At 40.0% G+C, this 109,913-nt stretch overlaps 3 protein-coding genes across 3 annotated transcripts; 2 read left to right on the top strand and 1 right to left on the bottom strand.

Annotated features, from left to right (window-relative positions):
- Window positions 1–2,640: 2,640 nt before the first annotated feature.
- On the bottom strand, window positions 2,641–23,291 carry DPH5 (diphthamide biosynthesis 5). The gene is made up of 7 exons (XM_065657188.1): window positions 22,974–23,291; window positions 20,912–21,036; window positions 17,464–17,572; window positions 7,233–7,353; window positions 4,987–5,026; window positions 3,801–3,904; window positions 2,641–2,890 (listed from the first exon to the last, which is right to left on the bottom strand). Exons 1-7 carry the CDS (start codon window positions 23,106–23,108, stop codon window positions 2,667–2,669), a joined length of 858 nt encoding a protein of 285 aa, XP_065513260.1. The 5' UTR covers window positions 23,109–23,291; the 3' UTR covers window positions 2,641–2,666.
- An 8-nt stretch (window positions 23,292–23,299) lies between these two features.
- Window positions 23,300–75,428, top strand: LOC136002284 (uncharacterized oxidoreductase ZK1290.5-like). Its single transcript, XM_065657187.1, has 8 exons — window positions 23,300–23,393; window positions 40,452–40,700; window positions 47,830–47,931; window positions 60,327–60,418; window positions 66,206–66,388; window positions 66,924–66,983; window positions 69,416–69,517; window positions 75,342–75,428. Exons 1-7 carry the CDS (start codon window positions 23,300–23,302, stop codon window positions 69,509–69,511), a joined length of 876 nt encoding a protein of 291 aa, XP_065513259.1. The 3' UTR covers window positions 69,512–69,517; window positions 75,342–75,428.
- A 3,663-nt stretch (window positions 75,429–79,091) lies between these two features.
- On the top strand, window positions 79,092–83,043 carry S1PR1 (sphingosine-1-phosphate receptor 1). Its single transcript, XM_065656230.1, has 2 exons — window positions 79,092–79,154; window positions 80,328–83,043. The coding sequence occupies exon 2, from the start codon at window positions 80,442–80,444 to the stop codon at window positions 81,579–81,581; it is 1,140 nt and encodes a 379-aa protein (XP_065512302.1). The 5' UTR covers window positions 79,092–79,154; window positions 80,328–80,441; the 3' UTR covers window positions 81,582–83,043.
- Window positions 83,044–109,913: the final 26,870 nt, after the last annotated feature.

Genomic DNA, 109,913 nt, shown 5'->3' with positions numbered 1-109,913 from the left:
CATTATTTTGTGTTTTGCTAATTACCTGACACTTGGCTCCTTTTCTTATATAACACGTTGCTTTTAAGACTTCATTGGAGATGCATCGCATCATTTAAACAAAGATTTGTGTGAATGACCGACAGACATCCAGAGATGGATGAATGTTTGCACATCATCTGCCAAGACTCAGTTTCGTGGTATCCAGTACTGAATTTTGAAACAAGTTTTTGAAGTATCATTTTTCTCATGTTTTCATGTACCTGAAGCTTACTGTGGGGTTACTGGTCTGTCTTTGTGTTGCGGTTTTTGGTTTGGGTTTTTTTTTTCTGTGACTGAAAACAGTAACTTACAACCGTATTGTCCCAAAGGCCAAGCTTACAAATGACATGATTTTTACAGGACCTATAGCAAAACAAGAAGATAAAACAAGTGCTACAGAGTGTCTGTATTAAAATGCCCCAAATGTTTGTCATGGTAAATAACAGTGGAAGAAAACTACTCTTATTCTTGAGAGTATGCACAGTGAAGCCTGGTCCTTTGTAGGCAAATCCTGTGAGTCTGCACATACGGATAGATTGTTCCTTGCATCAGTAGGGTCCCTCCAGAGAGATTATCAACCAAGTCAAAAAGTGCTGGTCCAAACAAATGACTCTGCTTTTTATGTAATACTGCTTACAAAAACAAAAGTTTAATTGCATCATTAGTAAGACCTTCTGACACTATTTTTACATAAAAATTGAAACTGCTGCTACTAACAAAATGGACCTTAGTCACTCTTAACATTATTTTTTTTTTTCTGAGGAAGTTGGATTTAAAGGAGAAGGAAATAAAGGGTATGTCATCTTAACTATTGCACATTAACGTGTTTTGGGAATGTAAACAAGATCCAGGAGGGGAGAGAAGCTGCTGCTGATCTGCAGTTTTCCACCCTTTGCACCCACTGTGCAATAGAATTGTAAGTTCATGGCTCTTCTCTGGCACATTTCAGTTGCAGAAACCTTCATGCTTCTATGAAATGCAAATCCTAATCAATACTCACATAATGAGATTTTTAAATACCAGTTCAGAGCAACAGCTTTAGTTACTAATTAAGTCCTCTCCTGTTTTCTCCACTTGCTGTGATTGCTGATTATCCCACCCCTTCTAAGCGTGTTTGGGAATGAGTATAGAGGGATTTTTTTTTTTTTAATAATCCATTTCTCTGATCCCTAATACTGCCTCAGTGGTTAATTCCTCCTTTACACTTCCATGGAAATGCCCATCTGCAACTTGCCAGGACTCCCTTTTGGGTTTCTCCCCCGTTGAGGCTTTGTTGCAGGGACCATCCCTGTTGGGGTTTCACTGGCCAGAGGCTGCTAGAATGTGAAAAGGAGCCGGTGATGCTTCTGCTGTGGCCGGCGTGTGAGGACTCGTGTCTCCTGTGTGCACATACCAGCTCATCTACTTGTCCGTTTCAGTGAGCCACAAAAGGTTCCCGCCTATGTGGTAATTTGGCGGAAATAACGTGTAAAGGAGTTGTGTATTTCACTTCCCATGTGCATTGAAGTCTTTCGTGTGTATGCTGGGATCTTGTACAAGAGTTAAATGAATCGCTAGAGTATTTTGGCTGAAATGTGAAATATTGCCAGAATCATCCCTGGTAGCATACAGAATATTGCTTGCATTCAGCATATTGCTTGCCTTTACCTTGAAATTACAGGAATTCCTCTTAGCAGTGAGCTTCACTTAAATACAGTGTATCAAAATACCTGTAAAGGAATCTTAATAACACAAGGCAGCTCACTACAATTCTGAAGACTATATGTATGATTTTGTTCTGGAATGCTAATGTTAGTAGCTTAGCCATGATTTGTCCCAAGTGCAATATTAGAAATTTTTAATGTAATCTTTTCTACTTGAATACAGTCTATATAAAATGTTAAATATCTTATATTGCTGAAAAGATATGGGATCAAATTTCTTTCTAATAAATCTTCAGTTTAAAAAAATACGCATACACATCTGCTTTGTCATTCATACTGTGAAGACCAGTGGAAATAGCAACCGCTGTCATCCATTAGCTGATTTTAAAGAGAATTCTTGCAGCATTTTCTGAGACTTGGCTTGAGGTTAATTGTGGTTGCTGCAGTTTGAGTCTAGCACTTCATAAATGCTAGTGTTAACGCACAAAAAAATGGGAGTTCTATTTTAAATTGCAACCTTCTGAAAAGGGAAATTCTGTGCAGCTTCTCCCACTGTTTCACCAGCTGTCTGAAGGGCGAGTTCTTGCTTCTCTTGGTTTAGACATAAAGAGCACTCTCACCTGTCTGTATCCACGCTCCCAAGTGTAAAGATGGATATAGACCTAACAGGTGATGCCAGACACACCTGGTACGCTTCTTCAGTTCTCTACTTGCACTTCTTACCTTAGTCAGCAACCTAAGACTAATGTAGATGTCAATTAACTGAATCAGACAAAGGTTTTACAGGATTAAAGGTTTCGGGAGGTGTCTGTGTGTTAGAAGATGATACCAGCAGGTGCAGTTTGTAGCCTCAGGAAAAAGCAGGTCCATGTTCCCACAGTGGTGTCTTGTGAGGCAATACACAATCTAACTGCACTTAGGCAAGCTTTAAATATTCACAGGAATAACTTCATGCTACCATGAAATTAAGATGGAATAAAAATTTAAATGCTTCCTTTTTATTTAAGTGGTCCTTTGAAATGCATTATTTTCAAAACTGGAACTATCCACAGAAAAAAGCTTAAGCATTTCCAATTCCAGAGGATGCATAGTGCCTGTAATGATCAAGGAATGGAGTGGGCTGCCCAGTTCCACAGCTGACATCTGAAGGAGCGTACCTGAGGCAATCTTCTGATCCGGAGCACCCACACGTGCCAGGCCAACACAAACTGTGTTTTCAGTAATTCCTGTAAGAAAGAAGATTAAATGCTTAATTTATTGACTAATGGTCCTATCATAAAGGAAAAATTACTCAAAATGCTTGAACCTTAACACTGCTGTCTTACACCTCCCAACTAATACATCATGGGAGTAGCCTAGAAAGCAGCTTGTTTTTCAAAGAGAATAAAGCTGTATCTTAGGGATGTTTATAATCAAGAATGGGAAGGCAGCAGAATTAGAATATGAAGTTCATTCAGGAATTGTGTTCACTTTGAAGAAAGTGCTGCTTCTGATTCATGCTACAAAAAAGGAAAAAAGGAAAGTATTTTCATTTTAATAGTATTTAAGTGATAAATTTTAAAAGGAGGAATACAGCTAGATGAATTGCTATTAGAAATAATTTTTCTGTGACACAAGGGAGTCATTTACAGCTGCTGTAACTTCAGTCTTGGTCTCAATAAACACCTTTCACAGTGTGCTCTTGACTAGTGTTAAGAATTCAAGGTCAAAATCGCGGTTCGGGTTACCCTAGATTCATGCTGGTACTCACGTAGAGCTGAGTGTCATCAGTCTAAATAAAATGTAGCAGAGATTTTTGAAGCTTGACTGATCTAAACCGCTCAGAATCTTTTCACCTCCTGCAACTTTAATGGATCAGAGAGCTCAGAGTTAAAGAGAGACAGAAACAGCACAGGGTTCCCAAACGGAGGCTTTGACTAAACCTCCCAGAGCCAGCGGTGCTCATTCATCTGCGCTCACTGAACTACACTGTGTGCACCTTCTGCCAAATCCATCTCACGACAAGGATTTGGGGCCACCCAATTCCACTGCAGAGCAAGAGAATGCCAAGATTAAGAGGGAGGGAGCGGAGTTCAGAGGCTCATCAGTAAGTGTGACCTGAGAGAGGTGGCAGCAGAAACATTGCAGCAATAGTACCTGGTTCTTGTCCTTGGAGCCGTCTGTTTTGAATAATGGCAAGAAGCTGTTCTGCAGCTTGATTCACACTCATGTAGCGTGGTGGCTCATAAATCTTTCTTCCTCTGCAGAGAAAGAAAAATAGAGAAATTTCACATATAACCCATTTCATTATCCCTAGCGTTCTTGCAGTTTATTTCAAGAAACCTCTAGACCAGCAAACTGAACTTAAACAGACCCAGGCTCCCAGGCCCCCAGGCTGGGCCTTTTACACAAAGTGCAACTTTTAGGGAAGACAGAAGCCCCTTGTGCTCTCCCCACACCTGTGAAACAGCAGGGCCTCCAGCTGGCAGATCATTTGTCCTAAAAGCAAATTCAGCTGCTGGAAGCAACACGCAGGTTTTGCAGCTACTCCTGAAAAGATGCATTAGACTCAAATTCAAGGGCAAACTGCTGTTTTTCTGTCAAATGCCCTGTAGACAGATGATTACAGACTAGAAATATATTCTTAAATGAAATGCTTTCCTTGCCAACTGTGGATTCAGTCAAATGGATTTTATTTTGAAACTCCAGAATAAACAAACCTCAATGATACTGTGAGACGTCACAAATGTTAATTTAGACCAGAGCTACACCATGTGTATAAAGCAACCATTTATATTCCCCACTGTCAAAACATCTAGATTGCAGAGAGATGATTAAGATGTGGCAAGAGCTTTTTTTGAACACAGTTAAATGAACTTAAGAGCATTTTCTATGCATTGCTTATTTAAATGTTTAAAAAGAGTAGTATGTATTTGGTACTTCAGACCGTTTCTAGTCAGAGTAAGGAACAATGAATTCAGAACAGTGTTTCAGCTATTGATCTATTTGAGGATGGGACAGAACAGCAGTAAAATAACACTTCATTTTCCCAGCGGAAAGCTGACCCCATCCTGACTTAGTGCTTCTCACAGAAACAGTTAAAAAAACAAAAGTTCTGCTGCAACTTCATTCAGTTACTGCAAAGAAAGTCAGGTCCTATTGTAATGAACAAGAGAGTTCCACTCCTTCTAAGAAACAAAAGATGGTTGGCCACAAAGAAGTACAGGAGAAGACAGGTAAGTTCAGCATTAGACTATGGGCAAAAAGAACCTTTGTTCCTTGTCCAAAAACCCCTTTGTAAATACATGTTGTGTTTCTATGTATTTTCAAAATGGTGACTCACTTCATTAGATTCTCCAGAGACTGCTCCTTCACTTTAATATCTGTAAAATAAAACCGACATTTAAATGCAGGTTCCCTACAAACTTCTCACTTGGTTTTCTATGTAGGTAAAGCTTAATTTAATGAGCAGATTCTATAAACTCTATAACAACATTTTAGCTATTACAGGGAAAAGGAATATGGATTACATTCTACTGTTTCATATGTTAATTAATCGCAAGGTATTGTGATTTTATGCACGTGATTTTACACAAAGATAGGGAAAGTTTCACGGATTTCAGAGCAACACAAACAAATAAAAATACTGCTAAGTATTCAAAAAGCAGGCATATTTACCATAGGATAACTAAATGCCAGCACGTGCAAGCACACCAGGGTACTGAGACTATTAAATTATAAGTACATTGTGGTCCCAAAGGTAGAACAGTATGACTGATGGGCAGGGGTTACATCACTGCCATGCAGGAACCTGACTTTCGTTAGCACTTCCTTCCTGTCCAATCAAAATCTAGAACAATCTTCTCTTTTGGGAAATAAAACGATTTGGGCAAAAATAAAACAGAGAAGGGGTCAGGTAAGACTCTGCACGTCTGCAATTTTATGAAATTCTAATTGACCACAATCTCTCCAAGAGGCAATCAAATGTTACCTGTATTCAAATGCTCCCAAAATATTATCATAGTGAAGGCTGGATACATTTTTAATCCTGATTTTTATAAAAAATATTGCTTAAGTCATACAGGGTGTTTCAAAAAGATGCACCCAATTTCAAAGCATAGTGATTTCAAACTGGGTCCACCTTTTTGAAACGCCCTGTACAATGAACTCCCAAAGCAAAGTGACTCTGAAGACAGGGGTTTTAAATGCAAATCTGCAAGATTATTAGTGCACAGTTTACTAAATTGCTTATATGTTTGTGAAGTCACTTTGAATTCAGAAGTTTATCAGCACTAACCTTTTTAAGTCACATTTGCTTATCTGGTAATCTAGTCTAGTTGGATAAACAATACACAGACCAGAATGACCAGGTACTATTAAGGGAACAATTAATTTGGAAACTGGTAGTTTTCAGCTGGGAGCTACAATTAGATGCAGGTACCACAACTGTCCCTGAAACATGAGATTTATAATGCAGTTTCATGGTTTCAAAATTTTTACTCTCTTGCTATGTACAAAAAAATTAAATAGGGAGCTTGTATAAATGATTACACAATATATCTAAAGACTACTTGGTTTTAACATATTATAGTTGTAATAATCCTTGTTTAAAACACTTGTGAAGTCATCCTTCTTTAAAACAAACTACTAGAATACTGATTTTTAGCCAATTTTGAAAACAAACAACTTTCAAGGCATTGGAAAGTCTGATGTGCAGTGATGCTTAAACATTTAAATTGTTTCCTGCTCAAGATCCTCCAGTACCACAGACTTGGTTTTTACTTAAAATATTAATGTATTTAGCACTGCAAGATCCCAGCCACGTCTAAAAGAAGATACAGAAAGGTATATAACTACATATACCAATAATATGCAAGTGCCTTACAGTTTATATGCAGGCAGCTCCATAATCCTTAAGGAGTTACCTGGGCTGGTGGAGTTACTCGAAAAGAGGCTTTAGCTGAGGACTGTTGGGTCGGATAAAGATCAGGCAGCATCACGGGAGAGCCTGAGGACAGTGCTCAGCTAGGAACACTATTCTGGTTCTGCTTGTGATCAGCAAGGGTTTGTTACAGCACTGAGGCTTCTCAAGTGACAATTACCTTTTGCCAAACATCCTTAGGTAAGATAATTTAGGAAAAAGACTACCACTTTACAGAATAGCAATGCAGTTAAATGTATGATTTAGCTCCCCAGAAAGTCCAATGTGTTGAGCTCTAACCTAATTAAGTCAATAAAAGTTAGCTGCTATTCACTGCAGTCTGGTTTGGATCTCGAGCTAGACCTAGCTTAAAATCACAGTGATCTTTAGAGCAAATATGGGCCTCCTGCTCTTGACTTCTAAAAAGGCATCGTTTCTTACAGATTTCCTGAAGAGGAATTAAGAAATTCCTGGCCACTCTAACATGAACGATGGCTGAACTGATTCTATGTACACATACGCTAACGTTCCAATTTTTGTTATATTTTCAAAGATTCATGTTAGCTAAGAACATCGGTTTAACCTTAGGCTTCATCTCATGCCCACCACGATTGTCTCTGGACACTGCGGAAGGTGGTAGCTAAGGAACCGGGGGAGCTGCTGCTTACCAAGTAAGCACAGTGTGTGTGTTCCATTCTGCCTGTTCTTCTCAATCTTGTCAAAAAAGCTCTCTGGCTTCCATGTATCTGTCCAGAAAACTATAGAAACTGCCTCTCCAAAATTGTACAACTGTAAAACAAAGCAAATGCAGTAGCACACATACACACTAAGAAAAAAAATAGCACATGCAATAAAATGCTATGAAAAGCGTGAACAATTGGCAACACTGAAAAGTCCTGAGCCTAGTTAAGAAGGATGTTTCATACCACAGGGAGAGTACTCTCCTATAAATGCTTAAGTTTGCTCTTTCATGGATAAAAGACAAAACATTGCATTAAAAATAGTGCTTCGTTTTAAGAGAGCTGCCCTGTGCTTCTCTATCCCTTGACTAGTTTTAGTGCATTCCTTTGCATTCCCTCCTTTCTTTGTAACAAAATCTGTAATTAGTGAACTCCTCCTTCTTCTTCATAATAGAGACATGCTGTTGTTCTTTTACTCTGCAAACACTGAAGCATGTCAAAGAACAACTAATGAACTACCTGTAAAGTTCTTACCTATCTCTGCATTCACCTTTTCAATGTATTTTAATAAACTTTCAGTCTACCTTCTATTCTTTGTTACTTAATTCTGAGGACCTTTTAAAGGCAAAACCTTGTAAGATTAGCACCAAAATTACTACTTATTTCTTATTTTGGTTAAGGCTAGGCAACTTCTAATAATGCCATAATACTTACACTGTCTTGATTCTACTGATACAGTAGTATTTGTATTAAAACAGCCCTTTCCTGCAGATGAAAACTGTCATGCACAAGAAGTTAAGAGTCTGAAGAGATGGTGGATGTGAAGATTTGAAGACAGGGACTGTGCATGAAGCAGAGGGATGCAACAGTTTTTATGCATCCATGGTAAGAAGCATATTGCAAGCAGATGCTATGTCAAACATACTCACTGACTTTATTCTCAATAGTAACACTATTTCTTACTGTAAGTCTCTAATCTTGCTGAAGACATTTGAAGCAAGTCTTGCCAATCGCTTCTAGTGATGCAAAAGCAAAAGTCGTATGTAACCTAAGGCAGCATCTGGCTTGGAAGTTTTTGTAACCAACTTGAGAAAGGGCAGAACCATGAATCAATTTTGGTCAGTTCAACTTTGGAATGGGGCCAAATGGATTTTGCAGCTTGCCAATATCCTGTCTGCTCAAGCCCACCAGAGAAAAAACAGCTATACAGACTAACCTCCCCGCTTTCTCTGGAAACCTGGAAGGAAAAACTGCTTTTCCAGCCCCCTCCGGGAGGCACACAGTGTGCTGGTGGCAGAGCAGACGAGCCCGTGCAAAGGCAGCTCTGGCAGCTCTGTGCCGTCCGGGGATTCCCCTATACATACTTATTTTACTGTGGCATTAGGTTGCGGTTTTAACTCCTTTACGCTGGCAGAGCGGAATTTGAATCAAAGCAGAAACACATTTGTTTTCAAGGGACGAAAAGCTCAGATTTTAACCATTCATGCTGATAGGAACAGTGTTTATTCAAAGATTCCTGGAACATTAGTGAAAACATTTCCTCTTTCAAATATTTCATTCTAGCACAAGGACAAGAACACACAGCACACATTTCACAACCTAAAGGTTCTTCCAGTAAACTAAATATAGGTTGAACCAAATTAATTGCTCCTGATGTAACCTGTTAACTATTTCAAGGCTGTGTTCTAGAAAAATAAAAAAACAAGGTACGTTTTGCCTATTTTTCTTGTGGCTAGCTAGAACTTGAAGAAAAACTTCTAGAACAAGGAGTTTCTCTTTTTCCCCTGCACCATCACAGCACCTGCGAGCAAGTTAACCTTCAATCTCCTTGGTAGTGCCCCTTCAGTCACCAGCAACTGCTGAATGTCCCGCAGCAGCCTGACCGCCCAGCTCACCCTCTGCCACCTGAGCGCCCCTGCGCTCACTTCCCAAAGCAGCAGCCCCCCTCCAGCACAGAACGTGGCCTCAGTCAACCTCAAATCTTATCCCAGTCCCTTGGGCATTTTGATAACCTGAAGGAGAGAAACTTCCACCTCTGCCTTTTAGCAAAGAAAAGGATGTGCAGAAACAGGCAAAATGTTACTGTCTGATAAGTATTTTGTTGGGAATCAGATCTTTTAGACCATTCTGCCGCATACTAAAAAACAAGTTGGGCATTCAACTTTATACTCTACAGTACTTGTTCTGATTGTTATTTCTGTCTTTTCCATTGCTCATTACAAAGATTCTCCATGATCTTTGCCAACAAGAAGTTAAGCAAGTTATCCTTTTTGTGCAAGCACTGCCCATCAGATTCAATGAATCTGCCCATTGTGTACCAGGTTTTGCATTAAAACTGAAGTCTGAATGTCAAAAGAGAATAAAAAACATTGTTAGAAATGCCCTGTCTATTCACTAGAAATAACTTCAAAATATTTTCACGAGGTATTGATATAATAGAAAACTGCACTTGCAGTCTCACAAAAATACACTTGTTTTCTCAGCACCTGGGCAGCACACAAGTAGCTTCTACACCAACAAGATGGAATGGGGCGTTTTTTATTAACCTCCTAGAAATGCCTTTGCAACTTATACCCCTCTACTAACTAAATTCTAAAGAATAGATTTACTACTATTAATGCATACATATTTTTATTTTAAATTAAAGATGGGAAAATACTACTTAGGAAACTTTAAGGTACACCAACGATCTCTGAATGCTGTGGAACTGAAGCAATAAATGGATACCCTTATTGTGCTTGACTACGTGTAACCAATTACCTTACAAGCACTTTTACAGACACAAACAAATACTTCTTTCTCATCCAGCATTTGATCTCTGCAGAGGTGTGACATTTATGCAAACATAGGTACTGCTCTTCCACGAGAGCAAGCCTGCATTAAAGAAACAATACATAACTGTATCAGAAATTACATTTTTAACTGTCTCCCTGTACCTCATGCAGATTCAATTTGTTCCTAATACAGTTTCCTGTGCTGTGCTCTACTTTCTACCTCCTGAAATCTAGCATGAACTATCAGACTTTAAAGAAAAGCCTTGATGCAGAGAGAGCAGTAAACACCAAGAACTCTACTACTGCCCTAAGGATTCAGCAGTTACAGTGGACAGCAGGTCCACCAGAGCCAGAACCCACTGAAATTTAAAAATATTCTTTCCACCAACCATAAAAGACTGAATAGGGCCCCAAAATTCCAGAAAACATGCCTGTTGTTGGAATAAAACTGTGACACACATTTGTTAACCAAGGTGTATTACAACATACCTATGGATTAATGTCATGCTTTGAGATTGCTAAAAAGAAGTTTTATAAGCCAATGAAGAGCTCTGTATATTTCCAGTGAAAGGATCATGCTGCACAGTTGCTGGCACAGCTTTAAATAGAGGCAACAGCAGATGAAGTTTCACAGCGGTCTTCTGTGTGCCGCACTCTACATTAAGCAGCTGGGGTTAGGAGTGGGCAAGATCTGTTCAGTTCAAGCTAAAACATTGCAAGCATCACACTTGACTAATCATCAGATTTGTTAGAGTGCCCACATTCTGCTCAGGCACAAAAGTGACAGAATTTCAAAGGGGCTCAGTGAAATGGTTAGACAGACATTTAGTGCTCTCAGCTTGGAAACCAACCTGCTTACCTTCTCCCTAATGCTCAAAAACTTCACAGAAAAATTTCAAAAGGTCATTTTGAAAGACCTTGGTCTTTAGAAATAGCCCTCACCCCCCGCCCAAGTAGTAATTGGCTTAAGCAAAGCTTTGTGCACTTAAATTTTGCAATGCAATAGCTGAAGTCAGGAAAGGAAGCCAGAACTCTCTGCTCCAAGGCAATGCTCTGTCTCCTGGAGTTTTCCTGCCTCTCGCAAAATACAGCAGAAAGCTGTTCTTCAACTCACACTTTCACCATCTCAGAAGCAGCTATAACTTCCTATTTTATTTACACACATAATGAGAGAGAATGTCTGGCAACTTTTGGTACTGAGGTGCCTGGTTTTGGCTTGTACTTTTAACCCTTCTGTTAATGATATTTCTTATTTTACTTGTTGTTTATATAAGCAGAATTGATTGCAGATTGAGACGCCAGAACAAACTAGAAGGGAAAAAGTGCTGTACCATGGTCTCAGCTTGGAAAGCCTGCGTGCAAGTGAAACTTCAATGAAACTACTGAGCGACTTCATTAATGGCCAGTCTGAACATCATCAGATACCTGAAGCTCTCCAGATCAACAGTTCTCACTTAAAATACTGGTGTGGCTAATCTCCACAAAAATATAGGGGATAAAAAGAAGGAACAAGCTGAGACTAAATAGGGAAATTAAAAAAGGAAGATCTCTCATCCCCTCTAAAAAGTACTAAAGCAAGCAGGAGAGAAGATGCGAGATACTATTAAAGGTCAGTAGGGCAACAGCTGCAAAGAAACCAAGAAGTAAACATTTCAAAACGCAGACATTTATTTTTACAGCATCTTTCCCAGAATTATTGCTGTATCAGCTGCAACAGTGACAAAGCAATTCGTCGCTTCTAAGCCTACCTCCTTTTCTGAAATTTCAAACAACTTCAGGACTGGATACACATCAGGGGAAGAAGGTGAAAAGGAGTCTTAGCATGACATTTGTCAGACCTGGCACCTGGATACATGTGCAAACACCTGTAAACCTGAACTGCCACTCATTTATGTTCTGTGCTGAGACAGCCACAGGTTACACTGCAGAGAGTTCTCACAGGACAGGTGTGTTCTTCTGGAAATGAAGATATTGCACAGCCTGATTACATCCCACTGACAAAAACCTGAGGCTTTTTCTCCTAAGGCTGTTCCTCAATGGAATTTGGAGACTGTAGAGCACCTTGCATTATCCCAGGTTGCTTATTGATAAATCCCAACGAGCATACATGGAAAAGCTAAGACGTGTTTTGATTATCCTTGTCATAAGTGTTTTGATGTGATGCTATGCAATGTACATCCTCAAAAAAGGAACTTAAGAAGTCAGATTTTTCCCCTTATTCTTTGTAACCAGTTGACAACCCTCCAGACCATATGCATCAGATTAAAGGGCTCCTACTGTTTTTTATATTATATATTGTTGCCAGAGAACAGCTCAGAAGGACAAAGGACAGTAAAACAATCATCAACAAAAAGGTAGCAAGAATCAGACAAGCTTCATTTTTGCTTGTAATTGGTCATAGGAAACAACCACAAGCCTAACTCTAGCCCTTTACACCATCTCATTTAGTACCACAGATCTTTAGCAATTTTGAATGTCTCTCATGAGAACCTTCACATGAAACTGAAAGTTTTTACCACTCACACACACAGGGCTATGACTACTTTTTGTACTGCAAGCCAACAGATTGGCTCAGCTGTCCCCAAAACCTCCAGTGCCCTTAGTATATGCCAGAGAGAAAGAAACTGTGAAGAAAAGGATGTTTGGCTGAGGGAAGCCCACTCCACATGATTGCAGTCTTCAGGAGGCAGCTGAGACAAATCACATAAAAGCAGCTGAAAGGAAAAACACATTTTTCTCTTGGCTGCCTCCTGTATCAGCACTTCGGAAACAGCCACTCCACAAGCAGAACAAAATTCAGCTATCAAAAAACTCAGAAACTCCAAGCAAACTCGACCAGGACAGAATTTTCTCTTCAAGGTAATGTTACCCTATCTTTAATAACCCCCTAAGACTCTTCCCAGCAACATCAAACGATTCCTTCCCACTCTGGCCACTTGGGTTAATAATCTGAAACAAAGATACCTAAATGAAGAAAAAAATCTATTCTGATTACATGCATGTTTCTGGGTCATGTTTGCTGGTGACGAATGGCACCAAGCTGAACAGCAATTGTCATTAATGAAGTAGCGTGACTAGCACTCATTTAACCTTTAATCAGTTTGACAAACAAATGCCAACTTCTAAAAGGCTCAGAAGCTGGTAGGTGAGAAAACCAGCCAGTTATGGAAAACAGTTTAACTGTCAGTGAATAAAAAACATTTTGTGTAGAGCCCTTCCTATTAGAGCAAAAAGTATTTTTGACGATTAGGGCACAGAGACAGGGTGGAGCTCAGAGGTTCCGCTCCTGCAGCTACTACAGGTTTTCTATTTGACTATGAGTGCAGCGAGTAATGATAGCATCCTTCAGCTTCCTTATCTATAAGTAATATTTTTCTACTTGCCACTGAAAATGTACTCACCTGTTCAGTAGAGACTCAAAAATAACATACTAAGCACTGCTTTTGCATTTAAGTGATCAGCTAGTAGTGAAAAGACAAAACTTATTTTTAACTGTGATCGTCTCACAAGAACTAACTGGACTGCAAACAAAAAGCCTGAGATGAGTCACTGGAAGAAACAAGGGGACATGCAGATATTTGTTCTGAAGCTATTCAGGTGGAAAGTGGGTATGTCTGAAAAGAAAGGCAGGTCTTTGTCATGGCACTTTTTTTTCCTAGCTACCCTACTAAAACACAAATGCTTCCAAAACCAGCAACACCACTTTCCCACAAGTGAGTGGCTCATTTTAGTCTTTTGTTTCATCCCATGGTTTGCTTCCAGCTTTGCACTTTAGTTTTCAATCCTCTTTTTTTACAGTAATGCCATTATCTCAAGCCATTTCAAGTTGCATCATTCCTTCGCGTGCATCACAGGTCATTATGATGCAGAGTCTTCCTCATGTGTGTGACCATCCACACTGCTACCTCAAAGACACATTACCAGATCTGGATCTGATCAAATCCTGTCCTGAGAGCTCTGGCCAGTCACCTTCCTAAACTAACCCAGATGTCATGCAGATTAGGAAGGAAGGACAAAGGTATAAATTAGAGATCTTGAGTTTTCTTCTTCTTTATTCTAGGACTAAAAGCCTTAGCAATCAGCCCTATTCTGAAAAACTGAGTGTGGGTGTAGATAAAGCCATGGAAGCCAGGCTAGGCTCTCCCTTTGGTCTCAGCTTGCAATGCCGAATCCTAGTCAGATAAAGCCAAGGCAACGTCTTGCTCACAGGGTGCCAGAGCAGTGGTAGAACAGAGGTAAGGCTGTTACCTAAAATACTGAATTTTCCAAAGCTACAGAACCACAGTGCAGCTGCTGATGAGGAAAGCTGAACTGTCTCACTAGTTCCCACCCAGCAGAAGTGCTCTCTGAGAATTTTGGCCTGCCCCTGGGGACTTCTGTCCCCTTTCCCTGACCTCCCTGGCAGCATGTGTAGATACAAACTACATGACTTTATTCACTGGTGGTGGTTCTTCACTACAGCTGGAGTCAGAGTGATCAACATACCTATGTGTCAGACTCCGAACAAGAGAGGTGAACCTGTAGAGAGCGCGCCAAGAGGCACTCACACACTGGCACTTTTCCTGGCTTCTCCCCCTGCCAGCTGTATTCATTTGTTTTTGAGGAAAATTATTTTCTTCAGCCTTGGAAAAAAAAAAAATCTGACACAGTGAAGCACAGCAAGAACAGTGTAAAAGAGGGAGCCACAGCAGGCCATAGAGCCTTATGCCCAGTCAGACTAATATTGTGATAAATTATACTATCTCCTGCTTTCAACAGCTATAGCTCATTGTATCAAACTGAGAGCTTCCTAGAAGTTCCAAAAGTTTCATTTTCAAAACTAAAAAACCTCTGTTCTTTGTACAAATACAGTCTTCACCTGTGCAGCCTTCAAAACAGCTGCACTGATTCTATTAAATAGGCAAGAGGGTAAAAAAAAAAAAAAGGTATTTGAAAATAGATATTCACCCTTCTTTACAATTTGGCAAGAAATATATCTTTGAATTGAAGGTGACAAACCATCACTAATGCTCTACTGACTTCAGTAACTCACAACTGTGCAGGAAAACTGCGCAACTACCAGAATGTTGTTGGCTGCACAGAAACGTTGCTCTGACGAGAAACATGTTCTTTTGTGAACAGTCTGGGGTGTAGCTGCATTTTACTGAGGGTCTAATCATCAGATACAGCTCACTACGCACACAGCTTTCAGAACAGCATATAAAGGTGTTTCCTGTTTTTCTCTAGTAAGAAAGAAAGAGGTTTTGTATCACAATCAGATTAAAACAAGAAAAAAAGCCAAGCCTTTTCTGTGGTGAAGCAAAAGAGGAATCCCTGCTATACTTGACAGCAACTTTGCAATTCAGAATGCAGTTAACTCCAAAGCTAAATTGATGGCAGGAGACAGCCACGAATGTAAAGACTGTTGAAAGAAATTATAAACTTCCACCACAACTCTAATTAAATCCAGGCCACTTTTTTGTAAGATACCCCTCACTTGCTGTTTATGCCTATAAGGAGCAATAAAGAGTTAAACATATAGCTGGTTATAGTCTGTCTGGTAATACAATATCATCACTATTTCCTAAACTGCTTTATACAACAACAGGAACGTTGACTTATGAGAAGGCAGCCCCTCCCAAGCCAGAATGGAAAAGGAGACTAATGCCAGAGTGAATAACATCACATTTCCTTCATGGTCTGTCCCCTTCAGTACGGCATAAGGAAATAGTAAACTGATCTTCAAAACTCTGCATATGTCAAAAGCCTTATGGAATGTTTGCAATATATTCCCAGTTAGTTTTCTGCTCCTTTAAAAATTAAACTAGAGGCTCTACACTTGTCATTCTCCTGCCTGGCTGGAGTTGTGGGGCAAGCAAACTTTCGGAAAACTTAAGCCACCTCTTCTTTCTGGGAATACGAGTCTTGCATCGTCCTTCCTAAAGAACATCAAAGAACAGTAAAAAGCGGGTAGTAGAAACTACTTGTCAGCAGCTTGACAGCAGAAGAAAACTTTGTACCAGTATGAAGCCAAAAGGGGAAAGGGTGAGCCCCAGCCCCAACTCTTGTGTTACCCGCCCCAGTAAGTGCAGTCATGCGGCAGCTGCCATCTGGCTGCTGTACATGTAGATTTTAGACACAAAGGAGCCTATTTCCTTCCTAAAAGATAATTTTGGCCGTCTTACAGCAATAGGCAGGTATCACTAAGAAAAGTGCTCATGGGAAGAACTATAAAGAACGTGAATCCTGTGCAGCATTCCCTTTAGCATTAGCATTCACCTCTCAGAACAGCTGTTCAATGCAGCATCGCTGAACTGCCAGATCAGACAGGGCTCGCACATTTCCGAACCATTCAGATGGGATCAAAGCCAGAGATAATACCCAACTTATTGCAACAGATTTTCTGCTGCTGGGCAGCATTGAAATAAGGCTACTGGAGTTTGTCAGTGTAAATCTGAAGGTGTCAGTTGTTTGTTGAAATTTTTTTTTAAAAAAAAAGGTGTTCTTTTATGTTAAGCTAGGCAGGAACGCCTCCTCCTTCACTGATGAAAACTCAGTGTTCAAACCCTCAACTCTGGCCTGTCATACAAGTATGTTCCTGTGCTTGCTTTTGATTTTTGGTAAAGTGGAAGCTTGGTTTAGGGGTTGCCATACACAGGGAATGATTCTGAACCTTGAGAGGGCAGCTTCTATTTTAAAGTAATGAATGAAGACAAGAGGGGGAAGCTTCAACTAATTTGTATGTGATTAGTCATGTCATATACACTGCCATAACATTTTTTATGTGGGAAAAGTAATAATGGACACATGTAAAAGGAAGTAGTGAAGTATTTTCCTGACCTAGACTAGACTAGACCTTTTCTACTTCAGCCATTCAAAAAGCACAAACACTGTCATTTGTTCTTCTAGTCCTTGCCTAGGCAAATCCCTCCTCTCAACAGATGGACAGAAAGTGAAGACAGGCTGACCTTGGAGAGAAAGAATGCATCATATTAAGATTTTTTAATTAGTTATGATCTGAGTTTGGCATATAGACAGGCTTGTGCATGTATTCCTTTTATGACAAGACCAACACATTTCTCAACAGGATAACAACCTAATTTAAGAATAAACTTATTAGGTGACCACCAATAGTAGAAGGAAGCCAATGTGAGCAAAGCTCTATCTGTAAAATAACTTAAATATCAGTGTCTCCTGGGGCAGAGGGAAGTTAGAGAGCAGACAATAATAGAAGTGTTACTATCCATTTACACATGGGCTCATCAAAAGGGACTTTCGCTGACATGCAGCACGCTGAAAAGGAAGTGTTAACAAATTCTGACAACAGAGTGTACAGTTGCTACAGATCTTCAAACATCAGATTGCAACATGCACTGCCACAGCAGTAGAACAGCTAACCAATTCTAAGTTTAGCGGTTGTGGAATAGCATATATACATATACAATATACAATAATGTTTTCATTACCTGTAAGCCACAGCAGCCCACTGCATTCATTATTGAAGCATTATGAATGACCTTGTATGGAATCCCCAATTTTACTGCACGTAATACTAAATCACTGTGTGTCGTGGCCCTGTGTCGAGAACAGAAAGGAATTAAGGATTGAAATTATAAAGTGACCAAGTGTTACTAGCATTATAGTTTGTTTTGAAAGTAAAATTAAACCCTTCACAACTACAGCAATGCAGAGGTCCCAAAAGGGCAACAATGACTTGACTAATTGTTACGGGAAAGTAAAAACTCCAGTAAGGTTTCCATGTCATCCTCCCTAGCTGAAAATACAGGCATCCTCGGTCTGTTACAGTTCTTTGTAACTTTCTGGCATCATTAAAACTGTACCACCAACATAATCATTACTTTTTAAAGTAGCTTTGGCAAGCACTTGAAAAGGAAAGTTCCATTTATCCTTTGTCTTCTGCAGGTGTCAGCTGGACATCTGTTGAACTGTAAAGGTCAGCTCTGTTTGGCATAGGCTTCAACAAAACTCCAACATTTCCTTACTTGCTGCACAGTCAGGCCTCCTCCCATCAGCAGCAGTGCGTGCTAGGAAAGCAACACGCTCAAACAAGAACTTTGAACAGACTGAGGTAAACTGCATGCAGTACTTAAAAAAAAAAATCATCCTTAAACTAAACCAGCTTTTATACTGACTTTGAACGATCAGCTTTATTCTGAAATAATTAAGAAAAATTCTTGTTAAGCTTAGAATTGAGCTAAGTTTGGCTCCAGGTCTAATGCTCAATAAACACCTTGCAGAGACTGGTGCAAGAATTACTGGGCTTGTAGTTAATGCAATTGGGATTAGAAATGGAAAGTACATATAGATCCAGCAAATCTTTGAACTGCAACGATGTTTGCATATGTTATCTTGCTTGCATGTGTGCTTGCATCCAAGCTATGCATTCCATTCACATTTGCATGTGAAATATGAAAATGCATCTACCCCTTACCTAAATTTATCAAACCTCAACAACTTAGCCATCTCATTTCCAAGATGTGTCACACATTTCGGTGTGGCCGTTCCAAAGGAGGAAGCAAAGAAAGAAATAGCATATGCTGATCAGAATAATTAAATAGGAAGACTGCTTTTACCCTGGCCTGTTTCAGCTGCCCTAACAGAATTCTCCTCATTTTTAGTCTGATAATTTTGACACTGCCATGTCTGATAGGCACGAATCAGCAGATCAGGTGCTTCAGACTGGAACACAAATGTGTCAGCAGCTGGCAAGGCTGTAGGGATCAATCATTTTAAAATGAAATCAATTTCACTAGACAAAAGAAACAGAGGAATCTGAATCTGGGAAACCAGAGACCCTGATACAAACAGGCTCCCAGACCTAGGAGAATGCAGTAAAGTGAACTAAACCAACCCTCTGGTTAGTAAACAAACTATGCTCCTGACTTCCATAAGCAAAGGTGATTTAAGAACGCCTGCTCTAAGAGGGAACCAGTTTTATGGCCTTGTTATTATTCCCTTCACATACATAGGACAAGGAGCACTGGAGGATTTTGTGGTTATGCTAATACTGACCAAGGGATCAGCTGGCTTTATTCACTGAAATTTGCTCCAGCCAGTACTTTGTCCCAACAGATCTGTCCATAATGGCTGCAGCTAAAAGCAGAAGTGCCCTCATGAGCACTCGGCTAATACCAGCAAAGGCTTCATGGAGTCAGTTCTGCACCCAGAGCTATACTAGTATTTTCTGTCACTGATACAGATTTTAAATTTTATGGGTAGTCATAACATGAATGTTAGCACCAGGCTAGATGAAGGTGGGCTTTCCAGTATACTACTAAAATTGTCAGGTTCCTGCTAGCGCATCCATAGCTGGTACTACATATGCAGATAAAAACTTGCAGTGACCAGCAGTGAAAAGTGACAGGGGTGCAGCTTGTTTGATCACTTTAACCATTAACCACCCACACCTGAGATTTTCTAAGGCTGCCAAGTAGTCTTCCTCCCAGCAAATATACTTGAAACTCTACGACCAGCTGCAACCACGTGGCTTCTATCCTCCTCCCGTATGGCTTCCCTTAGGACAGAAACATGCAGTACTCTTTCCTAGTAACCTCATGAACCCCTAAATCCCTAGGGCTCTGTGTGCTGCAATAGTAAAAGCTAAAAACACAAACATTTAGAAAGAAGCAACTCATTAAGAAAAGGGTATTTTTCTACAATGATGCAGTATATTAATCAGAACTGAAGTATTTTGACACTGAAACGAATGATAACTGAGGCAGATAAAGATACTGCTTACAAGTAGCAATTACATTTCAATACATGTAGGTTGTTTTTTTTCATGTTGTGTACTTATATCAGTCACTGGATCAGAGCACAAGGGTACAGGTAACGTGGCTCTACACTCTACATGAATCCTAATTTTAATATTTACATGCATTAAACATACAATTAATATTTCCAAAACACAGCATCATCTGCCCATAAGTACTGGTTTAATATAATATTCTCTTGCCAGGTCCCTTCAACCTGTATTTACATGAATTATCCACTTTTGACAGATGTGCACACTGCTCCTCTTTTTCATAAACTCTATTTTTTCATGCACAAATAGGGCACTCAGTGATTTGATTTTTCTTGTGCCCTTAACACTGTGGCATACATCTTGAATCACCAGCTGGAGACTAAAAGCTCTTCTGTATGGCTTGACATTACAGATTGATGATGCCTGACTAAAAAGACAGAAGGAGATCCTTCTGGTGATAGAAAAAGAGTATACTTTTCAGCAGGAGTAAAAAGTGAAAACAAAGGCCTTAATAAACCACACTGAGAAAACATTTATAATGACCTAAGTTATTTCAAAAACTAGCATATATTGAAGCACAAGCACTGTATAACCAACAATCAGTAGTCATTCTGAAACAACTGAGCATAAAAGCTGTGGTTTGTAAGTCCAAATAGCAACTAAAAAATACTCTCTCAAAATATAGCAAATGTCTTAATTACGTGATATCCTAGAATTTCTTCTGTTAGCAGATAGAACCTGGAACAAAATATTCTCTATAAAAGCTAGCATGGAGAATGAAATGATAAGTGACTGCTGAAGGAAAGATTTATACATCCTGGAGGGTCCACATTCCTTCCTATAAGGGATATCTGGGCAAGGAAACTCCAAAGCAAGATAAAGTGCAGACAATTGCATGCATATTTCTAATGTAATTTTAAAAAAATATACGAAGACATAGAAAGTGCTCTCCAAAGCAAGACAAAGTGTATACAGTTGCATGTTTATTTCTAATGCAATAACAAAAAATATGCAAAGACATAGAAAGTGCTTATGGTCTGAAAATCAGCATCTTCATAAACAATTACAATTACAGAATATGGTTACTTCCTATTGAAAAAAGAGAGTGATCAAGCTAGAACAATAACTAAAATGTTGTTTTGTCTTACCCAAAGGGATCGCCAATGACAAGAAACGCAACATCACAAACATCAGCTTCTTTTAAAATGCTATCTGCTTCTTGCTCCACCATTTCTCGGTCAGCCAAAATCAATTCTTTTCCATAAAACTCTTCCTAGAAATCGAAATTAATGACGAACACCAAAATAAGACACTTTGGAGTGGTTTTGTATCTCTCTGGGTGCTCACCCAGGAACACAGAAAATGGGCACTGGAAAGGCCACCTTTATTATCGTCCCCAGCAGTCTGAGCCATGGCCTAGTGAACCCAGCCTCCCCTTGCAAGAACACCTGAGCTTCCCATAAAGCAGCTCCTGAGCTGACAGAAATTAGTCAAGCACGTTATTCTGATACTGACTTGGTTTTTTTATGCTTTCTGTGTCAGTTTAGGACCTGCTCCAAAAGTAGCTCAATTGTACCTGCATATACTGAAGGTACCTGGGTAGACTCTCGGTATAGTTAATTTAACCGCTCATCCTACTGTTAGGTGTCCCTTCTCACAAGTCTGAGCCTAACTGCTTAAATTAGTTATAATACTGACATCAAACCAGATACAAATATGACACCAGCTACACCACAACCTTGGTTTTTTAATTTTTCCTTAGCACATTGTAACTAACTACATCTAATGATTGATTTCATATTAATCCTTCATCTTAAGCTCTCTCTAAGAAATACTTTATCATGTATACAGATAAACATGTATTTGATTGTCCCCTTTGCTTTTGTCCAGCAGCTCAGTAATCGTTGTGTCTCTGTATGTTTTAAATGCCTTTATTTCCATGTGTAAATAAAACTCACATGTGTAATAAAACTTCAATTAGTTCTAGAAACATGCTATTTGACCATGCCAAACATATCTGTCTCTGTAAGTCATGTTTCATCATACATTTCACATGGTCTTTACATTATTAGATGACCTTTTTTCTCCAGGGCATAGACCAAAAGAGGTGGTTTTGTTCTAAATAGTATTCAGAAAATTTGGGTGGTATTACAAATATTAACAAATTGATAAAACTATTAAGTCAGTAACGGTCCAGAAAGATTTTCCTCTGACCTTTCCTGTGACTTTAGCGATAGCTCCATCTTTGCCCACAAACAATTGACTAGAACCATCATAACTCTAGAGAAGCGGAGCAGTGCTTCCATAAGAAAAACGAGAGTACTAGATACAGGACCTCAGTTACTGGGTTCAGTGCCCTTTCCTAGAGGTGACTTCACCATTTTTGGATAAGTTTCTCTACCTCTGTAAATGAGGACATTATTTTCCTTGTGAAACAGAGTGTAACGTGTATAGGTTCAATAGAAAGGGGACCGAATAATTGTACAAGCAAAACTTGTATCTCTGATTCAGAATGCTTGATGGCCACCCTGGAGTACTGCTGAGGTCTACACTAAACAAACTACAACACATTTTTGACACCCTGTTTTGTTTTGTTTTTACACTAGATGCACATTAGCAAGTAGCACAGCAGCAACAGGAGCTGATCTATAAAGCAAAGCAGTTGGTGCTGAGAACTCAATACCAATGTTACATCCATTTGGGTGGGTTTACCACGGGAGCAGCCTGGCTTTAGTTCAGTACTGCACACAAATGCACACTACAGAGCGTATCAAGTGCATTCCCAGAAGCAGACCTTTCCGTTTGTTTTCATCTCATGGAATCTATTTACATGCTTTGAGACTGCTCCACAATGGAAATCAAAGCACATTAACTAGAGAATATACAAAAAGCACCCTCCTGACAAAAGCTAAAACGTAGACTCAGTGTGTCCAAACCGTTCTTTCACCAAACTGAGGGCCAATTTAGATGGTCAACATCAAATAGCTTTTAATATATGTTTTAGGCCAACAACATAAACTAAGTGAATCACGTCATCTGAATTTTGAGATCTGATTTTAAAAGCATCAGCACACGAGGCCTTCTAGAAAACGCCTGCAGTGAAGAATGCTTTATCTCTTGAGAGCTTTCCCGTAACTTCACGTTAGAGGAGGCTGACATTCAGATTACCATTCGACATTGTCACTTGTACGTAACTCGGCCTGTACCTACCAGCGCCTCCTTGCCCACGGCCAGCACGGACGTGTAGGCCTCCAGGTACACGCGGCCGCACCGCCGCACCGCCTCCAGCCCCTTCACCGTGATGTCCTTGGCATCTCCCAGGCCCAGCCCCACCAGGTACAGCATGCTGGGGGAGGCCGCGACCGCCGCCTGTCACGGGAGGGAAACGCGGATCCGCCGCCCCCGCGCCACGTCTCCCCGCTCCTGTCACCCGTTCCCGCTCCTCCTCCTCCTCCTCCTCACGCGCCCCGGCCCGCAGGGGCTGCCGGGAGTTGTGGCCCTCCGTGGCGGGCGCGCGCGGGCCGCGGCCGTTGGGCATGGCGGCGGCGGCGGCGGAGGAGGGGGGCGGGGCGCGCGGCTGCCGCGCGCTGCCGCTCGCGAGCGGCCGGAGCATCCCGGTGCTGGGGCTCGGTGAGTGCCGCGCCGGGCCTGGCCGCAACCAGCGCCGGAGACGCCTCCCTCTGAGAGACGCCGTGAGGTGACGGGGTCACCGCAGGGCCGGGCCGGCTCGGCGAGTTTGGCTCTGCTGTTGGCCCGGGCCTGAGCCCCGCTGAGGGGCCCGCGCGGCCGCCGAGGGCGGGTTTGTTACCGGTGGATCTGCCCGGGCCCGTTACAGGGGGCCCTGAGGGGCTCCTGCTGCCGCCTGCAGCAACAGGTGCTTTGCTGCTTGGGAGAACCAATCCCTTATTCTGCTTCCGCACAGGTATCAGTCGGTGCTTTGGTGTTTTCTTTTTTCACCTCTTCTGAGGCTTGGGAGCAGACTTCTCTTTAAAACGGGCTTTCAAACCCGAATTAATCTTACTGGATTTTTTTTTTTTTTTTTTTTTTTTGTCAGCTGCACCTGTTGCAGTCGAAAGCCCGGGTGGGAGTCTCGGCATCATGTTCAGGTCACAGGCCTGTGCAACTTTGTGCCTTGTGGCTGCAGGAACACATGGCCTGTGCGTAAGGGGAAAGAATTCAAAGGCTGTTAAACCCTGGCACTGGATCAGAAGCTGATGTGTGAATATTTTTTAAAATATTTTTTAAATTATTATTTTTTCTTCTTGAAATCCAAGGTTTGGTGACATATTGAACTTTATCACACTAGTGGTTTTGGCTGTTGCTCATACAAATGTGTATGAAGTTTTAAATATGTTTTTAGGAGAAAAAAAATTGCCTGAAAATATTAAAATGCAAAGAGTAGCTTTATCATTCACATTTAGTTTTATTGTCAATTGTGCAGTGAGAAGTTCTGCAATAGAATTGGTTAAACTCTTAACAAATGTGTTTTTTAAAATGTGAACATGAGTAAAAAATTAGAAGTCCTTATAAGACTGTTAGTTGTCTGAGTTAATGCGAGTGATAGTTCAGGAAAGCTATTGCATTCAATCCTAGCAAAACAAGGCTACAGGGCAACCAGAATACACTCCTGCTATGAGAACTTGGGCATGAAAGTGTCTGTGAAATTTGAAAGGTGTTTTTTTGTTGGTTTTTTTTTTTCTCCACAAGACAAGAAAAGCATTGATCTTTCCTGTGTGCTTTTGAGAAAAGTGTTTTCTTTTTTCTGAACTGTAGATGGTATAAAGCCAAGACTGGCATGCAGCAGAATCCTTCTTTTAGTTGTACATAGGAATATCAGGTTTATACTCTTCTGAATTCCAAATCCATTAAATTGGTGGATTTGCTAACGATTCCAAAGAGCCAAACTATTAAATTATTAAAGGCCATTTTTCCAAGTCAGCATAGGACGATGTGAGCAGAGGAGGGTTAATACCGATAATTCTCTGGTGTCAGAGCACTGTCCGTGCTGTACACGTAACAGGTAAAGTCACTGTTAACTCTCCCAACAGGTAGCAGTGCCTGGAACGTGGCCCGCAAACGGACAACCACACACATACCAATGACCATTGCATACTTGACCACGTTTCTGGGCTTTTTTGAATAGTTGTCTCTTTGTATGGTTGACATTATCTAGTTTTTATTTCTTGTAAAAGTAAGTTAATTTATCTCTTGAGTAAAGCCTCAGATTCTTTTGGCACAGCATCTCTTTCCGTCTCTTCTTAAGAGTCTTTCCAGAAGCTGCTTTCATTCATAACATATTCTAAAACATGAATACCCTTCCCAATCTGTCTTTCATGATGCGATTTTATTGTGGGTCAATTTGATATCCCATATTTTCCGTTATTTTACATAAATATACAAATCAAAGGCACTTAACGTTTTTTGTCTGTGGCACTGTATTTAATCAGTCAGACAAGTATCAAGCTAAGCTATAAAATGACCCTTTTGTCCTTTTCATCATTATCCTATGAGTGTGTGTTGACTTTAGAACAATTATTTAGGATTTTCATTAGTATAAAGGAGAGCAAAATTGGAGCTGTTGTATTTAGAGTGTATTAAGCCACTTAACTCAATAATAGTTGGCCTTTGATTTTAATAAGGCTGTTTTTTCATCCAGAAACACTAAGTGAATAGGTAGGACTTGTAATGTGTGTTTCAAAGTACCCAAAGTAATTTGAGTTGCATATATTGGTTTAAAACTCTTAGCAACTCAGCATCATCAGCCAAAAGATTTTTTAAAAAGAATTTTAAAGTATACAAAATGTTGATAACTGCATTTACCATGTATTCATGTGCATACACATGTTCATAAACACGTGGAATGTGTATGCCCAATGTATGAACTAGTTATTTCAGTATCTATTAACCTTAAGAATGCTCGATACAGCTGTCCCTTACATAGTACCTGTATAACGAGCAAAAAGGCATATGTTGTTCAAAAGTACTATTTTTTTTTTCCTTTCGCTCTTTGATTTGGGGGTTTGTTCATTGTTTTAACCTGTAATGCTTTTTGCCAATTTAGTTCACTTGGAGATTTTTTTATAATATTTTTTTTTACTGCAAATAGGTTATTTTAGAGAATGGACTCAGTTATCTGATATCCATTGTTCCAGTATATGCTCAACTGTATTTCAGACTATCTACAGAACCCCCTTTTTTTTTTTTTTTTAATTGGAGACTGCAATACATTTCTTAGGTTACTGGAAGAATAAGCTGACTAGAAAGTAGACAGGCAGCAAGACTCCTTTGTACTTGCTACCAAGTAGCATGCTGCTTGCTGTCCTTTCGTTGTACTAGTAAGTACTGAGTAGTTGATTGTCAATACTGAACTCAAACCACAGTAAATGGATAGTAACGTAAGATTAAGAGAATGAAATTTCTGGCCCAATAGTTCCTGTCAGTTATAGCTTTCAAGGAGCCTCTCGTGACTTACAGTGATGTCATGAGCAGCAGGATTTAGGTTTTTTACTTCACTTATTCTTGTCTTGCTAGAATAACACTTGTCATATTGTTTAAACATTCTGCAGCTCTTTGAGGATCTTGTAATAGATAGGAATCAGCCATGTCATTTTAAGAGGTCCTTGATATGTGCTGCAAAACATTGCAGGTTTAGGAAAGGGGGGGTGAAGCTCAGGTTGGTGAAGCTCATTTGTGGTCCAGCTGTGAATACCATGATATGCAGCCTAACACAATGGGATCTTTATCAATGGTAGGTGTTCCCACTTAACTACCCTTTTACAAATTAATAGCTTATTTTTGTTACAGCCTTACTGCATTAACTAATGTTTGAAGTGCAAAAAATTTCCCCAGGATTTGTGATTTGGTTGTTTCTTTGTCATTTCTTATCCCTCTAAAATGCAGATATAGTTGTTATCTATGAAAAGTCATCTTCAAGAGGACAGATATGTATGATGTCTCCGTTGCTAGATAATCTTTCTAAAAGCTTCAGAGAGAGATAAATATGCTGTGTTAAGAGAGTTGCAACTATCCAGTCATGTCAACTGGAAGGCAGCTCAGATAGGCATGCAAGTTATTTCCAGGTGATGAAACCCCTTTCATAGTATCTGAGGGCTGGAGCAGGGAACATGTAACACGTTTCTCAGCCAGAATATGTTACTCGAGAGAGCGCAAGCGTAGCCTAGGATAGCATTCTCTCAAAAAGATATGTTCCTCCTGTTCAAGCTTCAGTTGTCGAAAGGTGGGCAGTGGTGTTTTATTAACTGTTGTTTGTTTGTTTTGAATGATTTTCCCCGTCACAGCTGCTTTGGCTTCCAAATTCGTATAGGAAAAGTTCAATAAGTTGGTTCAGGTTTGATGCAGAAAGGGAGACGGGAAGGAACGAGGTTAAGTGATCTTTCATTAGGTTACCATTCTCTTTCTGATGCTCTGCGCTCACACAAAGTGTTCTTGGTGAGGAGGATCAATTTCCATTAAAATCTCTAGTGAAAAAAATGGATTTGTACACCAGATAAGGTTATGTAGTGTGCAAAATTTATGATCAGTCTGAAAGGTTACTTGGAATAACATGCCAAATTCTGTACACCCAAAATTCTGTATTTACTTAGATACATATTCATACTGTGTTGTATCTGTCTTGTGTCCAGCAGAAAGACAAGTCTACTAGCAGTGGTAAGACAAGCAGACTTTCCTGAGACACCTACCAATTATTATAAAGCAGCCCACCTTTGTGTTAGAAATATGCTGTATAGCTGAAGTTTTCACTAACAAATAAAAGTCATCTGTATCTTGCTTGCTGTATGATTCTAAAAACTATGGATAACTTTCAATTCTAATAATTGTGTTAGCTAATATTATTCATATGCAGAGGTTCAGGCATGTTTGTGGTCAATGGTAATTTTCATTACGAAGGCTGCTTTCAACTAGGATAGGCTTAAGTCTAAAACTAATTGCTATTTTGGCCCTAATACTTGATGCAAGTGTAAAGGTATGCCCCAGAGAGTACATCACCTCATAGTGGCTTTAGATTGCTTTAGAAAATGGATACATTCACTGTCTTGCTAATAAGATAGCTATAATTACTTCCATATTTGTAAGACTTACTTTATTAGTAGTTTAGAAATACACAGCAAATAAGTGATATAAAATGACACTGTTTTGAATTTGGTGTATTACACTTTTTCGTAGGAGCTACATGTATCTGAGAATCACATACATTGTGAGTCTTTGTACTGTAGTAGAGAATTACCTAGTCTTACATCGTCTTAGTTTAACTACAGGATATCAGGATATTTAGTGTTTATCTAAAGCAGCATCCTCAAAAAATGCATCACTTGTCAATATAGTACACATGAAATCATCCTCTTCAGGCTTTGGAAGAAAAATGCATACAGTTTGTACTGTTCATGCTTGCATCTGTTAAGCAGGAAGCCCCCACTTAGAAAGCTGTCACTTCCTCTTTTTTTTCTTTCCTTGAAGTCTGAGGGGTAAAAATGCTACCCTCTAAAGCGTTTGGATATAATTTTGTAGCACAAGAGCTTTTCTTCCTGTAACAGAAATATTAGGAAATGTTTTCAAGGTCGTGTGCTGAATGGTTACATTCAGCATGACATCACTCTTTGTTGGAAGGCTTTGTGATGTGAGGGAAACTTGATTAAGTCTCTTAGTGGTAAAAGTATCTGTTTTTGTGAAATTTACCAACATACTTCTCTGCATGTTTTATTCTATTAAAAAAAAAAAAAATTGCTGTGTGTTGTGGTTTAACCCCAGCCTGTAACTGGGACCAAAGTAGCCGTTCACTCACCCCCCCCCACCCTCCAACTGGGAGAAAACCAAAGAGGAAGGGAGAAGCTCGTGAGTTGAGATAAGAACAATTTAATAAGACAACAAAAATAATAATACTTCTACAACTAGTAATAATAACATATAAAATAAGTGATACTCAGTGCAATTTTTCAAAAACTCCATCTGCACTGAACAGCCACTCCTGGAAAGCAGAGCACTCTGGTCCCAAACAGCTGATCCCAGCAAGAGAGCAAAAAGGCAGAGAGGCCAAAAGCTAACTGCACAGCAGCAGAATAGCAAAAGGCCGAATTCTGGTGGAACTCCAAACGCAGCAGAATGGAACCAAACTCCCAAACGGAACTCAACCAGAACAGAACTACCTAGCCGGAAAAGCTGACTCCAGTTATATACTGAGCGTGACGGTAATGGTAGGGAATATTTATTTGACCAACCTGGATGTCAGTCTACGTGCTGTCCCATTATTCTGCCTCCCAGCTGCTATTTTGTACCTGTAGCTGGACAATTCAGCAGGCTTTGGTCTCATTGACAACAGCCAAGATATCAGTGAGTTCTTACATTGTTTTCATCCCAACTCCAAAACATAGCCCAGCTACTGAAAGAAATAAGTTAGCTCTTCTCAGGCAGAGCATGGGAAACCTAGTATGTTATCTCATTATTCTCACAGTAAATCCAAACCAAAAGACTGTGCTAGCCACTAATAAGAAAAGTTTCTAACTGCATGAAGAAAAATTAACTCAATTTCGGTCAAACCAGCACAACTGTATTAAGGAAGTTCCACAAAACAGCAATTACAGACATCTCTTCAGGCTTGTTCTGGCTCTGTCTAGTGAAACTATCTTCCTGCCCTTGACATGGTAGTTACATTCCCATTAGAAGAGGGGTTTTTTGGTTGGTTTTGTTTTGTGGGGGGAGGGACAGCAATAATGAAATTCATAGAATGTTTTGTGTAAAGTTGCTTTCCGTGTAATCTTTGGAGTAGCTAGAATTAATAACAGCTTAATGAGATAAAAAGTTCTCTAATGATCCCTTCCTATTAAAGTATAACATTAATTGCATGCTTGTTTGGGAAGGGGCTTCAAGACAGGCAATTACTAAATGAAATAATCAAGTCTTTATACTCATTGTGCCTTACCCATGTCACACACAGTATTTTACTAGTAGTAATGATGTTCTTTTCAGAAGACCATTCAAGAATTGACAGTGCCATTATGGTAGGCACTGTAACTGGGAAAGGAGACAGGTACTACTCTGAGCAGTTTCTAGTCAAATAGCCAAAGCCTGGGAGGAATAAAAATCAATTCCAATAAAAGATATTATGTCAGTTAACTTATGACTATCTTGCTTGAATTGCATTTTTACTGCATTCGTCAGTATGTTGCAGTACTAACATGGTAAAATAATGCACACATATACATAAAGGCCCTCCATACTCAAGAGAAACCATTAAAATCCCTCTGTCCTCATTTCAGGGTGTTCCATAGATAAGATTCCTGATAATTCAGCTGTAGCTTTATCTAAGTAAATAAATTGTAAAAGTGTTTACTGACTTCACTGATTGCATTGTTTAAGACATTGCATCATTTGCATTGCAACTACACGAAGACTTCTTTTGTTGTTCCCAGTTCTTTTCACAACAAGTAGGATTTTTCTGGAGATTACTCCACTTTCATTACATCAGGTTGTGTTGGTTTTGGTGTTTTGTGGGGGGGGGGGGGGGGGGCGCCTTTTTTGGCGGGCGGGGGAATGTCTTGTTTGGGTTTTTCATGGGTTTTTTGGTGGTTGGTTGGTTTTGTTTGGGTTTTATTTTCATTGAAATGCTACATATAACTTGAATCTTAATGCTGAATGGAAGTATTTTAACATTTCCTTCCATGATGTATTACTAATCCAGTTACCTACTTCTTAATAGTTAATCTCAGAGTTGCTCGTATTCATTCTTAAACTTAGCTGTGGTCAAAAAAGACCCAGTCTGTTGGGATTATAATCAAATAAGATCTTGCTTTTCAATTCAATTCAATGGCAGCAGAATCAAGCCGTCACTTTTTGTCATTCTCCACTGTTACTGCCTTTTTTAATTCATGGCTCTTGTTTCTTCATAGCTTCAGTTCTTAAAGAAATTTATGGACTGGTGGTCCTGATACCAAGACCTATGGCACACCCCCCTATTAATCTTATCCTTTAATAAGAATCGGCTGTTTATTTCTTCCCTTTGTTTTATGTTTCAACTATTTTTTTTATTCTGTCAGGACTTGGCTTCTCACCCATGGTTACCAAGTTGCCTTAATAGCCTCTTGTGATGAACAAAATGCCATGTCTATAAATCTTTCTGTCTCAATTCATCCACCGTTTCTGTAGATCTGTCCTTGAGAAGTTGTACTTGAGCTTTGAGGGCCTGCAGATATTTAACTTCTCTCATGTACAAAATGTGGCCATATTCCAGGGAGCTGTGTATTTGTGGACAGTGGAGCAAAGTGTTGTCCTCTCCTAACCTGACTAAACCTGCTGAGCTTCCACCTTCCGTACTTGCTTCTAACTTCACCTACTTCCAGTCTGGTGGTGTTTCATTCCTTAAAAAAGACCAACTGCTATAGAGATGTTGTTTTTTTAAAGAGTACCAGTAAATACACGTGGGGCAAAATACTGCGTCAATTTTTGCTTACATCAGAATGTATGCAGTACAGATTTCCCCCCCACCCCCCCCCCCGGCCCGGGGGAAATTGCTACTTTGTCTCTGCTCTCTTTGTACATCTACAAATCTATGAAGTCAGCTTTTTGTATTTTTGCTTGGAATTTTACCGTATTTATATTTTCATACGTGAACTGTGATTTAATAGCAGAAAGATATCTTCCTTTCTCATGCTGGATTCTTTTTGGTAAACACCCTGTTGCTGATGTGATACAGATGAATTTTAAATGTCCATCACTTAAGTCTAAGTGAAAGAAAAAAAAAGTTTTATATCACTATTAAATAATTAGAGCCTTTTATCAGTATAAGCAGAGGCACTTTATGTGTATGCTTTTAAATTTCCTGTTGCCATTAATACTTTTAAATCTTACAAGCTTAATTGCCCACTAGATGAACAAGTTATTTGTAACCAATTTGAAATGAGTAGAGAAGCAAACTCCAGTGTATTTAACTTTTGTCTTGCATCATGTTTCTGTAATGTAAATAAATGATACCAAACTTTGTTAGGGAAAAAAGAAAGCTGACTTTTATCTCTCCACCTTCATGTAGCAGATTTTAGTCATCATACCTTTTTTTCTTTGCCAGAGCTCCCTAGCATAGTTTTGGCAGCACTGAATGGTGATGTTATGTGCTGCTGTAACCTACACTGCACTAGTTCCTCATGCCTCCAAATGGGGAGGAGGGAGGTACCGATTCCTAAACTTTCTTCAGTTCTTTTAATGTTTATGCCAAGTACCTCCAGCACAGAGAGTGATACAAAATCCTCATTACTGGAGGAGAGGCGAGGGAACAGAGAAAGCCGTCTTTGAGGCTTGACATCAGTTTCATAACTGGAAGGTCTGTTCTCCAGGCTTAACGCCTGAATGGAAGTGCTTTGCATTCTAATAAATATTATTCTAAGGTTGAATGTGCAGTGTGAGAGGAAGAGCTACAAGAAATGTTTTTTGTCTTGGAAACCTTGAGAAAATACATTTTAAACTTAGGTGATGTGTGGAAAAAAAAAGGCATCTGACCAGAAACATTATTTTTCAGTTTTAGTTTGCACTACAGATAGCTGGGTTGCTACCGTCCTTTGAATTCATGAATGCAATTAGTTGGCAGTGGGATATTGCAGGATCTTGTAATGATTCACAGTTGCACTTAACTCTGCAAGTAGTCTAGTGTCTTTGTTTAACCCCAGCCAGCAACTCAGCTCCACAGAGCCGCTCGCTCACTCCCTCCCAGTGGAATGAGGGAGAGGATCGGAAGGGTAAAAGTGAGAAAACTCATGGGTTGAGATAAAGGCAGTTTAATAGGTACAGCAAAAGTGGCGCATGTGAGCAAAGCAAACCAATGGATTCATTCACTACTTGCCATGGGCAGGCAGGTGCTCAGCCATCTCCAGGAAAGCAGGGCTACCTAGCAGTTACTTGGGAAGACAAATGCTGTCACTCCAAACATCTCCCTCTTTCTTCTCCTTCCCCCAAAATAAATACTGAGTGTGACATCATATGGTTTGGGGTATCCCTCTGGTCAGCTGGGATCAGCTGTCCCAGCTGTGCCCCCTCCCAGCTCCTTGTGCACCCCCAGCCTGCTCGCCGCTGGAGCAGAAAAGGCCTGGGCTCTGTGTAAGCACCGCTCAGCGGTAACGGAAACATCCCTGTGTTATCAACACTGCCTCTAGCACACATCCAAAACACAGCCCCATACCAGCTACTGTGAAGAAAATTAACTCCCAGCCAAAACCAGCACATGTGGTAGGTGTAAAGGGCACTGCTATGATGTCAAAAATTAGCCATCAGCTTGAGCGTCATCTTGAATTAGGATCTTACAATGATGAGCTGTTGTACATACATTTTCAACTCGTAAACTACGTCACTATATATTGCAGTTGTATTTATAATTTTTTCTATAATATCTTTACAATATTAAAGTGGTTTTGAATTATCGGTCTTATGGTCGACGACATTTTTTTAAAAATTGCTGTCCCTCAACTGTATGTTGATTATACTTAATTGTAAATTATTTATATAGCTATTATTTTCAAGTCAAACTTTGAAAGCAGGAATTATTCTGATAATGCCCTACTTAAGTACAAAGTGTGGACCTAATACTTTCTTTCTTTTGATTTTTCTTTTTTGTGGATGTTGTTTGGACAAGGAAAAAATTGTCACAGGTCTGTCTTATTTATTGTGAAGTATTTCCAAATGTCTAATGTTGTTAATTACTTAATGTAATCTCCATCAGATAGAGTAGTTTAAATAGATGTATTAAAGGGGAGGAAAATAAAATTAATATTTTAATCAGCCTATTTGCTGTACACATTACATATCCTTATTAGTTATGAAGTTAAAAGTTCTATCAAGGTATGATAAGCACTGGAAGTAACTTCAATTGAGTTAACAAAGGGCATAGAATGAAAATCATTTAAAACTGGTTCACACCAGCAATTCTTTGTGCACTATTAACTGCTAAGATCTAGTCACAAAACATTATTCTGAGGAGAAAAGGTTTAGTGAACCCTAGAAATTGGATTTGATTTATGCCAGAAAATCTGCCTTTTCACTGCTTGAGATTTCTATGGAAGGAAGCCACAGTCTTTTACCAAATGGTTTCTAAGGTAACATCTTATAGCAGAGCATCTGAAACCAATTTGGTTGTTAATGAGAAATAGTTCTCACGGCGGTGGGAAAGTGTGGAGTGAAAGAAAAGGCTTCAAGATTTGGCAGTCTGTCTGTAAAAGCATTTGAATAAATGTGTACTGCTGCTTTGCTTATGAAATTTCTATGTGGATTACACATTCATAATTACTTTTCAAATGTATAGGACACTTTCCAGAGTTTTCCTTCCCTATAAATTTAATTTAGAAGTTCTGCATGATAAAAATATTTGTGTACAAAAGCTGAATAATTTAAATAGCTGGCACTTTCCAGTGGAAATCGCTTTACTCCTACAGGGAAAATATTTGCATTTTTTGGGTGATAGTGTGTTTTTGCTGGCAGAAACACATTAGCGAATTGGTGCCATAATGGAGCCATCGCATCCCACTGATGATAGGTGCTGCTTACAGACTTTGTGGGCTTGTTGTGGGACACATTCTGAGAAGTTGCTTTTATACATCCTTTTCTAGAGTTCTGACCAGATAAATGGTAGGTCAGTGATCAGAGATGTATGATCATTTTATAGCAGCTGACGTGAATATCATTTACAGTCAGAGCCTCTGTGGGATAGAGGGAATAGAGTGCTTCTGTCAACAATGGCTCATTGCCATTTCTTCCTTCCTCTCAGGAAGAGAGAAAACTGGCAATTCTGGCCTCCCTTTCCCTGGATACATAATAAACATGTAATGGCTCTCTCCTACCCCGTTGCATTGTCGCAAGGCTGTATTTCTGCATTCTGTTCCTTGCTGCCTGTGCAGAGTTGCCCGAGTAGAATTGCGGAGTTTAAAATCATGCTTGCCTACTTCTCTTCCTCGTGTTATTGAATTCTAAGAGTTTATTCTAACTGAGTCACATAGGAGAAAAACAGTCCCAGAGTGACCCCTTTGCACTAAGCAATGGATCATATTTAGAAAAAAAAATCATATTTAGAGGGAAAAAAAATTGCCGAAGTAAAATGTGCATATGAAGTAATATCCATAATCCAGATAGCTTTTACAGAGGTAAGAGAAAAACTTCATGGTAACGTCTAGACTTTATATAGGCCAGGTCTATTAACAGTGTTTTGTTAGCATAGTGATATTATTGTTTAAGAACATGAAAATACTACATCCATACAATACAACTGTAGTGCCATAAAATGTGTTTAAATGCAATGAAGAACTATCAGCAATTCTTTAGTGAAGCATAGAATCATAGAATAATATGGGTTGGAAGGGACCTTCAAAGGTCATCTAGTCCATCGTGCAAGACCAGTATGTTGTTAAAGTATGGAAGTACGGTCATCCTGACTGTCCTTTGTGGTTGGCAGAAGCAAATTCATGGCCATACTTCAACTATTCTAGCTTGTGTTTCACCATGTTTGTACACAACCACCTCTGTCAGCACCTGTTTATTGGAGTTACAGCACTGCATTTGGCATTTCTGTTTTGTAGCCTCACAAAATGCAATTATTTCTGCAACTTTTATACAGCTTTGATGGCCTTAAATGGCTGAGTTTTAGATAAACCTGTGTGCTTCTTTAGTTCTGACCAAAGCATTGTCTGTATAATACAAGTCTGCTCAGTTGCCGTTGTCCTACCAGTTCTTCTAGAAGCCCATAATCTCTATAGGTTCCGCCACTGCAAGGACAGCTGCTCCATTCTCTATATGTTAGAGGCCACTCATGGACTCTGAGTAAAATGGCCAAGTTATTTTGTAAGAGTGATTGTGATTAAATTTGAATCCCATAACTCGAAATACTCTGTAATCACCTTACGAAAATTGTAGAGTGTAATAGCTTCATAAGGAGCTTGGCTTTGATTTCACCTGCTGCAGAGGAAAACCTTACACTCTACAAAAGAAGAGAGGATGCTATGAATACTTTGTCATGTGACACTAAATAGGATTTTCAGAGTAACTGACCCTGTTAGGTAGAAACTATGCCAAAATATAGCAGTAAGAACATTTGGGTTCTAGTGCTGTGGTTGTAGAAAGTTCATGTGACATTATCTGGTCGTCTGAGAGCAGCTTTAGGGATGGTGTTGGGGAACATAATGCAAAGAAAGGCTCCAGGAGACAAGTTCATGGAGAAGATATTTCTGATCATTTTGTGGTTGGCTTGAACACAACTGTGATTTGTTTTTTGTTTTTATTATTTTAATAAAAATACTGAATATATTGAAGTATATAACTGCTGCTGCTAAAGTGAGAACTTTTCTTGCCTCATCCCTTGCCCAAAATTCAGTGTTTTTTCCCCTCTGGGGAGTTACTCATGTTCATGAACAATTCTAAAACTATTCACTTTTTTGGGCATTTAACAATCTGAATCAGCTTGTCAGAGGATCATATGAATACAAAAGCAGGTGAAGGAGGAGGAGGTAAGACAGACAGTAAGTGGGCAAGGATAGCAAGTAAGGATTGTCTGTCCTTGAGCCATTCCGTAGAAGAGGCATGTGGTTTTGTGAATGGATTAGCAATAAACCTTGAAATGTGTAAGCAACATTTTATGTTTTATCATCAAATTTGCTTGTAAGGTAATTAGTGAAATGAAACTATTGACACCAAAAACTTTAATGTGTTCGTTAGATGCATTATGTGGCTGTAATGTTGAAATAATACAAGTAAAGCTAATAGAACAACCTATTTTGAGCCTCTTATGTTATACAATACCATATATACACAATGAGTATGTAAACATTAATAAAAGGATGTTTGAGCTTTTGCTTTTGAGAGTTCTTTACTTGAGCAATTACTTGGAGATAAAATCAGCAAAGGAATGGGCATTTCTGTAGGTGTTTTTTTTGTCAGCTGTTTTAATTTAGTACTTGAGTACTCATGTCAGAAGAGCATTCATTTCTGATATGATCTCTAAATATCGTGGCTGCAGTTTCTTAAACAGGAACTCTTCTAATCTAAGTGATTCCATTGATTTCAAGTAGCCAAAGTTCTTTACGTCAAAGAATATTTTTATACAGATAAATAATACTTTCACATTTCACAAAGATCAGAAAGGCACACTCTACAAAGGGAGAGAGAAAGCAGGGAGAGAAAGTAGGTCCTGATTCTCTTTTGAAAAACTGCTGGTGCTTTGGAACTCCGTAGTTCTGCAGTTTCCGTGAAGGAGAACAGAAAGTTTAATGAGGCTGAGGGTCAGCTGAGATAGTGCATAAGGGGGGGTAGCGTTTTGGTTTGTTAGTTGTTTTGCATTTTTCTGTTTTTCAAGGGGGAGGAGATTGAGGGGGGGATGTTGTTGATTTTGTCATTTCGGGGAGGGAGGGGGTGGCACGTAGCTGATGGTGTGGGGATTTTGGGTTTTTGGGGGTGTTTGGTTAGTTGTGTTTTGTTTGGTGTGTGGATGTTGGATTTTTTTTTTCTTTCCTGTAGCAACCACATTGTGAACAGGTTCTGCCTTCCTAATCATCTTTGGAATGTTTTATGGATTGCCAGAGCACGTTTCTCATCCTGGTTTTGATAGCAGTGTTCTTTAGGATATCACGAAAGTGATGAGTAATCATGACAAAAACAACGTAACTAATTAATTCTAGTTTTCAATAGATTTGTGTCCTTTGACCTGTCCATGTTTCCAGTGCAGTATCCTTGTCTCTCCCAGCCACTGCTTTTCACAAAATCTGTAGGAATGTAATTATCTCAGACATCTTCAGATCGGTCCAATTTGGGTTAGTTCAGTCAGAGAGAACAGTGCTATTTCCCTAGGAAAACAAGTTAAAATACTAGCTAAAAAATATAGAGCCTTTCCCAGCTTATTTGTATTTTATGTCATTTATTAAAAGGAATTCCTATTTTTTTTTATCAGAGAATTCATATTAAGGCAATATTTTTAGAAACAGTAAGCGGATGGAATGGGTGCTAGTTCATTTTAGTTTTAAATGTGAGATTGGATTTTGTTTTTAAATATACAGGTACAGTGTGAATTGCATCTCTCTGAACAAAGAGCAATCCCAGACATATGAGAATGTTAATGTGTTAAAATAATGTTAAGTCTGGATTTAAAACATAACAAAATAGAAATATAAGTCATTCCACCTTCTTTTGTCAACCTTCTGCATCTGTGAATTGTAAACATATTTAATCATGAGTAAACACAAGAAAACTGTGATTTCTAAAGTCTATAAGCTGTTATGGTAGTAGCATAATTAACTTAGAAACCTGTTGTTCATTATTAAGTTGGCTTGCAAAGTGGCAATATTAAATAATTTTCTTTTTAATTACTATATAGTGCATCAGGACTGTTGTAGTTCATTTTTAGGCACAGAAAGTGAGATCATTCCCTCCTGACTGATCTTGATCTCTTTATTTCCCATGAAACAAGTGTGCATGCCATAACTGAATGGGGAACAATAACAAAATTATTCTGAATTTTCCTTCTTTCCCACTCTTTCTCTTTTACTTAAAAGGGTTAAGTTAAAAAAAACTTGATTGTCCTAAATGTTCTTACTGAAATCCATTATGCATGAAAAGAGTCTGAGTCCATTTGCAAGACCTCTAAATGAACTCCATTCATTCTGTGCTTAGAAATGTCCATTCAGCCAGAAACAGACACAATAGTTACAACATCATTTATTTGGCACCAATACCAGCTTATTAAAAGTGAAAGGATTGTTATAAAAAAGTGTAGTAATTTTTCTGTGCTGGTTATATAATTCTTTAATAAAATTCCTTTAGGATCTGAATAATGTACTAATTGCATGTATATTCTTTACCCATAGTTGCAATGTAGTAGGATTGCATTCATCTAAAATTCTATAACATTCATTAAGATTTTGAAATAGCTATTTTGAAAGTGTAAAGTGATCTAGCTCTACTTACTTTGATGTAAAACAAGTTATAGGGACATCTGTTTCTAGATAACTCAGAAATTAAGTCAATTATTATTCATAATTAGTGGCTATGGAGGAAAAAAAGTTGTAAAGTTTTGTATTTTAAACCATTAAAACTTTGTTTACATTTGGAAGGTAAAATACTTCTGATATGCATGTCAAAATTGTAGGAATATAGTATTATAATTCCGTCACTTTAAAATCCATGAAGATAAGTCAAGAATTCAAGACTCCACATTTTGTAGGTCACAAACATGAAGTGGGGATTGTCCCATTGTGATCACCAGGGTGTACTGATCCGCAGGAGTATTTGTGTCACATCAAACCATAAGAGATTTTATTTTAGATGACTTGGAGTGTTGAACAAGATTACAGAGGTATCATTGGCTTTCCTTCCAAGATGAGGAATGAACAAAAATGATCAGCATTCAGGAGAGCCTGGCTTGCCTTACACGCAAGTAGCACTTTTGTAAGTTCTCCTTGTTCTTGCACGCATTGTTAGGACGTGTGTGAGCAAGTCACAGACTGCCGTGGGTGTTCTCTCTCCAGTTCAGGGTGGGAGGTTCTAAGGATGAGCCTGAGGTAACTGTGTGTGTGTTTTCATTTGCTTCCTTTCTCTGGCAACCTGGGTGGCCATAGACGTGTTAAATTCATAACACACAGCTAGCGTTTGATGTAGAAGTAAACCTTATGTTTGGAGGGAAAGAGGAGCGGCAGATACAAATTTCACTTTATATTCTTTTTCTTTGACCTGGAGTCCTTTATTTAGACTCAGCAGTGGCTGAAGACCCTGTTGCCCTCGACTGTCACAACTCTATGGGGCCCTCCTGAAGTCAGTGACGCAGCCGTCTGCGTGCTGGCTGTTGTCGATAGCGCTAAGGCCTTGAAGTACTAAGCACCATTTCAGAAGGTGGCTTTGGGAGCTGACTGGGACTGACTGAGCATTTCCTCCAACAAACTGTAGAAAATACTGTTTGTGGGAAGTGTGTGAGTGAGGGTGAATGGGTGAGGGGCTCATGGCAGGAAAAACAACTAACAGGAAAGGGTAAGTAGAAACATCATCCTTCTTGTTCTCAACCAGTTCTTTATCTGACGGTCCTCCTGCTGGTTGCTTTTCCTGCTGAGTCTCCTCCTCCTTCCGTCCCCTTGACATGCAAAATACACATCCAGTGAATACCTACACAATGCGAGTTACAGTACTTTGTTACTGAAACCCCCGTATGCCCATTCTGTAGCTCTTGTGTAGGATTCCATTGTTTTGGTTACTGCTGAGCTTGACATTATGTGAATTGCACCTGCGGTATGGCCTGGTCTGGAGTTGTACAATATAGTAATAACTTGAAGCTACCAGGAGTTCAGCAGAGTAAAGGTTTCAGGATATGCTTTCTGCATAGTAAATAGCTTTTGAAATTATATTTTATTTCTCATTGTTAATATTTTTGTCTGTAAATGCTGTACTCCTATATAAAAATGAAGTGCCATATATTAATTTTCCATAAAGTGTGCGTTTTCTCTTTGATGGTCTTCAGCCTGACTTCTGAAATCACTTCTTTACAGTTACATGCTGATGATATTTGATTTTGGTGGAGTTATTTCTGATCAGTGTCAGCATTCTAGCACTTCATGGTTTTCCCAGTCTAGAAATAAGAAGCTTCTGTGTAAACATACAAAAATTAAAAAGAACGATAAAATATGTCCCTCATAATTCATGGCTGACAATTCACTTCTGATTTTGTTTGTTTAGGTACTTCCCATCAAGGTGGCTACTCCCACGATGCTGTGGTCCATGCATTACAAAAATGTGGCATTCGTCATATTGACACAGCAAAAAGATACGGCTGTGAATCTCTCCTCCAAAAGGCCATCAAAGAGAGTGATGTGAAGCGAGAAGACCTCTGGATAACTACCAAACTGTGGCATAGTGATTATGGCTATGAAAACACCAAAAAAGCCTGCTTGGAGTCGTGTGAACGACTTGGTGTCGAATATCTTGGTATGAGTCTTTATATATAGTTCATTTATTGCGCGTTCCGTGTATTTGCAGATTAATGAACTCCTGAAAAAAAGATGTAGAACAGATAGATCACAGGAACCAAATTCTGCCTTTATTTACACATTTGCAGATTTCTTGTTCTATTTGTTGTCTAGGAAGTTCACATGCATATAACCGAGAGCACAGAATTTTTCTTTATTGTGAATGTTTTAAAACAGATCAAGGTAGAGTTCCTTGTTAAGTTGATTTGAGGAACTACCACATGAGTTGTATGTATTTTACTAAAAACACATGAAACAAGAGTTCATAAACCTTGCAATAATTCATTGGTAACAGGGTGACAAAAATGCCTAATTTCTTCTGTGGTCTGTTAAATCTCAAGGAATGGGAGTCTTTTCTAAAACTCGTTTTGTAGGTCTATTAACTCTTAAAAATTCTGAATAACTGCCTTTGGTTTGGTCTGTCTGATGCAATATACCTTGGGGAAAATGTTAGAAGGAGCTACGAACTTTAGAAGACAAAATTTAACTAACACTGAATTAGACTTACACACTTTCAAACTTCCTCTGGTCATAAACTTCTGGTAGTAAAAGATGTGATATTCTTACACCTTTATTAGACAGGCAAAGAGCTACAATAACAATGCAAATTAATTATTTGCAACAGGTCATAGGAGAGGAGGTACCTGATAAAAATAAACATGGTATTTTTTTGAATGCTTTTGCTGCTTCTGCCCTAGCTGGAGCAATGAAAAGAAAGTAAATGTAGAGGAAGATGGATTTAAAATAATTATCTGAAATAATGACACTAGTGGAGATAATGTTTATGTTGATCATCAAGCAATAGTGGACTTAACCGTCAGACATTATCTGTCAGTGTCCTGACAAACCTCAATTTGCTTCTTTTTCCTCACTCTGTCCCCCTGTTACCAATAAATAAACTTTAATGAGGCAGTGAACAGATTTTGTGAAGTACAGATTTCACAGAACTAACGGTGTATAATATTAATGGCAGCTGTGTGATGTATTCACTGGCTTTTTTGCTTGGGTAGTTTGTAAGATGAAGGCAAAAAAACCCCAAACCAGTATCTGTTAAAGACTGAGATATTTGTAGGCACATCTTTGGCTCCATTCTTTCTGGAAATGTGTCCCTTAACTTCCTGCACAGGTACAGAATAATGCAAAATTAATTAAAATCTCTTTGTCTGTCCCATGCAAATACAGGTCACTGCAAGTAGACTTTCATAAGCAAAGTTTCAAACCCTGACTTTCTCCAATAAATTAAGAAATAACATGTTTTCTCCTCTCTGCTTTTTGTGCTTCCTATAACACTGGTGCTGAATGTTGATGAGAGGAAAACTTGACTCACTTCCAGGAAATTATTTTCAGTGATTCCTTTTAGTATTGTATTTTGGTTTTATTTTCTCAGATAGTATACTGATAAAGTAGGTGCTCACACAATTTACATATTCACTCAGTTTACATATTGCTGCTACGCAGAAATACATGAAACAAGGGAAAAAATACCTGCAAGCCAGAAATGCACAAATACTGTCACTATGCAGGTGAATCCTTTGATTGGCATAAATGGAAAGAACTTCAGTTTGTCAGATATGTTCAGCTCTGAGGCTACTTTTGCTCATGTTAGTAAGACAAATGAAGGAGTATTACAACTGTCTGTGCAATTTGCTTCCATACTAGATTTTTACTTTTTTTTTTTTTTTTTAAATACACTTACCCATCTTCCCTCCTTCCTCACCTTTTTTCCACTAATGTGGAGATGTCAAAAAAATTTATAAAGCTCTTCCTGAACCATCACTTGGTCTGACATAGTGACCTAAATCAGTGCTGGCTTCAGCTTGCTTTAGCTTGATGATTTGTAAGCTGTGATGGCTTAGGAGATATTTCACATGCAATTCACTGACCTGTCAGTGAGGATGATGAGCTCTGCAAGAAGGATGGGATGGCAAGTGGAGTAGTGGTTTTGGCTGCTTGAGCTTAATCTCTGTTGGATTAGCTCCACAGACCATTTTTGTTAAACACTGTAGGATCTGCACTCGTGTAAAAGAGTTAAAGCTGAGTTCTGTGTTTAGTGCTATATATGCTGGTGAAGTAAGCCTATAGAAGAGGTACAATATGTGGTCTGTTTCATGAGGTTCAGAGAAAGCATCATGCTTTAGAGAGTCCTGGACCTCCTGTCTGAAAGTACTCAGCTGGAAGGTGATTTGGAAGGATTTTCAAGTAAAAAGTGGCAATATCTTGAAATACAAACTTTTCAAATGTTTCAAAACTGCAGAGAGTAAGAACTTTTTGTTGGAAATTGAGGCTTATCACAAGCCTAGCAAAAGTAACTGCAATGCAGAAGATTAGTTTGGAAATATGGTTATAAGCTTGTAGAACTGAGCTTAGATACCCTAGCTCTGTTTTCCTTCATATCTGTATTTTGTGTCCCTTTTCTGCTGGCCAGCCTATACCATAGAGAGGACATGAAACCCATGACGAGAAAAGATCTGGTAATAACAGGCCCATTTGTGTCCAAGCTTATTTAGGAAAGTAAATTCTTTAGTTACAAGCATGTGTTAAAGCTGGCAGTTTTTCTGTGAAATAGGAATGTGAAATAAAGTTATGTGAAATGTACCTAAATCAGAATTTCCTGGTTTCATTGTATGATATTAAACAAATATGTGTGGGTTCACAGCATTTCCGTAAATATACGCGGTTCATATAGAAAATTGAAAAATCCTAAATAATCTCTCTGTGAAGTTAGACCTTTATGTTGGAAGGAACTTAGTCATTCGGAAGACTGCAAAAAGAAAAAGCTGTAGGAGCCGTGGCAGCTAAATGTGCAGCTGAGCTCTTTGTTCCGAGGAGGGTCCTGTTAATTTTCTTGAGGATCCTTATGGGCTACACAGTCTGTCCACGCAGACTGAATAGGAGACTTGGGAAGTAATCTAACAGGAATTGATAAATCTGTGCATTAGCAGTATATAGAATGCCAGCTGTTGCAACAGACAAACTGTTGAAAGCAGTTACAGCTTTTTGAGAGAAAAAATGTTCCATGTAAAATACTATTATGAAACCTTTTTGATTAAACACTTTTTGGGCAACTGGTATTAAGATAGCAGTGTTCCAGTGTTTTTATTCAGTAGATTATATATCCGTGAGAAGCTGGAAATTTGTATTATTTGTGGGCAGTGGTTGTAACAGATATTCTGCTGCTTGCATTTTCTAAATGTGGTCCTGAACCAGCAGTCACAGAAAACCAATATGAAATGGCAGCAAATCTTGCAGGTTTGGCAGTAGCAGAATACATTCCTTGGGATTTGGATCAAACCTCCAAAGTAACTTCTCCTCGAATGTGATTTGTGGGTTACTGAATTCATGAACAATTTTATTTTCCTTTTGACTGTTTCGAGTCTGTCGCATTCAGGGAAATCCAACCTATCACAAATCCTCACCTGGAGCTGGACAAGTGTTCTATCAGCATATTCAGTGTCACAAAAGAATCACATGAATTATCATAATACACCCAGTTCAGACTGCGTGTTAAGTCAGAACACTTTGGAGGTTGCTTCACATTGATCCTCATTCCAACAGAATAAAAACCATTTTAAAAAAAAGAGATTGAGTGGGAGAGAAAAATACATCATGTACATAGTTAGTATAGTGACAGTTGAGAAAAGCAAGGAAAATACAATCATTCATTAAGATAACTATGCAAATCATTGAAAAATATCCTTTTGCTTTTAGATTTTATATGGACCAGGGCTTGTTCTTCAAAGCTGTGTTTGTTTTAGTGAATTTTGACCTTTTTAATATTGTGTTAGGAATTGGAATAGAATTGCAAACTTTTATTTGCATGACAACATGCTGTTGGCTTTTAAATGTGTAAAATGTCCCTGTACTTTTAAGCTAAGACAACTGTTGATTGTAGGTGCTGCAACCACTGAGAAGTAATAAGCCATTCTATTTTAAATGTCTGTGGGAACACAGTTCATGTGTTAATTTTAGCCTTCCTGTAGCACTGCATTTTGACATTTGAACTTCAGGCCTCACTTACAGCTGTACCACTACAGCCTGATGGTCTGTAAAGGATGCCCCAAAAAGCCAGTAAATACGAAGTTTGATTGTGAATGTTGGTTTGGTTTTTTTTTTTTCCTTCTTTGTCAAGTGCATCCTGATACTGTGAATCCTTGGGGTTTTTTTGTTTTAAGGGTATTTAAAAGAAAAATATGGTTGGAAGACATATCAAAGTATTGATTAATCTATCCCATGCTACAAGACACAACCCCATCGTTCTCAACAGATAAAAATGTGCTGTTTGTAAATCCTCCAGTGATAAAGTTACACATCACTTGATTACTAGAACCTTAAGCTGTTTTGATAAATGATTTAAAACTAATTTCTTGCCTCCAAAATGAAAATGAGCATGTGTGTTCTTATAACCCACAGGAGGGGAAATATTTCAAGCAAGAGAGACTGCATGGGCGTAAGTGTGAATGTGTGTACAAAGATGAAACCGTAGACCTTGGTTTGTGAGGTGCTCGCTGTTTTTATTGGCCTACAGATATTGTGGCAACAAGTTTTCTAACAGACATAGAAGAAGTGAGCAGGCTCTAACTTAAAATGAACTGTGCTTAGTTTATCTAAATAGGGTGTCATCTCCATTGCTCATTGCAAGGTACATTGGATTCCCTCTGCTTCTCACTGTGCCGGGGTGGTTTGTGCATGACTGGCAGAAAAACCATTCTACTGCTTACCTCTGAGTTAAGGTACCTTTGCCCTACAGCTTTCATGAGCACTTCTTGCAGTCAGGAGGACTGCACTTTGTGATCCACTAGATGCTTTCCAGCCTTAAATGCATATATTTCTGACTGTGATGTAATTTTTATTTCAACAAAAATCCTCAATTAAAATAAACATAATAAGATGATATGGATGTCACATACCTGATAGTATCACCTTTCTAAAATAAAGGACCAACAGACAATCATGTTTGCATTGAAGAAGTCTCAGACACTAATACAGGGAAGGGTGATGTACTGCTTTTTTTACATATCCAAGGCCAGAGATCTTTCAGTCATCAAATCTGTTAGAAGTCATTCTTCTGAGAGCACTTCGATTTCTTGGGCTGAGTACAAAGCGTCTTTGTATGTGGAAATCCATGGTGTGATTCCTGTGAACATTTGCAAACTCTGATATCTGACTGAATATTTAGGCTTTTGGTAAAGTAGCTTTTGGTAAAATTCTGCTGAAGTTACTGATTATTTTTTGTTGACGCCATATGACCTGTTTCTGCATAGTTAAGCAGCTCTTTTCACTTAAGTGTCACAGGAATTGGTATTTATTCCAATACTATGATACACGGTATTTATTCTTAATAAATACAGCTCTTTTTTTCAGAGCAATTAGGTAAGTATTATTCAGAGATCAATGATAAGACTGCTTTTTAAAAATATTTTTTCAAAATTGAGAGTGGATTTTATGTATATAAGGGCAAAGAATGAGCAACTTTCTCTTTAAATTTGACATAAATCCAGATGCTGCAAATCATATATGAGTGATGTTTGCTTGTCTGAGCAATTATGTTTAAAAGTCTAATGGGTTATTGATATCAGGAAGTGCAAATTTAGCTCATGATATTTGTGATACACCCAAAATAATTTTTTCCTCAGTACATCTGTTATATATCTTACTATACAAAATTCTGTACTGTTCTAATTAGATTCTTAGTCTAAGCAAAATACTCTCTGTAACAGTGTTGCAGTGATGCACACAAATGGGAACTGGTGTGTTCTAGTGAATTTCACATTACCTTTTCCTCTTAAATTGAGGTTGAATTTGTATTTATGGAGTTGGAAAGCTAATATACCAGCCCAGTGCTATAGTAATCATTAGTGCAGTTCTTAAATGTCAATAAATATAAATAAAAAAATTCTGGCAAAGATCTGTGTTTTCACAAAGAGGAGCTGTAAATGAATGGTGTGATGCATTCAAAGAACAAAAAACTCTGCTCATTGCAAATTTTTTGTTTCTTAACTCTATATTCGAACGGCCAAAAAAGGAGCATTATAAAGCACAATGATGCACATCTCAGTCATGCATTTATTTCCTTTTCCTGTTCTGTGTCACACTAATGTATGTGGCAAAGACCCACACCTCTTTGATTGGGGTGCCTGCAATTACCTGCTCAATCTGCAGTTAGAATTTAAGTAGAAATGTAGTTGTTTTCAAAGTAATCTCCTAAGTTTCTCCTTCAGAATGTCTAGCAGTGTCTACAAACTTATAAAGGCGTTATAGATCCTGTCATTTTTGAAAGTTAGGTAGTCTGATTTGGAACTCTGAGTCCAATACATGTAAATTTCTCATTTTTAACTTCTGTTGGAAATGCTTCCTTTTTCAGTAGAAGGATAGTCTTTTCTTGCATGGAGACAGCAAAAAATGCTGTCCTGAGATAGCCAATTTCAATAGCTGCCTGGGTAATTTCATCAGCAGTAAATCTTAATTGTGTTTGAAATTGTGCAAACATTCCATAAAATCTAGTAAAGCATAATTTTGTTCCCTTAAAATAATATTTTTTTTAAAAATCACAAATGCTGCCACGAAATTTTAGAAAAAAAAACCTGCATGAAATAATGTGCTGTAATTTCCAACAGAAATTCATAAAAGGAAGTATTCTTTAGGAAGGTAAAAAAACCCAGACCCACTGCAGAAGTTGTATAAAATATCTGTAGAACCACCAGACATACTTATCTTCCATAAGCTTCAAGACTTGTACTTGAGCAGTAGTCCAGCCTTAATTCCAGTGACCTTGATTTTGCTGGAGCTTGGTGTATGTTGAGAGTTTATTAGGTGCATATGTGCCCATGAACTTCTGGTTACAGTGACCTAAACCTGTGGCACATGTGCAGCTTCTGCTACCTTTAGTTGTCAATGAAATGTTGTAGACTTCATTTATTAAAACTAAATGGATGCGTACAGTAATGATCACAGGGTAGTGTTTGTAGCTGTTTCAATGATAATATGTCAGGGGCCATTATGGAGGGAAAATGCTGTTTCATGTGGTTTGATACAGATATATATATTTTGGGGACACTTTAATGAGTAGTCTGGTTCTGCTTCTTTTGTAGATCTTTATTTAATACACTGGCCTGATGCATATGTTCCTGGTAAAAGCAATCGAGAGGTCCGTGCTGAAACCTGGGGAGCAATGGAGGAGCTCTATGAGAAAGGTGATATAATCATGAAAACCTATATTGGCAGGAGGATTTATAGTGCAGTTTGGGATTTGGGGAATTCATGGGGAGAGATGTTCAAAAACTTAATTTGAACTGGATGCTCATATTTCAGTGGGATTTGTGTGTGTGAGTTATGTGAATCTCTTCGGAAACTGCAGCATTAGCATTTTGGTAAGTTAAATAAGAGAGCTTTGTGTTGCTTGCAAAGAATATATTGCCAAATTCTTCCTGGGAGATTAATGATGGTGTGCATACTTTCTTGAGGAAATCTACAGATTACATTGAAATGTATAGGCCATTATAGAACATCTCTGTAGTAGCCTCCTCTTTTCTAAGTGTATATCATGCTAAGTTTTACTTCCTTTAGATTATTTTTAATTGTATGATGCCATTTTCTAATTTATCATATATTGTGGTACTTTATAGATCCATTTGTGTTTTAGAAAAGGTCAACAAAACAAAATGGCTAGATGAGGAACAAACACTCAACTGCAGAATCTTTGGTACTAACTTTTGGAAAAAAAAATTCAAAGAAGGGAGCTATTCTCTCAAGTTTTGGTAACCGTCAATTTGATTTTTGGTGCACTGCAAAGTATTAACAGGAATAGTGTTATAAGAAATGATCCTGTCATGTAGTTCTTGGGCAATGTGGACTACCATATTTATTTATCCTGCAATTGCATTTCTTCAACAGTTGTGTCAGTTTGCCTGTTGCTACCCTCAGTCTTTTTCTGAATATAAGCATTCTATAGACTCATGATTCATTTAGCTGAGCGTAAGTTTTCCAGCTCTCGTTGTCTAAATTACTTCAGTTAGGTCATCTGCAGGGGAAGGAAAAATTATTAGTGTGGTTAAATCAAGTGCCTTAGAACATTAACCTCCCCATTTTTGCTTTAGGAGATACAGACTCTGGCTGTCCTGACCGTAACTGTGTGTTACTGAAATGACATGCAAATGTTAACCACTCTGGACACAGAAATGCAATGATACCTGAGGAAAATGTTAAATAATTTGTTTGCATAGTTAACCACTAGACTTTCCACGGAAGATTAAGCACTTGCTGCATGTCTTTACTGCATATCTTTGTTTGACTTTCTATGTGTTATGTGAGCAACGTGTTAGCCTCGGTATGAACTGGATATAGGATTTAGGCAAAATCCTTACTCGAGGGGGGAAAAAAAAATCTTCATTTATGGAGGGGAAAAAAATAGAAGTTCTATACTAAACAGGTGAGTTCTTTGTCTTCTCTGAACTTGACATTGATTGAGGTAGACATTGACTTCTGTTTGCAATCCTTTTTTTTTTTTTTTTAGGAAATGTTTATTCTGGAAAAAACCAGTAGAAATTAAAAGCTTCACATTTAAGGATTTACCATTTAAATGGATAGTATGCTTCTGCAGTCAATTCACAAAGGAAATATTGAAATTATTCAACTTGCTAGTGGTTTTAGCAATTAGCTGTGTCCACACTGAAGAGTATCTGAAAGTACAGGGACAATAAACACTGTTCTCTGTAGGGGAAAAAAATTCCAAAACGGTTTGTGTTATGGGACTGATAATCTGTCTGTAAGAGACTTATGAGATGGTTACAAGATCTCAGTATTGACCTAAGTCTTTGGTCTGGCTGAAGTTAACAAGATTTTCTTTATTCACTTCTCTGTATTCACAGATTGTTTAAGTGCAAATATTCTCATTCTTTCAACTTCAGCTCATTCTTTCAACTTCAATGAAAATCCAGGTTAATATTTATTCTGCAAATTCCGCTTACCTGGGGCAAGCAATGTTTTAAAATAATGTGAATTATTAATAGTATTTTTTAGTTATTCGATAGTTATTATCGATTACTCTAAGAGGAGAGTAAATGAACTGTTAGGACCCAAGGCTGTAAAACTCTTTAAAGCAGATTTTTTAAAGATTGTATTAAGTTTTAGATGGGTCACAATGGTCACAAGTTGATGCAAGAAAAATCCCAACTGCATCTACATTCAGAGCTTTGAGAGATTTTTTTTTTAGGTCACATCTACAAAGATAGTTTCAACCAGCACTTAGCAGCTGAGACATGGATGATGCTGCAGTAGCACAACTTGCAGGGCTTCTGGCCTGAAGTATCTTCTCAGCTAGCTAACGGAAGAGACACCAGAGGTTCTGGGTCTGTGCCCCTGTCCAGGTCAGCATGCACTGATTTATAAGACTCTGCCTGCATATAATAAAAACTCTGTGTGACAGGTTAAAAAAACAACCTGAATTATTTATCAAAATTATTAAATATTTTAGGGAGCAGAAAACTTGCGTAAAAAGTTAAACAAAACTCCTCAGGTTGTAATGAGTCAAACCTTAGTAAACTCCTAAGTACCTCTGGCTGTAGAAGAAATAGCAGGTTTGTTGTTATTTGAATGCAGCATGTGCCAATGAAATTGGTGTGTAAACTGGTATGTGTGCATTCATGGAGATGTGTGGGTGTCCTTAAGTTTACTGTTTCTTAATCCTTGACTGCTTAGTAGTACTTCCTATAGGTACTCTTAATGAAGTTTTGGAGTTGAGCTGTAACATCAAAATATTCTCTCAAATAGAAAATAATGGATTCAGGTGACAAGAAAGATCTTTTGCTATCACTGAAAAATCCCCACTGTGGTTTACCACTGTGCTGTTTTTGTATTTCATCAAAAGGAATTTGAGTTTAACACTTTTCAAAGGAATCTCTCGTCGTGATACAATTTGAACTGGAAACACAGAACATTTAAAATTAGAATTTGAATAATATTTGTTAGAGACCTGGTTACCCTCTCCAGCTGATTACTTACCATGCTGAAGTTTTGGGCTGTACTCCTTGGATCCAGTGTGCTTTACATCTGTGGAAACTAAACAGTCTGGTTACTGCACCAAGACTATGGTCTCAGGAACACACTCGAAAGTAAGTTTCATATTTTAGCACTCTCACCCTTGTGCTTGAAGCCACCATTCAACTGCCTAATGTGACAGAGCAGCTATCTCAAGATCTCACTTCAGGTTAAAAACAATTTCCCAGAATCCTGGGCATTTTTCTTGAGATTTCTCATGAGTGAGGCCATGGCAGATATGAGAGCATGCCCAAACACACTCGTAGGGATTCTGAAGCCACTATTGCCCTTTACTGTAACAATATGAGTTAAAACATTTACTACCTATGTTAAAATAACACACCCCAAAATTTTACCTACTTCAGGTGTTTTAATCCCTCTGGGTTGTGTCTGGAACATGCTCCTATGTCTTTCTGGTTTGTCCTTGAGCTACAGAGTCGTTGGCTAAATATCCTCGTTTTTTATTTTCTCCTGGCTAAATCCTTCAGTATGTTTGTTAGAGTCCATTAAAAGTTCTACCAGCATCTCACCCTCTTTAACCTGAAATTTGTATATTTTTACCCTCTATCCTTCCTTCCCTACAAACAAGGCAAGATTATGGGTTTAGTTTGGTTTTTTAGTATTCCTGTTGTGTAGCCAGAGTCCAGTCATTAAATTTGCTGGTTTCCCTAAAGGTCTTCCCAGGAAAAAATGTCACTGACTCCTGGTCAACTAAGGTAGATACATATTCACAGTGGGATACAAACCTATGTCAATTGTATCATTCCATAACATGAACGAAAAAATCTATGTATAAATTGTATGTACTTTCCCCAAATCATACAGAAAGTGTATTAGAATGCTTATTTGTCATATTAATGAATTATAACACTGCTTGATTCATGAGATATTCACATGCTGGTTAAAAAAAAGGATTCAGTGCAGAGATTTCTGTTTTGTCTTACAGTCTTCCACAAGTCTTCAGACCCTGGGATTTGTGTACATTTAGGCCCAGCCTTGCTTCCAGAGGGAATTGTGCCATCTCTTGTGATAGCTCAGGGATCAGAATTCTGCACCTGGTCTTGGTAGTCAGCTCAAGTGATCAGAAGGTTTTTCTGATGGGAAAGCTCCCGAGGAACTGCAGGAATTTCCACTGTTGGTCACTGCAGCTTCTTTATATTGAGAATTAGGAACAAATGAATGGGGGAGGATAATTATTATTTTCTTTACTGTTTTCGGAATTGTTGTGTGTACCTGACAGTATGGGCTAAAGGCACTATCTGCACTAAAAACTCCCATTTAAACATGCTGGGTATCTTCTGATAGACCAAGCTGGTAGCTATTCATAGTGGGAAAGACCTTAGTGTTAAACTGATTCCTACTAACGGCAGGCAACCTTACAGTATCAAGAATTAGTTTCTTTAAATGCTGTTACGCGTGATAATGCAGCTTTTTGTTTCATTCTGTGATTTGTTAATCTGCTCCAGTTTGATTGGAGCTCTTTCACAGGAACCGGGTGTCTCCATTGCTGGATGTGCATCTATCTTAAGGTTGGCAATAGAGTAAAGTCTCCTTCTGTACTGCAGCACCGAGAGGCAGAGAATTCTAGACATGTGTCTTTGTTCAACAGCCTGCATATAAGTTTTCCTTTAAAGAGTTATGAGATAAACAGTGCTGAGGGAAAAGAGAGGAAAAAATTCTTAGTGGTGGTCAGTGAGACATTTGTGTATAATAACTGGTTCTTTCTGTTGTAACAGCTGAAATCAACTAGGATTCTTGTAATATCAAGGCTATGGTTTGAATTTTTGTGGTCTTATACATTGTGATTTTGTGGAATTATCCTCTCCAATACCTCAGGACAGGGGCCAGACTGCGTACAGAACCCATTCCAAGATACATACGTTGAGTCAAATATTCCCTTGACAGCTGCAACATTCTTGTAGAGGCATTTATCTGCTGGCAGATGAAAGCAATGTGGCAAACTGCTTTGACATCATGAATAGTCATTATATGTGCTCACTGGTACTTGGTCTGTTCCTAGCAAAATGACCCTTTCCGTACGCAGCATCTTTAATGACCTTGATTTTGGCGTTGTGGCTAGTCCAGCATCTCGGCGAGCTTTTCATACACACATGCACATGATTACTTGTCCCTCCATCTAAAATGTTGGGAAGAATGAAGGCCTGCACCCAGCTTTTGCTGGAAGCTGGCAAGAGTAGTAATGTAGTGGTTGTTCTGGATTGAGATCCCACTGGGACTCAGTGCCATTTTACTAAGAGTAAAATTCTTTACTTATCTTTTTAGTGTAAGCAATGCAGCTTATGCTCACATAAAATATTCATACTTGCATCAGAGATTCCTTAATGTGTTAACATATGATGAGGATAAAGATAGAGAAATGCTCTTCAAAATAAATACAATTATTCTGTTAATATACTAGTTTAATAGTCTTTGTGTATGATTTGAAGAGAATCCCATAAAGTAACAGAAATTGTTTAGCCCAGTAATTGAAATGATGTCACTGTGTTCTTAGAAAAAGTTACGTTTTACTGAATTCCAAGTGAGAGAAGAAACCTGATCAACCTTAACAATATTCTTGTCCTTTTCATCTTTGTGCATAGACCACTTCAATCATCATCTTTTCTTCCTCCATTTTCTGTCAGTTCTTAAAAGTAAGAGTGAGGGTTCAGTAAACTAAATACAGGTTTTGTGTACTTGGCACAAATTTCTTGTACATCCTTTCCTAAATGACATATTCTGCTTGTATTCTACTGAAAGTTACTTTGAATCTGTGCTTATATTGTCAAATGATGAATAATTCACAATTCACAAACATTTGTTACAGCTCCACAAAGTGTTTGTCTTGTGTGTTTCTTGGTAGAAATCCTCTGTGAATGTGTGTAAGTTGCACTAAAGTTTTAATAAGTAAAAGTAAGTAACTAATTTTTCTAGTAACACATCTTTTTCACATTTGCTATAGTATTTTCTCTGTACTGGTGAAGATGTCTCATGGGCTTGTTATTATCAGAAGCACAGTTCGGAGATGTGTTTTCATGGGCAAAGGTGGTTGCAGTTGGTGAGGATGTTGGTTGCACCACACCCTGTTGATCAGATAAGAAAGCAATTAAAGACGTATGCAAAAAAAAATGACTACACATATTTATGTTAAAGATAATAAAGAAGTGTTCATAATGTGCAGTATCTTATTTAAGAATAAGAAATTGCTATAGAATGTCATTTTGGTGCAGATGTAAAAGTGGGAACAAATCTAAACTTGCATGAATATCTATCTTCATTTGTTATATTTTACTCTTTTTCTTTAATTTTAAGTACTTCATGGGTAATTCTAAGTGGAAAAGTAAGACTTCTTTGTTTCATTATTTATTGCAGTATATTGTTTGTGCTTTTTTTACTAGCAAGTGAATCCTTTTTGTCAAAAATTTTGATAAATCTTTTTCCTTAGCTTACTTTAAGCAAACGTACACATTTGTGTACCCACACAGAAGTGCCTCGGAGTCCCAGTGTGAACACAAGAACTCTTGGGAAGAAGGCAATGCTGAAATACATTTCAAAGTAAAGTCCTCATCAAAAATAATTTTTTATCTCGATTAAAAAATGTACATGGTTTGGGGAAAAGGCACAATTTTTCAGTTTTACATATGTTGGATTTAAGCCCTGGATTCCTAGCTATTGTCAATCAGTATTGCTTTATTGACATCAGTCAGGGTGCTGCCACTCATAGCAGTTGGGAATCATTATCCCCCTGGTACAGAAGTCTAAAAGGTATCCCAGTTCAGGAGACTCTGCCATTGTAGTGACAGGGAGGATAAACTCTTTAGCATCTGACTATGTGGTCTCTGTAATACTTTCAAAGTGCTAGTTTGAAGGGTACCTTTTCTAATAGCCTTTAAGTACTTAGCCGAGTGGCTGATAATTTTGATGTTATTTTCACAACATAGCATGTGATGGCAATACTGACGTAAGGTATAGCGGGATTGAGTCTGTACCGTGTTGCTTTTGCAGTTTTGATTGCTCGACTGTGAGCAGCTGCAGAATGTTCTAGATATAAAAATGTATTTTCAGCTTTTTTTCAAACCTGTATCACAGTATGATTCCACATGTTTAAAACTGGCATAAGAGAAGGGAAAATCTGTAAGAGTACAAGGGAATTTCAGTTTTGAAAACAACCAAACAGCCTTTTTGATGGGTTATTTTAAATCTGATCTGGTTTGTAATGTCAACTCAAGAAAAAAGTATGACAATGTAACTAAGATATTTTTGCATTGAAGTAGTGAGAGCAAGCAGCCAGGGTCAGACACAGAATTGATTAAGCTAGTACCCTGTTTCCCCAAAAATAAGATAGGGTCTTATATTAATTTTTGCTGCAAAACTTATTACTTTTTTACATGTAAAGCTGCCTGGACAGTATTTAAATTGACTTTTTTATGAACTGTAACTAGGCCTTGAGTAGGGCTTATATTTTGAGCATCCTCAAATCCTCAAAAATCATGCTAGGGCTTATTTTCAGGGAAACAGGATATTGCTGCATTATGCTGTCTAATTAGCCACCTAACAGTTGTGTAAACTGAATGTTTATAATGAGTTTTCACAGGAGCTGACAATTTGACTTCTACTCATGCCTCCTCTCCTCTTGTCCTCACAGTTTGTCATGGTTCGCAGGTGATTTGTAGCAGGAGTAATAAATCATGGCATTGTAATAGCAGGAAAGTAATTTTTAAGGCACATAAGTAATTATACTGTGGTAATGAATAAGATAAAAAAGAAATCCTTTGGGGGAGGAAGCATGACTTTTGTTTTGTTTTCAATTTTGCCACAGTCTTCTGTGTGTCTCAGACAGTACACTTAGCCTTTTGGTGGCTGTGTTTTAGTCTGTGAAATGGGAACAAGCGTTATTGCATAGATTCAGAAGTTAATTCCTTATTGGTTCTGTCTAAGAGCCATCTGCTTTATTTATTAAGGCTCTGGCTTGCAATCTGCATGCGGGGCACACTCAGCCCATAGCTTTGATTTAGCGAGCTGTGCTGAAATCAAATCTTGTATGGTTTCTGCGAGTAATGCCATTTACCCGCGGAGAAGTTCTTAGCGTGCATATCACAGAAAATGTGGACCTTTTCAACCTGTGTAACCTCCTTTAATAAAGATACAGTTACTGCAGTTGACCTCTTGTGAAAAGTGGATCCATTTGTGTTTATTTTCTGTGGCCTGAATAGAAGATATAACAGAATGGGCACTGTTCACAGGACGTGGGAATTCTCCCTTGCTCTGACTCATGGAGAGCAGCAGGGAGGGGGAGGAAAGTGGGCTCCACAAATCCAGTATCCAGTTCTGTAATTTAAAAAAACCTTTTCGAGCTGAACTTTGTACATTTGATATTCCAGAGAGTATTTAAAAGTTTGATAAAAGTCCACAGTAGTGCTAGAGAAAGATAAGGCTCGCTATTGTACTAAAACAATATTGTGGTGCCAAGACGGTATATTTACGCTTTTTTGTTGCAACACTTAACGCTGCCCATGAAACTTCATATAATTTCGTATTTTACTAAGTAGAAGGAAAAAAAAGAATCATTTTCTAGGTTGCCATAAAAATGCTTTAAGCTTAACACACAACTATATTGCAAACCAGTCCATTAGCATGATGAATTGCTTCACAGCAGCCAGGAGTAGTAGAGTGTGATGGAGGCCAAGATTTTTTGTGTGTGTGTAACAGAAAGGTACCGAGTTCTTCCCATTATGATCAACCATTATTTTGCCAATATGTTTTCTAATGTGTCTTGCAGAGTTTCATGATAGTTTCTCAAAGCTGGATGCAAATTTACATTCCACCACTGTGGTCGGTCAATTTTTAGCATGCATAAAAGAAGCGTCGTTGCCAAGTTTTCCTTCAAGCCTGTGAAGTCAGGGTTGCAAGGAGTAGGACAAAGCCTCAATAAGCTTTGGGACTTAACGGGGAATTGCAGACTCTTTGTTTATTGCACCCAGCACTTTCTCAAAAACCGCTTCATAGGGGCCAAACCACCTATTTCCTCGCGCAGATAAGGAGGATGCTTTCTCTCCCCGAGTCAAAGCTCTCTAACTTTGTAAATAGGGCAGTATAAATGTATATTTTAAAAGTGCGCTTTCTAGAGGGATTGCAGCTAGCACACTGCAAACTTTTACCTTGGAGGGCCTGAACTTCAGGACTAGTTAAATTGGTTAAGGTAAAAAGAAGTATAGACTTCAAAACCACCTGCTGTCATAACAGCTAAGACATGAATTGTGCTGGAATTTTATGAAATGGGATTTTTAAGCACACTAAACAGGTATTAAATTGAAAATAAACGTTGGGGGGTTCCCCCCCTTTTTTCAAGAGCTTTCTGGTGGTTTTGAGACTCACGGCACAAACTTTGGTGAACCTACCTCTGTCAGAGCTCCAGGAGAGAGGAAATATAAAGAAATGTGCCCTCCCCACACCCTGTTGTTTCAGGGCAATGAGTCAGAACCCTTTTCTGCAAGTTTCTCAGTGTGTATTTTTTTAATTTCTGCCACTGATGTGATCATTTCATGGATCTTATTAGATATACATAGTCACAAGTGTTGGTCTGTTGGATAAGGCCCAGAAGTTAACCAGACCTTCGTTTTCTTAACCATAATTTTCTAATTCTTCATTCTTAGGAATTAATCCAGCAGATGTAAATGTGGAAGTAATTCTGTATAATCTCCTGCTTTAAGGCAGTGTCTCCCAGATTTGGAAAATGGAGAGCAACTGTGTTAATATTCCATCAAGCAGATGGTCACAATTCTCTAGACTAGAATTCATTGATTGTTCATTGACATTTAAACTCTCTATTTTTCGGGAAATTCCAGTGTTTTGAATTAATGTTTCCACCATGCATTGAAATAAGGTTTTTAATACAGTCAGACTGTACAATTGTTTTCATATTTATTGTATTTTATATTGTAATTTAATACAAAAGTCAAAACACTTAAAGTTTCTTGTGTTAGACTGTAACTAAAAAAAAACCAATGGGGTCGAAACAAAGTCTTCTAACTTTACCAAAACTAAATATGTGGATTTAATGAAAATATTTTAATTGTATTCCCTTAAAAAAAAGTTTTAAGAAAATGCTGGTTCCACAAAAACATTGAAATTGTAATTATTGTTTCTCCGTTGCCTGGGAAAATGTTTACTTTCTTGGCAATTTTGAATTTAGTTTTCTATGTGCAGCATCATGCTAAACACAGGAATGCCATAATGCTGATTTTAGGGGGAGCAACTCCGATCACCTTTAAGACAAAACATAACTGACGTGAAATTTCTTGATGAGATATCTAACTAAAAACTTCTTATCAGTGAACGCAATGAGACTATGGAACAGACTTCAAAGTCTATGACAAGTATACTAGAAGCAAAACATCTTGGAGTATACTGTAGGGGGAAAAAATGGAAACTTTCTGTGGAAATTGGCAAGTTTCAGAAGCCTTTTCATCTTTCATATCTGTGATTGAGTTTTATTTCGGCCTGAAATAAAAGCTTTCTTCTTCAAGGGCAATAACAGCATGTTTTTTGTTTTTGACGATAATATTTTGGTTCACCATTGTGTTAAAACTGCAAGCGTTTTACTAACTTCTTTGGCATAATGATTGATTAGTGTTGACACTTCAGGGTTGTTTGTCAGTAGAAGTCAAACACTCAGGTTTTGCTCCTTCTGGCAGGTTACCTACAAATTATGCAAATTGCCATAGTGCAGGTCATAACCTAATATGTTATACATCTTCGACACTGATAAATTCTGTAAGGGGAAGCTGTCTAGCATTTTAATTCCTCGTGGATTTTTTTTCTCCTTTTTGTATTCTATGAAAGCACATTAAAAAGTGGTAGCATGTGCGCAGGTTTTGCTGCTGTGCAGCTTATCTGCTTGTGCTGCTAAAGTAAGTAAAAGCAACATAGTGGTCAAGTTGCCTATATTTATATGGTTGGTGGCTTTTCTAACACAAACGTGGGGGTTTTTTAGGGCTTTAACAATCTGCTTAAAATAATTATCAAAAACTGTAACTACATTTGCAGAATTTCATAGAAAACTACCAAAATTTAATTTTTTTCCCCAGGTAAATCTGACCTGCAAATTCAAGATACTTTGTAATTTCATAGCTCATATTTTTGTATTCCAATTTATAGTCTACTTGTGAGTTATTTTTTTTAATACATAAAACATTCTGGGAATAACTACTTGGTTAGTACATTTTTCTCCAACATTTTAATTAGCTTTCACTTCAAGTGAAATTCTTCCTTTTAATGTATTCGCATTTCTCAGTTGCATTTAATAGTGCTTTTTATGTGTCTATATTCCAGCTTCAAATCAAGGCAGGTCCATATAGTTCCCTGCTGACCTCAAGAAAGTGGCGATTCTCACTGTGGAATGATGGAAATTTCAGTCCAGAAATCATTCTTTTGGCATCAAATGGCTGAAATTGCCCAATTACTTCTTTTTTCTGAAAGCATAACAGTATAACTTTCTTTTTTTGCTGTAGATATTTGTCTGCATGTATATAAAAAAGAGCATGCATATACATTACATGGAATTGGCAAGAACAAATACTGGATTAGCAACAGTGATTGAACTTCTGTGTTCACACACCTTGAAACAGACTTTCCATCTGCAGTGACAGATTGAAATGCAGATCAAGTCAGTCAGGGCAAACTGAAGAAACGAGACCGATTTGTAGTCCGCAGAACGCACAGCATGGGGAGACCACCGTTGGTTTCCCTGTTAACTGTGTTTAGCAGGGAACAAGGACCAAACTATCAGAGATGAGTCAGGGCTGAGGTGTGGTGACAGGCCAGTGTTGGGAGCTGTGCTTTATCGTATCTGAGGTTTGAAGACAGACAGCTGATTTCAGGACTGTCAGCACTTAATTTATACACATGTATGCACATGTAAGGCTTATTTTAAAAAATAACCTTCCTGTCACCCTTCTGCCATTTAATTTATTTGCATGTCAACGGGAGCTGAGAAATCTGGCTACATTTTTAAGCTTCTTGGTTCTTGTTAGATACTGCTCACTTAGTTGAAGTTTTCATACTGAGTATTTACATAACATCTCATAATTACCTAATAGAAATATAAGCAGTGCTACATAGTTCATTTGGGCTGCTTGTCCTTGTGTTGTATTGCTCACACCTTATTAGTCTTCAGCAAATGTTCCACTTCTCTTTAGTTTTGGCAAGCTGCTCAGAACACCATTTCCTTCTTTTCATTCTGGTGGAGTCCAATTGTTCTTTGCTTATACTACATTAGCCTTTCCCAGAATTTAGCCTGGAGTTTTTATACACTGGGGACTTTCCAGTGTGTTTAGATTATAAAATGATTTCCTAGTGTGACTGTGACAGAACCATGCTTTCAGATAATATTGTCAAACTAGATTTCAGTGCTGGTTTCTGTTTCCTTGCAGTATTTTGCTATACGGAAATGATGCATACAATCATTTTGTCTCTTGAACGTGATATTTTTTCAAATCATCCTCCCAAATACTTAGCATTGTCCCAAAACTTTTTTTTTTGTTCTATTGCTCATTAGGTTTGTGTAGATCAATTGGTGTAAGCAACTTTCTTATCAGTCATCTTGAGCAACTAAAGGAAGACTGTGTGATTACTCCCCATGTCAATCAGGTGAGTGTATAAATATATTTAAAGTATCTGGGTTTGGGTTTTTGCTTTGGTTTTTTTGGTTAATAATCTCCTTCCCGCCCCTATGCCTCAAAGAGTACACCCAAACTAGCCATAGTCATACAATTCCTTCTCTTTCTATATACATATTGAAAGCCATGCAGGGAGATAACCTGAAGTGAGGGTGGGGGAGAAGTCCTTCTTCCTTTCTTTTCCCAGAATCACAAATGGTTGGGGTTGGAAGTGACCTCTGGAGATCATCTAGTCTAACCCACCTGCTAAAGCAGGTTCACCCAGGGCAGATCACACAGGAATGTGTCCAGGCGGGTTTTGAATTTCTCCAGAGGAGACTCCACAGCCTCTCTGGGCAGCCTGTTCAGGGCTCTGGCACCCTCAAAGTAAAGAAGTTTCTCCCCATATTCAGACGCAATCTCCTGTGCTTCGGTCTGTGCCCGTTGCCCCTCATCTTATCGTTGGGTACCACTGAAAAGAGTCTGGTCTCATCCTCTTAACACCTACCCTTGAGATATTTATAAACCTTGATAAGATCCCCTCTCAGCCTTCTCCAGGCTGAACAGACCCAGCTCTCTGTCTTTCCTTATAAGAAAGATGCTTCAGATCCCTAATCATCTTCGTAGCCCACCACTGGACTCCCTCCAGTAATTCCTTGTCCTTAAAGTGGGGAGCCCAGAACTGGACGCAGGACTCCAGATGCAGCCTCACCAGGGCAGAGTAGAGGGGGAGAAGAACCTCCCTCGACCTGCTGGTCACACTTTTCCTAATACACCCCAGGATACTGTTGGCCTTGGCCACAAGGGCACATTGCTGCCTCATTGTCCACCAGGACTTCCAGGTCCTTCTGTGCAGTGCTGCTTTCCAGCAGGTCAACCCCTAACCTGTACTGGTGCAGTTTCCCCAGTTTCTCCCAGACTACTTGTTTGTGGCTGGTTTTAAGGCACAAACAAATGGTCCATGTGCCAGTTTTTGATAAAACAGTTTAGAAATAAAATTCAAGGCCCACTGAACATTTAGCATCTCTAGAGTGAACGAGGTTTTGGAGAGCCTGTGTTCAAATACTCTGTCATTCCTCTAAGTGACACTGAAAGCCTCAGGTGATTGTACATCCATGCAAGGGTACTGTTTACCTTGCTCTTCCTTTATTTCATATTCATATTTCACATTACAGTCAGTAAACTTCACATTTAGGAAGGTACTGTGAGAGCCCTGGCAAAATGGGTTTGCTGGCCTAGGCAGATAAAAAATGTCCCCTACACACTGGCAGGCTTCCAGGACACTGACAGCTCTTCCCCTGTTGCAGTTTTCTGCCCACAGCTGTGCTGGAAGTTCATGTTCCAGTTCCTACCTCCTCCTGCCAGTGAGTGTGCTCGCGCTCACATAGAGCTGGGAACGGGAATGGCTGGGGTGCAGGCGCGTGCTTTTCCCCTCTGTGCGGGTGGGGAGGATTTCTGGCAGCTCTTTATGGTTTAATGTCATAAACAGCCACAAAAAGGTTGCTCAGAATGTGACTGCCAGAACCGAACATGTCTGATTTTTGCTGTCCGCTAGACTAAAGGTTACTAAAGGGCAGTTATGAGTAATGTTAACATAAAACCATATAAAATATTTAAATTCAATTATTCAAAATAAGCCATTGAAATATGTCTTAAGATGGGCAGTTTGATGACTGTTTAAGAATTGTTGAGTTTGCCAAGGTTCAATTGTGTCTCCTTTTCAGAAATATACATCTTCGAAGTCTTACTGGCATTTGGCATAAGTTGGTAGTCTGTTAAATGCAAATAGCCTTTCAGTGTCCTACTAAATCACTGCAAAGAAAAAAAAATGTCATCTTGCATTTGTTTCGAAATTTTCTCCTACCCACAATGTCAAAGTGTTACCAGGCTTACTGTGTCAGTAGTGTTAATGGAGAAAAAGTGTTTCTTGATGCTATTTGATGGCATCTCCTTCCGTGGCTGAAAAAGAGGAGACGAGAAATTGAGACGGTAGCGATACTGGGGATGGGGATGGAGGGTGCCCCTGCTGTATTCCCATAGTCACTTCGTTAAAGTCATGCACAGCATTGTTCCAAATTAAGAACAAAAAACCAGCAATGAAATGTCCACGCCACTGCAGACTCCTCCACTTTGAACAGTTTTGTTATAATTTACACTCTTTACGGTTACTGGAATCTTAAAAATTATAGTTCAGGTTATCCTCAAAAGAGTATTTATTCTGTTTCATGCTTAGTGTTGGAGAATTGCTGAGCGTGACAGTGAGATTACTTCAGCATTATCAAATAACTAATGAATTCCTAAATTTAAATTAGGAATGGAAGTGATATACTGAATTCTTATTTCACAGTCTAGAGTTTATAATACAAAAGATCTTTGCTATATTTATGCATAAAATAGCGTACTCTTTCAATGAACTTATTTCTAAATAGAGAACATTTGCAAATAATAATCGTATACGAAGACTAAATATTTAAAAAACAAGTGAAGGAAAATCACTTCTTTCTTTGCTGTGTTAAATTTGCGTAAAGAAGTTAGGATGTTGTTACAATTCCAACAGTTCTTATGATGTTAAAATTGAAAGTTTTTTTCTGTGAAAAGGAGGAAGTAGGAAGGCAAGGGAAAGGAGGTTCTTTATTAGCGTTTGCAAACAAAGTTGTAAGCAATGCTGCTGTTTTAAATACCAAGTTGTAAGATCTGCCTCTCTTCTTGGTTCCTGGAAAAAACAATATCATCTTGACTTTTAAAGAAGCAGGAAAGGCCTGTCTTTTCAAGAATATAGGATTCTTAAGGTATTTGGTAGTGAGCAAGCATCTTTTAAAATAACAATCTACTATTAAAAATGCTGTTAAACACTGTGTAAAATGATGACAAATATTTTATTCTAGCACAGTGTAGAATGAAACCTACAACCTAGAAGTTAAAGGTTTGTAGTTGACTTGGCAGTAGTAAGTTTGGATTTTAAAACAATTTAATTAAAATATATGTTTCATTTAATGAAGTGATACGCTGAAACCAAATACAAACTGTTCCTCTCCAAATTCCACATGGGAATGCTCATCATTACTTTATCTGCTTTTATACAAGTGCGAATTACTGTGTAATGACTGCAGGAAGATTTAGTGATGTTGTTAATATTGCCATTAATATTGAGCTCCACTATGTAAATTTGTACAAGGTAGAAATGTATTTTAGTATTTCAAGGCATTAGCTAACGACCCCTTTGTACGTAAACTCCCCAGAACTGTTCCTCTATCGAGAAAACATTTCTAGGCTTATATTTCAGTTTTATAAAGACAACTAATTGTAAGACTGTGCATTCCCATTGAGAAAGGGACTGAAGTCCAGATGCAGAGAAACCTCACCAGGTGAAGAGAACCCACAGCAGGCTGGAAAGAGTAAAACTTTCGTATACCATCATCTGAGGTGTGGCTTTCTACCTCCGTGTGTCAGGGTTGTTATTAGGCTCAACTTCTTGCCGTTGTGCTATGACTGTCATAAAACCAGCACCTTACCTGGAGTTCTCTGTGACTGGCCAAGCAGCAGCTGTGACAAGTTCTGTAACGGCAACTGCAAACTGCTTTATTAGACAAATGCCAGTTTTTACACACAAATCACTAAGGGTAGAGTGCTAGAAAAGATCAAGATCTTCCTCTACCAGCATATGACGGACAGCCCTCGCCTGAGAAAAGTTTGGTGACTAAAATAGCAAGGGTGGGGCAAGCCAGGAAGCAGGAATTGTTATTTGGAGGGGAAGCACATGCTGGCCACTGACCCTCTGCCTCTTCTAGCTCGGGATGCTAGTGCCTTGTATTCAGGTGCTGCTAGAACCTTCCAGAAGGTTTTCACAAGAAAAATAAATTCAGAAATGCTTATTTTATTTATTTTATGCATTTGATTATTTTAGCAATATATTTAAGCAGAAAAATGCTTGCTGCTGCTAACGCAAAACTGCATGTGCCAAAATTCACTTGATAAAATTTGGGGGGTCTCTTGATTCAGTGAAAAGCACTAAGTATAATCTTCCCAGGTGGGAAGTAGTTCTTGCTGTGTATTCTGCTTGTGAAGCAGGCAGGTGACATCTCAGCATGCTGTTCTTGCTTAAAACATTTCTGGTGTAACCTGGAACTGCACTGCCTAGAAATCCTATTAGACCAGCAGGTAAGTTCTGCTTGCAGTTATATTAGTAATAAATACTGAGTAAGTCATCTGATGCCATAGGGTACCGCAGATTTCTCTGCATGTGATCCTAAATACATCATTCTTTATTTAGTATTTTCTAGGCGATGTTATTTGTCGCACTTAGCGTAAAGAATGTCTATTAGAATGGCTTATCACTATTGTAATAATTCAGTAATACACCCTGCTTGCTCTTTCTTTTTTCCCCTCACAATTTGGTGTAAAAACAATGAGAATATTTTCTAGTCAGCTCAGGCGCAAACAGGCAAATAACCGTATGACCTGAACACTGGTCTTACACATAGAAACATGGGAAAAAAAAGGCTACTCAAAGGTCAAGAAACATCAAAGGTTGAAGACATGGATGTGTCTGCTGCTTGAACCTTGTTCCCGAGTCCACTTAGTAATTTAGATCATAGCAGCTTTAGGCTGACTCAGCCCAGCCTTCGAGGGGCACAGTTTTTTCTTAGTGCATATTGAATGGCTGCCAGCCTATTGTTCCTGGCTATTGTTGTCTGCAAAGACAACATGTACTAAAGATGAGAAACAGGAAATGTTCATTTGTCCTCTTTGTGGCAGAAGAAATTTTCCAGATTCCATGTGTTGAGGTAATTGTTCAGAAGAATATTTTTCTTTAAAATGCGCAAGAGTTAGATCACTGGAACGGTGGTAATGGCCAGTCACAAAAATTTATCACGTGATTATGTATTTTATAAAAGAAAACGCTATTCATTTTCATCTGAATGCAGAGGAAGGTATGCTTCTTAAAATGTATAAACTGTGAAATACTTATTTAAATGATAACATCGTCAGGAATGTCACAGAGCTTCTCTTTTGGCTTTTGCTACATGCCAGAATACGTGGCTCTTCTGAGACCCTTACTTTCCAATAATGTCTGTTTTCGTTTTGCTTCCAAAAACTATGTCTTTGCAGCTTGTTACTGTTCCTCTTTTAACTAATTCTTGGCAATTTGTGATCTTCCTTCCTACTAGGGGTCTCCTTCACACGCCATTCCACAGCGGGAATGCTTCCCTGCATTAGCCGTCGGTGACATCACACACAGAATACAGGATTTTCCTTGCATGATCCATGCCAACAGGCTTTGCTTCCGAGGTCAGGCCCTCATCCTAAGCAAATTGTTCTGGCTGGTCTCTTGCAAACCTCCCCTTCCCTGTGCAGCTCAAAGATCATTCACAAAGAAACAGGAAAGGAAGTAGGTTTAGAGAAGAGAAGGCAGTCTCAATAAAAATGACCCGATGCTGACTTCCACTATGCGTTTGTGTGTATTTCTCAAATACAGAGCAGAACAAGAGTGCAAGTCCAACTGCAGGTAGGGCAGACAACTGCTCTATGCACCTTACTTCTGGGAGAAGCCTAAAATACGTAGTAAACTATCGTGCCAATTAATGGCAAAATGCTTGTGGATGAATATCCTTCACATGTCTTCTAAAACTGATAACTTACATCTGTCTCCCAGAAGCAGTGATTTTACTCATGGTATATTTTTAAAACAAGAAGAAAAAGAATTTTCATTTATCAATGATGTTTTCTACTAAATGTACTCTCAAGGTTTTTACTAAAAGTTTATTTCTATTTATCTAAGGTTGAATACCACCCTTTCCAAAGACCTCAGGAGCTGGTTGATTATTGCAGAAGCAGAGATATTGTTTTTGAAGGCTACTGTCCTTTAGCCAAAGGGGAAGCACTCACCCATCCTAGTATCATTCAGCTGGCAAAGAAATACGGCAGAACTCCAGCACAGATTTGCATACGCTGGAGTATACAGGTAATGAAGGGTGGTAATAAAAATGCATCTTCTCTCTCAGGACAAAAATGCAAATAGTTTGGGGTTTGTGCATCAAACCAGAATTTATACAGAAAGTATTTTTGCCTTCAATTTGTTGATATCTCGTGAACTATTTTTGCTGTACTGGAAGTTTGGAATGTAGTACAAAAAGCATGGCAGTATTTTAAATATGCAAATAATCTGATTGTAGAGAATAAAAAGAACCACCAATAAAAGGGGTGTTTTCAAGCTAAATGTTACAAGCAGTATGGGGCATCATTCTATTTCTGTTGCTCAACGTGAAGTACTAAGCAGTCAAATATTGTATAAAGTTGACATAAACCACATAATCTGTGTTGGAATTTAATGCAGTGTATATAACTGCACTTAGAACTGCATAGAGAAATCTCATTGTCCTGAAAAAATGAAATTAAAACCTCAGAAGACATGAGGAATGTCTTGAAATGTTTTGAAGAGAGATTATTTTCTTTGAAACTATGGAAATTTTAATGATGAAAAGCATTATGTTTTGCAGAATGGGATTGTCACGATTCCAAAGTCCACAAAAGCAGAAAGGATACAGGAAAACTGCAAGGTAAGATTTGGTTATGCGCTCAAGTCCGACTAACATCTGAATTACTGTTTTTAATACTTCGGTTTGCCTGTCCATTTTCCTGTACCAGTTTTATACTGGGGAAACTCAGTTAAAATTGGCCAATAATGTTACCATAAAATTACTGCAATATAGTAGAAAACTATAATTCACAAATTTCAGAAGTCCACTGGAGAGCTAATCACTGTATTTAAAAAAGATATCCATAGAAAGACCTTTCATAGTTGATTTTTATTATTAATATTTTCATTTTTTACTTGGCTGATTGTAGAACATTCTAATGTGGTTCTGGTTAGGTCCTTTTTGTGATGGACACATAGGCCAAATGGAAGGAGTTTGTATGCTATGTGTTACACCGTGTGAAAGCTGTAAAACTCTCTGGGGGACATCCCGGCTACAGACCTACGGAAATCACCGTCCTGCCAGAGCTGACTCTTTCCCACCTTCTTCCTTCTGCTCAACTTGCAGAGAAGGTTCCAGCATGAAGGGTTTGGACAAAGAAAAGCAGGGAACAAATGAGGATTGGCAGCACGGTTCTCCACACCCTTTTAAAAGTTTATTTTCATACCTAGTGTTTTTAATTCCTTACTTCATTTTTCCCTCAATTTCTCTAATCTGAAAGTGTGCTTTCTTTGGAGGAGGGGAGGAGAAACCACAACAACCTTATTGTTACTTCCAAAAATATTGTAGGGTATGAACTGTTTGGCAAATCAGGAAGAAACTTTGCAAGAAGATAGGAAACTTCTGTCTGCAAGTTAAATCACTCTGTGTGTGTCAGTGTAAATCAATGTACATGTAATGAGGATTTCTCCTGGTGGCTATGCCTGTTTAGGTGTAATAGTTCCTGCCTTGACTATTTATTCTGACATGCACACTGCCTGCTGTGGTACAAGCACAGCTGTTTGTGGTGCTGTACGGTGAACCAGATCAGAGAACAAAACCAGGTTAAAAATCTTTCCTTATTCGGTATTTTATTTTCCCCAATGATATTTTAAATCCAGATTAATTTTCTTTTTACAGAGTTTACTGCATGCCACCCCCCGCAACTGAGGGAATGCATTGCAGCAAAAATTAAGCCACTTAGGATGGAGAGGAAGAGGGGAGAACTGGCGCAGTTATCAGATGTTGGTTATCACATCTCTCTTTTTAGTCTTTCCTCCACGCCACTGTGTTGCCCTGAGTCTCTACCACCTCTAGTCAAGCTGGTGAAAGCATGGACATCATTAAGCCCTTAAAATAAAATTATAAATAATATAACATAACATAATATAATATAATGTAATATAATTTTCTGGTTCTGTGACTGGTCCCTGGTTTAGGTTTCAAAAGCTTTAGCACTACAAGGGTCATTCTAGCAGACAGTGATTGCTGGATAATGCAGGATGGGAGGAGCTCATTTGGCAGCAGTTCAGGCTCCACAGGATCTTTTTGTTGAGTATGGAGGAGCTCTGACAAAGACAACAGACAAACTTAAAGCAACTTCAGTTCTGAAGTCATAATGTCTGAATAAGGCAGCTGCTAAGAAAACACTGACACTGTCGTTCATGTTGCAGGTCTTGCCACAGGAGAAGTCATTTGCTGTAAGAACCAGTGAGTGAAAACAGGGGCTACTTTCAGTTTCAAGTTAGTAGTGAGGCACTACAGCACTGTATCTGTTTCTGTACTAGCTGATCCATGTGTGTTTTGTGTAAGTGCGCATAGAAAAGATAGATATAGCCTTTGGTTTGCTACCTTTGTGAATGTCCTCATACCTTCTAATAATTCTCTTTGGCTAAAGTTCTGAAGAAAATAACTGTAACAATCTAAACTGGACATTTGGATATAAGTGAAATATTGAGCTCAGGTTTCCAGGGCGATTGCAGTCAGGATAGTCATATCATAGAATCATGGAATGGTTTGGGTTGGAAGGGTCCTTAAAGATCATCTAGTTCCAAGCCCCTTGCCATGGGCAGGGACACCTTCCACTAGACCAAGTTGCTCAAAGTCCCATCTGACCTGGTCTTGAACACTCCGAGGGATGCGGCATCCACAGCTTCTCTGGGCAGCCTGTCCCAGTGCCTCATCACCCTCATGGAGAAGGATATCTATACCTCTGGCAGTGACCATATAGAGTGCTGTCAAAAACACCTTCGATGCTCCCATTGTCTTGGACCCTTGCTGAGGCCAGAGTGCCACAAAACCATCTTAACAGAGTCTACAAATAAAAATGAGTCATAAAAGGAGCAAAGGACCTAGTGGAGCCTGTCAGCTTAATGGAATATTTGCCTCTAACAAAATAGAAGAAGAATTTCCAGAAGGAAAAATATCAAAAAATTCTGCCTTACGTTTAAATGAGTCTTGGTCAGGTTAAATAACAGAAACACTCCTGATTTTTCTCTTTCTTCATTGTATTAATTATATATGCATTTCCATAGGTGTTTGATTTTACAATAGCAGAAGACGATGTTGAAATTCTGAATGGAATGCATGATGGGAGACATGTTTCCTGGGACCCAAGCCTTATTGTGTGAATGAAGGTTTGAGCTTTTTCCTTTGTCAGTCACACCATGTACTTTAAACTCAGGGACAGTTACAATAAGAATATAATAGTAAGATTAATGTCTGCGATTAATGATAACTTATTTGAAATCCTTAACATTGATAACAGACAAAATATATTTTAGAGGGTAGCACTTTTGTACAGAGATCTTAAATTTCAGTCTCAAATCCTGCTCCGTAGCTCACTGAGGCCCATGCAAAGCCTCCTACTTATGCCATTGACCCTACCTCAGGCTCTTTAATCAAAGAGCATGAGGAGATAACCCTTCTTTAAAAATGTAAGAAAAAATGCTACCTACTAGTGTACAACGCAGGTGTTAAATATGAAATAATTTTTCAAGTACTTTGTTAGAGGGATACAATGTATGAAGAAGAAAAAGCTGGGTGAAAAAATACATTAATACCATTATTATTACAGTATTTATGTTGTACAATATACTGCAAATCTCCATCAAAAATATAATTTCACTGTCATAAGCAATATCTGAGCACCACCCAAAAAACCCCATTTTATGCATATTATTGCATAATAATGGCATTGACCCAGAGAATTCTATGCATATTCTTTACTAGCCTGTAGTTATAACAAAGTAGAAGTCTTTCCAGAGAAGTCCATGTACAAATAAACTATCTGCCTGGCTAAGAGTTGAGCAGCAAGCTCTAAGAGCCGAAGAAGCATCTTTCTTATTACTGATCTTTTACTGGAAATTCAGGTGAATTTTGTATAGCTTTTAGTGACAACTAGTTTAGCTTTCATTTGAGATTTGTCCAGGAAAACTCATTAAGAGACTATACCATTCCTCAGATTTTCTTATAAAATATGTATGTAGAGAGATGTAGATATAGATATATGTAGTTTACAGATCTGTTTTGAGAAACATGTCTGCGGAGTCTTTTGTCACCTGAGTATTCAACTTCTAGTCACATTGGTTGAATATTTTAGGAGTTCCTGTGTCTAGAAAGGTATGGAAAATCTGACTGTGATTTATATTGTGTGGGGACTTCCCGAGGCAGTTTTCCCAGTGCTGTTCTGCTTTAGTCATATCGTGAAACAAAGCTCCTTAGTTCTTATCAAGAAGCGACTTAGAGCAGTCATATATTCTAGCCTGCATTGTTTGTCCTCAAAGTAGAGCTTCTGTACAGCTTGGCTAAAATACAGCCAAACTTACCTTTTTGATAACAGGTCCTCAGAGTTTGTCGATAATGTATTATTTATTATTATTATTGTTTATTTATTATTTATTATTATTTATTATTTTAAAATACAAGATATTGTATGAAATGCTGTGGTCACTAATACGTGTACAATGTACTGTCCCAAGAAAGATGCACAATCTTCACAGTAAGGTTATTTTCTAGAGTTTCAAGTGTGACCTGCAGTTTGGGGCGCTTCACTTTCTGGGAATGGCACTTCAGGTGTCTACGAACAGCTGTGTACCTGGCTTAACAGTTGTGAGGAGGGCTTCAATAGTTCCAAAAAGTAAGGCTTATTTATAAAATAAAGGTAATTTTTAGGGTTTGCAGAAAACAATGGCAATGACTAAGTGAAAATTTGGAACATTGCCCAGAAATAAGCCTTTCTACCTGTGGTCATCAGCTACTCCTGCTTTCCAAAAGTCACTTCATAGAACAGCCTTAGCTACCTTAGCAATACGAGAAAAGAGATCTGTTACTGTGCTGTTGAGGGACTCCTTGCTTCACACTGTACCTGAATTCATAAAAAGAGGACTAGAAGTGAATCATATGCCTAGTATCCACTTCGTGTGGCTTTTTGGCTTCAGGGAAGACTTTCTCTGAAACTACAAAAGAGAAGTTAGAGTTTTACCTCTAGTTTTCTTTAAAGAAACAGACATTGCATCAACATACTGTTTCCAACACAAATTATGCATGCAAAGTGAACCAAATCCTGATGTATGCTAGCAAATTCTACGTCAATATTACCAGAACAGTATCAGTTAGGGCTAGTAACACAGTTAGCAGTCCCATGTTGGTTAGAACAGTTCTGTTTTTTCTGCACTTATTTCTGACTGATTACCTCCTTGTTCTGAACTAAGTAGAACTAAACCAGATTTTCTTGCTAATCGCTCACATAGATGACTTTAGGATGCAGTGAGGATGGCTTCCTAATTCATTGATGTATTTCCTCATTCCCTCTGTCAAAGAGATTTTACAGTGGTTTTTGTGTCTACATTTGCTTTTGCTAGGAAGTCAAGCCAGCGTTTTCTCTGGTCTAGATCACTGTATCTAACTGGAAGAGTTTAATTTTAACTATGCATAAAGTTGAGTGTGATTTGAGCCAATATAAGCTTTTTAAGCGCCAGGACGCAAGCTGACCCACGCCACCTTTCTCCCAGGTGTGGTGGGCAGTTTTGCACATTGTGCCATCGCTAGTAGCCATTGTTTTCTGCTAGAAGCTGTAACTGCCAAAGAGACTGGAGCCCTGTTATCTCCTGTGTGCTTGGGATACGTCTCTTCCTTTGAAGATGGCATGCACAAGTTTTCTGCTATGTTAACTTGAAATCATTGAGCAAATCCTCTTTTTGCAGAAGGAAAGACAGACTCAGTAGATTCATATTTTATGCTCCGCTGTATAACTAAATTGACATTACGCTTGTGGGAGATAGTTTTCTTTTTAAGCAAAGACTGCTGAAGAATAAGTCTATCACCTCATCTAAATGAACATCTCTAAAGTCCCAACAACTTTGATCATACTATAAAGAAATTAGACAACTAATAAGAAATTGGAAAGCGAACAGTAGATTTAGGGTAGCAGTGAGGAGTGATATTCTGTAAAAGAAGCAGAACCTAGAAGGCAAAAAGGATATAAAATTGCTGAACATACAAAACTAGGAAGTTTAACTCCATTTTTTATTTCTTCTTTGGTCAGTTAGCCTGGAGTTGCTCCTTTTTTAAGTATTGTTGTTCTGTGAACTCAGAATTCATCCTTCAAGTGAATTCTTGGGATTATATGCATATTCTTCCCCAGGGCTGAAATTCCTCCTCTTGTCCATATTTCTGTAGGACAAGCTTTCTCTAGAGAGAAAACTTTTTCACCTTTCTACAATGACCATTTTTAAGATAAGGCAATGCATCCATTTTGTCAGTGTAACCCACCATCTTGCTGATAGGAATGGGGCATACACCTGAAAATTAAAAGCACTTTTCCCTATTACGTAGGTCATTTATGGTAGTGACCGATTGGGGCATTCCTTTCTACTGGAGATAAACCACTGTGTAAAATAAGATACAATTAATCAGTGTTATCTAGCTAAGTGCAGTCAGCTGCCTTTGCAGGAGCACTGTGACTCTTGAAGGAAGGGAACTCTCTTGAAACAACTAAGGAAAGGAAAAAAATCAACTGAAAGTCAGTGGAAAGCATGAGGCTATTTTCCATGCAGCTGGTAGCTTCTTGTCTGACTCTGCGTGGCTCCCTCTCTCCATTTTCTTGCCTATTTCTGAACTTCATCTCTTATATTACTGGAGATGAAGGCACCTAAGAATATCTAATTGGAAAATAATAGGAATGTTTTTGTAAAGTGCATACTTCAGGAAGAAATGTTTTTATTAGGCTGCAGAAGTGTTTCTACCACACCTAACCCCCAACATAACTTTCAATACGTCATTTTTCTGACTAGCATTTGTAATCAAGAAACTATAATACCAGTAAGTTCACAAATCCACTAAGCCAAGCAGACTGCATAATAGTCACCCTTCTTTTTGTGCCGTGGCTCACACCAGCTGATGTTCTTTTTAAAGTAGCAGTGCTGAACCGTTCTGACAGGAAAGCTGATGTTAACCCCGTGTTTTTGAAAATGGGGACAAAGGTGGAGTAGCTCTTGCTGAGGGTAATGGAATCCAAGCAGTTCACTCTTTCCACATTGCCACACCCCCTGCAAAGCTTTGAAGCTCATCTCTGACTAGAGTGCATTGGGTAAAATAACAGATAAGCCAACCTTCTGGCAAATTCTTGTGTTGTTTGCTGGGAGCCTTTTTCTGTACTTAATCTTTTGGCACTTTTTGCAGCCTCCATTAAGATTTCTGCATTTTTGAAAGAAGGTGTTGAGTATTTGCACTGCCTTGCAGTAAGCCTGTGTTATATTTGTGATACAAGCGATGCAACATTACTCTTTGTCTTTATGAATGGCTGCTTATCCATCTGCAGCATCGCATTGCACTAATTACAACTGCCAGGACGTTACACAATAGTAATGACTTCTGAGGGACCAGAGAAGCACAAAGCCTGAAATGAATTTAAATCAATGACACTGATACTACTTCCCAGTGATACAACATGTATTGCTCTGTCAACCACTTTAGGCATCACCACCATTATGGGATGTGCTTCTCTGAGCAACTTTGCACAGATCCATTGTACCAATCTCAATCACTGCACCCAAGAGGAATATTGAATTGTGGCTTTGCTCGCCAATGCCCTTTAAGAACCATTCTGTAGCTGAACTAATAGGAAATTCAGGAGTATGTTATCAGCATTATCACCCTATTAATGATTGCTCTGTTTTCTCTCCAGCAAAACAGATTTCCAGGACTTTATAGATGAGGCTTCACAATTCCAGTATAATGAAGTAGTGCTAAGTTTATAACTCGGTTGTGAAATTTGGAGCACGGGGGAGTGTACAATTACTTTCACAGTCTCCTGGTAACAAGGAGAGCAGAGATTGTTGGGTTGGTTTGTTCTATTTTGTTTTTCTTTTTTCTATGAAGTCATTCTTTCCTAGTGGTTCTTCATGACTCAAATTAATCCTATTGAATATCCATATGTATAATGTTGCCAAGATAAATGTACAGTAAATCACTTGCTTTGGGTGCAGTATAAAAGTAGTGGAAGATGAATCTGAAGCAAACCTGTCAAGGTCATACATATACTGTGGTATAAATTCACATTCCTGATGTTGAAAAAAAAAATATATATATAATGGACTCTTTATAGTAACAAAACAGCAACCAGCTATTTTATGCCACGTGGTTTGTGAGATTTTTTTGCATGATTGTCATGAATGCCTTACAAACCAGATATAAGTACCTTTGATTAATCTGACAAATTATCGCTGGTGGTTTTTGGGGGTTTTTTGTTGGTTTTGTTTGGTTTTGGGTTTTGTTGGGGTTTTTTTTTTTTGGGAAATGGTTCTTTTACTGCTTGGTCATCTCCCCCCAGTATTACAGATAAGTAATAGCTGTAATTTGCCAAATAATTGCGGATTTTCCATCTGAGACTTCTGTTTCTTCAGAATACTGTGTTAAATTCAGGTATAATCTCCATTAATGTCTTTAGTTTACCCTAGAAGAAAACATATACTAGGACTTTAGTTAACTGATCTATATCACTAGAAAAAAAAAAATAACCTTCAAAATGTTTTCTAATGCTGCATTATATAGTTTCATTAATGTAGAACTTCTGCTATATTTATATATATATAAAAAATCACAATTAGATATATTAAAGTGTGTTATGGTTTTGGATGCAATGATATCCAGTAAAACTATTGCGTGTCACTTTCTCAACTGCTTCAATTCTTTCCACTTGGACTTAAGCTTTTTCTAATGTTAACGTCAGCTTAGTGATCTAAAACTAAAGTACAAATTCTCACTAAAATGAATATAGCAAACTTTTTACAACAGCCTTTTAAAACAAAAAAGGCCATTTAATTTATATTAATTAATTGTCAATATCAAGAACTTAAAACCAGACCACCTAAATTATAGAATACTAATACTAAACAAATATGTGTGCTTTAGTCTTTGCAATGCTCTCATACCTTTTTTTTTTTTCTTTTTCCAAACCAGGTTTTCGATTTTAATCTGAAGGAAGAAGACATGGAATTTTTGAACACTATGAATATCAACCAAAAATTAATTCATCTAACCTATACACTATGGAAAGGATAATTTAAATCCAGATTGTTCTACACTGCAAAAGTGATGCAACTGAAACATTAATTCATTTTAAATGGAGCGATAAATCTAAATTGTTCTCTTGGGTACTGAGAGTACCTGATAAACATCAATCAATAATCAAAAATCAATATCAATGGCTCATTTTTACTGTTATGTTAACAAATTAATAAAATCATTTAGTTTATTCTTTTCTTTGTTGCTTTCTTACAGATACAGAAATGCTTACTTTCAGTGTTTTCTCTGCTTTCTTGGAACTTTCTGGCGTATTCTCCCAGTATGGGTTGAGCTATCTCACAATATTGTATTTAAGTTTCTGCTGCCTGCAGATACTTTGTTTAAGGTGTCATCTTAACCCATTTGAACAATTTCTTTTCTTACATTTTGAAAAGTATTAATTACCTATAGGCACAGATAAGAGCATGCTACAATGCATGTAAATCTTGAAAAATTATTAAAAATACGGAACGTTGGAATATTTGTTCTGGGATTGCAGAACCTGGTTTTTTTTATATTGTTATATTAATTTTTCCTAGTCATGAGAATTTTGAGGGATTCTGCAGGCCACTGTTTGTACTTTCTTGGTGAGCAAACGTGTTCCATTAACACCATTTCAAGGATCCTCTGTCTTGACCCACCACATCTGTGAGGAATGTCTCTGGTTTGTGGCCTAAGCTGCATCAAGATGAATAAAAGTACTTTTTGCTTATATAGATAAAAAATTTTAAAGGTGCATAACAGTAATGTGTTGGAGAAAAATCCCTTGCTAATCTGTCTTGCAGGGATTTTCTGTATGTTTTCAAGGTGGATAATGTTCAGACACCCCTCTGATTTACTCGGGTGTTGTCCAGCGGTGCTCACATTAAGATAGTGTGGTCTTCTGGTGGCATCAGTGCCACGGATCTGTCAGTGTGCAGGCTTTGGGAACACCCCAGCTTGCAGCCTCTTTTCTGACAGATCAAAGCTTTCTCCAGCTGGAAAACTGCCCTGTGACTAGCCAGGTTTCTGAAATCCCCACCACGCTAAGTTCTTACTGAAAGGTTCACAAGAACTTTGGTTATCATGGGCGGCCTTTTTTTTTTTTCTTTTTTTGGTGCCAGACCCTAAAACATGAGTTTCTGCTCATCCTAAAAACTCAAGTGTCTGAGAGCACATACATATTCAGGATCTCTGTGAAGAGAAGTGTCTGCCTCTTTATGCTTGTGGACATGTTGCACAAACTTTTTTTTTAACCGGTTTACCCAGGTCAAGCAGCTCTTATGTATAAGTTTGGTGTCATGATGCACGCAGGCCTCCCACTGACTGAGGCCTGCGTTCTGGTTATTTCTGAAATGGTGCGTGACTAAGTGTGTTGTCCTTTCTCCTTATTCTGACTGTAGGTAATTCTAGAGTCACCTTCTCAAAGGAGCTACATCTACCCTGGATTTCTGTAGGGCTTTTCATAGAAGTACAAGCTTCCTTAACACTGGACCTGGCAGTTGAGGAGGTACTAAGAAAAGAGTTCTGGTTCTGTTGGTGGGGATGGAGTATAACCCTGGTGTAAATCACCTCGCTAAACACCAACGTGCTTTTGGTAGAGTTGGCTGGACCAACCTGAACTTTCTTCTGTTTGTGTTTCAGCCCTCATAAGCAAGCTACAACTTGTGCTGCTGAGCCACGTTCACCCATGTCTCTGAGGTTTCAGACAGCCACCAGTGCAAATGCAGCTGATCTGCCTTCTTTTGCCTGAGAAAATGAAGCCGTATCGTAGTTTCCTCTCTGCTGAGATGTCAAGAGGGCTATGATGTGTGTGGTCATCTGATTTTAATGATGCTTTTTGTGATACAAATACCCAAGTGCTTGGAGTGGAACTGACATTGCCCAAGTATTTTACACAGCCTTTGAAAATAATTTGTTGGATGTCACATCTCTGAGTTGTAGCCTCTCGGTTGACCAATAACCCAAATGTGAAAGCCTGTACATCTGACTGCTGAAACCATGAGTCATTCTGTCCTTTAATTAAAGCATGTTCCTTTAATATGTTCCCCTTGCTTAAAATGATGTGAGAATTATTTCCTAGAAGAAAATGCCTAATGAATGCACTTCTATTTAGTATTTTCTATAAATTAGCAAAACAAGGGGGAAAGCTTGAAATATCTAGGGTATGTCAGGCAGTTGCAGGGGATGCATATGTCAACCTCAAGTGTGATTTATCTTACATGCCTTTTCTGACAGTTGTAATTTAACGGCTGTATTTTCCTCCAGGCTCTCAGGAGGCTAAACATCTTTTCAAGTTTCTAGCTTTGTGGTGGAAGAGTAAATGTCTGTTTGCCAGTGTAATCTATCTGAGTCATTCTGGGAGAGGCGTGGAGCAATCGAAGCATGACTATTAGCATAAATAAGAGAGGGACTCTCTTCCTGAGGGTAGAGTTACTCTTGCTGGCTTTCAGAGGAAAGCTGCTTCCCCGTAACGACTGCTACTGCTAATTGACTGGTGCGATGCTGTGAACTGAAAGACCTAAATCTGTTGAGCTCTGGGTAGTCTTTTGTGGTTCAATTTGAAGTGGAGTTAAAGAGAACAGAGCAAGGAAGGAAGAGGAAAATTTCTGCAGCAAGCACAACAGTAGATCACCAACAGTTACCATTTCACATACACTGAGGTGTTTTTTCTTTTAGAAGTTTGAAGAGAGAAGGAATTATAAAACAAACTCATTTCTTTCTTAGTCTCCATGTAATGGCACTGTTACCACCGTAAGTAGTCGTCATTGCCAATTTTGTTTTTAAAACAATTAATTTAACACTTTTATTCATATCTTCAAACGTGCTGGTGTTTTACAGAATTCTCTGAATATTCAAAGAAGCTTTTTTGCATGTGGAAACAGCAGCAGAGAGTCGTGTTTAACAGTGGTGTGAAGTGAATCCCTTGTCGGCCGTGGGCCAGTGCTGACTTCTGCCTTCCCCCGCTGCCGGCTGGCACCCAGCCTTGCCCGTGGGGCTGCTGCGAGCTCAGGGGAGTTGCTGCTGAGTTACCCGGCCCTACGGGAGCCTGCAGGCCCCCGGGCCTGCCAGGACAAAACCCCACCTCCGCACAGCCCCATCTCGGTAAAGAGAGAAAAGGGGAGAGCATCTTCCAGGTATGTCCTTAAACATTACTTAGAATGTCCCGCAAGAGCCAGGACTGAGGTGGCACACGGGATGTTTCCTTTGCCCTTATCCCTGCTGTTCCTACACAGAAAAGACGGGGGAGATGCTCCCGGCACCCCACGAGGCGCAGAGGCCGTGCTGGGAGCCGGCCGGGCGCCGCCGACACCTCCTTCCCCGGGCGAGCCGCCGCCTTCCCCCGGGGCCAGCGGCGGGGCCGGTGCAGGGGCGGCTGGAGCCCGGCCGGGACGTCCTTTTCCCGCGGCCGGCTCCCCGCCTCGGCCCCTCTTTCTTCCCCGAGCCTGTCGGGTCTGTAGAGCCCCGGCACAGCAGCCCCGGCGGGGCGGGGCGGCGAGGCTGCCCGGGGAGCCGCGGGCTCCCGGGCGGGGCGGGCAGGTCCCGTAGCCGAGCCGCCCCGTGGCCGCGAGCAGGGAGGAGTTAGAGGGGAATAATCGGAAACGGGGTGGAGAGCAGCAGCTGCAGAAACATTAAAACCAGCGAGCCCCGAGCCCGGCCGCGGGAGTTGCTCCGCGGGCACGCAAGATGCGCAGGGCCGATGCGGGCTCCGCGCCGCGCTTGAGCGAGGTAAGGCCGGGGTGCCGCGCAGCGCAGCGCACCGCGGGGCCGCCCCTGCGGAGCCTGGGGCCGCCGCCAAGTCCCAGCGCCGCGGGTCGGCTCTCCGTTCGTCTCCCCGGAACAAAAGAGGCGAGGGGTGCCCGGGAGCCGCCGTGCCCGCCTTGGTGCCGCGTCCGGCCGAGGCGCTGCGGGCTGGGATGGGGCTGGGATGGGGCTGGGGAGCGGTGCGGGCTGGAGGCCGGGAGCAGAGCGGGGAGCCGTACTCGCTGGCCTCGCACCTCCTGCTTTGCCCCGTTTAGGCTGGAACTTAACAGCTCTACCGGTTCTTCTTCCCTCGCGTGATTTCACGTCTTTAATTCTCTTTAAGCGCCCACTAGAAAATCGAAAATGTTTATATGTAAAGAGGCTTCCATCCATATTTGCATTCCTTAATCGTGCCCATTTCAAAAGCTTGCAGTGCTAATTATGCAAGGTATTTTTTTGCCATTCTTTGTTTCAGACCCGTGGAATGGGCTTGCTATCTAGCTTTTTTAACGTATTTTTCTTGATTTTCTGAACTTTTGACTGGTCCGGGTTTTGTAAAGCGTGTTCTTTTATTTAGCAAGGGCACCCCTTTCCTGTTTACAGCTTTCAGATGATCTCTTGCTTATATATACATCAGTGAATTCACCACTGTTCGAGATGGCATCAGTGAATTGCATAACTGCCCCCCTCCAAAACATATTCAGACTTCATTAATGGAGGAGAATACAGGTCTCCCTTCGAGTAGCTTCTGTGCTGGCTTTCATGCATTTGCAGTTAAACTGAATCAAGCCCTTTAAATCTCTGCAGTTGTATTACAAGGTGTGTTTCCTACTGAAGAAAAAGATACGCTAGAACTTCTTGCTGGGGAGCTTTGAGATTTTTTGCATTGGAAAGAGTCCGGTAATGCAGCCCTTGCTGACTCCAGTTCACCTGTTCAGCTCTGCGGGACACAACTTTTTTTGCCTTTTTAGCATTACCTATTGAATGCACCTCACCATCTTCTAAATGTATTTTAACAGCTGAATGAAACTGATTCCAGCGTGATTACATTTGTGACTCTGATGTACAATTAAACTAGCAGATCATCTTAAACTGTTTGTCGTTTGTTACATTGTTTGCCTGCCTTTTAACTCTGGGCTTTGTGCCTCTCGTTCTCAGGGCTGCGGTTTCTGAGCTGCGCGGCAGTGCCAGGCAGGCTGCGGGGCAGCCGCCGGCGTTGTGCCGGCGTCACCGTCCGGTGGCCGCTGGGGAAGCGGCGCCCAGGCGGGCACCATGAGCTCCGGCACCACTGCCCCGCTGAAGGTCGTCAGCAACCTCGCCAACACCGATGTCAACTATGTCATCAAAGAGCATTATAATTACACGGGAAAGCTAAATGAAAATGCGGACAGTGGAATAAAAATGACATCGGTGGTTTTTATCATCATTTGCTGCTTTATAATCTTAGAGAACATTTTTGTCTTGCTTACCATCTGGAAAACCAAGAAGTTTCACAGGCCCATGTACTATTTCATTGGGAACTTGGCTCTTTCAGACTTGCTGGCTGGTGTGGCTTACACCGCCAACCTCCTGCTATCTGGACACAAAACCTATAGCCTCACCCCCTCCCAGTGGTTTGTAAGAGAAGGCAGCATGTTTGTTGCCTTGTCAGCTTCAGTGTTCAGCTTGTTGGCCATCGCCATTGAACGATACATCACCATGTTGAAGATGAAACTCCACAATGGCAGCAACAGCTTCCGCTCCTTCTTGCTGATCAGCGCGTGCTGGGTTATCTCCGTGATACTCGGGGGACTCCCGATCATGGGCTGGAACTGCATCAGCCTCTTGTACAACTGCTCCACCGTGTTGCCTCTCTACCACAAGCACTATATTCTATTTTGCACCACTGTCTTCACTGGCCTTTTGCTATCTATCGTTGTCCTCTATTGCAGGATCTACTCCATGGTGAGGACTAGGAGCCGCAGGCTGACATTTCGGAAAAACATTACCAAAGCTACTAGGAGCTCAGAAAAGTCACTAGCCTTGCTTAAGACAGTGATCATAGTCCTGAGTGCCTTCATCGCCTGCTGGGCTCCCTTGTTCATCCTGCTTTTACTGGATGTGGGGTGTAAAGTGAAGACCTGCCCAATCCTCTATAAAGCAGAATATTTCTTAGTACTGGCCGTGCTCAATTCAGCCACGAACCCTATCATCTACACCTTGACAAACAAAGAGATGCGGAGGGCTTTCATCAAGATTCTGTGCTGCTGCAAGTGTCCCCCGGCAGATTCTGGGACCAAATTCAAGAGGCCGATCATCGGAGGGATGGAGTTCAGCCGGAGTAAGTCTGACAACTCCTCCCACCCACAGAAGGAGGAAGGTGACCGTCCTGAAACCATCATGTCTTCGGGCAATGTTACCTCATCTTCTTAAGAGTAACCATGGGGGTGTATTTCAGAGCTTTCCTCTGAAATCGGGGAGCTGCGGCGCCTCCTGCTCACGGCGGCAGCGTTGGGCTAAGTGAGCAAGTAGCATTAGTTCTAATGAGGCAAATGGTGCACTTGCGAGGCTGGAGTTCAAGAAATGGGACAGACTGTTCTGGCTTGAAAATCTTTTTCCCTGGAGCATGTTTTGTCTTTGCACTGAGGCAGCTCGGGATTGTCAGGCGCATTCATATCCTGAAATCTCCTTAGTAACTCTGAAAGACTGATGCCTTGGTGAAATGATGCCTGGTGTGTGAGAGAGAAAGAGAGAGGGGGAGGTGGGAGAGGGAGAATGAACCTTTTTTTTTTTCCCCTGTGAGAAGAATGTGAAGTTATTTCTCCTTTACTTGCAGCAAACCACTGACACAAAGATCTTCTGTACTGAGTTTTGTGGTGGTTCTGGTATAGTTGGTCAGAAGTGTTTGTTTAGCACATAACAAGGAGAGAGATCACACAAAGATATAATTTAGACCACGTACAACCATAATTTGGCATCACTTTACAGAGTTTTTAGTTAAGTCATAAGGTTTTATTTGCAGAGTCCAAAGCTGTTGGGGTTTTATTTAGCAAGATCACAGCTATGAATTTTTGCTGTTGGTCCATATTACATTTGACGGCCATGAGCCAGGCTCTGCAGTTACTTTCACCTGTACAATTCCATTGACTGCATCAGATTTTATGGAGTAGCTCAGAGCAGCATTTGGCCCCACACGTTGATTGCCTTGTTATTCTATAGCATTAAATAAACCGCGTTATCGTGACAAATGCAAGGTAGAACTAAAGGTCATTTCTCTTTAAGATCACTGAAGGTAAATCTAATAGTATAAAATACTACTGACAACAGCAGGATTTTTGACAAAAAAATGAAGGGGCATTTCAGTGTCAGGTTCATAGTCTTTCCAAAGGTAAAGATCAGTCAGAAAATCTGAAAATAATATCTTGAATTTCAGAAAAATAAAAGGAAGGTCGAAGTGAAATGACTGTAGATAAATGCACTTCCATAACAAAATGCAATACATTTTGGCACATTTTATTAATGTCTATAATTCCAGCAAAGATGTCTGTATTTTATCAGTTCATGGAAGAAGTACCTGTCATTAAATTGAATGTATTTGTTTTACAGCATCATTTTTACTCCTCTATTTTTCTAACCTGTGCTAATGGGGTTGAATGTGTACAATGTAAATAAGTTAATAAGATGCAGGAGTCTTCATGCACCTAGAGTATTACTATAACAAAAGTGGTATATCTAGGATAGCTGAGAGCAATTGACTGATTTACAGTTATTGGCAATTCCTAGAAGTGGTATTTTGTAAAAAAAAAAAAAAAAAAATTATTGCCTTTGTAGTAAAATTTCCAGTGCAATTAAACTGAGGTTTTTTCTGGTTTAAAAAAATAGTATTTAAAATGTTTCTGACTTTTATTGTTCAATTTGCACATAGCTTTATTGACTTCTAAACATTAATAAACTGATTTTTTTAAAGATCCTGTTATCAGATTACTAGTAGTTTTGTATTATTGCAAGGGTTTCATGCCAGGTGTCATTTCTTGTTGACATGTCAGTGAAAGAATTCCTTAATTTCAGTACCTGCTGGGATTGAGCCAAATCTGTGGGGATATAAAATGCATAATACCACTTACAGGATCATGTAAAATATAAAATGAATGCTAGAATATATTGTTTCATCAGCACACAGATCAATGAAATGTCATGAAAAGACTCTCTACAGTAGTGATTTTTCTCCAACAGCTAAGGAAGAAGGAAAAAACCAGATGCCTGCCAGTTTTGCCATGACTGCTTGGAGTAGAATAAGTTAAATAATTCACTTGTATCACTCAATATAATTTGTGAGTTTAATTCTTAGCTTATTGCAAGCATCAAGGAAGTTTCTGAAACGCAGAAGGCGGCCTCAACTATGCAACTGCTGCAGCTCCGTTGGGTCCACCAGCAAAGACTGTGGCAGTGTAACTAAATAGGTGCTGCGATTCTGCTTCCAAGGGCTTGACTTCCCTTTCCTCTCTTGCTGCCGTTCCCTCTCGGTATTGCTTTTAAGTTCCATGGAGCTCATACAGGATGCAGTTGGAGTGCGAAGATAAACCTCACCTTCTCGTGCTGTATGTCATTGCCATGCAAGGTTTACTGTGGGAAACGAGAGCCTGCTCACCGAGGAAGGCTCTGGGTCACAACCTCGCTTCCTGAAGGAAATTCCAAAAATGCCCTGAAGACAAAAGAGTGGAAACAGGCTGGAATTTCTCTCCATCTGTCTGCCTGTACGGAAGGAATGATTTCATGTGTGCTCACTTCCTAGGCTTTTAATTAGTGACCTGAGCGGGGCTGGAAAAAATGTCAAATCTGTATTTGCGCACAAGATAAAGTCTCTCTTGGTTCAGGCCTTCATGTGCGCAGGGGGGGCTTACACCGGGTGCTGACAGTCATGAGGGAAAGCGCCGCTTTGTCCCAGGGATAAAGTCACTTCTGTGCAGAGCACCAAAATTATATAAACCATGGAAGTCCAAGTTAAGCCCTCAATGTGCTACCAGTGAATAAATAAAGGTGATGTACGGTGACGAGGCAATGCACAGGGACGTCTGAACTTGTAGGGGTGTTCTACCCAAACAATGACCGCCCTTCCGCTCTTGGACCCTTATGGGCATTAGGGTTGTTTGTCCCTCACGGGTCTGAGATCCTGCGACAAGGGACGAGCCGTGTCACAGCACGGCTGCGTCACCGGCCCCTCGTGACCACCACCGGCCCTACTCATAGCTGATAGCCCACAGGTGAGTCACTTCCCTCCGCTTTCCTTTGTTTCTGTATCCCTCACTTATCTATCTCCTCTAATGGCGCTGCAGGCCTTTGCGGAAAATGACTGTTTCCCCTGTTGAGGTGACTGTGTGATGGGAGCCCAGTTTTGGTGGGGAGCTCAAAGCCCTACGTAATTCACGCAATAAAAAAAAATGCAAACACCAGAGTGTGGCACTGGGCCATGGGAAGCGTTTCCTACGCTCTTGATCGTGATGACTGGAATTTGTTTCCTCCATAGACAGGCCACATCTATGCATGTAGATAAGATTCAAACAGGGAACAATAAATGTAATAATAATAAAAGTAAGGGTTCCTGCTGGGGAAAAAAAAAAAAAAAAAGGCAAGACAGGCCATTTGCACTGCTCTTCACTTCCTACACAGGAACTCCACAGCTCCTTGGCCACAGACATGCATCACCATGCCCCAGCAGGTTAGGCCAGATGTGCAGTGCACAGTTTTGAAGTGAGCAATGTAGAAAGCACCTTCCCAGGCCCCACACAGCCTCCTGTCCACACCAAAGGGTGTGCAGCTTTGTCCTGTTGATGGCTGTGTGACAAACCGGCAGAGAAGATGAACTGAGGACTGAAAAGGTGCATTATACCAAATGTCTACGCAAAATAAAATAGCCTGAATTATCTGGAGTAACCTGGCTCTTTGATTTATATTATTTTTCCTAGCTGTTCTTCCGGTGTGAGGAATAGAAAAGGGATGGAAAATGGTAATAAAATCTGTCTGTTGCTCCGTGCGTGGGTACGTGTGTGTGAGACCCGGGGCAGTGGGGTGTGCGCTGGGCACCAGGGGGCTGCAGCCACAACACCCTCGAGACAGCACAGCAGGAGCAGCCCTTGGGCTTGCGGCACCATGCGGGCAGCCAGGACCAAAACTAGAACGTAAAATACTGTTAGCCATCCTTCTCTTACTTAACTAAGAAATACAGGGAATGCCCAACCGTAACATTTCCTAATTCCTAATTTGGTCTGGAAGATCTCGATGCTGATTGCGTTTTGTATGGGCTGAGGCATTATCAGATGCTGTTAAAAGGGTCAGATTGACAAAGCATCCAAAAATGTGGATGTGTAGACCAGAGCAATTTAACCTGCTCAGCTCTGAAATGCTGGAAATTCCCCAAGGACAGGCTTTGTCATTTATGGGGTTCTAAATTCCCCAGGAAAACACTTATTCAATAATTCCCCATACTTCGTTTCTTGGAAAATGAAATTAATCCAACTACAACTCAACTTCCAAGAATTTAAGAAACAAAGGAACAAAACCCATCTAAATTCAGTTCCTATAATTTGCTTTCACAAACATTTCTAATCCCATCTTTGCATTTATAGATGGAATTTGCTCATTCTCTGTCATCTAATTTATTCTGATAGAACCTTATTTCGTTTTATACAGTCTGCAAGAATCTCATTGGGTCAAGAAATCTTCCTTCAATTATTAATCTATGCACAGGATTTTCTATGATAATTAACAATAATCAAATTCACTCTGCAGACGGGAGCTAGATACAAGAACATGTGGTACAGCTAACTTGTTCCAGTACAAATTTGCTGCTGAATTAGTGTCTAGAGACTTCTGAATCTCAAGCATCTAATATAAATTAAGATGTTAAGAAAAAAAACTGTTTTGCGGGGAAGCTGGGAACATAATTAGCATAGAGCTATGTGATCCACTGAAGAGAATTACAACGTTAAGGACCCTCTCTCCTGCCAGAACAGGGTGACGTTTTCCTGGTGTCTCCCTGCTCATCCACAAATTCTGGGAGATGTTGTGTCAAAGCAGCAGTTTTCAAACAAAACCCCCCCAAGCAAAGCTCTGCGCAGGCCGATCTCTTACCCTACCGAAAAATCTTATACGGGAATGAAGCGGGAACCATTTCCTTGCACTTGGGCCCTCAGTGCTACCTTCACAGGACAAAAAGGCAGGAAATCCCATCAGCCACACCCAGGAACGCTCCGGCATGGAAAAGTCCTAATAAAGCAGAGCTGACGATGCTCTGTCAACCCTCTGTGAACCTTCCACCAAGCCTGGTTTAGGATTCGCATAATGGAAACCTGAGACAAAGGCCAATATTTATTTTGAGCTTATGTGAACAATTGCTTGGAGAAGATTCATTTTTAAATACATGGAACACTATAGATCAAAACAGCACATTGGAAACGCATGTAATCAAAGCCATAACAAGCATTAAGATATTTGCAGTGTTTATTTGGAATCGCCCTCCTCAGCTAAAAGTGGGCTCAAAATACAGACTGCATAATTTTTGATAACTAACGAACATTTGGAAAACACAGGCTAGAGTGAAATCACTGGCTAAATACTGGGTGAAAATTGTCTGCTAGGCTCCATGAAATCACGTATGAAAGCAGTATCGCTACCTGGGAAAAACTGGTGGTTTGAATCACAGCTGACGCTTTCTGGTGCTGAGCTGAGCTGAGCTGCCTGCTAAAGGTGGCTCTTCTAAGCATAGATACATTTGGTGTAAGCCAAGACTTCTTGACTTAGCAGGACACTGGTATAATTGCTGGAATACTGTCTAAGACAAATTCTTGCCTATATCGAGCACCTACAGTTGTATAATGTGAAGCTGGGGACATGAACTGCTGTAAGCAATAGAATTTATATGGTTACAGACAAAGTGCAATAACAATTTTCATAATGTGAAAACTGGATTTGTCTCAAGATTTTGATTGAGAGTGTATAGGAGAACAGGTTTCAGGGACAAATTAGGATTGGGGTGGGGGTTGGACAACAGTCCGATACTTCCCACTTTAAATGAAGAGAAGGTATCCTCTCTGAGGATTTTCACAACTGAGGATTTTCACTCATGAACTCTACCCTTGGATCTGCAATTCTCTCCTGAGCATCTCTGGGCGAGGTCGCATGAATTCTCACCGAGATAAATACATAATATATACACAAGGATGTTTACAAGTGAATGTTTTGCATTTTGTGGTACTATTCAAAGAGCAGGTATCTGTGGCATTTTGAATTTGGGGGATGATCTACCAGGTCATTTATTGCCCAGCTACTTGCAATATTTCCTTGTGCTTCGATGAGCTGAGTGATGCTGTATCACAGTTACTCTAAGGTGGCAGAAAAATAAATATATTAATATGTGCAACTCTACCCTCGTGGCTGGAATAAATACCAAGATCTTGGCTGAAAAACACATTCTGAAGAGGTGCTATTATTGAAAAAGTACTCACTAAGGTCTGCATTATTATCTTTCTTGCTTTCAGAGAAGACACAACTGTGGTCTAACGATTTCTTCTAATCTAGTGACCATTCAGATGCCTGTTGCACAAGGACAACATGCCAGCTGTTTCCCCAACACCAGGCAGGTTTAGGTGTTTTTTATTTCCATCACAACTCCCGCTCCTACTGCTGGTTTTGGCACGAGATAAGAGATTGCCTGTAGCTGGTGCATAGTTTCTCGCTCTGATCAGGGTCATCTGATCAATGCAGCTTTTGAACAAACCCCTAACGTCCTTCACAGAGACGTTACTTCAAAGCAGCTTACAACTCTGTTCCAAAACGTGTTAACAACTGTTCTTCCCCCTCCCGGCCCCAGTCTTAGCAATTCAATACATTTTGCATTTTATCAGATCTCTCACTGGTTTTATACATCATATTGCAAATGTTGCTCGAGGAAATCTTCGAGATTAACTTTCATCTCAGAGGCTGCTCATTTCCAATGCAAAAGTGGTTGTTATTTTATTTTTCTCATAAAATAACATAGGTGTGAGGGAGAAGAACTTGTCTGCATAATTGAGGTTACAGTGAAGGAATACTGCATCTTTTAACTTGAAACGGTTCAGCAGCGGGAGTGGCTCTGGTCAGGACTCTTTAATGATACGGGGTGAAGTTTTGCTTTCCACTAAACTTGCTGAAAACTGCGGAGGCATTAAAGAGGGTTCAGAGGACAACAAAGCGAGGCGCTTTAATGGGATGAACGAACATAAAAGGCTCAGCGAGCAAAGCCTTTTCCCACCAGAGAGACGAGAGCGGGGACACACAATGCCCAGCCGGGCAGCTCCGCTCTGCAAGTGTGCGGGGTGGCACGGGAAGAAAACTTTCAAAAGCTCCAGACAAAAAGCAGACTGTGCCTATAGAAACCAGAGCCGGTTAAAGCATGCGAGGCATTTCAGGTTAGGATCTACCTGGATTTTGACGTTTGAAGACTCAAAGTAGCGTAATATTTTAGAATATATATTTTTTTGGCTCTTTTCTCTTTTAGGAAGCGTGAACACGGGCTCTTGCCCCGCGCCCACAGCCCGGGGCGGGCGTGTTCCCGCGCGGGGCCCCCGCCCGCACGCACCCCCGGGTGCTCCTGCGCTTCCCTTCCTGTGCTGTCTGGCTTTGCCGCCGCCCCGCGGGCAGGGCCACCCGCGCTCACCGGCCGCGGCAGCGGGGAAAGCAACGACAAAACCCACCCAAAAAACCAATGAAACGCGCTTTTAATCTTGGCAGCGAGTCAGTAGCGAGGAGCGCGTGCTGCGCCGGGGACGGCGGCGCTCGCAGCTCGCGCACGGCGAAGGCGAAGGCGTGAAATGCCGCTCGGGCTCTGTGGCCGCTGGGTTAATGGGTGTTAAGCCCGAACCTTGGAGGTGAGAATTCAAGCGCAGCAGCTGTAAAGCAGGCCACGCCTCCGCAGAGTCAGTGTTTTTGTTGGGAAGTACCTAAACGCCTCTGTTTACTGCTGATTATTTCACCAGCAGCACCAAGTCACCTACCGTAGACGGAGCTTTTAAAACGCGGCGAGGAAACCGGCGGGTTTGGCGGGGAGAGGCCGAGGCCCGGCCGACCCCGCGGCTCCTCGGCTGGCAGCGGGGGGTGTCCCCTCCCGGCCCCTCCAGCTCCCCCCGGCAGCTTCTCTCTGTACAAACAAGCAACCCGGGTTGAGCTGCTGGGGTAACATCAAAGCAACCAGAGGTTTTGGCGGGAGGTGGTTGGCAGAAGCACGTGGCAGGCCCTGGGTTGTTCGTGAAAGGATTTTTGTTGAAACCTCGGTTATTATTTTCCCTTAGCTGAAGCAGCCGTGGCTCTGCAGCCGGCTGTACGGAGTGGTACGGCCAAGGGTGTGCCGGAGAGAGCCCCAGACCCGCCGTGCTCGGGGTGTCCCCAGCACGGGCGGCAGGCGCTGAGGGAGCCCCGGCCTGAGCTGCGGGGAGCGCTGAGGGGAACCTGCGCCCTGGGGCGGCCGGGAGGGAGAGCCCAGCACGGGAGCGGGGCGAGGCAGGGCAGTGTCCTTGGTGGTGTGTCCAAGAGGCAGGAGGACCCCGGGTCTAGCTGGATTTCTGCCCTCACAGCAGGGGAGGCTGCGGTGTTTGTGTGGGAACGGTGCAGACCTGCCCTAGTTGTGCGTTTGCGAGCTCATGTGAGCGTGTGGCTGCACGATACTCCTGCTGAAGCGTGGTGAGAGCATACGGTGCTATGTGACATTAAAGCCTGAACTAACAAAGTCTTGGTAGCTGGAGTTCAATTACAAAATCCACTGTGCACCAGTGTAAAAGCTGTGGCACAGAGCTTAGACGAAGTGTGTGTTTCAGGCTTGCCTTTACTGTAGTCCTCCAAACTTACTTCAGTAATGTCTGTTATCCACCTGAGGGCAGCCGTTTGGGAACAGCTTAGTAAGGACATAAGGCACAGAACAGGTTGGTACCACCCCTGCTTGACACCTTGGGAGTTATGTTAAAATTAATGCTTATTCAGGCAGAGGACCTAGCTTTCTCACACAGGTTATCTATGAAGCAGCCTTCACACAGGGCTCTGTTGGTCTTGTGTGCATTTGTGCAGACACACTGATAAAATAGCCAGGGGGTTGATTTTTCTTACTGAAGACGTTTCCTTGGGATTTGTTCATTTAATCAAAGTGGGGATTTTTTTTGGCAGGGATAGAGGGACTGCTGCTCAGATACACTGGAGAAAGCACAAATATTCCTAGAGATCACACCTTTCTTCCTGTTTAACTGTGTTCCTGCATGGAATGAGGTTAGTGCCACTCTGAACTGCACTTCAGAGCAAAGCGGAACAAATAGCAAAGCATTTTTAGCTACCTTTGAAGGCATTTTGATATGTGTCACTTGCAGCCTTAGCCTTGTGTGTGGCCTCTACTCTCTTTCTGTTATGGGAAATCAACTCAGTAAAACTTCTCCTTCCCTTCTAAATGAATGTCATTGTTATAATACAATGAGTCAGAAAAGAAACAATATTAACCACAAAATAATGGCAGTCTAACCACCACCATGAGTTCTCTCCCCCCCCATCCATCAATCAGCTGCAATGCCTTAACTGTGTTTCCTCATTGTGATAATAATCTGGCAATAATTTAATGAAACTGAAAGTGGAGGAGTTCCCACAAATCAGAAGTAGGATTTTCACTGATAAAATTGCATGCGTGAGACCTCCTATTCAGAGGCAGGGAACTGAAAAAAGGTTGTCACCTATGAGCATTGCCTGGATACATCAAGCAGGTCCATGTCTGCCTGCGTTTTGGAGGTAATGCAATGATGGCGTTAACATGTTCAGAATTTTGATGATATAATGAATTAAGCCTATGACGTTTTATGTTTGATACATACTTTGCATAGGAGTTTAAAAGCTTGCAAAACCTGCAGATTCAAGTAACACTGGAATCCCTACAAAAGGTTGTCAAAATACAAACTCATTACATGAAGGCAGAAACAAACACTTTAGGTTTCTGCTCAGTTCTATCCCAGGGTAGCTGGCTGCTGATCTGGCTTTGGTCTGGGACTGTGTCCCTCTTCCGCACGTGTCATATTGGCCTAGAAACCCTTTATTTAAATTGACAGCCCTTAAAGGTTGGTAATAGTCTGCTGTTAGCCCTGCTGTTAGACTTCGAATTTTAGATGAAGGTGGAGGTAGTGAAGGACTCAGACAAGCCCTGCAATTTAAATAAAGTTTTGGTCCAACAGAGATGGGAACATAGTTCATAAGGAGTTCATGAACAGATTTCCCGTGATGTCAGAATGATGCTCAGGGCTTCGGTCACACGCAGGTTGTATGTTACTGCAGTGTCTGTTACAAAGAAATAATGTCAGGCCTGTTTGACTAGTTGTGGTTGAGGTACAGCAGTTTCTGCCGCTGATGATACATGAGAGGAGAATGTAAACAGCCTTTGACTCCTTGTTCTGAATGGCTGTATGTGTGTTGGCGTTTGAGTTAAATGAGTGTGACCTGGCGAGTTATTTAGGAAAAAGGTTTGGATTTCTGTCTGCCTTGATCCTAGCGATCTTTAAAATGCTGCCATAGTATCCTTTGAGTTTCTTGGAGTTCGCAAAGGTGACGTTTGTAAGAATAAGCGAGATGAAAAGCAAAAGGAGACCAGAAGAACAGGCTGCTCTTCTTGTTTCCATTTGTAGCTACATGTTTCTGGAGGTTTGTGTTTGATTTTAATTTACCTTTCAGTATGTCAAGTGCAGACACATCTCTGTGCTTTGACTTGGTCTTCTGAGCATGAAAGCTGGATAGCTGGGTAACCACAAGGCAGCCTAAGCTAATGCACCGTATCTCATGTTTGTGTGCCTTACTTGTTTCAGCAGTGCTAACATGGCTAGCTGGTGCCTGGACTTGATCTGTCTTGCATCCTGCCAGCCCTAGATACTCTCATTTATCTGCCCCCAGGCATGCAAATGTACCCAGAACTGTTTTGATTGCAGAAACATTACTACAGTTCCGTTTGTGGTTACTGTCTGTATTTCAAAAGAGAGCTTTTATATGTAAAGTGCTGGGGAAGCTGAAATTACACTGTTTACTTGTCCTCTCTGGAGAAGGATGAAAATTCATGCTTTTTCTCTTGCTTTTCCTAAGGGTTTTGTTTTGTTGGCTTGGTTTTTTTTAAGCAGGTCAGGCATCGTTCCTCATCGTTCTCCTTGTTCAGTGGTGTGTCACAGGATCCTGCTGGTTCGTTTCTAAAGGCACGTTTGCTTAGTCTTTGTTATTGTACAACAGTTAATTAGCAATGGGGCTATGAAAGGAAAGAATAGTAAAGCAGAAAGGAGACTGCAAGAGTTGTATACGGACAATACTCATTTAATGCAGATCCTATGCTTAGATGAAATTTGTTTCTGGCAAAAAGTGGTGGAAATTGCATCAAAGTTGTTAAAAGTTCAGCCTACTTACACTAGACTTGCATCTGATCCTCTTAGTGGTCACAGTCAAATACACTGAGGCTGTCAGACCTTGAACTCTTGGGTCAATGAAAGATTTACCATTCAGTTTGCGTGGGAGAGGTGTTGGAACTGTGGTGAAAAATGAATGATTGTTGCACTTCTTAATTTTTCCTGTGCTGCTCCTTGCATGCTGTCTCAGTTGTTGCTCCCAGCATGAAAGGGAAATCCTGAAAAGCTGAACACGCCTGTAAGTTTCAGAATGACAATAAGAGATATTTAGAAAAACCAAACTTCAGCCCCACCCTGCCAGGCACGGTTGAATGTTTATTTGAGCAAATGCAGAAAGTCTGCATCAGCAGAAAATAGACCGTTTTGTTCACTCGTTCTGGAGAATCCAGAATAGTGCAAAACAAGTGAATGGTGGCTGTGTGTTTATTTCTCTCCATGAAATGGAATTCATGTCATAGTCATAGAGATATTTTGTGAAATGACATTTGCTCTGATGTATGGTACAAAATATGCACTGCAAACGGTGTGCTCTGGAAGTACTAGTACCTAACAATTAAGTCCTGAGCTAACCCAGTCTCTACTAACTCAGTTAACTTGCACCAAATCATAACTAGAAGAGTGGGGTGTATGGGGGGATTGAGTTGGGCAGCAGGGGGGCTGCTGGGGAGCTGAAAGTTACGGGACATCAGAAAAGAGAGCTGCTTGGTCAGGACAGGCCCCGAGTTAAACTTCCTGTGATACCCACACAACTAGAGTGCACTTCTCTGCAGAATTACAGGATTTTAAAAATAGATAAATTATTGTATTTTACATATGAAACCATTGTTTCTAATAAGGTCTGGGTGATCAGTGCTGTGATGTGCTGTTCCTTCCATGAACCTTAAAAAAACAAACAAAAACCCAACGGTTAGTCCAGGGTGCTCACAACTTGCACCTTGTGGGACATTAAGTGCTTAACCTAATAGCAGTTTAGGAGGTGAAGTTGAAGGTTTTCCTGTGGGTCAAGGGCATCTTGCACCCTCTTTCTGTGCCAGATGGAATTCTTCTGTCTCAAGTCTTCACACATCATGTGAAAGATGGGACTATCCACTTAAATAGACTTTAGTTTTCTTTAATCTCCAAGAATGTCATAGCATCTTCGTTTGAAACAAAGATTTTTGAGAAGATGAACCACTTCTGAGTCAGAATGAGTTTTTGCTCATTCTTAAACATAGGCAATTCCTGGAACTTGGCTACTGTTTTTCTTTCACTGTATTTGGAACCTGCCTCTGCCTTTCTTGATTCTGTCAGGCATGGAACGAGAAATGGCAAAAGTCCGTGAGAAATGAGAGTTCCCATGCGGTTGTAGCGTGACTGGACGTAGAGGAAACACTGCTGTGTGCTCCATTAGGGATCAATCAACATGATCCATGAACTTATATTTTATGAAACTTGCAATATCACAAAAATCTTAGTGTTGTATAAAATCATATGACAGAAAAGTCATCTAACATATTGTTGCACCTTCTATCATAATGAATATGCAAGGTCATCCTAGAAACATTTTAAACTTGTTTGCGAAGATCTTTGTGGGTGAAGACTTGCAGGTTCTTCAGGCCATCCATCCTAGCACTTTGCTATCCTTACCACTGAAATCCCTAAAATTCTCTTTTTGCAATTTAAGTCCCTCACTTCTTAGTCCATCTGCTCTGCCTACAGAGGTTAGTCTTCCGTTCGCACTTGTGGAAAGTTTTTATGTATTTAAAATCTGACAGGCTGCCACCTCATTCCCTGTCTTTAGACTAACTGATCCCAATTAATGTAATCACTCCTCAAATATTTTTTTTTCTAGACTTTCAGTGATTTTTTTTTTTTCCCTCTGGATTCTCTTTAATTGGATAATATTTGTATGTGAACATGCCTATAAATGTTTTAAGAATAAACTAAAAGGTCTTACAGCTTCGAACAGCTAGCATTGTGTGCACTGAATAACAATGTCTATGTGAAGACAGTACGTCACTAGTTTTACAACTGTCTTTAAAAATTAATGAGTATGACCCCTTGTAACAAACAGTAGTGATGAGAGTGTACAGGATTGTTCCAAGTGTTGCAGACTCTTTCATCAGCTTATCAAAAGCTGTTCTAAGTGTCAGTTCAGGTGAATGAGAAATGTTGGTTACTTAATGGGGACAGTTTTCTAATAGAAGCAGAAGTTTTCCTGACTGATTTGGATTTGTGTAGAATGCTCTCTTCAAGGGTTGTCTGGTTCATCTTGGTACTTGCTAGTGAAAACTTAGGAAATTCTGTGCTAGTGTAAGTGAATTGTCTCTCTTGTTTGGTACTTTGCTTGCAGCCTGTCACGTCTAAAGATGTTAGAGAATTTGTTCAGTCAGCTCGACTTATGGCAACTTTGCAAAAGTTGCTTTTCCTGTCCTTGTTGTTTTATGTCCCAAAATCTAATTTAAAACCACATTCCTCTGTGACTGCTGAGGGCGATGGAATGCGTTTTCCTACGGATGTGTGCTCTGTGCCTGCCCAGTGCGATCGTTTCAGCCACCCTCGTGTTACGGCCGCCTTGACATCTCGGTGTCCCCACAGGCAGAGGGCTCCTGTTGGGTTCAGCAGCAGTGACAGCCCTGGGAGCAGGGTCTTCCTGTTCCACTCACCTTCACCACCCGCCTGCACTCACCCCTGGTTCTTCTAGTCTCTTCTGCTTCTCGTTTTCCATCAAAAAATGCTTGCTTTGAGCGGCAGAAGGGAGCTCCCAGGGAGGGATGCTTACAGCATTGACTTGGGGGAAAAATAGAAGGGAAGTGCATTGCTGGTCCGAGAGTGGGGAAAATGGTCCTACCCCAAAAGTTCACTTTCCCATGAAACAGTTGTCAGTGGTCCTTGTCCCATTTCTGTTGTATCCCTGATTTATCCTCCCACATCCCTGAGTTGTGTCCAGATGGAATGTTCAGTTTGACCTTACCTAGATAGCAAGTGGCTGATTTGTACACCTAGGCAAAAGGCGGAGTTAATTATTCAACCTGTGATTAGGTAACGTGTAATTGGGTAACAAGTGGTAACTGCATTAATTAGCTGCTTTCGAGTCAATATCAGTTGCAGGTCTTGGGTGCTTTGGGGCTAGTGTGTCGCACAAACCCTGGCCATGGCTGCAGGGCAGGGAGAGGGGATGAGCCGAGCTGCCCGCGGCACAGGGACCCGCCGCGCCGGGCACAGCGCTCGCTGCGCCGCGGGACCGCTCCGGTGCTGCAGTCCGGGGAGCCGGAGTGTTTCAGGAGACTTCCAGTACACCTTGCCAGCTGCATATGAGAGAGAGAATGGCGTTCCCTTTATCCTTAAAGGAGCTGAGAGCCCAGCTAGGGAGCGGTGTAAGTCCCGCTGCCGAGCGCTGCCTGGCTGCGGCGGGAGGCGATGGCCATCTAGCGGCCGCCTGCCCGGCCGGGGGGGTCTCTTCCATAGGTGAGTACCTGCCGAACTAGTTGCTGGACACGGGAGTTTTAAGCCTTTTCTTCTTTTGATTTGTATAATCGAGCATTAATGCGACGAGCAAGGAATTCTGTAGCGCAATGGCTTGGTCCCGTGTGATATTTTGGTAAAGAAAGCACCGTGATACAAAATCAAATGTATGCAGTGAAAGGAGTTAAAATAATAGTTGCTAGGTCATAAAATGTCATTGTTTATAGGGGAAGCTTTCAGGCTTCTGTTCTTGGACTTAACGGTATTTAACGTTTATGTTATTCTGACTATTCTGACCTAGTCAGGAAAAGAAGGACACATGAGCATAAGAGAGGATACTGTTAGCAGATTTTTGTAAATGAGCTGTGGGGCTGTGACTGTAAATCTATTTCTAGATCAGCCAGAATGTGCCACTGAATCTTATGGAGTCTCATTGGAGACAGTATTTGTCCCAGATTCCTAGGATTTTTGTGGAACTCTGTATATGGTACCTAGATGCACATACCATGACAACAATAAACTGTTAAAAAAAAAAAACAAACATATATAAACTTTATGCCTCTGCTAATGATATTTCTCAGTATTGCTATGGGCCACTGTCTTCCTTGAAAACAAGTAATGTTCCCATTAGAAACAGCAAGAAATAGTGAAAGAGGCAATTTGTAGTGAAATTATCTGAAATTAAATTTGTCAGCTTCATCTGCTGGGGTAAACAAACAAACAAAAAACCCAAAATGACCAACAAACCGAACCACAAAAACACCACAAAAAACCACCCAACCTGAAGCTATGTAGAAAAGTGATCAATTATTATCAAGTTGCTTTTAAATGTTAATTAGATACACAAGTTCAATGAAATTTAACTACATAGAAGGGTTCTTCTACTATTACTAAAAACAGGGCAAATATAGACATTGAACTTTGGAACAGATTAACTTCAGTTAAACTAATCTCTAACTTAGTAAGGGTGTAGGAGGCTGATTAAGTGAAAAAAACCTGCCATGTTGTTAACCTAATTACAGAACAGTCTTTTATATTGGAGAACAACCTATGCATAAAGATGGTAAAGGAAAACAATGAAGGAAAGCATTAAAGGTGTCAGATCTGAATCAGTTTTGAGGAGGGTAAAATGTAGTCAGTGCAGACATACAGCAGTACAAAATCCTGTACGCAGTATCCCTCTATGGGCACTCCAAATTCAAGGAATAGTGACTTGTAACAATCAAAACCAAAAAGGGTACACTAAAATGCTAGCCTGAGAGTTTCACACAGACTAGCAATTCTGCTGGGCTTGCTGTGGGACTCCGAACCTGTCCGAGCATAAGGTGGGACGTGAGACAGTGGGTCAGTGTCGGTCTGTGCTACGTCACGGCTGGCTGATGGCTGGGGAGGCTGCAGCCAGCCCTCCTCGTCTCTCAGCCTCTCTGGCTCCATCCTCCCCCAACAGAGGAGAACTGGAGGTGTGCTGCCTACTGTGCCTCTGCAGAGCTTCTGGCCTAGAAACAAGTTGCCGCTACTGCTTTTGTACAGATGAAAGAAACAGTTGGTGTCCTGAAACTGTCTGTCCTCTCCTACTAGAAATTTTGGGTAAGGCTGCAATAATTATAGCCAGTACCTGAGAAACATAAGGCTTCACTATTCTGGCATTCTGTAGGAGAGTAGATGCTATTTTCTCTGAGGTCTTCTGCGTGTGCACTCTACTCTTTTAAAAGCTGCTTACGTAACAGTCCTTGATGAGTACAGCTTCTCTTCCCTGTGTGCTGAAACATGGAAATTTGCATACGCACAAATAAAGGATGATGAAGCTCATAGGATGAAACTAAAAAGGGGAAGTTCAAGCTGAACACCAGGAAAAATGTCTTGCCAGTGAAAAGTATTCTGTAGTGAGTCCAACCCTCCAGGTGAATAGTGGAAGCTCTGTCCACCAGAGTATTTAACACCAATGTAAAAGTCAAATAAATATGCAGTAGGAACAGTTTTGCCTTGGCAATGGAGTAGAACAGATGGCTTAGCAGATATCATCTATCCCTAACATCTAGGGGTTTGTAAGAAGTTAAGTCTCTGGAAATATCCCATACAGTGCTTGTGTCAACTGAAGCTGTATAAGCCATTACAAAAATCCATATCCCTCTGGGTTTTATTTAACCTTCCTTTTAGAACAGCAATAATGGTTAAACTACAGGGCATGCACTGCAGATAAGTAACTGGCTGGGATCAGTGATGCTTGGTTGTATGCTGTGCCATCAGTCTTCGGCAGCTGGTCATGAATTGGAAGGTTATGACTTCTGCCTCCGTCACTGTTACTTAAAAGAGAATTCTCCCTCCTCCTCCTCCTGGACGCAATCAGCCTGTAAGCCTCAGATGCTCACTTTGATCCAAAAATGTTAAGTCATAGGTCGGACGCCTGTTGGGATTTATTTATATAATTTGATGGGCCCAGACATCCTTTAAAATAGCTTAGAAATGTACTGCTATAATAAACAGTTTTATCAAGTATTTCACAGCATGATCCTAATAGAAGAAATCCCCACTAGACTCCAGATGTTCTGCTGAGCCTCACCCATCAGTCATGTCCTCCCTGGCTGCAGAGAAAAACAGGGTTTGCACTGCATGCTGATGGTTCACGTGCTTGCACTGTTGCAGACTGAAAGGGAGGGGGAAAAATTCCCCAAAGGTGACGAGCTCTGCTGCAGGATGTGTCGCTTGTGTGCAGGATTCCTTCTGTGCAGAATTCCTATGTGTCTGTAGCATTAACGTGTGCAGACAGACATGCATGCGTGCTGCTGATTTGTGTATTGTACAGCCTGCAGTATGAAAATGTTCAGCAGAGGGATTTGCTGCTCTGAAACTGTTGTTAACCTGCAGCGTTTGATTTTATTAGTGTTGATTTTTATAGCAAGGTTTTAAAACTTTACACTGTTAAGTTGACCTAGTAGTGAAAATAGTGATAATATGGAACACTCTTGCAAAAAGCAGGGATGTATTAATGCGTATTATACTGCTATCATAGATTGTGCCATTACATAGTAAAGGCTACTTGGATGTAGTGTTAAAGTTGTAAAGCCAAACACTCAAAAGTCAGAAAGCCCAGAGTACCCCGTGCACCACAAGGGACCCTTGACTTTGACAAGTGACTCCTGAAAGTCCCACCCCAGGTGTTTCAGCCTTGTTTGTAGGCTGGTGTGTTTATGGTTTCATTGCCTGCTGTGAAATGCTGGAACACGCTCAGTAAGAGAGACTCCTCAGATAATTCAGCTCCCAAAGTCCATTAAATTTTTACTGAACTAGCATTGATTAAGATTCTGGGAGGACTTAGATTTGGGTGGTGACAAAGCATAACAAAACTATACTTCTCAGCTGGACCCACTTCTAAGTTAGACATGTTAGAACTTCTCAATGAAAGTGATAAATTTGCAGTGATGAGAAGCAGGTGATTTTGAGTTTGCTTGGGTTTTTTCTTTTTTCTCCCTCCCCCCAAAAAAGCCCCCCAAAACAAACAAACAAACAAAAACCCCTCAAATAAACCAACAAAAAAAGCCAAAACCAAACAAAAACCACAAACGAACCAACCTGCAGAAAACCAACCAACCAAAACAAAAACCCCAACCAACCAACCAACCAAACTCCTAGAAGTGCCCCCCAGAAACCCAAAACAAAGCAGCAGAAGAACCCGTTAGTCTGATGCAGACAGCCCTGTGGGTAAATGAAGTCAGAATGCTTAAAGTTTGGCAAATGAGAAACAACAGGAGAGTTTACAATGAAAAGACAGTTGCTAAGCATTGTTGGCTGTATGTTGTGTCATTTTTCATTTATGTATTAGGAATCATGGACCTCATCCTTTCTTTTTTTGTAACAGAAAACTTCAGCCATACAGAACAGGACCAAATTTCATAGCAGTGTAGCTAGCTGGGTCATTTTTGTACTTGTATGTTTTAAAACAAATTAAATGTTAGGAGGATCTTTCAAAAATATGTGTGGTACACAGATTCCTTACTGCTCTTGGCAGCTTTGAAAGCCTCCTGTTTAATACAGAATCCCTTCTAGCAAGCCTAGAAGGCAGAAAGGATTGTATTGCATAGCACAGGTCGAATACACACCTAGAAGCTTGTAAAAAGGAAGAACATGGTGGTTGTAGCTGATACCAGACATAAATGTGAATTAGAAGGGCGTCCAAGGAGCAGCTTTGGCACTGTGTTTAAATTGCTCCTTGATAAATGCTTGTAACAGAGCACGATAAGTGTATGTTTAAAGGAGGAATGTATCTGGGGTAGGAACTGATTAAAAATTAATTTACAATAACAGCATGAAAGGTAGAAGGAGACAGGCTAATGTTTTATTTAAGTGGGTTTACCATCCTATGTTTCTCTAGTGTAAGTTTTGCTATGAAAGTCCATAGGATGCAATGCAGTCAGAGCCTCTGTGGAGAGTGAAATGTTTCTTTGAGGAAAGCAAATTAAAAAATAAATTTTAAAAAAAGTAAATTTCTTTTATAGATATAAGACTAGTAGGATCAAAGCATCATGTAAAGCAATAAAATTAGGAGACAGCAGTGTTAGTTTAGAATATGATGTCACTTTTCATCAGTAAGAAAAACTCCACAAACAGTGAATCCTTTCACTAGGTGAAGCCAAGCCCAGAAAAAATGCTACATGATGGCCAGTGCAGTAGTTTTGCATTTTTCATTGTCATAATATACACCCTCTGAATGCTGAAGATCTGCTACCACATATGTACTAACCGAATTAATGTAAAATGCATATATAGTGAAGCGCAAAGAGCAATGCTGCAAATATGCCTTATCCTAAAGGTTGTATTTGGCAAAACATCTGGGCCCTTTGAGGTTTGGCTGGTCTGAATCAGCTTATAGGAAGAGATGAGCTAAATGCAAAGCAGGCAAAAGCAGCAGTGTGATTTTTAGAATACAGTCTGCATGTTAATTAGCAGGTTGTTTCTGTTGGTTTTAACTAACCATGCCTTTTCCTGTATGTTAGCTAGAATTCTGGTAAGGATTGTGGTCTAACAGATATCACAGCTGGACTTGAGTTAAAAAAGTAATAGTAGTGCAAGAAGATCCTCTGTCTTGTAAGTTATCACTAGTAACTTACAAGTTACAAGTTATCACTAGTAAGTTATTGTGGAACAGCTGGAAAAGGCGTGTTTCACTCAGATGCTTGAATCCCTGTATGGGTCTTCCCTGGGGAAAAAAAAAGCAGGACTAAAGCAACTGATGGAAGTCAAGAAAACAGAAGCAAATGCTTAAGAAAAAATAATATTTTCTGATAAAGTTGATTATGGGGAGGAATGACTTCAGAAGAATGATAAATGTAATGCAGCTGGATGTTTTTAGTGCTTTTGGCAGGTCATTGGCTTCCTCACTGTCCTGGGGTGGCTGGTATAGCACAGGCCTATCTACCTCTGGTTTTGATTAGTAGCATCAGTTCTTTCCTGAATGTGATGTTGTTGAGCCCTCTCTCTTTTGTGATCTTCACTTCATCTCTAAATCAATCAGTCATTCCTAACGGTCCTGTGATGTGTATGTGGCAAGCTCTTGTGAACAAGCTGGTTGGCTTCAGACACAGTGTCTGTAGAAAGTTGGTTTTTTTTTTTAAATTCTGATGAATAATGATAATAAAATTTCTGTTAACTTTTAAATTTCTGGTGATTTAGGATTTCATCCACTTGGATTAGTACTTTATTTCCACAGACATGGACACAGTATATGTAAAGTGCCTCTGTATCTATGAATGTGGCAATCCATATTTTAACAGATGCATTTCTAACAGTATAATTCGGCTTTCATTTAGGCAGTTTTGTAATAGTTTAATTCCTTTGATTTCCACAGAGATACTTTTTATTTACTCCAGTTTAAGTGGGATTAGGTTGGACTCCAGTGTTTATATAGTAGAGTGAAGTCAATACTGGACGAATAAGACAAAGTTTATTTTGACTAGGTACATTAAACAAAATCCAACTTGTGTGTAAATGCTGAATCCATGATGAAGTTGGTCTGTGTGTGGAGGGGGAACCATTTTGCACTGAGCAGGTAAGACAGTGCTGGCAGCGCTGTATTTTTGCTGTGTATTTCCAGCAGAGGGCAGATAAATACACCTTTTCCAACCTCCGTAATATTTGTAAAGGAAAGTGCCACTGTAAAAACACGAGCGGCAAGCTTTATATATTGCAGCAATAAATTATGAATCTGTAAAAAGGAGAAATAAAATCAAAACAAGCTTTTCATATAACAGTAAAGTCAAATGAGCCAGAATTTGCAACATCAGCTTTTCAGTTGATGCTTTAGCATCATTGTTTTTTTAACCTTACTCTCTTCTTGCTGTGACACCAGCTGTTTTCTTTCAAGTTTTTCTCTTTGGTTAGTACGGGAATTTTCTAGCATTATATAAATGATACAGAAGGGAGGGGACATGATATCTACTGTCAGTATACTCTTGTGCAATGCCTGCTCCTTATTTTTCCTTAGCTGCAGTTGTTGGTTGTCTGCAAGTTTCTTGCCTGATCTCGTCCAGCTGGTACTGCAGCATTCATGGTGTGTCCTGGGCACAACATATGCTTCTCCCTTGGGCACCCATTACTTCTTTCCTGAAGCAAAATCAGAGTAATCTCTGAATCTGAGAATTTCAGTTTGGTTAGTTACAAGCAATTTATCTGACCTGTCTTTTCAATATCTCACTAGACTGACCATAACAGGCCCTGGTGTCTTCCAACATAGGATCTGTGGCTTCTGGGAGAGTGGGAGGATGTCACTCGTGCAATGAAATTAATGTGCTTCCTGCAGAAAACTGGGAAAGCCCCTCTTCAGGACACAACAGAAGAAAAATTTGTAGCTATAGGAATTTCTCAAGCCTATGGCTGTCAGGCAGGGAAATTTCAGAGGTTCACTTCAGCCCAGTGCTTATGTTTCAGTCTGATTCCTTATCTTTTGTATACAGACCACCTTCATTTTCCTGTAATCTAATGAGAAGTTCATTCAACCTTCAGGAATTTGCTTTTAGCTTTGAGAAAATATTCTGAAGAGGTGTTCACCTGAATAATTTTGCCATTTTCTCATATGCAGCTGTGGCACTAATACATGCAATGTGAGCACTATGATTTTTACTATGTCATTGTATTTTGCTTGTGTGTCCTGAAGTGGACATGTACTATAATTTCTGGGACCTAAGCCAATATAAGAATGCCCAGATGATTATTTTGTGTATTTGAAATAGATACGGATTTCCTGTTAGATTTCAGCTAACAAAGATTAGTATATCACAAAAAGAAGAAAGATACTTGACTTACAGCTCTTTAAATGTCTAGGTGCAATACAGTTGTATTTTCACTGCATTCCACATCTCCAAGTGGTGTCCAGCAACTCCAGATCAAACTGTATTTTATCACACTAAAATAATTCTGTGAATTTTTGCGAAGTAAAAGTGTGTCATGTCAGTTAATAGCTGTTGTTATAATATTGGTAAATGAGGGATAATTCAAAAAACAACTGGACTTTGCCATGTTTGTCTGCATGATGATGTCTTGATTTATTTATATCATCAGAATGTCTACAAATTCTAGTGACAAGACATCTCTGTCTACGTGCAGTTCAGTGAAGAACTACAGTTTAAGTCAATGAATAACTACAGATGCAGCAGAGCATCCAGTGCTACTTGGATAATCAGAGGCTTTGACAAGTGGATTATTTTTCTGATCAACTATATAGCCCAGACTCATGGGCTTTGAAAGTCATGACTTCTTCTCTCTTGGAAAAAAGTGGCATGTCTAATCAAACTTGCTTTGTCTGTCCTTAGAAAGTACTTACTCAGCATGTCAAGGGAAAGGAAAAGGGTTTGGGCTGGATTTTCAACAGCTGGTGGTCACATAGGACTGCTGTCGAAGGGGAGTGTAGGCTAAAAGTCACTGTGTGTTTGTACTCTATGGTCAGGTTGGAAATGGTATCACCATGGGCTTCTCAGGTCCCCCCTTTTGTTGAGCTCTAACACGTGGCACCAGTCTGAATAGTCAATGAAATAAGGAGAATTTAGAAAATGACAGCTTTTTTTTTTTAATTTACCCTGCTGTTCTGTTTCATGTAATTATACACAATACAAAAATAATTACAGTGTAAATTACTAGCCCTTTACAGACAATTTTGTCTATCATGTGCTATTCTTTTTCCAATGGCTTATGCCCTCCTGCATCGCATTAGATTGCTCCTGGAGCCAGCAATTAAGTTGAATATGAATGGCCTAGACCCACAGAAGGAAGCTGGAGCAGAGGGTGGATGCTGGATCTGGCGCAGGAGGCTGTTTGGCTGGCTGCAGCCCTGGGCTGCTGGCCAAGAAGAAATGAGACATTAAATGTAAGAAAAGCACTCCCACCCGCACTGCTCCTCCAGCAGTTTTGCTTTACTTTCCTTGTGGCTCAGTTTAGTGTCATGTCCATCCAGGTTCGTGGCCTGAGCGAGCTGAAATTGCATGTTTACAATTCCTAAGGCATTCTGACTGTTTCTGTGGAGATGGGAGAAAAGTGAGATGTATTCTGTAATAGAAGCAGATTCCTTCAGTAAGAAAACCAGACTATTTTAATGGGACAATAGAACAGCTGGACATTAGCTCATAGATGTCAGATAATGTCATGCCTGCATCACAGAGGCAGGCTGTTTGCAAGCCACAGGGCTATTTTTTTTTTGTCTCCTCCACACAGGACATGTAAGGCTGTTTGGATAATTTTGTCTGGCTTCCAGCAAGGGAGCAATGATTTCTGTGCTAAATGGGACAGGGTTTGGAACTATTTGGAACAGATGGAGAGACAATTGTAGTGTTGGGAAGTTTCAATGCAGATGGATTAATAGGTGACCTTTATACTCTAAACTGCCTCTTCCCCCCACCTGTGCCCACCATACAGATAAATTTTTGCATAATGTATCCTAGTGATACTCACACTTTTGCCAAATCAAATAGTTAAAAAATCCACCTTGTCTATGAACTAATAACACATTCAGAATTATCTTCCCACTCTGTCATAACCAAGAAATACTGCTCTGCAAGTGGAGGATGGAGATATTTTTAGGGAAAATGCTAAGGAAAAAAAAAAAGATATGTTCCAGTAAAAGAAAACTTCTTTTGTCCAAAGTAAATGAGGTGATCTAAAACACTACCAGTTGCCCTATATTTCTGTTGCCTATTAATTGTAACTTGGGTGTAAACCTGTCTTCCTCTGAAGCTATTAGGGGAACACAGCTGTTTACCTGGAGTGTTAGGAGGTCTGGTCACTACTATGCATTTCATTTAATGATTGACTGACACTGTTATTCTCCAGTTACAGAGAACATAAGGTAAAGGAAAAGTCATAAACATCGTGCCTTCCTCTCAGTTAGTGGTGCTCTTTGGCAGGTGTTAAACTCCTAGGATATCTGCTTTTGCAATATTAACCTTAATTACTGTGCCAACTATAGGCTTTTAAAGTCTTAGCCTCAGCTAAGTGGTGGGAACTGGAGACAACTGGCTGTCGCCTGTTCATAACTGATTATGGACGTTTGGACATTTCCTGTAGCCTTACAGAATGTCCATTGCTTGCTTTTTGGGGTCGAGAATATATTTTTTTCAGTGTTTCCCATACCTGAGGCTTTTCAAATTTATCCACAACAGTTGGTAAATATTTGGATGTGTTTATGGAAATCGTAGATCTGATTGTTTGGCAAAATTTCAAAGGCTTTTTTAAAAGCTTTTTAGCGTTTCTCAATCTGGATGCCTGGAAAAAGGCCAAACAATAATATCCTCACATATCAGCCTGCACAGTAGCATGAAGTACTACTGTTTCTATGACAACAGATAGCTTTTTCATCTCCCCCAAATCAGTTCTGTGAAGTACAGAAGGCTGGACAACAGATTAGTGGGGAGATGGCAAGCCTTCTGGATTGGAAGGTGTGCAGATACCTGTAAAGGCTCAGATTTCTGAGAGTTTGGTTATGCCGATGCTGTAGTAGCAACTGGCTGCAGTGCAGCATGGAAAGGCCTGAATGAGCGTCGGGTGAGGTAGCTCAGGTACAGACGGCAATCTCCCCACAGGGAACTGAGAGTTCATTTGCTCTGGTGAGAAGTGGCTTACATGCGTTGGTTTGTCTTGTCCAAATGCTTCCCACTGAACTGCAAGGAAGCTGTAGTACAGAAGGGGAATTTTTCTTAAAGAAAAAACCTGTTAGATTTTTATCTCCTTTCTGTCAGCATTCAACAGGCTTACATATTGCACTAAAAGAAATTACTTCAGACTGGCAACAAATTTTTGCATTTTTCTCATGTCTTCGAGTGCTTTTGCTTCCACATTTCTGGTAATGCTTTATACAGCCCATTCCTCTGTTCTTCCTGAATCTCCACTGCACATTTTTTTTTTGCAGTCTCACTCTACTATGTTTATACTTCACTGCTTTTAACAATAGGGGTTTTTTTCATGGTCAAGTTCCAGGTTGTCTTATCTTTCCAACCCTATCCTTGATCCTCACTATTTCTTTCTCCCTCATCTTTCAAAACTCAGCATTTTTGGTTATCCCCCGAGCCTGTTTCTCACCATCTTCTCTGGTTGTGTCTGTTCCAAATACCAAAGCTGTGGCAGCAGCTTGTGGGGAATTCCTGGCTGTCCTTTGCACCGGCGGGCAGGGGGACAGGCGGCAGTGCTGCCGTGTGCTGATAATCGGTGTGGGCTTGCTGCCCTTCACCCACCTCCTCTAAATCCGGTTGATGGAGCTGCTGGAGCAGTAGCCCTCACTGCACGCTAAGTGCCAGGCTCCTTGTAACTGCTTAGAGGAGAAAAGACAGGCAGCTTGCATGTTGCCTTCTCTGGTGGGAACGGCAGCAGTCAGTGAGTGTGGCTACATTTACCTTAATTTTCCACTCTGCATCCAGGACAAACACACCCACTTGTTGTTACAGCTATAGAAAAATCTGTTGCCTGACTGGGCTGAAATACTAACAGCTGGCTGCAGGAGACAATCTTTTCTTCTGCATCGTCTATTGAGATTTTAAACTTCAAAGGGAACAAATTGTATTGAAAATGATGCTGAACAGCCTGTTGTCCTTACCAGGCTGTTAGTACTGTGTTCTGTGGGCACACATCTGTAAATGTCATCCTCTGTTTTATAGAAAGAAGGCTTTTTAAAAAATCTATTTTGCTTCAGCACTTGATGTACTGTATATATTGAAGCCCTTCCAAATTGTAAACTAAATCAAGAAAACAGCTTCCCTTTACTGTCTTTTAAACAAGCACTCTTTTTAAAACATGATTGCTTGACTGACACAAGTCATGGAGGGACAAAATGAACCAAGAGCAGAATGCTATTGAAGGCTTTTCATGGAGGAAAAGCCATTAAAATTCCAGTGGTGTGAGAGTTTGACTCTAATATATATGATATTTTTCTTAAGTGCAATTGTGCCAACTGTACTCCGCATTATGTCCTGGATTTTGCACCTCATAACAGTGGATATAATTATCAAATGGACTGGAATACACACAGCAAAAATGGTTAGTATTCCAGAAGTAATGATGGGCCAGGATTGAAATAGCCCTTTGTTCCTCAGGGATCCCCAGAGTCACACTAGCATCCCACTGAAATTCAGATCAGGTATTTAGAGCTGGAATATGAAATGAAGACACAAAATGAAGGAGAAGGATGGGGATTTCAGTACTTTTAATCAAAGTAGATGAATCTTCTCCTAGATGAAACTGGCTATGTAGTTTTTAAAGGAAGAAAAATAGTGTTACAGGCTCCTGTAGCAGACTTTATGTTTGAAAAACCATTTCCCAGCCAAAATTGAACTATCTGGAAATGAGATGAGAGAAGCTGTATCATAGTATAAGAAGGAAAACGTTCAAAACATCCAATGCCATTTTGCTGTTTTTCTGATGAAAGGCCTGGAAGAGTGTCTGGTCATAGGCTGGGGCTGCAGAGGGCAGGTGAGATAGGAGTGTGACACAGGCATTAATTGCAGTGAGTAAAGTACCAGCCAGTGAGACTGGAGTTTGCTTCTTTATTTCTGCTTCTCGCCTGATTTTCAGAGGAGGGGACAAACAGCATTTATGCATGCCGGGCATACTAGTGGTTGATTGCACTCTTGAAGGCTGGTCCAGATCCATTGGTAGGGCTGGAAGTGTCTCCACAGACTTCAGTCATGCTCGACCTCCAGGAGCAAACCAGCAATGTTACAGATTTTGTGTGTATCTCTAATTGCTCCAGAAGGGGTTGGACTCTTGGAGGTATTCTATGGTCTGTTGGAACACCCTAACTGCTGAGCTATTTGTGGCTTATTTTTTAGGCCTTATTTTTTTCCATGTTTTTGTGGAAAGAGGTGCATGATGCACACTCCATGAAGCTCTACTGGATCGATTTGAGCCTGTATCGATATAAGTGGAGGAATGTATTGTTTGTCAATAACAATGCATTTAGTCAGCTCCTACTAACCCAAATGACTGTGAGATGAGAGCTGGGCTCAGTATTTGGACTTAGTTAGATAAACCTACCCATTGTGTTCCAAAATAATGATTTGTTGAAGATAAAGACCATTTATTCATGTTGTTTGTCTCCCTCTGACCCAGGAATGAATTCTAGTTGCTTTTAGGTGCCAGAGAAGAAACAATTGTTCTTTAGTAGAATTAATTTTAAAATATGTCAACCAGAAGATGTTCTTTGCTGCTATGTCAGCAAATTTCAGGAAAATATTCCAGAACAGGAGGGCTGATGGAAAAGGAATTGTCAGGGTAAATGCAGCAGGAGTTTAAAGAACCGTGTGTGGTAGTAAGCATATTATATTTTTTTATTTGCCTTCTGCTCAGAGACTTACAAAAAAAATCAAAGCAATTTTCCTGGCTGCAAGCTAGAACTGTAAACCTCATGAATACAAAATATGTAGATAATCCGAACACATTTGCAGTCACGGTTCATACAAGCAGCCAGGCCATTTCTGTGAGCCTCTTGAAGAAATTTGTAAGTGCTGTGGTAGAGTCTGACCTTGCCAATATTTTATACCAAAACAAGGAAAGTTGTAATTAGGAGGTGCAGACTTGAGAGGGAAAGGTCAGGTAATTCACTAAAAACTCTATTTAATGTACAGTTCTCTGAGCACAATTGCTGATGTATGAGAAGTACTGTTGATTAAATCTGGTGTGTTAAATCCCTGCTAATATTGTAACACTTAATGGATTACAATGGAAAATCATAAGCAAGAAAAACCACAGGAAGAACAGTGTGATTCTTTAATTATGTAAGCAGTAAAAGGGTCGGCTGTTTTTTCCTAATCAAAATTACTAGCAGCTAGAGAAAATGTGAGTTGCTGGTTTATATGAAAGTAATTGAACTTTCATTTAAAAAGTGTTTCCTGCTAGTGAGCAGTGCAGACGCTGAACTGTTCAGCAAGGCAGTGTCTGCAGGGACAGGACAAACACTGCCGGCCAGCAGCGCCTGCCTGGGACTTGGCTGGTGGATCTTGTTGCAGTTTCTCTCTGCCACAAATAGTGTTAATAGCTAACAGCATGACATGGATGCCTGCTTCAGCACCTGCTAACACTCTTTACATACTCTTTGTTACTTAATGAATTAATAGTGACCCAGTCAGATCTGAACTGACAGGTTAGGATTTGGGCCAGTCTGTTGCAATCACCACCATATTCTGGGAATGCTTCTGGAGTTTGCAGCTCAACTCATGATCAGAGAGACAAGGAAGGACACAGAGAAATCTGTAGCCCACTCACCCAGTCTGTGCTTGAATGGTACGTGGTCCCTTGGACCCTGCCGTGGTGTGACTCAGATTAAACCAAGCCTTAGCTGCACTGTAAGCCTATGGAGAGTCACTGAGCTGTACATCCTCAGTGTATGCCCTGAGATATATTTAGTCCTGTGCTTATA

Source organism: Caloenas nicobarica, chromosome Z (genome assembly GCF_036013445.1).
Source record: "Caloenas nicobarica isolate bCalNic1 chromosome Z, bCalNic1.hap1, whole genome shotgun sequence".
NCBI lineage: Eukaryota > Metazoa > Chordata > Aves > Columbiformes > Columbidae > Caloenas > Caloenas nicobarica.
Note: the sequence above shows the minus strand (reverse complement) of the source record. Positions and strands in the feature narration are given on the sequence as shown.

Bases quoted from the DNA above. Each gene is read 5' to 3' on its own strand.
- DPH5 (XM_065657188.1), bottom strand. From the start codon at position 23,108: ATGCTGTACCTGGTGGGGCTGGGCCTGGGAGATGCCAAGGACATCACG. The intron at 7,354-17,463 runs GTAATGAAAACA...TTTGTTTTACAG, and splicing joins TGGGCTGCTGTGGCTTACAG to TTGTACAATTTTGGAGAGGC. The intron at 3,905-4,986 runs GTGAGTCACCAT...CTTTCTCTGCAG, and splicing joins TCTCTGGAGAATCTAATGAA to AGGAAGAAAGATTTATGAGC.
- LOC136002284 (XM_065657187.1), top strand. From the start codon at position 23,300: ATGGCGGCGGCGGCGGCGGAGGAGGGGGGCGGGGCGCGCGGCTGCCGC. The intron at 23,394-40,451 runs GTGAGTGCCGCG...TTGTTTGTTTAG, and splicing joins CATCCCGGTGCTGGGGCTCG to GTACTTCCCATCAAGGTGGC. The intron at 40,701-47,829 runs GTATGAGTCTTT...CTTCTTTTGTAG, and splicing joins ACTTGGTGTCGAATATCTTG to ATCTTTATTTAATACACTGG.
- S1PR1 (XM_065656230.1), top strand. From the start codon at position 80,442: ATGAGCTCCGGCACCACTGCCCCGCTGAAGGTCGTCAGCAACCTCGCC.